This window comes from Melospiza melodia, chromosome 4, assembly GCF_035770615.1.
Source record: "Melospiza melodia melodia isolate bMelMel2 chromosome 4, bMelMel2.pri, whole genome shotgun sequence".
NCBI lineage: Eukaryota > Metazoa > Chordata > Aves > Passeriformes > Passerellidae > Melospiza > Melospiza melodia.
Genome location: NC_086197.1, coordinates 33,091,202 through 33,233,933, shown reverse-complemented (window position 1 = coordinate 33,233,933; position 142,732 = coordinate 33,091,202).

Below are 142,732 nucleotides of genomic sequence, written 5' to 3'. Positions count from 1 at the left end.
AGATTGCAGGAGCCACTTGGTACTATGAAACCAGCCCAACTTGGCACTGGTGCCACCATGGGTCTGGTCACCATCCTGCCTATCGTAGCTTTTCAGGAGACAGCCGGTCACTCCCAGCCATAGGCCCCCAGACAAAAACCTCGGCCCGTTTCCCTGGCAAACAAAAGTAAGTTAACCCGCTTCTGGATGGCAGATTGCAGGAGCCACTTTTCACCATCAAACTAGCCCGACTTGGCACTGGTGTCACCTCTGGTCTGGGAACCATCCTGCCTGTCGTGGATTCTAATTAGCCAGCCGGCCACTCCCAGCCACAGGCCCCCAAACACAAACAACGGCGCTTTTCCCTGGAAAACAAAACTCGCCTGCCAACTTTTTGATGGCATATTGCAGGAGCAACTTGGTACTATCAAACCAGCCCAACTTGGCACTGGTGCCACCATGGGTCTGGTCACCATCCTGCCTATCGTAGCCTTTCAGGAGCCAGCCGGTCACTCCCAGCCATAGGCCCCCAGACACAAACCTCGGCCCGTTTCCCTGGCAAACCAAAGTAAGCTGCCCCGCTTCTGGATGGCAGATTGCAGGAACCACTTGGTACTATCAAACCAGCCCAACTTGGGACTGGTGCCACCTTGGGTCTGGGAACCATCCTGCGTATCGTGGATTCTAAGGAGCCAGCCGGCCACTCCCAGCCACAGGCCCCCAAACACAAACAACGACGCTTTTCCCTGGAAAACAAAACTCGCCTGCCAACTTTTTGATGGCAGATTGCAGGAACCACTTGGTACTATCAAACCAGCCCGACTTGGCACTGGTGCCACCTTGGGTCTGGGAACCATGCTGCGTATCGTGGATTCTAAGGAGCCAGCCGGTCACTCCAGCCACAGGCCCGCAGACACAAACAACGGCGCTTTTCCCTGGAAAACAAAACTCGCCTGCCGACTTTTTGATGGCAGATTGCAGGAGCCACTTGGTACTATGAAATCAGCCGAACATGGCACTGGTGCCACCATGGGTCTGGTCACCATCCTGCCTATCGTATCTTTTCAGGAGCCAGCCGGTCACTCCCAGCCATAGGCCCCCTGACACAAAGCTCGGCCTGTTTCCCAGGCAAACAAAAGTAAGCTGCCCCGCTTCTGGATGGCAGATTGCAGGACGCACTTGGTACTATAAAACCAGCCCGACTTGGCACTGGTGCCACCTCAGGTCTGGGAACCATCCTGCGTATCGTGGATTCTAAGGAGCCAGCCGGCCACTCCCAGCCACAGGCCCCCAAACACAAACAACGGCGCTTTTCCCTGGAAAACAAAACTCACCTGCCAACTTTTTGATGGCAGATTGCAGGAGCCACTTGGTACTATCAAACCAGCCCAACTTGGCACTGGTGCCACCATGGGTCTGGTCACCATCCTGCCTATCGTAGCTTTTCAGGAGCCAGCCGGTCACTCCCAGCCATAGGCCCCGAGACACAAAGCTCGGACCGTTTCCCTGGCAAACAAAAGTAAGCTGCCCCGCTTCTGGATGGCAGATTGCAGGAGCCACTTTGCACCATCATACTAGCCTGACTTGGCACTGGTGCCACCTTGGGTCTGGGAACCATCCTGCGTATCGTGGATTCTAAGCAGCCAGCCGGCCACTCCCAGCCACAGGCCCCCAAACACAAACAACGGCGCTTTTCCCTGGAAAATAAAAACTCGCCTGCCAAATTTTGACGGCAGATTGCAGGAGCCACTTGGTACTATCAAACCAGCCCAACTTGGGACTGGTGCCACCATGGGTCTGGTCACCATCCTGCCTATCGTAGCTTTTCAGGAGCCAGGCGGTCACTCCCAGCCATAGGCCACCAGACAAAAACCTCGGCCCGTTTCCCTGGCAAACAAAAGTAAGCTGCCCTGCTTCTGGATGGCAGATTGCAGGAACCACTTGGTACTATCAAACCAGCAAAACTTGGCACTGGTGCCACCTTGGGTCTGGATACCATGCTGCGTATCGTGGATTCTAAGGAGCCAGCCGGCCACTCCCAGCCACAGGACCCCAAACACAAACAACGGCGCTTTTCCCTGGAAAACAAAACTCTCCTGCCAACCTTTTGATGGCAGATTGCAGGAGCCACTTGGTTTTATCAAATCAGCCCAACTTGGCACTGGTGCCACCATGGGTCTGGTCACCATCCTGCCTATCTTATCTTTTCAGGAGCCAGCCGGTCACTCCCCGCCATAGGCCCCCAGAGAAAAACCTCGGCCCGTTTCCCTGGCAAACAAAAGTAAGCTACCCCGCTTCTGGATGGCAGATTGCAGGAGCCACTTGGTACTATCAAACCAGCCCGACTTGGCACTGGTGCCACCTCTGGTCTGGGAACCATGATGCGTATCATGGATTCTAAGGAGCCAGTCGGCCACTCCCAGCCACAGGCCCCCAAACACAAACAACGGCCCGTTTCCGTGGCAAACAAAAGTAAGCTGCCCCGCTTCTGGATGGCAGATTGCAGGAACCACTTAGTAGTATCAAACCAGCACAACTTGGCACTGGTGGCACCTCTTGTCTGGTAACCATGCTGCGTATCGTGGTTTCTAAGGAGCCAGCCGGGCACTCCCAACCACAGGTCCCCAAACACAAACAATGGCGCTTTTCCCTGGAAAACAAAACTCGCCTGCCAACTTTTTGATGGCAGATTGCAGGAGCCACTTGGTACTATCAAACCAGCCCAACTTGGCACTGGTGCCACCATGGGTCTGGTCACCATCCTGCCTATCGTAGCTTTTCAGGAGCCAGCCGGTCACTCCCTGCCATAGGCCCCGAGACAGAAAGCCCGGCCCGTTTCCCTGGCAAACAAAAGTAAGCTGCCCCGCTTCTGGATGGCAGATTGCAGGAGCCACTTTGTACTATCAAACCAGCCCGACTTGGCACTGGTGCCACCTCTGGTCTGGGAACCATGCTGCGTATCGTGGATTTTAAGGAGCCAGTCGGCCACTCCCAGCCATACGCCTCCAAACACAAACAACGGTCCATTTCCCTGGCAAACAAAAGTAAGCTGCCCCACTTCTGGATGTCAGATTGCAGGAACCACTTGTTGCCAAGTTGGGGTGGTTTGATAGTACCAAGTGGCTCCTGCAATCTGCCATCAAAAAGTTGGCAAGCGAGTTTTGTTTTCCAGGGAAAAGCGCCGTTGTTTGTGTTTGGGGGCCTGTGGCTGGGAGTGGCCAGCTGTCTCCTTAGAATCCACGATACGCAGGATGGGTCCCAGACCAGAGGTGGCACCAGTGCCAAGTCGGGCTGGTTTGATGGTGCAAAGTGACTCCTGCAATCTGCCATCCAGAAGCGGGGTAGCTTACTTTTGTTTGCCAGGGAAACGGGTAGAGCTTTGTGTCTGGGGGCCTATGGCTGGGAGTGACCGGCTGGCTCCTGAAAAGCTACGATAGGCAGGATGGTGACCAGACCCATGGTGGCACCAGTGCCAAGTTGGGCTGGTTTGATAGTACCAAGTGGCTCCTGCAATCTGCCATCAAAAAGTTGGCAGGTGAGTTTTGTTTTCCAGGGAAAAGCACCGTTGTTTGTGTTTGGGGGCCTGTGGCTGGGAGTGGCCAGCTGGCTCCTTAGAATCCACGATACGCAGGATGGTTCCCAGACCAGAGGTGGCACCAGTGCCATGTTGGCCTGGTTTGATAGTACCATGTGGCTCCTGCAATCTGCCATCCAGAAGCGGGGCTGTTTACTTTTGTTTGCAAGGAAACGGGCCGAGATATTTGTCTGGGGGCCTATGGCTGGGAGTGACCGGCTGGCTCCTGAAAAGCTACGATAGGCAGGATGGTGACCAGACCCATGGTGGCACCAGTGCCAAGTTGGGCTGGTTTGATAGTACCAAGTGGCTCCTGCAATCTGCCATCAAAAAGTTGTCAGGCGACTTTTGTTTTCCAGGGAAAAGCGCCGTTGTTCTTGTTTAGAGGCCTGTGGCTGGGAGTGGCCGGCTGCCTCCTTTGAACCCAGGATACGCAGGATGGTTCCCAGAGCCAAGGTGGCACCAGTGCCAAGTTGGGCTGGTTTGATAGTACCAAGTGGCTCCTGCAATCTGCCATCCAGAAGCGGGTCAGCTTACTTTTGTTTCCCAGGGAAACGGGCCGAGGTTTGTGTCTGGGGGCCTATGGCTGGGAGTGACCGGCTGGCTACTGAAAAGCTACGATAGGCAGGATGGTTACCAGACTCATGGTGGCACCAGTGCCAAGTCGGGCTGGTTTGATAATACTAAATAGCTCCTGAAATCTGCCATTCAGACGCGGGGCAGCGGATTTTTGTTTGCTGGAGAAAAGTTCCGTGGTTTGTTTTTGGGGGTATATGGCTGGACGTGGCCGGCTGGCTCCTTAAAAAGATCGATACGCAGGATTGTTCCCTGACCCAAGGTGGCATCACTGCCAAGTCGGGCTGTTTTCGTAGTACCAAGTGCGTCCTGCAATTTGCCATCCAGAAGAGGGGCAGTTGAGTTTTGTTTGCCAGAGCAAAGGGCCGTGGTATGTGTTTGGGGGCATATGGCTGAGAGTGGCCGGCTGGCCCCTGAAAATCCACGATAGGCAGGATGGTTCCCAGAGCCAAGGTGGCACCAGTGCCATGTTGGCCTGGTTTGATAGTACCATGTGGCTGCTGTAATCTGCCATCCAGAAGCGGGGCAGCTTACTTTTGTTTGCCAGGGAAACGGGCCGAGATATTTGTCTGGGGGCCTATGGGTGGGAGTGACCGGCTGGCTCCTGAAAAGCTACGATAGGCAGGATGGTTACCAGACCCATGGTGGCACCAGTACCAAGTTGGGCTGGTTTGATAGTACCAAGTGGCTCCTGCAATCTGCCATCAAAAATTTGGCAGGCGAGTTTTGTTTTCCAGGGAAAAGCGCCGTTGTTTTTGTTTAGAGGCCTGTGGCTGGGAATGGCCGCCTGTCCTCGTAGAATCTACGTTACGCAGCATGGTTCCCAGAGCCAAGGTTGCACGAGGGCCAAGTCGGGCAGGTTTGATAGTACCAAATGCATCCTGCAATCTGCCATCCAAAAGCAGGGCAGTTTACTTTTGTTTGCCAGGGAAACGGGCCGAGGTTTGTGTCTGGGGGCCTATGGCAGGGAGTGACCGGCTGGCTCCTGAAAAGCTACGATAGGCAGGATGTTTACCAGACCCATGGTGGCACCAGTGCCAAGTTGGGCTGATTTGATAGTACCAAGTGGCTCCTGCAATCTGCCATCCAGAATCGGGGCAGATTACTTTTGTTTTCCAGGGAAACGGGCCGAGGTTTGTGTCTGGGGGTCTATGGCTGGGAGTGACCGGCTGGCTCCTGAAAAGCTACGATAGGCAGGATGGTGACCAGACCCATGGTGGCACCAGTGCCAAGTTGGGCTGGTTTGATAGCACCAAGTGGCTCCTGCAATCTGCCATCAAAATGTTGGCAAGCGAGTTTTGTTTTCCAGGGAAAAGCGCCGTTGTTTGTGTTTGGGCGCCTGTGGCTCAGAGTGGCCGGGTGGCTGCTTAGAATCCACGATACGCAGGATGGTTCCCAGACCCAAGGTGGCACCAGTGCCAAGTCGGGCTGGTTTGACACTACCATGTGGCTCCTGCAATCTGCCATCCAGAATCGGGGCAGCCAAATTTTGTTTGCCAGGGAAACGGTCCGAGGTTTGTGTCTGGGGGACTATGGCTGGGAGTGACCGGCTGGCTCCTGAAATGCTACAATAGGCAGGATGGTTCCCAGACCCATAGTGGCACCAGTGCCAAGTTGGGATGATTTGATAGTACCAAGTGGCTCCTGCAATCTGCCATCAAAAAGCTGGCAGGCGAGTTTTGTTTTCCAGGGAAAAGCGCCGTTGTTTGTGTTTGGGGGCCTGTGGCTGGGAGTGGCCGGCTGGCTCCTTAGAATCCACGATATGCAGGATTGTTCCCAGACCCAAGGTGGCACCAGTGCCAAGTCGGGCTGGTTTGATGGTGCAAAGTGGCTCCTGCAATCTGCCATCCAGACACGGGGCAGCGGATTTTTGTTTCCATGAGAAATGGTCCGTGGTTTGTTTTTGGGGGTATATGGCTGGGCGTGGCCGGCTGGCCCCTTAAAAAGCTCGATATGCAGGATGGTTCCCTGACACAAGGTGGCACCAGTGCCACGTCGGGCGGTTTTCGTAGTACAAAGTGCGTCCTAAAATTTGCCATCCAGAAGAGGGGCAGTTGAGTTTTGTTTGCCAGAGAAAAGGTCCGTGGTTTGTTTTTGGGGGCATATGGCTGAGAGTGGCCGGGTGGCCCCTGAAAATCCACGATAGGCAGGATGGTTCCGAGACCAGAGGTGTCACCAGTGCCAAGTCGGGCTGGTTTGATAGTACTAAATAGCTCCTTCAATCTGCCATGCAGAAGCGGGGCAGCTTACTTTTGTTTGCCAGGGAAACGGGCCGAGGTTTGTGTCTGGGGGCCTAAGGCTGGGAGTGACCGACTGGCTCCTGAAAAGCTACGATAGGCAGGATGGTGACCAGACCCATGGTGGCACCAGTGCCAAGTTGGGCTGGTTTGATAGTACCAAGTGGCTCCGGCAATCTGCCATCAAAAAGTTGGCAGGCGAGTTTTGTTTTCCAGGGAAAAGCGCCGTTGTTTGTGTTTGGGGGCCTGTGGCTGGGAGTGGCCAGCTGGCTCCTTAGAAGCCACGATACGCAGGATGGTTCCCAGACCAGAGGTGGCACCAGTGCCAAGTTGGGCTGGTTTGATGGTGCAAAGTGGCTCCTGCAATCTGCCATCCAGAAGCGGGGTAGCTTACTTTTGTTTGCCAGGGAAACGGGCCGAAATATTTGTCTAGGGGCCTCTGGCTGGGGGTGGCTGGCTGGCACCTGAAAAGCTACGATAGGCAGGATGGTGACCAGACCCATGGTGGCACCAGTGCCAAGTTGGGCTGGTTTGATAGTACCAAGTGGCTCCTGCAATCTGCCATCAAATGTTTGGCAGGCGAGTTTTGTTTTCCAGGGAAAAGCACCGTTGTTTGTGTTTGGGGGCCTGTGGCTGGGAGTGGCCAGCTGGCTCCTTAGAATCCACGATACGCAGGATGGTTCCCAGACCCAAGGTGGCACCAGTGCCAAGTCGGGCTGGTTTGTTAGTACCAAGTGGTTCCTGCAATCTGCCATCCAGAAGCGGGGCAGCTGAATTTTGTTTGCCAGAGAAAAAGGCTGTTGTTTGTGTTTCGGGGCCTGTGGCTGGCAGTGGACGGCTGGCTCCTGAAAATCCATGATACGCAGCATGGTTCCCAGACCCAAGGTGGCACCAGTGCCAAGTCGGGCTGGTTTGATACTACCAAGTGCGTCCTGCAATCTGCCATCCAGAAGCGGGGCAGCTTAATTTTGTTTGCCAGGGAAACGGGCCGTGGGTTTTGTTTGGGGGCCTATGGCTGAGAGTGGCCGGCTGGCTCCTGAAAATCCACGCTAGGCAGCATGGTTCCCAGATGCAAGGTGGCACCAGTGCCAAGTCGGGCTGGTTTGATGGTGCAAAGTGGCTCCTGCAATCTGCCATCCAGAAGCGGGGCAGCTGATTTTTGTTTGCCAGAGAAAAATTCCGTGGATTTTTTTTGGGGGCATATTGCTGGGAGTGGCCGGCTGGCTCCTTAAAATGCTCGATACGCATGATGGTTCCCAGGCCCAAGGTGTCACCACTACCAAGTCGGCCTGCGGTTTTAATATCAAGTTCATCCTGCAATTTGCCATCCAGAAGAGGGGCAGTTGAGTTTTGTTTGCCAGAGAAACGGGCCGAGGTTTCTGTTTGGGGACATATGGCTGAGAGTGGCCGGCTGGCCCCTGAATATCCACGATACACAGCATGGTTCCCAGATCCAAGGTGGCACCAGTGCCAAGTTGGGCTGGTTTGATAGTCCCAAGTGTCTCCTGCAATCTGCCATCCAGAAGCGGGGCAGCTTACTTTTGTTTGCCAGAGAAATAGGCCTAGGTTTTTGTCTGGGGGCCTGTGGCTAGGAGTGGCCGGCTGGCTCCTTAGAATCCACGATACGCAGGATGTTTCCCAGACCCAAGGTGGCACCAGTGCCAAGTCGGGCTGGTTTGATAGTACCAAGTGGCTCCTGCAAACTCCATCAAAATGTTGGCAGGCGTGTTTTGTTTTCCAGGGAACAGCGCCGTTGATTTTGTTTGGGGACCTGTGGCTGGGAGTGGCCGGCTGGCTCCTTAGAATCCACGATACGCAGGATGGATCCCAGACCCAAGGTGGCACCAGTGCCAAGTCGGGCTGGTTTGATTACACCAAGTGGCTCCTGCAATCTGCCATCCAGAAGTGAGGCAGCTAAGTTTTGTTTGCCAGAAAAAAGGGCCGTGGTTTTTGTTGGGGGCCTGTGGCTGGGAGTAGCCGGCTGGCTCCTTAAAATCCACGATAGGCTGGATGGTTCCCAGACCCAAGGTGGCACCAGTGCCAAGTCGGGCTGGTTTGATAGTACCAAGTGGCTCCTGCAATCTGCCATCCAGAAGCGGTGCAGTTGAGTTTTGTTTGCCAGAGAAAAGGGCCGTGGGTTGTGTTTGGGGGCATATGGCTGGGAGTGGCCGGCTGTCTCATTAAAAAGATCGATACGCAGGATGGTTCCCAGACCCAAGGTGGCACCAGTGCCAAGTCGGGCTGTTTTTATAGTACCAAGTGCGTCCTGCAATTTGCCATCCAGAAGAGGGGCAGTGGAGTTTTGTTTGCCAGAGAATAGCGCCGTTGTTTGTGTTTGGGGGCTTGTGGCTGGGAGTGGCCGACTGGCGCCTTAGAATCTGTGTTACGCAGCATGGTTCCCAGACCAGAGGTGGCACCAGTGCCAAGTTGGGCTGGTTTGATAGTACCAAGTGGCTCCTGCAATCTGCCATCCAGAAGTGGGGCAGCTTACTTTTGTTTGCCAGGGAAACGGGCCGAGGTTTGTGACTGGGGACCTATGGCTGGGAGTGACCGGCTGGCTCCTGAAAAGCTACGATAGGCAGGATGGTGACCAGACCCATGGTGGCACCAGTGCCAAGTTGGGCTGGTTTGATAGTACCAAGTGGCTCATGCAATCTGCCATCAAAAAGTTGTCAGGCGAGTTTTGTTTTCCAGGGAAAAGCGCCGTTGTTTGTGTTTGGGGGCCTGTGGCTGGGAGTGGCCGGCTGGCTCCTTTGAACCCACAATACGCAGGATGGTTCCCAGACCCAAGGTGGCACCAGTGCCAAGTCGGGCTGGTTTGATACTACCAAGTGCGTCCTGCAATCTGCCATCCAGAAGCGGGGCAGCTTAATTTTGTTTGCCAGGGAAACGGGCCGTGGGTTTTGTTTGGGGGCCTATGGCTGAGAGTGGCCGGCTGGCTCCTGAAAATCCACGCTAGGCAGCATGGTTCCCAGATGCAAGGTGGCACCAGTGCCAAGTCGGGCTGGTTTGATGGTGCAAAGTGGCTCCTGCAATCTGCCATCCAGAAGCGGGGCAGCTGATTTTTGTTTGCCAGAGAAAAATTCCGTGGATTGTTTTTGGGGGCATATTGCTGGGAGTGGCCGGCTGGCTCCTTAAAATGCTCGATACGCATGATGGTTCCCAGGTCCAAGGTGTCACCACTACCAAGTCGGCCTGCGGTTTTAGTATCAAGTTCATCTTGCAATTTGCCATCCAGAAGAGGGGCAGTTGAGTTTTGTTTGCCAGAGAAACGGGCCGAGGTTTCTGTTTGGGGACATATGGCTGAGAGTGGCCGGCTGGCCCCTGAATATCCACGATACACAGCATGGTTCCCAGATCCAAGGTGGCACCAGTGCCAAGTTGGGCTGGTTTGATAGTACCAAGTGTCTCCTGCAATCTGCCATCCAGAAGCGGGGCAGCTTACTTTTGTTTGCCAGAGAAATAGGCCTAGGTTTTTGTCTGGGGGCCTGTGGCTAGGAGTGGCCGGCTGGCTCCTAAGAATCCACGATACGCAGGATGTTTCCCAGACCCAAGGTGGCACCAGTGCCAAGTTGGGCTGGTTTGATAGTACCAAGTGGCTCCTGCAAACTCCATCAAAAAGTTGGCAGGCGTGTTTTGTTTTCCAGGGAACAGCGCCGTTGATTTTGTTTGGGGGCCTGTGGCTGGGAGTGGCCGGCTGGCTCCTTAGAATCCACGATACGCAGGATGGTTCCCAGACCCAAGGTGGCACCAGTGCCAAGTCGGGCTGGTTTGATTACACCAAGTGGCTCCTGCAATCTGCCATCCAGAAGTGAGGCAGCTAAGTTTTGTTTGCCAGAAAAAAGGGCCGTGGTTTTTGTTGGGGGCCTGTGGCTGGGAGTGGCCGGCTGGCTCCTTAGAATCCACCATACGCAGGATGGTTCCCAGACCCAAGGTGGCACCAGTGCCAAGTCGGGCTGGTTTGATAGTCCCAAGTGGCTCCTGCAATCTGCCATCCAGAAGCGGTGCAGTTGAGTTTTGTTTGCCAGAGAAAAGGGCCGTGGGTTGTGTTTGGGGGCATATGGCTGGGAGTGGCCGGCTGTCTCATTAAAAAGATCGATACGCAGGATGGTTCCCAGACCCAAGGTGGCACCAGTGCCAAGTCGGGCTGTTTTTATAGTACCAAGTGCGTCCTGCAATTTGCCATCCAGAAGAGGGGCAGTGGAGTTTTGTTTGCCAGAGAATAGCGCCGTTGTTTGTGTTTGGGAGCTTGTGGCTGGGAGTGGCCGACTGGCGCCGTAGAATCTGTGTTACGCAGCATGGTTCCCAGACCAGAGGTGGCACCAGTGCCAAGTTGGGCTGGTTTGATAGTACCAAGTGGCTCCTGCAATCTGCCATCCAGAAGCGGGGCAGCTTACTTTTGTTTGCCAGGGAAACGGGCCGAGGTTTGTGACTGGGGACCTATGGCTGGGAGTGACCGGCTGGCTCCTGAAAAGCTACGATAGGCAGGATGGTGACCAGACCCATGGTGGCACCAGTGCCAAATTGTGCTGGTTTGATAGTACCAAGTGGCTCCTGCAATCTGCCATCAAAAAGTTGTCAGGCGAGTTTTGTTTTCCAGGGAAAAGCGCCGTTGTTTGTGTTTGGGGGCCTGTGGCTGGGAGTGGCCGGCTGGCTCCTTTGAACCCACAATACGCAGGATGGTTCCCAGACCCAAGGTGGCACCAGTGCCAAGTCGGGCTGGTTTGATACTACCAAGTGCGTCCTGCAATCTGCCATCCAGAAGCGGGGCAGCTTAATTTTGTTTGCCAGGGAAACGGGCCGTGGGTTTTGTATGGGGGCCTATGGCTGAGAGTGGCCGGCTGGCTCCTGAAAATCCACGCTAGGCAGCATGGTTCCCAGATGCAAGGTGGCACCAGTGCCAAGTCGGGCTGGTTTGATGGTGCAAAGTGGCTCCTGCAATCTGCCATCCAGAAGCGGGGCAGCTGATTTTTGTTTGCCAGAGAAAAATTCCGTGGATTGTTTTTGGGGGCATATTGCTGGGAGTGGCCGGCTGGCTCCTTAAAATGCTCGATACGCATGATGGTTCCCAGGCCCAAGGTGTCACCACTACCAAGTCGGCCTGCGGTTTTAATATCAAGTTCATCCTGCAATTTGCCATCCAGAAGAGGGGCAGTTGAGTTTTGTTTGCCAGAGAAACGGGCCGAGGTTTCTGTTTGGGGACATATGGCTGAGAGTGGCCGGCTGGCCCCTGAATATCCACGATACACAGCATGGTTCCCAGATCCAAGGTGGCACCAGTGCCAAGTTGGGCTGGTTTGATAGTCCCAAGTGTCTCCTGCAATCTGCCATCCAGAAGCGGGGCAGCTTACTTTTGTTTGCCAGAGAAATAGGCCTAGGTTTTTGTCTGGGGGCCTGTGGCTAGGAGTGGCCGGCTGGCTCCTTAGAATCCACGATACGCAGGATGTTTCCCAGACCCAAGGTGGCACCAGTGCCAAGTCGGGCTGGTTTGATAGTACCAAGTGGCTCCTGCAAACTCCATCAAAATGTTGGCAGACGTGTTTTGTTTTCCAGGGAACAGCGCCGTTGATTTTGTTTGGGGACCTGTGGCTGGGAGTGGCCGGCTGGCTCCTTAGAATCCACGATACGCAGGATGGATCCCAGACCCAAGGTGGCACCAGTGCCAAGTCGGGCTGGTTTGATTACACCAAGTGGCTCCTGCAATCTGCCATCCAGAAGTGAGGCAGCTAAGTTTTGTTTGCCAGAAAAAAGGGCCGTGGTTTTTGTTGGGGGCCTGTGGCTGGGAGTAGCCGGCTGGCTCCTTAAAATCCACGATAGGCTGGATGGTTCCCAGACCCAAGGTGGCACCAGTGCCAAGTCGGGCTGGTTTGATAGTACCAAGTGGCTCCTGCAATCTGCCATCCAGAAGCGGTGCAGTTGAGTTTTGTTTGCCAGAGAAAAGGGCCGTGGGTTGTGTTTGGGGGCATATGGCTGGGAGTGGCCGGCTGTCTCATTAAAAAGATCGATACGCAGGATGGTTCCCAGACCCAAGGTGGCACCAGTGCCAAGTCGGGCTGTTTTTATAGTACCAAGTGCGTCCTGCAATTTGCCATCCAGAAGAGGGGCAGTGGAGTTTTGTTTGCCAGAGAATAGCGCCGTTGTTTGTGTTTGGGGGCTTGTGGCTGGGAGTGGCCGACTGGCGCCTTAGAATCTGTGTTACGCAGCATGGTTCCCAGACCAGAGGTGGCACCAGTGCCAAGTTGGGCTGGTTTGATAGTACCAAGTGGCTCCTGCAATCTGCCATCCAGAAGTGGGGCAGCTTACTTTTGTTTGCCAGGGAAACGGGCCGAGGTTTGTGACTGGGGACCTATGGCTGGGAGTGACCGGCTGGCTCCTGAAAAGCTACGATAGGCAGGATGGTGACCAGACCCATGGTGGCACCAGTGCCAAGTTGGGCTGGTTTGATAGTACCAAGTGGCTCATGCAATCTGCCATCAAAAAGTTGTCAGGCGAGTTTTGTTTTCCAGGGAAAAGCGCCGTTGTTTGTGTTTGGGGGCCTGTGGCTGGGAGTGGCCGGCTGGCTCCTTTGAACCCACAATACGCAGGATGGTTCCCAGACCCAAGGTGGCACCAGTGCCAAGTCGGGCTGGTTTGATACTACCAAGTGCGTCCTGCAATCTGCCATCCAGAAGCGGGGCAGCTTAATTTTGTTTGCCAGGGAAACGGGCCGTGGGTTTTGTTTGGGGGCCTATGGCTGAGAGTGGCCGGCTGGCTCCTGAAAATCCACGCTAGGCAGCATGGTTCCCAGATGCAAGGTGGCACCAGTGCCAAGTCGGGCTGGTTTGATGGTGCAAAGTGGCTCCTGCAATCTGCCATCCAGAAGCGGGGCAGCTGATTTTTGTTTGCCAGAGAAAAATTCCGTGGATTGTTTTTGGGGGCATATTGCTGGGAGTGGCCGGCTGGCTCCTTAAAATGCTCGATACGCATGATGGTTCCCAGGTCCAAGGTGTCACCACTACCAAGTCGGCCTGCGGTTTTAGTATCAAGTTCATCTTGCAATTTGCCATCCAGAAGAGGGGCAGTTGAGTTTTGTTTGCCAGAGAAACGGGCCGAGGTTTCTGTTTGGGGACATATGGCTGAGAGTGGCCGGCTGGCCCCTGAATATCCACGATACACAGCATGGTTCCCAGATCCAAGGTGGCACCAGTGCCAAGTTGGGCTGGTTTGATAGTACCAAGTGTCTCCTGCAATCTGCCATCCAGAAGCGGGGCAGCTTACTTTTGTTTGCCAGAGAAATAGGCCTAGGTTTTTGTCTGGGGGCCTGTGGCTAGGAGTGGCCGGCTGGCTCCTAAGAATCCACGATACGCAGGATGTTTCCCAGACCCAAGGTGGCACCAGTGCCAAGTTGGGCTGGTTTGATAGTACCAAGTGGCTCCTGCAAACTCCATCAAAAAGTTGGCAGGCGTGTTTTGTTTTCCAGGGAACAGCGCCGTTGATTTTGTTTGGGGGCCTGTGGCTGGGAGTGGCCGGCTGGCTCCTTAGAATCCACGATACGCAGGATGGTTCCCAGACCCAAGGTGGCACCAGTGCCAAGTCGGGCTGGTTTGATTACACCAAGTGGCTCCTGCAATCTGCCATCCAGAAGTGAGGCAGCTAAGTTTTGTTTGCCAGAAAAAAGGGCCGTGGTTTTTGTTGGGGGCCTGTGGCTGGGAGTGGCCGGCTGGCTCCTTAGAATCCACCATACGCAGGATGGTTCCCAGACCCAAGGTGGCACCAGTGCCAAGTCGGGCTGGTTTGATAGTACCAAGTGGCTCCTGCAATCTGCCATCCAGAAGCGGTGCAGTTGAGTTTTGTTTGCCAGAGAAAAGGGCCGTGGGTTGTGTTTGGGGGCATATGGCTGGGAGTGGCCGGCTGTCTCATTAAAAAGATCGATACGCAGGATGGTTCCCAGACCCAAGGTGGCACCAGTGCCAAGTCGGGCTGTTTTTATAGTACCAAGTGCGTCCTGCAATTTGCCATCCAGAAGAGGGGCAGTGGAGTTTTGTTTGCCAGAGAATAGCGCCGTTGTTTGTGTTTGGGAGCTTGTGGCTGGGAGTGGCCGACTGGCGCCGTAGAATCTGTGTTACGCAGCATGGTTCCCAGACCAGAGGTGGCACCAGTGCCAAGTTGGGCTGGTTTGATAGTACCAAGTGGCTCCTGCAATCTGCCATCCAGAAGCGGGGCAGCTTACTTTTGTTTGCCAGGGAAACGGGCCGAGGTTTGTGACTGGGGACCTATGGCTGGGAGTGACCGGCTGGCTCCTGAAAAGCTACGATAGGCAGGATGGTGACCAGACCCATGGTGGCACCAGTGCCAAATTGTGCTGGTTTGATAGTACCAAGTGGCTCCTGCAATCTGCCATCAAAAAGTTGTCAGGCGAGTTTTGTTTTCCAGGGAAAAGCGCCGTTGTTTGTATTTGGGGGCCTGTGGCTGGGAGTGGCCGGCTGGCTCCTTTGAACCCACAATACGCAGGATGGTTCCCAGACCCAAGGTGGCACCAGTGCCAAGTCGGGCTGGTTTGATACTACCAAGTGCGTCCTGCAATCTGCCATCCAGAAGCGGGGCAGCTTAATTTTGTTTGCCAGGGAAACGGGCCGTGGGTTTTGTATGGGGGCCTATGGCTGAGAGTGGCCGGCTGGCTCCTGAAAATCCACGCTAGGCAGCATGGTTCCCAGATGCAAGGTGGCACCAGTGCCAAGTCGGGCTGGTTTGATGGTGCAAAGTGGCTCCTGCAATCTGCCATCCAGAAGCGGGGCAGCTGATTTTTGTTTGCCAGAGAAAAATTCCGTGGATTGTTTTTGGGGGCATATTGCTGGGAGTGGCCGGCTGGCTCCTTAAAATGCTCGATACGCATGATGGTTCCCAGGCCCAAGGTGTCACCACTACCAAGTCGGCCTGCGGTTTTAATATCAAGTTCATCCTGCAATTTGCCATCCAGAAGAGGGGCAGTTGAGTTTTGTTTGCCAGAGAAACGGGCCGAGGTTTCTGTTTGGGGACATATGGCTGAGAGTGGCCGGCTGGCCCCTGAATATCCACGATACACAGCATGGTTCCCAGATCCAAGGTGGCACCAGTGCCAAGTTGGGCTGGTTTGATAGTCCCAAGTGTCTCCTGCAATCTGCCATCCAGAAGCGGGGCAGCTTACTTTTGTTTGCCAGAGAAATAGGCCTAGGTTTTTGTCTGGGGGCCTGTGGCTAGGAGTGGCCGGCTGGCTCCTTAGAATCCACGATACGCAGGATGTTTCCCAGACCCAAGGTGGCACCAGTGCCAAGTCGGGCTGGTTTGATAGTACCAAGTGGCTCCTGCAAACTCCATCAAAATGTTGGCAGACGTGTTTTGTTTTCCAGGGAACAGCGCCGTTGATTTTGTTTGGGGACCTGTGGCTGGGAGTGGCCGGCTGGCTCCTTAGAATCCACGATACGCAGGATGGATCCCAGACCCAAGGTGGCACCAGTGCCAAGTCGGGCTGGTTTGATTACACCAAGTGGCTCCTGCAATCTGCCATCCAGAAGTGAGGCAGCTAAGTTTTGTTTGCCAGAATAAAGGGCCGTGGTTTTTGTTGGGGGCCTGTGGCTGGGAGTAGCCGGCTGGCTCCTTAAAATCCACGATAGGCTGGATGGTTCCCAGACCCAAGGTGGCACCAGTGCCAAGTCGGGCTGGTTTGATAGTACCAAGTGGCTCCTGCAATCTGCCATCCAGAAGCGGTGCAGTTGAGTTTTGTTTGCCAGAGAAAAGGGCCGTGGGTTGTGTTTGGGGGCATATGGCTGGGAGTGGCCGGCTGTCTCATTAAAAAGATCGATACGCAGGATGGTTCCCAGACCCAAGGTGGCACCAGTGCCAAGTCGGGCTGTTTTTATAGTACCAAGTGCGTCCTGCAATTTGCCATCCAGAAGAGGGGCAGTGGAGTTTTGTTTGCCAGAGAATAGCGCCGTTGTTTGTGTTTGGGGGCTTGTGGCTGGGAGTGGCCGACTGGCGCCTTAGAATCTGTGTTACGCAGCATGGTTCCCAGACCAGAGGTGGCACCAGTGCCAAGTTGGGCTGGTTTGATAGTACCAAGTGGCTCCTGCAATCTGCCATCCAGAAGTGGGGCAGCTTACTTTTGTTTGCCAGGGAAACGGGCCGAGGTTTGTGACTGGGGACCTATGGCTGGGAGTGACCGGCTGGCTCCTGAAAAGCTACGATAGGCAGGATGGTGACCAGACCCATGGTGGCACCAGTGCCAAGTTGGGCTGGTTTGATAGTACCAAGTGGCTCATGCAATCTGCCATCAAAAAGTTGTCAGGCGAGTTTTGTTTTCCAGGGAAAAGCGCCGTTGTTTGTGTTTGGGGGCCTGTGGCTGGGAGTGGCCGGCTGGCTCCTTTGAACCCACAATACGCAGGATGGTTCCCAGACCCAAGGTGGCACCAGTGCCAAGTCGGGCTGGTTTGATACTACCAAGTGCGTCCTGCAATCTGCCATCCAGAAGCGGGGCAGCTTAATTTTGTTTGCCAGGGAAACGGGCCGTGGGTTTTGTTTGGGGGCCTATGGCTGAGAGTGGCCGGCTGGCTCCTGAAAATCCACGCTAGGCAGCATGGTTCCCAGATGCAAGGTGGCACCAGTGCCAAGTCGGGCTGGTTTGATGGTGCAAAGTGGCTCCTGCAATCTGCCATCCAGAAGCGGGGCAGCTGATTTTTGTTTGCCAGAGAAAAATTCCGTGGATTGTTTTTGGGGGCATATTGCTGGGAGTGGCCGGCTGGCTCCTTAAAATGCTCGATACGCATGATGGTTCCCAGGTCCAAGGTGTCACCACTACCAAGTCGGCCTGCGGTTTTAGTATCAAGTTCATCTTGCAATTTGCCATCCAGAAGAGGGGCAGTTGAGTTTTGTTTGCCAGAGAAACGGGCCGAGGTTTCTGTTTGGGGACATATGGCTGAGAGTGGCCGGCTGGCCCCTGAATATCCACGATACACAGCATGGTTCCCAGATCCAAGGTGGCACCAGTGCCAAGTTGGGCTGGTTTGATAGTACCAAGTGTCTCCTGCAATCTGCCATCCAGAAGCGGGGCAGCTTACTTTTGTTTGCCAGAGAAATAGGCCTAGGTTTTTGTCTGGGGGCCTGTGGCTAGGAGTGGCCGGCTGGCTCCTAAGAATCCACGATACGCAGGATGTTTCCCAGACCCAAGGTGGCACCAGTGCCAAGTTGGGCTGGTTTGATAGTACCAAGTGGCTCCTGCAAACTCCATCAAAAAGTTGGCAGGCGTGTTTTGTTTTCCAGGGAACAGCGCCGTTGATTTTGTTTGGGGGCCTGTGGCTGGGAGTGGCCGGCTGGCTCCTTAGAATCCACGATACGCAGGATGGTTCCCAGACCCAAGGTGGCACCAGTGCCAAGTCGGGCTGGTTTGATTACACCAAGTGGCTCCTGCAATCTGCCATCCAGAAGTGAGGCAGCTAAGTTTTGTTTGCCAGAAAAAAGGGCCGTGGTTTTTGTTGGGGGCCTGTGGCTGGGAGTGGCCGGCTGGCTCCTTAGAATCCACCATACGCAGGATGGTTCCCAGACCCAAGGTGGCACCAGTGCCAAGTCGGGCTGGTTTGATAGTACCAAGTGGCTCCTGCAATCTGCCATCCAGAAGCGGTGCAGTTGAGTTTTGTTTGCCAGAGAAAAGGGCCGTGGGTTGTGTTTGGGGGCATATGGCTGGGAGTGGCCGGCTGTCTCATTAAAAAGATCGATACGCAGGATGGTTCCCAGACCCAAGGTGGCACCAGTGCCAAGTCGGGCTGTTTTTATAGTACCAAGTGCGTCCTGCAATTTGCCATCCAGAAGAGGGGCAGTGGAGTTTTGTTTGCCAGAGAATAGCGCCGTTGTTTGTGTTTGGGAGCTTGTGGCTGGGAGTGGCCGACTGGCGCCGTAGAATCTGTGTTACGCAGCATGGTTCCCAGACCAGAGGTGGCACCAGTGCCAAGTTGGGCTGGTTTGATAGTACCAAGTGGCTCCTGCAATCTGCCATCCAGAAGCGGGGCAGCTTACTTTTGTTTGCCAGGGAAACGGGCCGAGGTTTGTGACTGGGGACCTATGGCTGGGAGTGACCGGCTGGCTCCTGAAAAGCTACGATAGGCAGGATGGTGACCAGACCCATGGTGGCACCAGTGCCAAATTGTGCTGGTTTGATAGTACCAAGTGGCTCCTGCAATCTGCCATCAAAAAGTTGTCAGGCGAGTTTTGTTTTCCAGGGAAAAGCGCCGTTGTTTGTATTTGGGGGCCTGTGGCTGGGAGTGGCCGGCTGGCTCCTTTGAACCCACAATACGCAGGATGGTTCCCAGACCCAAGGTGGCACCAGTGCCAAGTCGGGCTGGTTTGATACTACCAAGTGCGTCCTGCAATCTGCCATCCAGAAGCGGGGCAGCTTAATTTTGTTTGCCAGGGAAACGGGCCGTGGGTTTTGTATGGGGGCCTATGGCTGAGAGTGGCCGGCTGGCTCCTGAAAATCCACGCTAGGCAGCATGGTTCCCAGATGCAAGGTGGCACCAGTGCCAAGTCGGGCTGGTTTGATGGTGCAAAGTGGCTCCTGCAATCTGCCATCCAGAAGCGGGGCAGCTGATTTTTGTTTGCCAGAGAAAAATTCCGTGGATTGTTTTTGGGGGCATATTGCTGGGAGTGGCCGGCTGGCTCCTTAAAATGCTCGATACGCATGATGTTTCCCAGGTCCAAGGTGTCACCACTACCAAGTCGGCCTGCGGTTTTAGTATCAAGTTCATCCTGCAATTTGCCATCCAGAAGAGGGGCAGTTGAGTTTTGTTTGCCAGAGAAACGGGCCGAGGTTTCTGTTTGGGGACATATGGCTGAGAGTGGCCGGCTGGCCCCTGAATATCCACGATACACAGCATGGTTCCCAGATCCAAGGTGGCACCTGTGCCAAGTCGTGCTGATTTGATAGTACTAAGTAGCTCCTGCAATCTGCCATCCAGAAGCGGGGCAGCTTACTTTTGTTTGCCAGGGAAACGGGCCGAGGTTTGTGTTTGGGGGCCTATGGCTGAGAGTGACCGGCTGGCTCCTGAAAAGCTACAATAGGCAGGATGGTGACCAGACCCATGGTGGCACCAGTGCCAAGTTGGGCTGGTTTGATAGTACCAAGTGGTTCCTGCAATCTGCCATCCAGAAGCAGGGCAGCTGAGTTTTGTTTGCCAGAGAAAAGGGCCTTGGTTTGTGTTTGGGGGCATATGGCTGGGTGTGGCCAGCTGGCTCCTTAAAATGCACGATATGCAACATGGCTCCCAGACCCAAGGTGGCACCAGTGCCAAGTTGGGCTGGTTTGATAGTACCAAGTGGCTCCTGCAATCTTCCATGATCACGTGGAGAAATACTTTCTGGTTTCAGCCTCATGCTCTTTCTTCTCTCCCTCAACTTCTCTATCACCTCTCATCTGGTTCACATGCGCTGTCTTCAAGGTCCACAGGCTACTTTTCACAGAATCTTCTGGCCTGATGAAGTAAGAATGATGAATAGAACAGAGCTGGGATCTATTTTCCAGTTTGGATAAAATGCATTCTGCACACAAATCCAAGGAGAACGGGCTGCCCCGATGCCCAGAAAATCTTTCACTCCTGCTAGTGTTCTACGTCAACCGCAACTTAGTCTGAAAGAAAAGCTTTTTCTCTGAGAGCATCTGAGAGGTTTGCATGAAGCACTGATATCTGACATATGCAATTTTGAATAGGAGAGGAAAAAGAAAATGGCAAGGAGTTTTTAATTTTAGTGGTTTCAATTTTAATTTCCGTGCACTTTTTCAAAACTTGTCAGCTCAAATGCCCATCAACATCTTTTAGTCATCTGTAAGTCAGTATTCATATAAAATGTGCTTCAAATCCAAAGAATTTCAAATTTGCACTCCAAGCTTCTATGCCTAGATTTATGATTTCCTACACATATTAGATGAAAGGAAGGCCTTTTTTACTGTGGGAGTGCTGGAACACTGGAACAGGTTGCCCAGAGAAGTTGTGGGTGTCCCATCCCTGAAAGTATTCAAGGTCACCTTGGACGGGGCTTGGAGCAGCAACAAAGGAGAAGCTTGATGGTAGAGAAACAAAGTCGGACTATAGAAGAAACTCGGATTGAAGTATAGGATCAAGTTTTCTCTCAGCTCTTGGGGTAAATTCAAAGTTGTACAAAATGACATTTATCTGTGCTATTCACTACTGTAACAGAAAGTTTCATGAAAACTGTACAGAAGATAGTAAATTTTAAAAGAGATAAGAATTACAGCATAAAATCCATGGGATAGGTTACAACATGAGACACTCTCTAAGAGAAAATCTCTTTGTTTCAGCACTTCATCGGGGTAAGATTTCATGAAGTGCCAAAGAAGGCGGCAAAATATCATTCGGGACATTATTTACTGGAATTCAGCCTGGCCATTAGTAGGAACTGCCTTTGAACATATCATGTAGATATACCACACACACTTTCCCTTCACTGAAAAATTACTGTTTACAACAAATAAGCAATTGACGATCAAAATTGATTGAAAGCATCTTAAACATGTCAAGTATTTCATTGTAGATGATCTGTGATCCAAATGCTTCTTCCACCTTCGAGAGGGACAGAAGAATTCTTCCATATCATGATGGTTTAAAATTGTATCAACCAATGTTTTCTGCTGAAAAGATATCATCTATTTTTTTCTATTTTTGGAAGAAAATATTCCTAGACATACAACAGGTGAGAACTAAGTAATTTTAAAGAAACAAATGAAATGAAAATATTCTGTAAATAGAATGAAATGAAAAGCTGTGTTTTAAATAGGAGCTAAATATTAAACAGAATTTTTGTACCAGGCATTTGAATTACTGCACCAGCTCTTTTGCCCATCAAGAGAGGCATTTAGCATTTCAGTCTTTTCCAAGGTGTTCATGATCTGCTATGCTGATCTCTGTGTGTGCCTAGGTGTGTGTGGAGGGGGGGGCATATGAAGGGGAGTGTGTATGTTTGCTTTACAATTGTTGTGGCAGATTCATGCCTCAGCTCCACATTTTGTTTTAAAAAGGTCACACCGAGTGGATATGAAGTTTACTATCAACAAGAGATCGATTCCCAAATCATCCATTTGACTCTCCCTTATAAATCATGTGCTTTGTTGCATATTTTATCAAATATACTTTCAAGCCAGATGGAGGAAGGAGGATGTGGGAATCCCTCCACCATCTTGCAACTTTTATGTAAGTAGGTTTTCAAGAAAATCATCATTTCTCTTTTAAATATGTCTGGAACAGGCATGATGGTAGTGTCAACCTGTTGGAGTTTTTGTTGCTGGAAGAAGTTGTACAAAAGGATTGGTTTTTACATTGACCAGTTACTGAATCAAGCGCAGGAATACATTGGAAATTTAGCTGGGGGTTCCTTTTCCCAGCAGACTACTTCTAGAACGAGCTTGTACACTGAAGCTGACTCTTTTGCTCTCTTTTTGTTTCTTTCCTATTTTCTTGGCTTCTTTGCCACTATCTAGACAATTTTGGAACTTTGTTCCCAACTAAAATGGTTTCAATAGTCTGATTGTGATCATACATTTTTACAAGGAATTTTTAAAATCTTTCCTCGAGTCCAGAAAGTCAAGGACTTAGATCTTTTTCTTCCCTTATCAATAGTGCCATGAAATTGATAAATAAAGACCAACTCTTTATTTTTGTTTTTAACCCACGTAGATAATTCCCATCCATTAATCCATTTTGTGGACCAATAGCTGCCATTCTGATGGAAGCTGTCACTTCTTAACAATAGGCATTCTGTGACTATGTTGACTGCACTTTGGGTGAAGATCCTAACTGGTCTTAGATATACATAGGGAGAAATTTGCTCAGCCAGTGTCAGTCTTAAGCATGCGTATCAGAAGATCTTTCTAGAGCTGGGAATTTTCCCATGAAAGGGATTCAGTTAGGGAAGAGACACTTGTGCCAGAGTTTTACATTCTTCTTGAACACTGCTTAAGGAACTTAGATGCCATGTCCATTTGGATCTCTGTCTGCACAGAACTTTGTCATGCCAGCGCTTTGAAATGCATCTTGAAGAGAATTCACTAGCACAGAATGAAAGAGAGTGGAAGGGGTTGGTGGGGCTAACCAGGCCCAACCCCCCTGCCTAAACCAGGATACCTAGAGCCTCTTGCCCAGGATTCTATCTGGGTGTACTTTTAATGTCTTCAAAGATCCAGGCTCCACAATCTTTCTGGGCAGTCTGTGCCGTGGTTCAGTCACCCTGACAGTAAAGAAACATTTACTGATGTGCAAAGGCAATCTCCTGTATTTCAGTGTGTGCCCACTGCCTCTTGTCTTTTCCCTCAGCATCACTGAAAAGACACTGATTCCCTCCCCTTTGCACTATTGCTTCCATATGTATGTGTGATGCCATGTAGAGGTATGTCAAAAACCTCCCTGAAGCCCAGGCAGATAATATTCCCTTCATCTACCAGTCAAGTTGATTCATCAGAGGAGTTTAAAGTGATGTTCAGCATGAAATTCCCCTGAAAAATCATGCTAACTACATTATTTGGTCATCTGTCATGTGCCTGGCAAGGATTTCCAGGAAGAGCTGCTTCATCAACTTCCTGGGGATAAAAAAGAGGCTGGCTGGTTTGTACTATGGCGAGTCCTCTTAATTGCCTTTTTTGAAGATGGGTGTCATTTGCTAACATCCACTCTTTAGCTCCTCTTCTCATCTACACCTCGGCAAAAAGCTTTTCCACTATGTCTGGCTAGGAAAAACTGTGCCAGCACAGAAAACATCTCCCATCGTGTTCTAGAAGTTGCACGGATGTCTGCCAAGTGTTTGGCAGGAAGAAAAGAAAAGTTGTCCAAAACAGCTTCCAATCGAATGTTCCTGTGATTGGAAAAGTCAGGAGAGTGCAAAGGTACTGTTTTCTATCAGTTGGCAAGGTGCGCACACAATCCCAGTGTTGTACAGCTTGCTTCTTCACCTTCCCGAAGCTGCCGCTCTCGCCGGCTGCCGGAGCCCAAGAAGCGGCTTCTTCGCGCAAAGACGATTGTGCCGCTCACAGTGCTCTCCTTAGCGCGGCTTCTGCCGAAAGACGCCCGGCAGCGGCTCTTACCTCCGGAGAGCATCCTACCTTCGTCTTTCGCGTCTTATGTAGTCTACACCTCGGCAAAAAGCTTTTCCACTATGTCTGGCTAGGAAAAACTGTGCCAGCACAGAAAACATCTCCCATCGTGTTCTAGAAGTTGCACGGATGTCTGCCAAGTGTTTGGCAGGAAGAAAAGAAAAGTTGTCCAAAACAGCTTCCAATCGAATGTTCCTGTGATTGGAAAAGTCAGGAGAGTGCAAAGGTACTGTTTTCTATCAGTTGGCAAGGTGCGCACACAATCCCAGTGTTGTACAGCTTGCTTCTTCACCTTCCCGAAGCTGCCGCTCTCGCCGGCTGCCGGAGCCCAAGAAGCGGCTTCTTCGCGCAAAGACGATTGTGCCGCTCACAGTGCTCTCCTTAGCGCGGCTTCTGCCGAAAGACGCCCGGCAGCGGCTCTTACCTCCGGAGAGCATCCTACCTTCGTCTTTCGCGTCTTTTGTAGTCTACATCTTAGCAAAACGCTTCTCCACTATGTCTGGCTAGGAAAAACTGTGCCAGCACAGAAAACATCTCCCATCGTGTTCTAGAAGTTGCACGGATGTCTGCCAAGTGTTTGGCAGGAAGAAAAGAAAAGTTGTCCAAAACAGCTTCCAATCGAATGTTCCTGTGATTGGAAAAGTCAGGAGAGTGCAAAGGTACTGTTTTCTATCAGTTGGCAAGGTGCGCACACAATCCCAGTGTTGTACAGCTTGCTTCTTCACCTTCCCGAAGCTGCCGCTCTCGCCGGCTCCCGGAACCGAAGAAGCGGCTTCTTCGCGCAAAGACGATTGTGCCGCTCACAGTGCTCTCCTTAGCGCGGCTTCTGCCGAAAGACGCCCGGCAGCGGCTCTTACCTCCGGAGAGCATCCTACCTTCGTCTTTCGCGTCTTATGTAGTCTACACCTCGGCAAAAAGCTTTTCCACTATGTCTGGCTAGGAAAAACTGTGCCAGCACAGAAAACATCTCCCATCGTGTTCTAGAAGTTGCACGGATGTCTGCCAAGTGTTTGGCAGGAAGAAAAGAAAAGTTGTCCAAAACAGCTTCCAATCGAATGTTCCTGTGATTGGAAAAGTCAGGAGAGTGCAAAGGTACTGTTTTCTATCAGTTGGCAAGGTGCGCACACAATCCCAGTGTTGTACAGCTTGCTTCTTCACCTTCCCGAAGCTGCCGCTCTCGCCGGCTGCCGGAGCCCAAGAAGCGGCTTCTTCGCGCAAAGACGATTGTGCCGCTCACAGTGCTCTCCTTAGCGCGGCTTCTGCCGAAAGACGCCCGGCAGCGGCTCTTACCTCCGGAGAGCATCCTACCTTCGTCTTTCGCGTCTTTTGTAGTCTACATCTTAGCAAAACGCTTTTCCACTATGTCTGGCTAGGAAAAACTGTGCCAGCACAGAAAACATCTCCCATCGTGTTCTAGAAGTTGCACGGATGTCTGCCAAGTGTTTGGCAGGAAGAAAAGAAAAGTTGTCCAAAACAGCTTCCAATCGAATGTTCCTGTGATTGGAAAAGTCAGGAGAGTGCAAAGGTACTGTTTTCTATCAGTTGGCAAGGTGCGCACACAATCCCAGTGTTGTACAGCTTGCTTCTTCACCTTCCCGAAGCTGCCGCTCTCGCCGGCTGCCGGAGCCCAAGAAGCGGCTTCTTCGCGCAAAGACGATTGTGCCGCTCACAGTGCTCTCCTTAGCGCGGCTTCTGCTGAAAGACGCCCGGCAGCGACTCTTACCTCCGGAGAGCATCCTACCTTCGTCTTTCGCGTCTTATGTAGTCTACACCTCGGCAAAAAGCTTTTCCACTATGTCTGGCTAGGAAAAACTGTGCCAGCACAGAAAACATCTCCCATCGTGTTCTAGAAGTTGCACGGATGTCTGCCAAGTGTTTGGCAGGAAGAAAAGAAAAGTTGTCCAAAACAGCTTCCAATCGAATGTTCCTGTGATTGGAAAAGTCAGGAGAGTGCAAAGGTACTGTTTTCTATCAGTTGGCAAGGTGCGCACACAATCCCAGTGTTGTACAGCTTGCTTCTTCACCTTCCCGAAGCTGCCGCTCTCGCCGGCTGCCGGAGCCCAAGAAGCGGCTTCTTCGCGCAAAGACGATTGTGCCGCTCACAGTGCTCCCCATAGCGCGGCTTCTGCCGAAAGACGCCCGGCAGCGGCTCTTACCTCCTGAGAGTGGCAGCTTCGGGAAGGTGAAGAAGCAAGCTGTACAACACTGGGATTGTGTGCGCACCTTGCCAACTGATAGAAAACAGTACCTTTGCACTCTCCTGACTCTTCCAATCACAGGAACATTCGATTGGAAGCTGTTTTGGACAACTTTTCTTTTCTTCCTCCCAAACACTTGGCAGACATATCTGCAACTTCTAGAAAACGATGGGAGATGTTTTCTGGGCTGGCACGGTTTTTCCTAGCCAGACATAGTGGAAAAGCGTTTTGCTAAGATGTAGACTACATAAGACGCGAAAGACGAAGGTAGGATGCTCTCCGGAGTTAAGAGCCGCTGCCGGGCGTCTTTCGGCAGAAGCCGCGCTAAGGAGAGCCCTGTGAGCGGCACAATCGTCTTTGCGCGAAGAAGCCGATTCTTCGGTTCCGGGAGCCGGCGAGAGCGGCAGCTTCGGGAAGGTGAAGAAGCAAGCTGTACAACACTGGGATTGTGTGCGCACCTTGCCAACTGATAGAAAACAGTACCTTTGCACTCTCCTGACTTTTCCAATCACAGGAACATTCGATTGGAAGCTGTTTTGGACAACTTTTCTTTTCTTCCTGCCAAACACTTGGCAGACATCCGTGCAACTTCTAGAACACGATGGGAGATGTTTTCTGTGCTGGCACAGTTTTTCCTAGCCAGACATAGTGGAAAAGCGTTTTGCTAAGATGTAGACTACAAAAGACGCGAAAGACGAAGGTAGGATGCTCTCCGGAGGTAAGAGCCGCTGCCGGGCGTCTTTCGGCAGAAGCCGCGCTAAGGAGAGCCCTGTGAGCGGCACAATCGTCTTTGCGCGAAGAAGCCGCTTCTTGGGCTCCGGCAGCCGGCGAGAGCGGCAGCTTCGGGAAGGTGAAGAAGCAAGCTGTACAACACTGGGATTGTGTGCGCACCTTGCCAACTGATAGAAAACAGTACCTTTGCACTCTCCTGACTTTTCCAATCACAGGAACATTCGATTGGAAGCTGTTTTGGACAACTTTTCTTTTCTTCCTGCCAAACACTTGGCAGACATCCGTGCAACTTCTAGAACACGATGGGAGATGTTTTCTGTGCTGGCACAGTTTTTCCTAGCCAGACATAGTGGAAAAGCGTTTTGCTAAGATGTAGACTACAAAAGACGCGAAAGACGAAGGTAGGATGCTCTCCGGAGGTAAGAGCCGCTGCCGGGCGTCTTTCGGCAGAAGCCGCGCTAAGGAGAGCCCTGTGAGCGGCACAATCGTCTTTGCGCGAAGAAGCCGCTTCTTGGGCTCCGGCAGCCGGCGAGAGCGGCAGCTTCGGGAAGGTGAAGAAGCAAGCTGTACAACACTGGGATTGTGTGCGCACCTTGCCAACTGATAGAAAACAGTACCTTTGCACTCTCCTGACTTTTCCAATCACAGGAACATTCGATTGGAAGCTGTTTTGGACAACTTTTCTTTTCTTCCTGCCAAACACTTGGCAGACATCCGTGCAACTTCTAGAACACGATGGGAGATGTTTTCTGTGCTGGCACAGTTTTTCCTAGCCAGACATAGTGGAGAAGCGTTTTGCTAAGATGTAGACTACAAAAGACGCGAAAGACGAAGGTAGGATGCTCTCCGGAGGTAAGAGCCGCTGCCGGGCGTCTTTCGGCAGAAGCCGCGCTAAGGAGAGCACTGTGAGCGGCACAATCGTCTTTGCGCGAAGAAGCCGCTTCTTGGGCTCCGGCAGCCGGCGAGAGCGGCAGCTTCGGGAAGGTGAAGAAGCAAGCTGTACAACACTGGGATTGTGTGCGCACCTTGCCAACTGATAGAAAACAGTACCTTTGCACTCTCCTGACTTTTCCAATCACAGGAACATTCGATTGGAAGCTGTTTTGGACAACTTTTCTTTTCTTCCTGCCAAACACTTGGCAGACATCCGTGCAACTTCGAGAACACGATGGGAGATGTTTTCCGTGCTGGCACAGTTTTTCCTAGCCAGACATAGTGGAAAAGCTTTTTGCCGAGGTGTAGACTACATAAGACGCGAAAGACGAAGGTAGGATGCTCTCCGGAGGTAAGAGCCGCTGCCGGGCGTCTTTCGGCAGAAGCCGCGCTAAGGAGAGCACTGTGAGCGGCACAATCGTCTTTGCGCGAAGAAGCCGCTTCTTGGGCTCCGGCAGCCGGCGAGAGCGGCAGCTTCGGGAAGGTGAAGAAGCAAGCTGTACAACACTGGGATTGTGTGCGCACCTTGCCAACTGATAGAAAACAGTACCTTTGCACTCTCCTGACTTTTCCAATCACAGGAACATTCGATTGGAAGCTGTTTTGGACAACTTTTCTTTTCTTCCTGCCAAACACTTGGCAGACATCCGTGCAACTTCTAGAACACGATGGGAGATGTTTTCTGTGCTGGCACAGTTTTTCCTAGCCAGACATAGTGGAAAAGCGTTTTGCTAAGATGTAGACTACAAAAGACGCGAAAGACGAAGGTAGGATGCTCTCCGGAGGTAAGAGCCGCTGCCGGGCGTCTTTCGGCAGAAGCCGCGCTAAGGAGAGCCCTGTGAGCGGCACAATCGTCTTTGCGCGAAGAAGCCGCTTCTTCGGTTCCGGGAGCCGGCGAGAGCGGCAGCTTCGGGAAGGTGAAGAAGCAAGCTGTACAACACTGGGATTGTGTGCGCACCTTGCCAACTGATAGAAAACAGTACCTTTGCACTCTCCTGACTTTTCCAATCACAGGAACATTCGATTGGAAGCTGTTTTGGACAACTTTTCTTTTCTTCCTGCCAAACACTTGGCAGACATCCGTGCAACTTCTAGAACACGATGGGAGATGTTTTCTGTGCTGGCACAGTTTTTCCTAGCCAGACATAGTGGAAAAGCGTTTTGCTAAGATGTAGACTACAAAAGACGCGAAAGACGAAGGTAGGATGCTCTCCGGAGGTAAGAGCCGCTGCCGGGCGTCTTTCGGCAGAAGCCGCGCTAAGGAGAGCCCTGTGAGCGGCACAATCGTCTTTGCGCGAAGAAGCCGCTTCTTGGGCTCCGGCAGCCGGCGAGAGCGGCAGCTTCGGGAAGGTGAAGAAGCAAGCTGTACAACACTGGGATTGTGTGCGCACTTTGCCAACTGATAGAAAACAGTACCTTTGCACTCTCCTGACTTTTCCAATCACATGAACATTCGATTGGAAGCTGTTTTGGACAACTTTTCTTTTCTTCCTGCCAAACACTTGGCAGACATCCGTGCAACTTCGAGAACACGATGGGAGATGTTTTCTGTGCTGGCACAGTTTTTCCTAGCCAGACATAGTGGAAAAGCTTTTTGCCGAGGTGTAGATTAGAAGAGGAGCTAAAGAGTGGATGTTGGCAAATGACACCCATCTTCAAAAAAGGCAATTAAGAGGACTCGCCATAGTACAAACCAGCCAGCCTCTTTTTTATCCCCAGGAAGTTGATGAAGCAGCTCTTCCTGGAAATCCTTGCCAGGCACATGACAGATGACCAAATAATGTAGTTAGCATGATTTTTCAGGGGAATTTCATGCTGAACATCACTTTAAACTCCTCTGATGAATCAACTTGACTGGTAGATGAAGGGAATATTATCTGCCTGGGCTTCAGGGAGGTTTTTGACATACCTCTACATGGCATCACACATACATATGGAAGCAATAGTGCAAAGGGGAGGGAATCAGTGTCTTTTCAGTGATGCTGAGGGAAAAGACAAGAGGCAGTGGGCACACACTGAAATACAGGAGATTGCCTTTGAACATCAGTAAATGTTTCTTTACTGTCAGGGTGACTGAACCACGGCACAGACTGCCCAGAAAGATTGTGGAGCCTGGATCTTTGAAGACATTAAAAGTACACCCAGATAGAATCCTGGGCAAGAGGCTCTAGGTATCCTGGTTTAGGCAGGGGGGTTGGGCCTGGTTAGCCCCACCAACCCCTTCCACTCTCTTTCATTCTGTGCTAGTGAATTCTCTTCAAGATGCATTTCAAAGCGCTGGCATGACAAAGTTCTGTGCAGACAGAGATCCAAATGGACATGGCATCTAAGTTCCTTAAGCAGTGTTCAAGAAGAATGTAAAACTCTGGCACAAGTGTCTCTTCCCTAACTGAATCCCTTTCATGGGAAAATTCCCAGCTCTAGAAAGATCTTCTGATACGCATGCTTAAGACTGACACTGGCTGAGCAAATTTCTCCCTATGTATATCTAAGACCAGTTAGGATCTTCACCCAAAGTGCAGTCAACATAGTCACAGAATGCCTATTGTTAAGAAGTGACAGCTTCCATCAGAATGGCAGCTATTGGTCCACAAAATGGATTAATGGATGGGAATTATCTACGTGGGTTAAAAACAAAAATAAAGAGTTGGTCTTTATTTATCAATTTCATGGCAATATTGATAAGGGAAGAAAAAGATCTAAGTCCTTGACTTTCTGGACTCGAGGAAAGATTTTAAAAATTCCTTGTAAAAATGTATGATCACAATCAGACTATTGAAACCATTTTAGTTGGGAACAAAGTTCCAAAATTGTCTAGATAGTGGCAAAGAAGCCAAGAAAATAGGAAAGAAACAAAAAGAGAGCAAAAGAGTCAGCTTCAGTGTACAAGCTCGTTCTAGAAGTAGTCTGCTGGGAAAAGGAACCCCCAGCTAAATTTCCAATGTATTCCTGCGCTTGATTCAGTAACTGGTCAATGTAAAAACCAATCCTTTTGTACAACTTCTTCCAGCAACAAAAACTCCAACAGGTTGACACTACCATCATGCCTGTTCCAGACATATTTAAAAGAGAAATGATGATTTTCTTGAAAACCTACTTACATAAAAGTTGCAAGATGGTGGAGGGATTCCCACATCCTCCTTCCTCCATCTGGCTTGAAAGTATATTTGATAAAATATGCAACAAAGCACATGATTTATAAGGGAGAGTCAAATGGATGATTTGGGAATCGATCTCTTGTTGATAGTAAACTTCATATCCACTCGGTGTGACCTTTTTAAAACAAAATGTGGAGCTGAGGCATGAATCTGCCACAACAATTGTAAAGCAAACATACACACTCCCCTTCATATGCCCCCCCCTCCACACACACCTAGGCACACACAGAGATCAGCATAGCAGATCATGAACACCTTGGAAAAGACTGAAATGCTAAATGCCTCTCTTGATGGGCAAAAGAGCTGGTGCAGTAATTCAAATGCCTGGTACAAAAATTCTGTTTAATATTTAGCTCCTATTTAAAACACAGCTTTTCATTTCATTCTATTTACAGAATATTTTCATTTCATTTGTTTCTTTAAAATTACTTAGTTCTCACCTGTTGTATGTCTAGGAATATTTTCTTCCAAAAATAGAAAAAAATAGATGATATCTTTTCAGCAGAAAACATTGGTTGATACAATTTTAAACCATCATGATATGGAAGAATTCTTCTGTCCCTCTCGAAGGTGGAAGAAGCATTTGGATCACAGATCATCTACAATGAAATACTTGACATGTTTAAGATGCTTTCAATCAATTTTGATCGTCAATTGCTTATTTGTTGTAAACAGTAATTTTTCAGTGAAGGGAAAGTGTGTGTGGTATATCTACATGATATGTTCAAAGGCAGTTCCTACTAATGGCCAGGCTGAATTCCAGTAAATAATGTCCCGAATGATATTTTGCCGCCTTCTTTGGCACTTCATGAAATCTTACCCCGATGAAGTGCTGAAACAAAGAGATTTTCTCTTAGAGAGTGTCTCATGTTGTAACCTATCCCATGGATTTTATGCTGTAATTCTTATCTCTTTTAAAATTTACTATCTTCTGTACAGTTTTCATGAAACTTTCTGTTACAGTAGTGAATAGCACAGATAAATGTCATTTTGTACAACTTTGAATTTACCCCAAGAGCTGAGAGAAAACTTGATCCTATACTTCAATCCGAGTTTCTTCTATAGTCCGACTTTGTTTCTCTACCATCAAGCTTCTCCTTTGTTGCTGCTCCAAGCCCCGTCCAAGGTGACCTTGAATACTTTCAGGGATGGGACACCCACAACTTCTCTGGGCAACCTGTTCCAGTGTTCCAGCACTCCCACAGTAAAAAAGGCCTTCCTTTCATCTAATATGTGTAGGAAATCATAAATCTAGGCATAGAAGCTTGGAGTGCAAATTTGAAATTCTTTGGATTTGAAGCACATTTTATATGAATACTGACTTACAGATGACTAAAAGATGTTGATGGGCATTTGAGCTGACAAGTTTTGAAAAAGTGCACGGAAATTAAAATTGAAACCACTAAAATTAAAAACTCCTTGCCATTTTCTTTTTCCTCTCCTATTCAAAATTGCATATGTCAGATATCAGTGCTTCATGCAAACCTCTCAGATGCTCTCAGAGAAAAAGCTTTTCTTTCAGACTAAGTTGCGGTTGACGTAGAACACTAGCAGGAGTGAAAGATTTTCTGGGCATCGGGGCAGCACGTTCTCCTTGGATTTGTGTGCAGAATGCATTTTATCCAAACTGGAAAATAGATCCCAGCTGTGTTCTATTCATCATTCTTACTTCATCAGGCCAGAAGATTCTGTGAAAAGTAGCCTGTGGACCTTGAAGACAGCGCATGTGAACCAGATGAGAGGTGATAGAGAAGTTGAGGGAGAGAAGAAAGAGCATGAGGCTGAAACCAGAAAGTATTTCTCCACGTGATCATGGAAGATTGCAGGAGCCACTTGGTACTATCAAACCAGCCCAACTTGGCACTGGTGCCACCTTGGGTCTGGGAGCCATGTTGCATATCGTGCATTTTAAGGAGCCAGCTGGCCACACCCAGCCATATGCCCCCAAACACAAACCAAGGCCCTTTTCTCTGGCAAACAAAACTCAGCTGCGCTGCTTCTGGATGGCAGATTGCAGGAACCACTTGGTACTATCAAACCAGCCCAACTTGGCACTGGTGCCACCATGGGTCTGGTCACCATCCTGCCTATTGTAGCTTTTCAGGAGCCAGCCGGTCACTCTCAGCCATAGGCCCCCAAACACAAACCTCGGCCCGTTTCCCTGGCAAACAAAAGTAAGCTGCCCCGCTTCTGGATGGCAGATTGCAGGAGCTACTTAGTACTATCAAATCAGCCCGACTTGGCACAGGTGCCACCTTGGATCTGGGAACCATCCTGTGTATCGTGGATTTTCAGGGGCCACCCAGCCACTCTCAGCCATATGCCCCCAAAAACAAACCACGGACATTTTCCCTGGCAAACAGAACTCAACTGCCCCTCTTCTGGATGGCAAATTTTAGGACGCACTTTGTACTACGAAAACCGCCCGACGTGGCACTGGTGCCACCTTGTGTCAGGGAACCATCCTGCATATCGAGCTTTTTAAGGAGCCAGCCGGCCAGGCCCAGCCATATACCCCCAAAAACAAACCACGGACCATTTCTCATGGAAACAAAAATCCGCTGCCCCGCGTCTGGATGGCAGATTGCAGGAGCCACTTTGCACCATCAAACCAGCCCGACTTGGCACTGGTGCCACCTTGGGTCTGGGAACAATCCTGCGTATCGTACATATTCAGGAACCAGCCGAACACTCCCAGCCACAGGCCCCCAAACACAAACAACGGCCCATTTCCCTGGCAAACAAAACTCAGCTGCCCCGCTTCTGGATGGCAGATTGCAGGAGCCACTTGGGACTATCAAACCAGCCCGACTTGGCACTGGTGCCACCTTGGGTCTGGGAACCATCCTGCGTATGGTGGATTCTAAGGAGCCAGCCGGCCACTCCCAGCCACAGGCCCCCAACAAAAACCACGGCCCTTTTTTCTGGCAAACAAAACTTAGCTGCCTCACTTCTGGATGGCAGATTGCAGGAGCCACTTGCTGTAATCAAACCAGCCCGACTTGGCACTGGTGCCACCTTGGGTCTGGGAACCATCCTGCGTATCGTGGATTCTAAGGAGCCAGCCGGCCACTCCCAGCCACAGGCCCCCAAACAAAATCAACGGCGCTGTTCCCTGGAAAACAAAACACGCCTGCCAACATTTTGATGGAGTTTGCAGGAGCCACTTGGTACTATCAAACCAGCCCGACTTGGCACTGGTGCCACCTTGGGTCTGGGAAACATCCTGCGTATCGTGGATTCTTAGGAGCCAGCCGGCCACTCCTAGCCACAGGCCCCCAGACAAAAACCTAGGCCTATTTCTCTGGCAAACAAAAGTAAGCTGCCCCGCTTCTGGATGGCAGATTGCAGGAGACACTTGGCACTATCAAACCAGCCCAACTTGGCACTGGTGCCACCTTGGATCTGGGAACCATGCTGTGTATCGTGGATATTCAGGGGCCAGCCGGCCACTCTCAGCCATATGTCCCCAAACAGAAACCTCGGCCCGTTTCTCTGGCAAACAAAACTCAACTGCCCCGCTTCTGGATGGCAGATTGCAGGAGCCACTTTGCACCATCAAACCAGCCCGACTTGGCACTGGTGCCACCTTGCATCTGGGAACCATGCTGCCTAGCGTGGATTTTCAGGAGCCAGCCGGCCACTCTCAGCCATAGGCCCCCAAACAAAACCCACGGCCCGTTTCCCTGGCAAACAAAATTAAGCTGCCCCACTTCTGGATGGCAGATTGCAGGAACCACTTGGTAGTATCAAACCAGCCCGACTTGGCACTGGTGCCACCTTGGGTCTGGGAACCATCCTGCGTATTGTGGGTTCAAAGGAGCCAGCCGGCCACTCCCAGCCACAGGCCCCCAAATACAAACAACGGCGCTTTTCCCTGGAAAACAAAACTCGCCTGACAACTTTTTGATGGCAGATTGCAGGAGCCACTTGGTACTATCAAACCAGCCCAACTTGGCACTGGTGCCACCATGGGTCTGGTCACCATCCTGCCTATCGTAGCTTTTCAGGAGCCAGCCGGTCACTCCCAGCCATAGGTCCCCAGTCACAAACCTCGGCCCGTTTCCCTGGCAAACAAAAGTAAGCTGCCCCGCTTCTGGATGGCAGATTGCAGGAGCCACTTGGTACTATCAAACCAGCCCAACTTGGCACTGGTGCCACCTCTGGTCTGGGAACCATGCTGCGTAACACAGATTCTACGGCGCCAGTCGGCCACTCCCAGCCACAAGCTCCCAAACACAAACAACGGCGCTATTCTCTGGCAAACAAAACTCCACTGCCCCTCTTCTGGATGGCAAATTGCAGGACGCACTTGGTACTATAAAAACAGCCCGACTTGGCACTGGTGCCACCTTGGGTCTGGGAACCATCCTGCGTATCGATCTTTTTAATGAGACAGCCGGCCACTCCCAGCCATATGCCCCCAAACACAACCCACGGCCCTTTTCTCTGGCAAACAAAACTCAACTGCACCGCTTCTGGATGGCAGATTGCAGGAGCCACTTGGTACTATCAAACCAGCCCGACTTGGCACTGGTGCCACCTTGGGTCTGGGAACCATCCTGCGTATGGTGGATTCTAAGGAGCCAGCCGGCCACTCCCAGCCACAGGCCCCCAACAAAAACCACGGCCCTTTTTTCTGGCAAACAAATCTTAGCTGCCTCACTTCTGGATGGCAGATTGCAGGAGCCACTTGGTGTAATCAAACCAGCCCGACTTGGCACTGGTGTCACCTTGGGTCTGGGAACCATCCTGCGTATCGTGGATTCTAAGGAGCCAGCCGGCCACTCCCAGCCACAGGCCCCCAAACAAAATCAACGGCGCTGTTCCCTGGAAAACAAAACACGCCTGCCAACTTTTTGATGGAGTTTGCAGGAGCCACTTGGTACTATCAAACCAGCCCGACTTGGCACTGGTGCCACCTTGGGTCTGGGAAACATCCTGCGTATCGTGGATTCTTAGGAGCCAGCCGGCCACTCCTAGCCACAGGCCCCCAGACAAAAACCTAGGCCTATTTCTCTGGCAAACAAAAGTAAGCTGCCCCGCTTCTGGATGGCAGATTGCAGGAGACACTTGGTACTATCAAACCAGCCCAACTTGGCACTGGTGCCACCTTGGATCTGGGAACCATGCTGTGTATCGTGGATATTCAGGGGCCAGCCGGCCACTCTCAGCCATATGTCCCCAAACAGAAACCTCGGCCCGTTTCTCTGGCAAACAAAACTCAACTGCCCCTCTTCTGGATGGCAAATTGCAGGATGAACTTGATACTAAAACCGCAGGCCGACTTGGTAGTGGTGACACCTTGGACCTGGGAACCATCATGCGTATCGAGCATTTTAAGGAGCCAGCCGGCCACTCCCAGCAATATGCCCCCAAAAACAATCCACGGAATTTTTCTCTGGCAAACAAAAATCAGCTGCCCTGCTTCTGGATGGCAGATTGCAGGAGCCACTTTGCACCATCAAACCAGCCCGACTTGGCACTGGTGCCACCTTGGGTCTGGGAACCATCCTGCGTATCGTGGATTCTAAGGAGCCAGCCGGCCACTCCCAGCCACAGGTCCCCAAACAAAATCAACGGCGCTGTTCCCTGGAAAACAAAACACGTCTGCCAACATTTTGATGGAGTTTGCAGGAGCCACTTGGTATTATCAAACCAGCCCGACTTGGCACTGGTGCCACCTTGGGTCTGGGAACCATCCTGCGTATCGTGGATTCTAAGGAGCCAGCCGGCCACTCCTAGCCACAGGCCCCCAGACAAAAACCTAGGCCTATTTCTCTGGCAAACAAAAGTAAGCTGCCCCGCTTCTGGATGGCAGATTGCAGGAGACACTTGGGACTATCAAACCAGCCCAACTTGGCACTGGTGCCACCTTGGATCTGGGAACCATGCTGTGTATCGTGGATATTCAGGGGCCAGCCGGCCACTCTCAGCCATATGTCCCCAAACAGAAACCTCGGCCCGTTTCTCTGGCAAACAAAACTCAACTGCCCCTCTTCTGGATGGCAAATTGCAGGATGAACTTGATACTAAAACCGCAGGCCGACTTGGTAGTGGTGACACCTTGGGCCTGGGAACCATCATGCGTATCGAGCATTTTAAGGAGCCAGCCGGCCACTCCCAGCAATATGCCCCCAAAAACAATCCACGGAATTTTTCTCTGGCAAACAAAAATCAGCTGCCCCGCTTCTGGATGGCAGATTGCAGGAGCCACTTTGCACCATCAAACCAGCCCGACTTGGCACTGGTGCCACCATGGGTCTGGGAACCATGCTGCCTAGCGTGGATTTTCAGGAGCCAGCCGGCCACTCTCAGCCATAGGCCCCCATACAAAACCCACGGCCCGTTTCCCTGGCAAACAAAATTAAGCTGCCCCGCTTCTGGATGGCAGATTGCAGGACGCACTTGGTAGTATCAAACCAGCCCGACTTGGCACTGGTGCCACCTTGGGTCTGGGAACCATGCTGCGTATCATGGATTTTCAGGAGCCAGCCGTCCACTGCCAGCCACAGGCCCCGAAACACAAACAACAGCCTTTTTCTCTGGCAAACAAAATTCAGCTGCCCCGCTTCTGGATGGCAGATTGCAGGAACCACTTGGTACTAACAAACCAGCCCGACTTGGCACTGGTGCCACCTTGGGTCTGGGAACCATCCTGCGTATCGTGGATTCTAAGGAGCCAGCTGGCCACTCCCAGCCACAGGCCCCAAAACACACACAACGGTGCTTTTCCCTGGAAAACAAAACTCGCCTGCCAAACATTTGATGGCAGATTGCAGGAGCCACTTGGTACTATCAAACCAGCCCAACTTGGCACTGGTGCCACCATGGGTCTGGTCACCATCCAGCCTATCGTAGCTTTTCAGGTGCCAGCCAGCCACCCCCAGCCAGAGGCCCCTAGACAAATATTTCGGCCCGTTTCCCTGGCAAACAAAAGTAAGCTACCCCGCTTCTGGATGGCAGATTGCAGGAGCCACTTTGCACCATCAAACCAGCCCAACTTGGCACTGGTGCCACCTCTGGTCTGGGAACCATCCTGCGTATCGTGGGTTCTAAGGAGCCAGCTGGCCACTCCCAGCCACAGGCCCCCAAACACAAACAACGGCGCTTTTCCCTGGAAAACAAAACTCGCCTGCCAACTTTTTGATGGCAGATTGCCGGAGCCACTTGGTACTATCAAACCAGCCCAACTTGGCACTGGTGCCACCATGGGTCTGGTCACCATCCTGCCTATCGTAGCTTTTCAGGAGCCAGCCGGTCACTCCCAGCCATAGGCCCCCAGACACAAACCTCGGCCCGTTTCCCTGGCAAACAAAAGTAAGCAGCCCCGCTTCGGCATGGCAGATTGCAGGAGCTATTTAGTACTATCAAACCAGCCCGACTTGGCACTGGTGCCACCTCTGGTCTGGGAACCATCCTGCCTATCGTGGATTTTCAGGGGCCAGCCGGCCACTCTCAGCCATATGCCTCCAAAAACAAACCACGGCCCTTTTCTCTGGCAAACAAAACTCAACTGCCCCTCTTGTGGATGGCAAATTTTAGGACGCACTTTGTACTACGAAAACCGCCCGACGTGGCACTGGTGCCACCTTGTGTCAGGGAACCATCCTGCATATCGAGCTTTTTAAGGAGCCAGCCGGCCACGCCCAGCCATATACCCCCAAAAACAAACCACGGACCATTTCTCATGGAAACAAAAATCCGCTGCCCCGCGTCTGGATGGCAGATTGCAGGAGCCACTTTGCACCATCAAACCGGCCCGACTTGGCACTGGTGCCACCTTGGGTCTGGGAACAATCCTGCATATCGTGGATTCTAAGGAGCCAGCCGGCCACTCCCAGCCACAGGCCCCCAAACACAAACAACGGCGCTTTTCCCTGGAAAACAAAACTCGCCTGCCAGCTTTTTGATGGCAGATTGCAGGAGCCACTTGGTACTATCAAATCATCCCAACTTGGCACTGGTGCCACTATGGGTCTGGGAACCATCCTGCCTATTGTAGCATTTCAGGAGCCAGCCGGTCACTCCCAGCCATAGGCCCCCAGACACAAACCTCGGACCGTTTCCCTGGCAAACAAAATTAAGCTGCCCCAATTCTGGATGGCAGATTGCAGGAACCACTTGGTAGTGTCAAACCAGACCGACTTGGCACTGGTGCCACCTTGGGTCTGGGAACCATCCTGCGTATCGTGGATTCTAAGCAGCCACCCGGCCACTCTGAGCCACAGGCGCCCAAACACAAACAACGGCGCTTTTCCCTGGAAAACAAAACTCGCCTGCCAAATTTTTGATGGCAGATTGCAGGAGCCACTTGGTACTATCAAACCAGCCCAACTTGGCACTGGTGCCACCATGGGTCTGGTCACCATCCTGCCTATCGTAGCTTTTCAGTAGCCAGCCGGTCACTCCCAGCCATAGGCCCCCAGACACAAACCTCGGCCCGTTTCCCTGGGAAACAAAAGTAAGCTGACCCGCTTCTGGATGGCAGATTGCAGGAGCCACTTGGTACTATCAAACCAGCCCAACTTGGCACTGGTGCCACCTTGGCTCTGGGAACCATCCTGCGTATCCTGGGTTCAAAGGAGGCAGCCGGCCACTCCCAGCCACATGCCTCTAAACAAGAACAACGGCGCTTTTCCCTGGAAAACAAAAGTCGCCTGACAGCTTTTTGATGGCAGATTGCAGGAGCCACTTGGTACTATCAAACCAGCCCAACTTGGCACTGGTGCCACCATGGGTCTGGTCACCATCCTGCCTATCGTAGCTTTTCAGGAGCCAGCCGCTCACTCCCAGCCATAGGCCCCCAGACAAATATCTCGGCCCGTTTCCCTGGCAAACAAAAGTAAGCAGCCCCGCTTCTGCATGGCAGATTGCAGGAGCCACATGGTACTATCAAACCAGGCCAACATGGCACTGGTGCCACCTCTGGTCTGGGACCCATCCTGCGTATCGTGGATTCTAAGGAGACAGCTGGCCACTCCCAGCCACAGGCCCCCAAACACAAACAACGGTGCTTTTCCCTGGAAAACAAAACTCACCTGCCAACTTTTTGATGGCAGATTGCAGGAGCCACTTGGTACTATCAAACCACCCCAACTTGGCAACAAGTGGTTCCTGCAATCTGACATCCAGAAGCGGGGCAGCTTACTTTTGTTTGCCAGGGAAATGGACCGTTGTTTGTGTTTGGAGGCGTATGGCTGGGAGTGGCCGACTGGCTCCTTAAAATCCACGATACGCAGCATGGTTCCCAGACCAGAGGTGGCACCAGTGCCAAGTCGGGCTGGTTTGATAGTACAAAGTGGCTCCTGCAATCTGCCATCCAGAAGCGGGGCAGCTTACTTTTGTTTGCCAGGGAAACGGGCCGGGCTTTCTGTCTCGGGGCCTATGGCTGGGAGTGACCGGCTGGCTCCTGAAAAGCTACGATAGGCAGGATGGTGACCAGACCCATGGTGGCACCAGTGCCAAGTTGGGCTGGTTTGATAGTACCAAGTGGCTCCTGTAATCTGCCATCAAATAGTTGGTAGGCGAGTTTTGTTTTCCAGGGAAAAGCGCCGTTGTTTGTGTTTGGGGGCCTGTGGTAGGGAGTGGCCGGCTGGCTAATTAGAATGCACGATACGCAGGATGGTTCCCAGACCAGAGGTGGCACCAGCGCCAAGACGGGCTAGTTTGATGGTGCAAAGTGGCTCCTGCAATCTGCCATCCAGAAGCGGGGTAGCTTACTTTTGTTTGCCAGGGAAACGGGCCGAGGTATTTGTCTGGGGGCCTATGGCGGGGAGTGACCGGCTGGCTCCTGAAAAGCTAAGATAGGCAGGATGGTGACCAGACCCATGGTGGCACCAGTGCCAAGTTGGGCTGGTTTGATAGTACCAAGTGGCTCCTGCAATCTGCCATCAAAAAGTTGGCAGGCGAGTTTTGTTTTCCAGGGAAAAGCGCCGTTGTGTGTATTTTGGGGCCTGTGGCTGGGAGTGGCCAGCTGGCTCCTTAGAATCCACGATACGCAGGATGGTTCCCAGACTCAAGGTGGCACCAGTGCCAAGTCGGGCTGGTTTGTTAGTACCAAGTGGTTCCTGCAATCTGCCATCCAGAAGCGGGGCAGCTGAATTTTGTTTGCCAGAGAAAAAGGCTGTTGTTTGTGTTTCGGGGCCTGTGGCTGGCAGTGGACGGCTGGCTCCTGAAAATCCATGATACGCAGCATGGTTCCCAGACCCAAGGTGGCACCAGTGCCAAGTAGGGCTAGTTTCATAGTACCCAGTGGCTCCTGCAATCTGCCATCCAGAAGAGGGGCAGTTGAGTTTTGTTTTCCAGAGAAAAGGGCCGTGGTTTGTGTTTGGGGCCTATGGCTGAGAGTGACCGGCTGGCCCCTGAAAATCCACGATAGGAAGGATGGTTCCCAGATCCAAGGTGGCAGCAGTGCCATGTTGTGCTGGTGTGATAGTCCCAAGTGGCTCCTGCAATCTGACATCCAGAAGTGGGGCAGCTGAATTTTGTTTGCCAGAGAAAAAGGCTGTGGTTTTTGTTTGGGGGCCTATGGCTGGGAGTGGCCGGCTGGCTCCTGAAAATCCATGATACGCAGCATGGTTCCCAGACCCAAGGTGGCACCAGTGCCAAGTGGGGCTGGTTTCACAGTGTCAAGTGCCTCCTGCAATCTCCCATCCAGAAGCGGGGCAGCTGAGTTTTGTTTGCCTGTGAAACGGGCCGTTGTTTTTGATTGGGGTCTGTGGCCGAGAATGTTCAGCTGGCTCCTGACAATCCACAATATGCAGGATGGTTCCCAGACCCAAGGTGGCACCAGTGCCAAGTCTTGCTGGTTTGATAGTACCAAGTGGCTCCTGCAATCTGCCATCCAGAAGCGGTGCAGCTGAGTTTTGTTTGCCAGAGGAAAGGGCCGTGGGTTGTGTTTGGGGGCATATGGCTGGGAGTGGCCGGCTGTCTCATTAAAAAGATCGATACGCAGGATGGTTCCCAGACCCAAGGTGGCACCAGTGCCAAGTCGGGCTGTTTTTATAGTACCAAGTGCGTCCTGCAATTTGCCATCCAGAAGAGGGGCAGTTGAGTTTTGTTTGCCAGAGAAAAGCGCCGTTGTTTGTGTTTGGGGGCTTGTGGCTGGGAGTGGCCGACTGGCGCCTTAGAATCTGCGATACGCAGCATGGTTCCCAGACCCAAGGTGGCACCAGTTCCAAGATGGGCTGGTTTGATAGTACCAAGTGGCTCCTGCAATCTGCCATCCAGAAGCGGGGCAGCTTACTTTTGTTTGCCAGGGAAACGGGCCGAGGTTTGTGTTTGGGGGCCTATGGCTGGGAGTGACCGGCTGGCTCCTGGAAAGCTACAATAGGCAGGATGGTGACCAGACCCATGGTGGCACCAGTGCCAAGTTGGGCTGGTTTGATAGTACCAAGTTGCTCCTGCAATCTGCCATCAAAATGTTGGCAGGCGAGTTTTGTTTTCCAGGGAAAAGCGCCGTTGTTTGTGTTTGGGGGCCTGTGGCTGGGAGTGGCCGGCTGGCTCCTTAGAATCCACGATACGCAGGATGGTTCCCAGACCCAAGGTGGCACCAGTGCCAAGTCGGGCTGGTTTGATACTACCAAGTGGTTCCTGCAATCTGCCATCCAGAAGCAGGGCAGCTTACTTTTGTTTGCCAGGGAAACGGGCCGTGGGTTTTGTTTGGGGGCATATAGCTGAGAGTGGCCCGCTGGCCCCTGAAAATCCACGCTAGGCAGCATGGTTCCCAGATGCAAGGTGGCACCAGTGCCAAGTCGGGCTGGTTTGATGGTGCAAAGTGGCTCCTGCAATCTGCCATCCAGAAGCGGGGCAGCTGATTTTTGTTTGCCAGAGAAAAATTCCGTGGATTGTTTTTGGGGGCATATTGCTGGGAGTGGCCGGCTGGCTCCTTAAAATGCTCGATACGCATGATGGTTCCCAGGCCCAAGGTGTCACCACTACCAAGTCGGCCTGCGGTTTTAGTATCAAGTTCATCCTGCAATTTGCCATCCAGAAGAGGGGCAGTTGAGTTTTGTTTGCCAGAGAAACGGGCCGAGGTTTCTGTTTGGGGACATATGGCTGAGAGTGGCCGGCTGGCCTCTGAAAATCCACGATACACAACATGGTTCCCAGATCCAAGGTGGCACCAGTGCCAAGTTGGGCTGGTTTGATAGTCCCAAGTGTCTCCTGCAATCTGCCATCCAGAAGCGGGGCAGCTTACTTTTGTTTGCCAGAGAAATAGGCCTAGGTTTTTGTTTGGGGGCCTGTGGCTAGGAGTGGCCTGCTGGCTCCTAAGAATCCACGATACGCAGGATGTTTACCAGACCCATGGTGGCACCAGTGCCAAGTTGGGCTGGTTTGATAGTACCAAGTGGCTCCTGCAAACTCCATCAAAAAGTTGGCAGGCGTGTTTTGTTTTCCAGGGAACAGCGCCGTTGATTTTGTTTGGGGGCCTGTGGCTGGGAGTGGCCGGCTGGCTCCTTAGAATCCACGATACGCAGGATGGTTCCCAGACCCAAGGTGACACCAGTGCCAAGTCGGGCTGGTTTGATTACACCAAGTGGCTCCTGCAATCTGCCATCCATAAGTGAGGCAGCTAAGTTTTGTTTGCCAGAAAAAAGGGCCGTGGTTTTTGTTGGGGGCCTGTGGCGGGGAGTAGCCGGCTGGCTCCTTAAAATCCACGATAGGCAGGATGGTTCCCAGACCCAAGGTGGTACCAGTGCCAAGTCGGGCTGGTTTGATAGTACCAAGTGGCTCCTGCAATCTGCCATCCAGAAGCGGGGCAGCTTACTTTTGTTTGCCAGGGAAACGGGCCGAGCTTTGTGTCTCGGGGCCTATGGCAGGGAGTGACCGGCTGGCTCCTGAAAAGCTACGATAGGCAGGATGGTGACCAGACCCATGGTGGCACCAGTGGCAAGTTGGGCTGGTTTGATAGTACCAAGTGGCTCCTGCAATCTGCCATCAAAAAGTTGGCAGGCGAGTTTTGTTTTCCAGGGAAAAGCGCCGTTGTGTGTGTTTTGGGGCCTGTGGCTGGGAGTGGCCAGCTGGCTCCTTAGAATCCACGATACGCAGGATGGTTCCCAGACCCAAGGTGGCACCAGTGCCAAGTCGGGCTGGTTTGTTAGTACCAAGTGGTTCCTGCAATCTGCCATCCAGAAGCGGGGCAGCTGAATTTTGTTTGCCAGAGAAAAAGGCTGTTGTTTGTGTTTCGGGGCCTGTGGCTGGCAGTGGACGACTGGCTCCTGAAAATCCATGATACGCAGCATGGTTCCCAGACCCAAGGTGGCACCAGTGCCAAGTAGGGCTGGTTTCATAGTACCCAGTGGCTCCTGCAATCTGCCATCCAGAAGAGGGGCAGTTGAGTTTTGTTTTCCAGAGAAAAGGGCCGTGGTTTGTGTTTGGGGCCTATGGCTGAGAGTGACCGGCTGGCCCCTGAAAATCCACGATAGGAAGGATGATTCCCAGATCCAAGGTGGCACCAGTGCCATGTTGTGCTGGTGTGATAGTCCCAAGTGGCTCCTGCAATCTGCCATCCAGAAGCGGGGAAGCTGAATTTTGTTTGCCAGAGAAAAAGGCTGTGGTTTTTGTTTGGGGGCCTATGGCTGGGAGTGGCCGGCTGGCTCCTGAAAATCCATGATACGCAGCATGGTTCCCAGACCCAAGGTGGCACCAGTGCCAAGTGGGGCTGGTTTCACAGTGTCAAGTGCCTCCTGCAATCTCCCATCCAGAAGCGGGGCAGCTGAGTTTTGTTTGCCAGTGAAACGGGCCGTTGTTTTTGATTGGGGTCTGTGGCCGAGAGTGTCCAGCTGCCTCCTGACAATCCACAATACGCAGGATGGTTCCCAGACCCAAGGTGGCACCAGTGCCAAGTCGTGCTGGTTTGATAGTACCAAGTGCGACCTGCAATTTGCCATCCAGAAGAGGGGCAGTTGAGTTTTGTTTGCCAGAGAAAAGCGCCGTTGTTTGTGTTTGGGGTCTTGTGGCTGGGAGTGGCCGACTGGCGCCTTAGAATCTGCGATACGCAGCATGGTTCCCAGACCCAAGGTGGCACCAGTGCCAAGTTGGGCTGGTTTGATAGTACCAAGTGGCTCCTGCAATCTGCCATCCAGAAGCGGGGCAGCTTACTTTTGTTTGCCAGGGAAACGGGCCGAGGTTTGTGACTGGGGGCCTATGGCTGGGAGTGACCGGCTGGCTCCTGGAAAGCTACAATAGGCAGGATGATTACCAGACCCATGGTGGCACCAGTGCCAAGTTGGGCTGGTTTGATAGTACCAAGTTGCTCCTGCAATCTGCCATCAAAAAGTTGGCAGGCGAGTTTTGTTTTCCAGGGAAAAGCGCCGTTGTTTGTATTTGGGGGCCTGTGGCTGGGAGTGGCCGGCTGGCTCCTTAGAATCCACGATACGCAGGATGGTTCCCAGACCCAAGGTGGCACCAGTGCCAAGTCGGGCTGGTTTGATACTACCAAGTGGTTCCTGCAATCTGCCATCCAGAAGCGGGGCAGCTTACTTTTGTTTGCCAGGGAAACGGGCCGTGGGTTTTGTTTGGGGGCATATAGCTGAGAGTGGCCGGCTGGCCCCTGAAAATCCACGCTAGGCAGCATGGTTCCAGGATGCAAGGTGGCACCAGTGCCAAGTCGGGCTGGTTTGATGGGTCAAAGTGGCTCCTGCAATCTGCCATCCAGAAGCGGGGCAGCTGATTTTTGTTTGCCAGAGAAAAATTCCGTGGATTGTTTTTGGGGGCATATTGCTGGGAGTGGCCGGCTGGCTCCTTAAAATGCTCGATACGCATGATGGTTCCCAGGCCCAAGGTGTCACCACTACCAAGTCGGCCTGCGGTTTTAGTATCAAGTTCATCTTGCAATTTGCCATCCAGAAGAGGGGCAGCTGAGTTTTGTTTGCCAGAGAAACGGGCCGAGGTTTCTGTTTGGGGGCATATGGCTGAGAGTGGCCGGCTGGCCCCTGAAAATCCACGATACGCAGGATGGTTCCCAGACCCAAGGTGGCACCAGTGCCAAGTCGGGCTGGTTTGTTAGTACCAAGTGGTTCCTGCAATCTGCCATCCAGAAGCGGGGCAGCTGAATTTTGTTTGCCAGAGAAAAAGGCTGTTGTTTGTGTTTCGGGGCCTGTGGCTGGCAGTGGACGGCTGGCTCCTGAAAATCCATGATACGCAGCATGGTTCCCAGACCCAAGGTGGCACCAGTGCCAAGTAGGGCTAGTTTCATAGTACCCAGTGGGTCCTGCAATCTGCCATCCAGAAGAGGGGCAGTTGAGTTTTGTTTTCCAGAGAAAAGGGCCGTGGTTTGTGTTTGGGGCCTATGGCTGAGAGTGACCGGCTGGCCCCTGAAAATCCACGATAGGAAGGATGGTTCCCAGATCCAAGGTGGCAGCAGTGCCATGTTGTGCTGGTGTGATAGTCCCAAGTGGCTCCTGCAATCTGCCATCCAGAAGTGGGGCAGCTGAATTTTGTTTGCCAGAGAAAAAGGCTGTGGTTTGTGTTTGGGGGCCTATGGCTGGGAGTGGCCGGCTGGCTCCTGAAAATCCATGATACGCAGCATGGTTCCCAGACCCAAGGTGGCACCAGTGCCAAGTGGGGCTGGTTTCACAGTGTCAAGTGCCTCCTGCAATCTCCCATCCAGAAGCGGGGCAGCTGAGTTTTGTTTGCCTGTGAAACGGGCCGTTGTTTTTGATTGGGGTCTGTGGCCGAGAATGTTCAGCTGGCTCCTGACAATCCACAATACGCAGGATGGTTCCCAGACCCAAGGTGGCACCAGTGCCAAGTCTTGCTGGTTTGATAGTACCAAGTGGCTCCTGCAATCTGCCATCCAGAAGCGGTGCAGCTGAGTTTTGTTTGCCAGAGGAAAGGGCCGTGGGTTGTGTTTGGGGGCATATGGCTGGGAGTGAGCGGCTGTCTCATTAAAAAGATCGATACGCAGGATGGTTCCCAGACCCAAGGTGGCACCAGTGCCAAGTCGGGCTGTTTTGATAGTACCAAGTGCGTCCTGCAATTTGCCATCCAGAAGAGGGGCAGTTGAGTTTTGTTTGCCAGAGAAAAGCGCCGTTGTTTGTGTTTGGGGGCTTGTGGCTGGGAGTGGCCGACTGGCGCCTTAGAATCTGCGATACGCAGCATGGTTCCCAGACCCAAGGTGGCACCAGTTCCAAGTTGGGCTGGTTTGATAGTACCAAGTGGCTCCTGCAATCTGCCATCCAGAAGCGGGGCAGCTTACTTTTGTTTGCCAGGGAAACGGGCCGAGGTTTGTGTTTGGGGGCCTATGGCTGGGAGTGACCGGCTGGCTCCTGGAAAGCTACAATAGGCAGGATGGTGACCAGACCCATGGTGGCACCAGTGCCAAGTTGGGCTGGTTTGATAGTACCAAGTTGCTCCTGCAATCTGCCATCAAAAAGTTGGCAGGCGAGTTTTGTTTTCCAGGGAAAAGCGCCGTTGTTTGTGTTTGGGGGCCTGTGGCTGGGAGTGGCCGGCTGGCTCCTTAGAATCCACGATACGCAGGATGGTTCCCAGACCCAAGGTGGCACCAGTGCCAAGTCGGGCTGGTTTGATACTACCAAGTGGTTCCTGCAATCTGCCATCCAGAAGCGGGGCAGCTTACTTTTGTTTGCCAGGGAAACGGGCCGTGGGTTTTGTTTGGGGGCATATAGCTGAGAGTGGCCCGCTGGCCCCTGAAAATCCACGCTAGGCAGCATGGTTCCCAGATGCAAGGTGGCACCAGTGCCAAGTCGGGCTGGTTTGATGGTGCAAAGTGGCTCCTGCAATCTGCCATCCAGAAGCGGGGCAGCTGATTTTTGTTTGCCAGAGAAAAATTCCGTGGATTGTTTTTGGGGGCATATTGCTGGGAGTGGCCGGCTGGCTCCTTAAAATGCTCGATACGCATGATGGTTCCCAGGCCCAAGGTGTCACCACTACCAAGTCGGCCTGCGGTTTTAGTATCAAGTTCATCCTGCAATTTGCCATCCAGAAGAGGGGCAGTTGAGTTTTGTTTGCCAGAGAAACGGGCCGAGGTTTCTGTTTGGGGACATATGGCTGAGAGTGGCCGGCTGGCCTCTGAAAATCCACGATACACAACATGGTTCCCAGATCCAAGGTGGCACCAGTGCCAAGTTGGGCTGGTTTGATAGTCCCAAGTGTCTCCTGCAATCTGCCATCCAGAAGCGGGGCAGCTTACTTTTGTTTGCCAGAGAAATAGGCCTAGGTTTTTGTTTGGGGGCCTGTGGCTAGGAGTGGCCTGCTGGCTCCTAAGAATCCACGATACGCAGGATGTTTACCAGACCCATGGTGGCACCAGTGCCAAGTTGGGCTGGTTTGATAGTACCAAGTGGCTCCTGCAAACTCCATCAAAAAGTTGGCAGGCGTGTTTTGTTTTCCAGGGAACAGCGCCGTTGATTTTGTTTGGGGGCCTGTGGCTGGGAGTGGCCGGCTGGCTCCTTAGAATCCACGATACGCAGGATGGTTCCCAGACCCAAGGTGACACCAGTGCCAAGTCGGGCTGGTTTGATTACACCAAGTGGCTCCTGCAATCTGCCATCCATAAGTGAGGCAGCTAAGTTTTGTTTGCCAGAAAAAAGGGCCGTGGTTTTTGTTGGGGCCTGTGGCGGGGAGTAGCCGGCTGGCTCCTTAAAATCCACGATAGGCAGGATGGTTCCCAGACCCAAGGTGGTACCAGTGCCAAGTCGGGCTGGTTTGATAGTACCAAGTGGCTCCTGCAATCTGCCATCCAGAAGCGGGGCAGCTTACTTTTGTTTGCCAGGGAAACGGGCCGAGCTTTGTGTCTCGGGGCCTATGGCAGGGAGTGACCGGCTGGCTCCTGAAAAGCTACGATAGGCAGGATGGTGACCAGACCCATGGTGGCACCAGTGCCAAGTTGGGCTGGTTTGATAGTACCAAGTGGCTCCTGCAATCTGCCATCAAAAAGTTGGCAGGCGAGTTTTGTTTTCCAGGGAAAAGCGCCGTTGTGTGTGTTTTGGGGCCTGTGGCTGGGAGTGGCCAGCTGGCTCCTTAGAATCCACGATACGCAGGATGGTTCCCAGACCCAAGGTGGCACCAGTGCCAAGTCGGGCTGGTTTGTTAGTACCAAGTGGTTCCTGCAATCTGCCATCCAGAAGCGGGGCAGCTGAATTTTTTTTGCCAGAGAAAAAGGCTGTTGTTTGTGTTTCGGGGCCTGTGGCTGGCAGTGGACGGCTGGCTCCTGAAAATCCATGATACGCAGCATGGTTCCCAGACCCAAGGTGGCACCAGTGCCAAGTAGGGCTGGTTTCATAGTACCCAGTGGCTCCTGCAATCTGCCATCCAGAAGAGGGGCAGTTGAGTTTTGTTTTCCAGAGAAAAGGGCCGTGGTTTGTGTTTGGGGCCTATGGCTGAGAGTGACCGGCTGGCCCCTGAAAATCCACGATAGGAAGGATGATTCCCAGATCCAAGGTGGCACCAGTGCCATGTTGTGCTGGTGTGATAGTCCCAAGTGGCTCCTGCAATCTGCCATCCAGAAGCGGGGCAGCTGAATTTTGTTTGCCAGAGAAAAAGGCTGTGGTTTTTGTTTGGGGGCCTATGGCTGGGAGTGGCCGGCTGGCTCCTGAAAATCCATGATACGCAGCATGGTTCCCAGACCCAAGGTGGCACCAGTGCCAAGTGGGGCTGGTTTCACAGTGTCAAGTGCCTCCTGCAATCTCCCATCCAGAAGCGGGGCAGCTGAGTTTTGTTTGCCTGTGAAACAGGCCGTTGTTTTTGATTGGGGTCTGTGGCCGAGAGTGTCCAGCTGCCTCCTGACAATCCACAATACGCAGGATGGTTCCCAGACCCAAGGTGGCACCAGTGCCAAGTCGTGCTGGTTTGATAGTACCAAGTGCGACCTGCAATTTGCCATCCAGAAGAGGGGCAGTTGAGTTTTGTTTGCCAGAGAAAAGCGCCGTTGTTTGTGTTTGGGGTCTTGTGGCTGGGAGTGGCCGACTGGCGCCTTAGAATCTGCGATACGCAGCATGGTTCCCAGACCCAAGGTGGCACCAGTGCCAAGTTGGGCTGGTTTGATAGTACCAAGTGGCTCCTGCAATCTGCCATCCAGAAGCGGGGCAGCTTACTTTTGTTTGCCAGGGAAACGGGCCGAGGTTTGTGACTGGGGGCCTATGGCTGGGAGTGACCGGCTGGCTCCTGGAAAGCTACAATAGGCAGGATGGTTACCAGACCCATGGTGGCACCAGTGCCAAGTTGGGCTGGTTTGATAGTACCAAGTTGCTCCTGCAATCTGCCATCAAAAAGTTGGCAGGCGAGTTTTGTTTTCCAGGGAAAAGCGCCGTTGTTTGTATTTGGGGGCCTGTGGCTGGGAGTGGCCGGCTGGCTCCTTAGAATCCACGATACGCAGGATGGTTCCCAGACCCAAGGTGGCACCAGTGCCAAGTCGGGCTGGTTTGATACTACCAAGTGCGTCCTGCAATCTGCCATCCAGAAGCGGGGCAGCTTACTTTTGTTTGCCAGGGAAACGGGCCGTGGGTTTTGTTTGGGGGCATATAGCTGAGAGTGGCCGGCTGGCCCCTGAAAATCCACGCTAGGCAGCATGGTTCCAGGATGCAAGGTGGCACCAGTGCCAAGTCGGGCTGGTTTGATGGGTCAAAGTGGCTCCTGCAATCTGCCATCCAGAAGCGGGGCAGCTGATTTTTGTTTGCCAGAGAAAAATTCCGTGGATTGTTTTTGGGGGCAAATTGCTGGGAGTGGCCGGCTGGCTCCTTAAAATGCTCGATACGCATGATGGTTCCCAGGCCCAAGGTGTCACCACTACCAAGTCGGCCTGCGGTTTTAGTATCAAGTTCATCTTGCAATTTGCCATCCAGAAGAGGGGCAGTTGAGTTTTGTTTGCCAGAGAAACGGGCCGAGGTTTCTGTTTGGGGGCATATGGCTGAGAGTGGCCGGCTGGCCCCTGAAAATCCACGATACACAGCATGGTTCCCAGATCCAAGGTGGCACCAGTGCCAAGTTGGGCTGGTTTGATAGTCCCAAGTGTCTCCTGCAATCTGGCATCCAGAAGCGGGGCAGCTTACTTTTGTTTGCCAGAGAAATAGGCCTAGGTTTTTGTTTGGGGGCCTGTGGCTAGGAGTGGCCGGCTGGCTCCTAAGAATCCACGATACGCAGGATGTTTACCAGACCCATGGTGGCACCAGTGCCAAGTTGGGCTGGTTTGATAGTACCAAGTGGCTCCTGCAATCTGCCATCAAAAAGTTGGCAGGCGTGTTTTGTTTTCCAGGGAACAGCGCCGTTGATTTTGTTTGGGGGCCTGTGGCTGGGAGTGGCCGGCTGGCTCCTTAGAATCCACGATACGCAGGATGGTTCCCAGACCCAAGGTGACACCAGTGCCAAGTCGGGCTGGTTTGATTACACCAAGTGGCTCCTGCAATCTGCCATCCATAAGTGAGGCAGCTAAGTTTTGTTTGCCAGAAAAAAGGGCCGTGGTTTTTGTTGGGGGCCTGTGGCGGGGAGTAGCCGGCTGGCTCCTTAAAATCCACGATAGGCAGGATGGTTCCCAGACCCAAGGTGGTACCAGTGCCAAGTCGGGCTGGTTTGATAGTACCAAGTGGCTCCTGCAATCTGCCATCCAGAAGCGGGGCAGCTTACTTTTGTTTGCCAGGGAAACGGGCCGAGCTTTGTGTCTCGGGGCCTATGGCAGGGAGTGACCGGCTGGCTCCTGAAAAGCTACGATAGGCAGGATGGTGACCAGACCCATGGTGGCACCAGTGGCAAGTTGGGCTGGTTTGATAGTACCAAGTGGCTCCTGCAATCTGCCATCAAAATGTTGGCAGGCGAGTTTTGTTTTCCAGGGAAAAGCGCCGTTGTGTGTGTTTTGGGGCCTGTGGCTGGGAGTGGCCAGCTGGCTCCTTAGAATCCACGATACGCAGGATGGTTCCCAGACCCAAGGTGGCACCAGTGCCAAGTCGGGCTGGTTTGTTAGTACCAAGTGGTTCCTGCAATCTGCCATCCAGAAGCGGGGCAGCTGAATTTTGTTTGCCAGAGAAAAAGGCTGTTGTTTGTGTTTCGGGGCCTGTGGCTGGCAGTGGACGGCTGGCTCCTGAAAATCCATGATACGCAGCATGGTTCCCAGACCCAAGGTGGCACCAGTGCCAAGTAGGGCTGGTTTCATAGTACCCAGTGGCTCCTGCAATCTGCCATCCAGAAGAGGGGCAGTTGAGTTTTGTTTTCCAGAGAAAAGGGCCGTGGTTTGTGTTTGGGGCCTATGGCTGAGAGTGACCGGCTGGCCCCTGAAAATCCACGATAGGAAGGATGATTCCCAGATCCAAGGTGGCAGCAGTGCCATGTTGTGCTGGTGTGATAGTCCCAAGTGGCTCCTGCAATCTGCCATCCAGAAGCGGGGCAGCTGAATTTTGTTTGCCAGAGAAAAAGGCTGTGGTTTTTGTTTGGGGGCCTATGGCTGGGAGTGGCCGGCTGGCTCCTGAAAATCCATGATACGCAGCATGGTTCCCAGACCCAAGGTGGCACCAGTGCCAAGTGGGGCTGGTTTCACAGTGTCAAGTGCCTCCTGCAATCTCCCATCCAGAAGCGGGGCAGCTGAGTTTTGTTTGCCTGTGAAACGGGCCGTTGTTTTTGATTGGGGTCTGTGGCCGAGAGTGTCCAGCTGCCTCCTGACAATCCACAATACGCAGGATGGTTCCCAGACCCAAGGTGGCACCAGTGCCAAGTCGTGCTGGTTTGATAGTACCAAGTGCGACCTGCAATTTGCCATCCAGAAGAGGGGCAGTTGAGTTTTGTTTGCCAGAGAAAAGCGCCGTTGTTTGTGTTTGGGGTCTTGTGGCTGGGAGTGGCCGACTGGCGCCTTAGAATCTGCGATACGCAGCATGGTTCCCAGACCCAAGGTGGCACCAGTGCCAAGTTGGGCTGGTTTGATAGTACCAAGTGGCTCCTGCAATCTGCCATCCAGAAGCGGGGCAGCTTACTTTTGTTTGCCAGGGAAACGGGCCGAGGATTGTGACTGGGGGCCTATGGCTGGGAGTGACCGGCTGGCTCCTGGAAAGCTACAATAGGCAGGATGGTTACCAGACCCATGGTGGCACCAGTGCCAAGTTGGGCTGGTTTGATAGTACCAAGTTGCTCCTGCAATCTGCCATCAAAAAGTTGGCAGGCGAGTTTTGTTTTCCAGGGAAAAGCGCCGTTGTTTGTATTTGGGGGCCTGTGGCTGGGAGTGGCCGGCTGGCTCCTTAGAATCCACGATACGCAGGATGGTTCCCAGACCCAAGGTGGCACCAGTGCCAAGTCGGGCTGGTTTGATACTACCAAGTGGTTCCTGCAATCTGCCATCCAGAAGCGGGGCAGCTTACTTTTGTTTGCCAGGGAAACGGGCCGTGGGTTTTGTTTGGGGGCATATAGCTGAGAGTGGCCGGCTGGCCCCTGAAAATCCACGCTAGGCAGCATGGTTCCAGGATGCAAGGTGGCACCAGTGCCAAGTCGGGCTGGTTTGATGGGTCAAAGTGGCTCCTGCAATCTGCCATCCAGAAGCGGGGCAGCTGATTTTTGTTTGCCAGAGAAAAATTCCGTGGATTGTTTTTGGGGGCATATTGCTGGGAGTGGCCGGCTGGCTCCTTAAAATGCTCGATACGCATGATGGTTCCCAGGCCCAAGGTGTCACCACTACCAAGTCGGCCTGCGGTTTTAGTATCAAGTTCATCTTGCAATTTGCCATCCAGAAGAGGGGCAGTTGAGTTTTGTTTGCCAGAGAAACGGGCCGAGGTTTCTGTTTGGGGGCATATGGCTGAGAGTGGCCGGCTGGCCCCTGAAAATCCACGATACACAGCATGGTTCCCAGATCCAAGGTGGCACCAGTGCCAAGTTGGGCTGGTTTGATAGTCCCAAGTGTCTCCTGCAATCTGCCATCCAGAAGCGGGGCAGCTTACTTTTGTTTGCCAGAGAAATAGGCCTAGGTTTTTGTTTGGGGGCCTGTGGCTAGGAGTGGCCTGCTGGCTCCTAAGAATCCACGATACGCAGGATGTTTACCAGACCCATGGTGGCACCAGTGCCAAGTTGGGCTGGTTTGATAGTACCAAGTGGCTCCTGCAAACTCCATCAAAAAGTTGGCAGGCGTGTTTTGTTTTCCAGGGAACAGCGCCGTTGATTTTGTTTGGGGGCCTGTGGCTGGGAGTGGCCGGCTGGCTCCTTAGAATCCACGATACGCAGGATGGTTCCCAGACCCAAGGTGGCACCAGTGCCAAGTCGGGCTGGTTTGATTACACCAAGTGACTCCTGCAATCTGCCATCCAGAAGTGAGGCAGCTAAGTTTTGTTTGCGAGAAAAAAGGGCCGTGGTTTTTGTTGGGGGCCTGTGGCTGGGAGTAGCCGGCTGGCTCCTTAAAATCCACGATAGGCAGGATGGTTCCCAGACCCAAGGTGGCACCAGTGCCAAGTCGGGCTGGTTTGATAGTACCAAGTGGCTCCTGCAATCTGCCATCCAGAAGCGGGGCAGCTGAGTTTTTATTGCCAGAGAAAAAGGCTGTGGTTTTTGTTTGGGGGCCTGTGTCTGGCAGTGGCCGGCTGGCTCCTGAAAATCCACGATACGCAGCATGGTTCCCAGACCCAAGGTGGCACCAGTACAAAGTGGGGCTCGTTTGACAGTGTCAAGTGCCTCCTGCAATCTCCCATCCAGAAGCGGGACAGCTGAGTTTTTTTTGCCAGGGAAACGGACCTTTGTTTTTGATTGGGGTCTGTGGCCGAGAGTGGTCGGCTGTCTCCTGACAATCCACAATACGCAGGATGGTTCCCAGACCAAAGGTGGCACCAGTGCCAAGTCGGGCTGGTTTGATAGTACCAAGTGGTTCCTGCAATCTGCCATCCAGAAGCGGGGCAGCTGAGTTTTGTTTGCCAGAGAAAAGGGCCGTGGGTTGTGTTTGGGGGCATATGGCTGGGAGTGGCCACCTGGCTCCTTAAAATGCACGATACGCCGCATGGTAACCAGACGCAAGGTGGCACCAGTGCCAAGTCGGGCTGTTTTTGTAGTACCCAGTGGCTCCTGCAATTTGCCATCCAGAAGCGGGGCAGCTAAATTTTGTTTGCTAGAGAAAAGGGCTGTGGTTTGTGTTTGGGGGCCTATGGCCGAGAGTGGTAGGCTGGCCCCTGAAAATCAACGATAGGCAGGATGGTTCCCAGATCCAAGGTGGCACCAGTGCCAAGTAAGGCTGGTTGTATGGTTCAAAGTGACTCCTGCAATCTGCCATCCAGAAGCGGGACAGCTGAGTTTTTTTTGCCAGAGAAAAGGTCCGTGGTTTCTTTTTGGGGCATACGGCTGGGAATTGCCGGCTGGCTCCTTAAAATGCTCGATACGCAGGATGGTTCCCAGAGCCAAGGTGGCACCACTGCCAAGTCGGGCTCTTTTTGTAGTACCAAGTGCGTCCTGCAATTTGCCATCCAGAAGAGGGGCAGTTGAGTTTTGTTTGCCAGAGAAAAGGGCCGAGGTTTGTGTTTGGGAGCATATGGCTGGGAATGACCGGCTGGCCCCTGAAAATCCACGATACGCCGGATGGTTCCCAGATCCAAGATGGTACCACTACCAAGTCGGGCTGCTTTGATAGTCCCAAGTGGCTCCTGCAAACTGCCACACCAGAAGCGGGGCAGCTGAGTTTTGTTTGCCAGGGAAATGGGCCGTTGTTTGTGTTTGGGGGCCTGTGGCTGGGAGTGTTCGGCTGGTTCCTGAATATGTACGATACGCAGGATTGTTCCCAGATCCAAGGTGGCAGCAGTGCCATGTTGTGCTGGTGTGATAGTCCCAAGTGGCTCCTGCAATCTGCCATCCAGAAGTGGGGCAGCTGATTTTTGTTTGCCAGAGAAAAGGTCCGTGGTTTGTGTTTGGGGGCATATGGCTGAGAGTGGCCGGCTGGCCCCTGAAAATCCACGATACACAGGATGGTTCCCAGATCCAAGGTGGCACCTGTGCCAAGTCGGGCTGATTTGATAGTACTAAGTAGCTCCTGCAATCTGCCATCCAGAAGCGGGGCAGCTTACTTTTGTTTGCCAGGGAAACGGGCCGAGGTTTCTGTTTGGGGGCCTATGGCTGGGAGTGACCGGCTGGCTCCTGAAAAGCTACAATAGGCAGGATGGTTCCCAGAGCCAAGGTGGCACCAGTGCCAAGTTGGGCTGGTTTGATAGTACCAAGTGGCTCCTGCAATCTGCCATCCAGAAGCGGGGCAGCTTACTTTTGTTTGCCAGAGAAATAGGCCTAGGTTTTTGTCTGGGGGCCTGTGGCTAGGAGTGGCCGGCTGGCTCCTAAGAATCCACGATACGCAGGATGTTTCCCAGACCCAAGGTGACACCAGTGCCAAGTCGGGCTGGTTTGATAGTACCAAGTGGCTCCTGCAAACTCCATCAAAAAGTTGGCAGGCGTGTTTTGTTTTCCAGGGAACAGCGCCGTTGATTTTGTTTGGGGGCCTGTGGCTGGGAGTGGCCGGCTGGCTCCTTAGAATCCACGATACGCAGGATGGTTCCCAGACCCAAGGTGGCACCAGTGCCAAGTCGGGCTGGTTTGATTACACCAAGTGGCTCCTGCAATCTGCCATCCAGAAGTGAGGCAGCTAAGTTTTGTTTGCCAGAAAAAAGGGCCGTGGTTTTTGTTGGGGGCCTGTGGCTGGGAGTGGCCGGCTGGCTCCTTAGAATCCACCATACGCAGGATGGTTCCCAGACCCAAGGTGGCACCAGTGCCAAGTCGGGCTGGTTTGATAGTCCCAAGTGGCTCCTGCAAACTGCCATCCAGAAGCGGGGCAGCTGAGTTTTGTTTGCCAGGGAAATGGGCCGTTGTTTGTGTTTGGGGGCCTGTGGCTGGGAGTGTTCGGCTGGTTCCTGAATATGTACGATACGCAGGATTGTTCCCAGACCCAAGGTGGCACCAGTGCCAAGTCGGGCTGGTTTGATGGTGCAAAGTGGCTCCTGCAATCTGCCATCCAGACGCGGGGCAGCGGATTTTTGTTTCCATGAGAAATGGTCCGTGGTTTGTTTTTGGGGGTATATGGCTGGGCCTGGCCGGCTGGCTCCTTAAAAAGCTCGATATGCAGGATGGTTCCCTGACACAAGGTGGCACCAGTGCCACGTCGGGCGGTTTTCGTAGTACAAAGTGCGTCCTAAAATTTGCCATCCAGAAGAGGGGCAGTTGAGTTTTGTTTGCCAGAGAAAAGGTCCGTGGTTTGTTTTTGGGGGCATATGGCTGAGAGTGGCTGGGTGGCCCCTGAAAATCCACGATACACAGGATGGTTCCCAGATCCAAGGTGGCACCTGTGCCAAGTCGGGCTGATTTGATAGTACTAAGTAGCTCCTGCAATCTGCCATCCAGAAGCGGGGCAGCTTACTTTTGTTTGCCAGGGAAACGGGCCGAGGTTTGTGTTTGGGGGCCTATGGCTGAGAGTGACCGGCTGGCTCCTGAAAAGCTACAATAGGCAGGATGGTGACCAGACCCATGGTGGCACCAGTGCCAAGTTGGGCTGGTTTGATAGTACCAAGTGGTTCCTGCAATCTGCCATCCAGAAGCAGGGCAGCTGAGTTTTGTTTGCCAGAGAAAAGGGCCTTGGTTTGTGTTTGGGGGCATATGGCTGCGTGTGGCCAGCTGGCTCCTTAAAATGCACGATATGCAACATGGCTCCCAGACCCAAGGTGGCACCAGTGCCAAGTTGGGCTGGTTTGATAGTACCAAGTGGCTCCTGCAATCTTCCATGATCACGTGGAGAAATACTTTCTGGTTTCAGCCTCATGCTCTTTCTTCTCTCCCTCAACTTCTCTATCACCTCTCATCTGGTTCACATGCGCTGTCTTCAAGGTCCACAGGCTACTTTTCACAGAATCTTCTGGCCTGATGAAGTAAGAATGATGAATAGAACAGAGCTGGGATCTATTTTCCAGTTTGGATAAAATGCATTCTGCACACAAATCCAAGGAGAACGTGCTGCCCCGATGCCCAGAAAATCTTTCACTCCTGCTAGTGTTCTACGTCAACCGCAACTTAGTCTGAAAGAAAAGCTTTTTCTCTGAGAGCATCTGAGAGGTTTGCATGAAGCACTGATATCTGACATATGCAATTTTGAATAGGAGAGGAAAAAGAAAATGGCAAGGAGTTTTTAATTTTAGTGGTTTCAATTTTAATTTCCGTGCACTTTTTCAAAACTTGTCAGCTCAAATGCCCATCAACATCTTTTAGTCATCTGTAAGTCAGTATTCATATAAAATGTGCTTCAAATCCAAAGAATTTCAAATTTGCACTCCAAGCTTCTATGCCTAGATTTATGATTTCCTACACATATTAGATGAAAGGAAGGCCTTTTTTACTGTGGGAGTGCTGGAACACTGGAACAGGTTGCCCAGAGAAGTTGTGGGTGTCCCATCCCTGAAAGTATTCAAGGTCACCTTGGACGGGGCTTGGAGCAGCAACAAAGGAGAAGCTTGATGGTAGAGAAACAAAGTTGGACTATAGAAGAAACTCGGATTGAAGTATAGGATCAAGTTTTCTCTCAGCTCTTGGGGTAAATTCAAAGTTGTACAAAATGACATTTATCTGTGCTATTCACTACTGTAACAGAAAGTTTCATGAAAACTGTACAGAAGATAGTAAATTTTAAAAGAGATAAGAATTACAGCATAAAATCCATGGGATAGGTTACAACATGAGACACTCTCTAAGAGAAAATCTCTTTGTTTCAGCACTTCATCGGGGTAAGATTTCATGAAGTGCCAAAGAAGGCGGCAAAATATCATTCGGGACATTATTTACTGGAATTCAGCCTGGCCATTAGTAGGAACTGCCTTTGAACATATCATGTAGATATACCACACACGCTTTCCCTTCACTGAAAAATTACTGTTTACAACAAATAAGCAATTGACGATCAAAATTGATTGAAAGCATCTTAAACATGTCAAGTATTTCATTGTAGATGATCTGTGATCCAAATGCTTCTTCCACCTTCGAGAGGGACAGAAGAATTCTTCCATATCATGATGGTTTAAAATTGTATCAACCAATGTTTTCTGCTGAAAAGATATCATCTATTTTTTTCTATTTTTGGAAGAAAATATTCCTAGACATACAACAGGTGAGAACTAAGTAATTTTAAAGAAACAAATGAAATGAAAATATTCTGTAAATAGAATGAAATGAAAAGCTGTGTTTTAAATAGGAGCTAAATATTAAACAGAATTTTTGTACCAGGCATTTGAATTACTGCACCAGCTCTTTTGCCCATCAAGAGAGGCATTTAGCATTTCAGTCTTTTCCAAGGTGTTCATGATCTGCTATGCTGATCTCTGTGTGTGCCTAGGTGTGTGTGGAGGGGGGGGCATATGAAGGGGAGTGTGTATGTTTGCTTTACAATTGTTGTGGCAGATTCATGCCTCAGCTCCACATTTTGTTTTAAAAAGGTCACACCGAGTGGATATGAAGTTTACTATCAACAAGAGATCGATTCCCAAATCATCCATTTGACTCTCCCTTATAAATCATGTGCTTTGTTGCATATTTTATCAAATATACTTTCAAGCCAGATGGAGGAAGGAGGATGTGGGAATCCCTCCACCATCTTGCAACTTTTATGTAAGTAGGTTTTCAAGAAAATCATCATTTCTCTTTTAAATATGTCTGGAACAGGCATGATGGTAGTGTCAACCTGTTGGAGTTTTTGTTGCTGGAAGAAGTTGTACAAAAGGATTGGTTTTTACATTGACCAGTTACTGAATCAAGCGCAGGAATACATTGGAAATTTAGCTGGGGGTTCCTTTTCCCAGCAGACTACTTCTAGAACGAGCTTGTACACTGAAGCTGACTCTTTTGCTCTCTTTTTGTTTCTTTCCTATTTTCTTGGCTTCTTTGCCACTATCTAGACAATTTTGGAACTTTGTTCCCAACTAAAATGGTTTCAATAGTCTGATTGTGATCATACATTTTTACAAGGAATTTTTAAAATCTTTCCTCGAGTCCAGAAAGTCAAGGACTTAGATCTTTTTCTTCCCTTATCAATATTGCCATGAAATTGATAAATAAAGACCAACTCTTTATTTTTGTTTTTAACCCACGTAGATAATTCCCATCCATTAATCCATTTTGTGGACCAATAGCTGCCATTCTGATGGAAGCTGTCACTTCTTAACAATAGGCATTCTGTGACTATGTTGACTGCACTTTGGGTGAAGATCCTAACTGGTCTTAGATATACATAGGGAGAAATTTGCTCAGCCAGTGTCAGTCTTAAGCATGCGTATCAGAAGATCTTTCTAGAGCTGGGAATTTTCCCATGAAAGGGATTCAGTTAGGGAAGAGACACTTGTGCCAGAGTTTTACATTCTTCTTGAACACTGCTTAAGGAACTTAGATGCCATGTCCATTTGGATCTCTGTCTGCACAGAACTTTGTCATGCCAGCGCTTTGAAATGCATCTTGAAGAGAATTCACTAGCACAGAATGAAAGAGAGTGGAAGGGGTTGGTGGGGCTAACCAGGCCCAACCCCCCTGCCTAAACCAGGATACCTAGAGCCTCTTGCCCAGGATTCTATCTGGGTGTACTTTTAATGTCTTCAAAGATCCAGGCTCCACAATCTTTCTGGGCAGTCTGTGCCGTGGTTCAGTCACCCTGACAGTAAAGAAACATTTACTGATGTTCAAAGGCAATCTCCTGTATTTCAGTGTGTGCCCACTGCCTCTTGTCTTTTCCCTCAGCATCACTGAAAAGACACTGATTCCCTCCCCTTTGCACTATTGCTTCCATATGTATGTGTGATGCCATGTAGAGGTATGTCAAAAACCTCCCTGAAGCCCAGGCAGATAATATTCCCTTCATCTACCAGTCAAGTTGATTCATCAGAGGAGTTTAAAGTGATGTTCAGCATGAAATTCCCCTGAAAAATCATGCTAACTACATTATTTGGTCATCTGTCATGTGCCTGGCAAGGATTTCCAGGAAGAGCTGCTTCATCAACTTCCTGGGGATAAAAAAGAGGCTGGCTGGTTTGTACTATGGCGAGTCCTCTTAATTGCCTTTTTTGAAGATGGGTGTCATTTGCTAACATCCACTCTTTAGCCTCTGTTGCCGTCTACATCTTAGCAAAACGCTTTTCCACTATGTCTGGCTAGGAAAAACTGTGCCAGCACAGAAAACATCTCCCATCGTGTTCTAGAAGTTGCACGGATGTCTGCCAAGTGTTTGGCAGGAAGAAAAGAAAAGTTGTCCAAAACAGCTTCCAATCGAATGTTCCTGTGATTGGAAAAGTCAGGAGAGTGCAAAGGTACTGTTTTCTATCAGTTGGCAAGGTGCGCACACAATCCCAGTGTTGTACAGCTTGCTTCTTCACCTTCCCGAAGCTGCCGCTCTCGCCGGCTGCCGGAGCCCAAGAAGCGGCTTCTTCGCGCAAAGACGATTGTGCCGCTCACAGGGCTCTCCTTAGCGCGGCTTCTGCCGAAAGACGCCCGGCAGTGGCTCGTACCTCCGGAGAGCATCCTACCTTCGTCTTTCGCTCCTCTTCTCATCTACACCTCGGCAAAACGCTTTTCCACTATGTCTGGCTAGGAAAAACTGTGCCAGCACAGAAAACATCTCCCATCGTGTTCTAGAAGTTGCACGGATGTCTGCCAAGTGTTTGGCAGGAAGAAAAGAAAAGTTGTTCAAAACGGCTTCCAATCGAATGTTCATGTGATTGGAAAAGTCAGGAGAGTGCAAAGGTACTGTTTTCTATCAGTTGGCAAGGTGCGCACACAATCCCAGTGTTGTACAGCTTGCTTCTTCACCTTCCCGAAGCTGCCGCTCTCGCCGGCTGCCGGAGCCCAAGAAGCGGCTTCTTCGCGCAAAGACGATTGTGCCGCTCACAGTGCTCTCCTTAGCGCGGCTTCTGCCGAAAGACGCCCGGCAGCGGCTCTTACCTCCGGAGAGCATCCTACCTTCGTCTTTCGCGTCTTTTGTAGTCTACATCTTAGCAAAACGCTTTTCCACTATGTCTGGCTAGGAAAAACTGTGCCAGCACAGAAAACATCTCCCATCGTGTTCTGGAAGTTGCACGGATGTCTGCCAAGTGTTTGGCAGGAAGAAAAGAAAAGTTGTCCAAAACAGCTTCCAATCGAATGTTCCTGTGATTGGAAAAGTCAGGAGAGTGCAAAGGTACTGTTTTCTATCAGTTGGCAAGGTGCGCACACAATCCCAGTGTTGTACAGCTTGCTTCTTCACCTTCCCGAAGCTGCCACTCTCAGGAGGTAAGAGCCGCTGCCGGGCGTCTTTCGGCAGAAGCCGCGCTAAGGGGAGCCCTGTGAGCGGCACAATCGTCTTTGCGCGAAGAAGCCGCTTCTTGGGCTCCGGCAGCCGGCGAGAGCGGCAGCTTCGGGAAGGTGAAGAAGCAAGCTGTACAACACTGGGATTGTGTGCGCACCTTGCCAACTGATAGAAAACAGTACCTTTGCACTCTCCTGACTTTTCCAATCACAGGAACATTCGATTGGAAGCTGTTTTGGACAACTTTTCTTTTCTTCCTGCCAAACACTTGGCAGACATCCGTGCAACTTCTAGAACACGATGGGAGATGTTTTCTGTGCTGGCACAGTTTTTCCTAGCCAGACATAGTGGAAAAGCGTTTTGCTAAGATGTAGACTACAAAAGACGCGAAAGACGAAGGTAGGATGCTCTCCGGAGGTAAGAGCCGCTGCCGGGCGTCTTTCGGCAGAAGCCGCGCTAAGGAGAGCACTGTGAGCGGCACAATCGTCTTTGCGCGAAGAAGCCGCTTCTTGGGCTCCGGCAGCCGGCGAGAGCGGCAGCTTCGGGAAGGTGAAGAAGCAAGCTGTACAACACTGGGATTGTGTGCGCACCTTGCCAACTGATAGAAAACAGTACCTTTGCACTCTCCTGACTTTTCCAATCACAGGAACATTCGATTGGAAGCTGTTTTGGACAACTTTTCTTTTCTTCCTGCCAAACACTTGGCAGACATCCGTGCAACTTCTAGAACACGATGGGAGATGTTTTCTGTGCTGGCACAGTTTTTCCTAGCCAGACATAGTGGAAAAGCGTTTTGCCGAGGTGTAGACTACATAAGACGCGAAAGACGAAGGTAGGATGCTCTCCGGAGGTAAGAGCCGCTGCCGGGCGTCTTTCGGCAGAAGCCGCGCTAAGGAGAGCACTGTGAGCGGCACAATCGTCTTTGCGCGAAGAAGCCGCTTCTTCGGTTCCGGGAGCCGGCGAGAGCGGCAGCTTCGGGAAGGTGAAGAAGCAAGCTGTACAACACTGGGATTGTGTGCGCACCTTGCCAACTGATAGAAAACAGTACCTTTGCACTCTCCTGACTTTTCCAATCACAGGAACATTCGATTGGAAGCTGTTTTGGATAACTTTTCTTTTCTTCCTGCCAAACACTTGGCAGACATCCGTGCAACTTCTAGAACACGATGGGAGATGTTTTCTGTGCTGGCACAGTTTTTCCTAGCCAGACATAGTGGAAAAGCGTTTTGCCGAGGTGTAGACTACATAAGACGCGAAAGACGAAGGTAGGATGCTCTCCGGAGGTAAGAGCCGCTGCCGGGCGTCTTTCGGCAGAAGCCGCGCTAAGGAGAGCACTGTGAGCGGCACAATCGTCTTTGCGCGAAGAAGCCGCTTCTTCGGTTCCGGGAGCCGGCGAGAGCGGCAGCTTCGGGAAGGTGAAGAAGCAAGCTGTACAACACTGGGATTGTGTGCGCACCTTGCCAACTGATAGAAAACAGTACCTTTGCACTCTCCTGACTTTTCCAATCACAGGAACATTCGATTGGAAGCTGTTTTGGACAACTTTTCTTTTCTTCCTGCCAAACACTTGGCAGACATCCGTGCAACTTCTAGAACACGATGGGAGATGTTTTCTGTGCTGGCACAGTTTTTCCTAGCCAGACATAGTGGAAAAGCTTTTTGCCGAGGTGTAGACTACATAAGACGCGAAAGACGAAGGTAGGATGCTCTCCGGAGGTAAGAGCCGCTGCCGGGCGTCTTTCGGCAGAAGCCGCGCTAAGGAGAGCACTGTGAGCGGCACAATCGTCTTTGCGCGAAGAAGCCGCTTCTTGGGCTCCGGCAGCCGGCGAGAGCGGCAGCTTCGGGAAGGTGAAGAAGCAAGCTGTACAACACTGGGATTGTGTGCGCACCTTGCCAACTGATAGAAAACAGTACCTTTGCACTCTCCTGACTTTTCCAATCACAGGAACATTCGATTGGAAGCTGTTTTGGACAACTTTTCTTTTCTTCCTGCCAAACACTTGGCAGACATCCGTGCAACTTCTAGAACACGATGGGAGATGTTTTCTGTGCTGGCACAGTTTTTCCTAGCCAGACATAGTGGAAAAGCGTTTTGCTAAGATGTAGACTACAAAAGACGCGAAAGACGAAGGTAGGATGCTCTCCGGAGGTAAGAGCCGCTGCCGGGCGTCTTTCGGCAGAAGCCGCGCTAAGGAGAGCACTGTGAGCGGCACAATCGTCTTTGCGCGAAGAAGCCGCTTCTTGGGCTCCGGCAGCCGGCGAGAGCGGCAGCTTCGGGAAGGTGAAGAAGCAAGCTGTACAACACTGGGATTGTGTGCGCACCTTGCCAACTGATAGAAAACAGTACCTTTGCACTCTCCTGACTTTTCCAATCACAGGAACATTCGATTGGAAGCTGTTTTGGACAACTTTTCTTTTCTTCCTGCCAAACACTTGGCAGACATCCGTGCAACTTCTAGAACACGATGGGAGATGTTTTCTGTGCTGGCACAGTTTTTCCTAGCCAGACATAGTGGAAAAGCGTTTTGCTAAGATGTAGACAACAAAAGACGCGAAAGACGAAGGTAGGATGCTCTCCGGAGGTAAGAGCCGCTGCCGGGCGTCTTTCGGCAGAAGCCGCGCTAAGGAGAGCACTGTGAGCGGCACAATCGTCTTTGCGCGAAGAAGCCGCTTCTTCGGTTCCGGGAGCCGGCGAGAGCGGCAGCTTCGGGAAGGTGAAGAAGCAAGCTGTACAACACTGGGATTGTGTGCGCACCTTGCCAACTGATAGAAAACAGTACCTTTGCACTCTCCTGACTTTTCCAATCACAGGAACATTCGATTGGAAGCTGTTTTGGACAACTTTTCTTTTCTTCCTGCCAAACACTTGGCAGACATCCGTGCAACTTCTAGAACACGATGGGAGATGTTTTCTGTGCTGGCACAGTTTTTCCTAGCCAGACATAGTGGAGAAGCGTTTTGCTAAGATGTAGACTACAAAAGACGCGAAAGACGAAGGTAGGATGCTCTCCGGAGGTAAGAGCCGCTGCCGGGCGTCTTTCGGCAGAAGCCGCGCTAAGGAGAGCACTGTGAGCGGCACAATCGTCTTTGCGCGAAGAAGCCGCTTCTTGGGCTCCGGCAGCCGGCGAGAGCGGCAGCTTCGGGAAGGTGAAGAAGCAAGCTGTACAACACTGGGATTGTGTGCGCACCTTGCCAACTGATAGAAAACAGTACCTTTGCACTCTCCTGACTTTTCCAATCACAGGAACATTCGATTGGAAGCTGTTTTGGACAACTTTTCTTTTCTTCCTGCCAAACACTTGGCAGACATCCGTGCAACTTCTAGAACACGATGGGAGATGTTTTCTGTGCTGGCACAGTTTTTCCTAGCCAGACATAGTGGAAAAGCGTTTTGCCGAGGTGTAGATGAGAAGAGGAGCTAAAGAGTGGATGTTAGCAAATGACACCCATCTTCAAAAAAGGCAATTAAGAGGACTCGCCATAGTACAAACCAGCCAGCCTCTTTTTTATCCCCAGGAAGTTGATGAAGCAGCTCTTCCTGGAAATCCTTGCCAGGCACATGACAGATGACCAAATAATGTAGTTAGCATGATTTTTCAGGGGAATTTCATGCTGGACATCACTTTAAACTCCTCTGATGAATCAACTTGACTGGTAGATGAAGGGAATATTATCTGCCTGGGCTTCAGGGAGGTTTTTGACATACCTCTACATGGCATCACACATACATATGGAAGCAATAGTGCAAAGGGGAGGGAATCAGTGTCTTTTCAGTGATGCTGAGGGAAAAGACAAGAGGCAGTGGGCACACACTGAAATACAGGAGATTGCCTTTGAACATCAGTAAATGTTTCTTTACTGTCAGGGTGACTGAACCACGGCACAGACTGCCCAGAAAGATTGTGGAGCCTGGATCTTCGAAGACATTAAAAGTACACCCAGATAGAATCCTGGGCAAGAGGCTCTAGGTATCCTGGTTTAGGCAGGGGGGTTGGGCCTGGTTAGCCCCACCAACCCCTTCCACTCTCTTTCATTCTGTGCTAGTGAATTCTCTTCAAGATGCATTTCAAAGCGCTGGCATGACAAAGTTCTGTGCAGACAGAGATCCAAATGGACATGGCATCTAAGTTCCTTAAGCAGTGTTCAAGAAGAATGTAAAACTCTGGCACAAGTGTCTCTTCCCTAACTGAATCCCTTTCATGGGAAAATTCCCAGCTCTAGAAAGATCTTCTGATACGCATGCTTAAGACTGACACTGGCTGAGCAAATTTCTCCCTATGTATATCTAAGACCAGTTAGGATCTTCACCCAAAGTGCAGTCAACATAGTCACAGAATGCCTATTGTTAAGAAGTGACAGCTTCCAACAGAATGGCAGCTATTGGTCCACAAAATGGATTAATGGATGGGAATTATCTACGTGGGTTAAAAACAAAAATAAAGAGTTGGTCTTTATTTATCAATTTCATGGCAATATTGATAAGGGAAGAAAAAGATCTAAGTCCTTGACTTTCTGGACTCGAGGAAAGATTTTAAAAATTCCTTGTAAAAATGTATGATCACAATCAGACTATTGAAACCATTTTAGTTGGGAACAAAGTTCCAAAATTGTCTAGATAGTGGCAAAGAAGCCAAGAAAATAGGAAAGAAACAAAAAGAGAGCAAAAGAGTCAGCTTCAGTGTACAAGCTCGTTCTAGAAGTAGTCTGCTGGGAAAAGGAACCCCCAGCTAAATTTCCAATGTATTCCTGCGCTTGATTCAGTAACTGGTCAATGTAAAAACCAATCCTTTTGTACAACTTCTTCCAGCAACAAAAACTCCAACAGGTTGACACTACCATCATGCCTGTTCCAGACATATTTAAAAGAGAAATGATGATTTTCTTGAAAACCTACTTACATAAAAGTTGCAAGATGGTGGAGGGATTCCCACATCCTCCTTCCTCCATCTGGCTTGAAAGTATATTTGATAAAATATGCAACAAAGCACATGATTTATAAGGGAGAGTCAAATGGATGATTTGGGAATCGATCTCTTGTTGATAGTAAACTTCATATCCACTCGGTGTGACCTTTTTAAAACAAAATGTGGAGCTGAGGCATGAATCTGCCACAACAATTGTAAAGCAAACATACACACTCCCCTTCATATGCCCCCCCCTCCACACACACCTAGGCACACACAGAGATCAGCATAGCAGATCATGAACACCTTGGAAAAGACTGAAATGCTAAATGCCTCTCTTGATGGGCAAAAGAGCTGGTGCAGTAATTCAAATGCCTGGTACAAAAATTCTGTTTAATATTTAGCTCCTATTTAAAACACAGCTTTTCATTTCATTCTATTTACAGAATATTTTCATTTCATTTGTTTCTTTAAAATTACTTAGTTCTCACCTGTTGTATGTCTAGGAATATTTTCTTCCAAAAATAGAAAAAAATAGATGATATCTTTTCAGCAGAAAACATTGGTTGATACAATTTTAAACCATCATGATATGGAAGAATTCTTCTGTCCCTCTCGAAGGTGGAAGAAGCATTTGGATCACAGATCATCTACAATGAAATACTTGACATGTTTAAGATGCTTTCAATCAATTTTGATCGTCAATTGCTTATTTGTTGTAAACAGTAATTTTTCAGTGAAGGGAAAGTGTGTGTGGTATATCTACATGATATGTTCAAAGGCAGTTCCTACTAATGGCCAGGCTGAATTCCAGTAAATAATGTCCCGAATGATATTTTGCCGCCTTCTTTGGCACTTCATGAAATCTTACCCCGATGAAGTGCTGAAACAAAGAGATTTTCTCTTAGAGAGTGTCTCATGTTGTAACCTATCCCATGGATTTTATGCTGTAATTCTTATCTCTTTTAAAATTTACTATCTTCTGTACAGTTTTCATGAAACTTTCTGTTACAGTAGTGAATAGCACAGATAAATGTCATTTTGTACAACTTTGAATTTACCCCAAGAGCTGAGAGAAAACTTGATCCTATACTTCAATCCGAGTTTCTTCTATAGTCCAACTTTGTTTCTCTACCATCAAGCTTCTCCTTTGTTGCTGCTCCAAGCCCCGTCCAAGGTGACCTTGAATACTTTCAGGGATGGGACACCCACAACTTCTCTGGGCAACCTGTTCCAGTGTTCCAGCACTCCCACAGTAAAAAAGGCCTTCCTTTCATCTAATATGTGTAGGAAATCATAAATCTAGGCATAGAAGCTTGGAGTGCAAATTTGAAATTCTTTGGATTTGAAGCACATTTTATATGAATACTGACTTACAGATGACTAAAAGATGTTGATGGGCATTTGAGCTGACAAGTTTTGAAAAAGTGCACGGAAATTAAAATTGAAACCACTAAAATTAAAAACTCCTTGCCATTTTCTTTTTCCTCTCCTATTCAAAATTGCATATGTCAGATATCAGTGCTTCATGCAAACCTCTCAGATGCTCTCAGAGAAAAAGCTTTTCTTTCAGACTAAGTTGCGGTTGACGTAGAACACTAGCAGGAGTGAAAGATTTTCTGGGCATTGGGGCAGCACGTTCTCCTTGGATTTGTGTGCAGAATGCATTTTATCCAAACTGGAAAATAGATCCCAGCTCTGTTCTATTCATCATTCTTACTTCATCAGGCCAGAAGATTCTGTGAAAAGTAGCCTGTGGACCTTGAAGACAGCGCATGTGAACCAGATGAGAGGTGATAGAGAAGTTGAGGGAGAGAAGAAAGAGCATATGGCTGAAACCAGAAAGTATTTCTCCACGTGATCATGGAAGATTGCAGGAGCCACTTGGTACTATCAAACCAGCCCGACTTGGCACTGGTGCCACTATGGGTCTGGGAGCCATGTTGCATATCGTGCATTTTAAGGAGCCAGCTGGCCACACGCAGCCATATGCCCCCAAACACAAACCAAGCCCTTTTCTCTGGCAAACAAAACTCAGCTGCCCTGCTTCTGGATGGCAGATTGCAGGAGCCACTTGGTACTATCAAACCAGCCCAACTTGGCACTGGTGCCACCTTGGCTCTGGGAACCATCCTGCCTATTGTAGCTTTTCAGGAGCCAGCCGGTCACTCCCAGCCATAGGCCCCCAAACAGAAACCTCGGCCCGTTTCCCTGGCAAACAAAAGTAAGCTGCCCCGCTTCTGGATGGCAGATTGCAGGAGCTACTTAGTACTATCAAATCAGCCCGACTTGGCACAGGTGCCACCTTGGATCTGGGAACCATCCTGTGTATCGTGGATTTTCAGGGGCCAGCCGGCCACTCTCAGCCATATGCCCCCAAACACAAACCACGGACCTTTTCTCTGGCAAACAAAAATCAGCTGCACCGCTTCTGGATGGCAGATTGCAGGAGCCACTTGGTACTATCAAACCAGCAAGACTTGGCACTGCTGCCACCTTGGGTCTGGGAACAATCCTGCGTATCGTACATATTCAGGAACCAGCCGAACACTCCCAGCCACAGGCCCCCAAACACAAACAACGGCCCATTTCCCTGGCAAACAAAACTCAGCTGCCCCGCTTCTGGTGTGGCAGTTTGCAGGAGCCACTTGGGACTATCAAAGCAGCCCGACTTGGTAATGGTACCATCTTGGATCTGGGAACCATCCGGCGTATCGTGGATTTTCAGGGGCCAGCCGGTCATTCCCAGCCATATGCTCCCAAACACAAACCTCGGCCCTTTTCTCTGGCAAACAAAACTCAACTGCCCCTCTTCTGGATGGCAAATTGCAGGACGCACTTGGTACTACAAAAAGAGCCCGACTTGGCAGTGGTGCCACCTTGGCTCTGGGAACCATCCTGCGTATCGAGCATTTTAAGGAGCCAGCCGGAAATTCCCAGCCGTATGCCCCAAAAAGAAACCACGGACCTTTTCTCTGGCAAAAAAAACTCAGCTGTCCCGCTTCTGGATGGCAGATTGCAGGAGTCACTTTGAACCATACAACCAGCCTTACTTGGCACTGGTGCCACCTTGTATCTGGGAACCATCCTGCCTATCGTTGATTTTCAGGGGCCAGCCTACCACTCTCGGCCATAGGCCCCCAAACACAAACCACAGCCCTTTTCTCTAGCAAACAAAATTTAGCTGCCCCGCTTCTGGATGGCAAATTGCAGGAGCCACTGGGTACTACAAAAACAGCCCGACTTGGCACAGGTGCCACCTTGCGTCTGGTTACCATGCGGCGTATCGTGCATTTTAAGGAGCCAGGTGGCCACTCCCAGCCATATGCCCCCAAACACAACCCACGGCCCTTTTCTCTGGCAAACAAAACTCAGCTGCCCCGCTTCTGGATGGCAGATTGCAGGAGACACTTGGTACTATCAAACCAGCCCGACTTGGCACTGGTGCCACCTTTGGTCTGGGAACCATCCTGCGTATTGTGGATTGTCAGGAGACAGCCGACCACTCTCGGCCACAGACCCCAATCAAAAACAAAGGTCCGTTTCCCTGGCAAACAAAACTCAGCTGCCCCGCTTCTGGATGGGAGATTGCAGGAGGCACTTGACACTGTCAAAAGAGCCCCACTTTGTACTGGTGCCACCTTGGGTCTGGGAACCATGCTGCGTATCGTGGATTTTCAGGAGCCAGCCGGCCACTGCCAGCCACAGGCCCCCAAACAAAAACCACAGCCTTTTTCTCTGGCAAACAAAACTCAGCTGCCCTGCTTCTGGATGGCAGATTGCAGGAGCCACTTGGTACTATCAAACCAGCCCGACTTGGCACTGGTGCCACCTTGGGTCTGGGAACCATCCTGCCTATCGTGGATTTTAAGGAGCCAGCCGGCTACTCCCAGCCACAGGCCCCCAACAAAAACCACGGCCCTTTTTTCTCGCAAACAAAACTTAGCTGCCTCACTTCTGGATGGCAGATTGCAGGAGTCACTTGGTGTAATCAAACCAGCCCGACTTGGCACTGGTGCCACCTTGGGTCTGGGAACCATCCTGCGTATCGTGGATTCTAAGGAGCCAGCCGGCCACTCCCAGCCACAGGCCCCCAAACAAAATCAACGGCGCTGTTCCCTGGAAAACAAAACACGCCTGCCAACTTTTTGATGGAGTTTGCAGGAGCCACTTGGTACTATCAAACCAGCCCAACTTGGCACTGGTGCCACCATGGGTCTGGTAAACATCCTGCGTATCGTGGATTCTTAGGAGCCAGCCGGCCACTCCTAGCCACAGGCCCCCAAACAAAAACCTAGGCCTATTTCTCTGGCAAACAAAAGTAAGCTGCCCCGCTTCTGGATGGCAGATTGCAGGAGACACTTGGGACTATCAAACCAGCCCAACTTGGCACTGGTGCCACCTTGGATCTGGGAACCATGCTGTGTATCGTGGATTTTCAGGGGCCAGCCGGCCACTCTCAGCCATATGCCCCCAAACAGAAACCTCGGCCCGTTTCTCTGGCAAACAAAACTCAACTGCCCCTCTTCTGGATGGCAAATTGCAAGATGAACTTGATACTAAAACCGCAGGCCGACTTGGTAGTGGTGACACCTTGGGCCTGGGAACCATCATGCGTATCGAGCATTTTAAGGAGCCAGCCGGCCACTCCCAGCAATATGCCCCCAAAAACAATCCACGGAATTTTTCTCTGGCAAACAAAAGTAAGCTGCCCCGCTTCTGGATGGCAGATTGCAGGAACCACTTGGTAGTATCAAACCAGCCCGACTTGGCACTGGTGCCACCTTGGGTCTGGGAACCATCCTGCGTATCGTGGATTCTAAGGAGCCAGCCGGCCACTCCCAGCCACAGGCCCCCAAATACAAACAACGGCGCTTTTCCCTGGAAAACAAAACTCGCCTGCCAACTTTTTGATGGCAGATTGCAGGAGCAACTTGGTACTATCAAACCAGCCCAACTTGGCACTGGTGCCACCATGGGTCTGGTAAGCATCCTGCCTATTGTAGCTTTCCAGGAGCCAGCCGGTCACTCCCAGCCATAGGCCCCCAAACACAAACCTCGGCCCGTTTCCCTGGCAAACAAAAGTAAGCTGCCCCGCTTCTGGATGGCAGATTGCAGGAGCCACTTGGTACTATCAAACCAGCCCGACTTGGCACTGGTGCCACCTTGGGTCTGGGAACCATGCTGCGTATCGCAGATTCTAAGGCGCCAGTCAACCACTCCCAGCCATTGGACCCCAAACACAAACAACGGCGCTTTTCTCTGGCAAACAAAACTCAACTGCCCCTCTTCTGGATGGCAAATTGCAGGACGCACTTGGTACTATCAAACCAGCACGACTTGGCACGGGTGCCACCTTGGGTCTGGGAACCATCCTGCGTATTGTGGATTGTCAGGAGCCAGCTGGACACTCTCGGCCACAGACCCCAATCAAAAACAACGGCCCGTTTCACAGGCAAACAAAACTCAGCTGCCCCGCTTCTGGATGGGAGATTGCAGGAGGCACTTGACACTGTGAAACCAGCCCCACTTGGCACTGGTGCCACCTTGGGTCTGGGAACCATGCTGCGTATCATGGATTTTCAGGAGCCAGCCGGCCACTCCCAGCCATAGGCCCCCAAACAAAAACCACAGCCTTTTTCTCTGGCAAACAAAATTCAGCTGCCCCGCTTCTGGATGGCAGATTGCAGGAGCCACTTGGGACTATCACACCAGCACAACATGGCACTGGTGCCACCTTGGATCTGGGAATCATCCTTCCTATCGTGGATTTTCAGGGGCCAGCCGGTCACTCTCAGCCATAGGCCCCAAACACAAACCACGGCTCTTTTCTCTGGAAAACAAAACTCAACTGCCCCGCTTCTGGATGGCAGATTGCAGGAACCACTTGGTACTAACAAACCAGCCCGACTTGGCACTGGTGCCACCTTGGGTCTGGGAACCATCCTGCGTATCGTGGATTCTAAGGAGCCAGCTGGCCACTCCCAGCCACAGGCCCCAAAATACACACAACGGCGCTTTTCCCTGGAAAACAAAACTCGCCTGCCAACTTTTTGATGGCAGATTGCAGGAGCCACTTGGTACTATCAAACCAGCCCAACTTGGCACTGGTGCCACCATGGGTCTGGTCACCATCCTGCCTATCGTAGCTTTTCAGGAGCCAGCCGGTCACTCCCAGCCATAGGCCCCCAGAAAAAAACCTCGGTCCGTTTCCCTGGAAAACAAAAGTAAGCTGCCCCGCTTCTGGATGGCAGATTGCAGGAGCCACTTGGTGCTATCAAACCAGCCTGACTTGGCACTGGTGCCACCTTGGGTCTGGGAACCATCCTGCGTATCGTGGATTCTAAGGAGCCAGCTGGCCACTCCCAGCCACAGGCCCCAAAACACACACAACGGCGCTTTTCCCTGGAAAACAACCTCGCCTGCCAACTTTTTGATGGCAGATTGCAGGAGCCACTTGGTACTATCAAACCAGCCCAACTTGCCACTGGTGCCACCATGGGTCTGGTCACCATCCTGCCTATCGTAGCTTTTCAGGAGCCAGCCGGTCACTCCCTGCCATAGGCCCCGAGACACAAACCGCGGCCCGTTTCCCTGGCAAACAAAAGTAAGCTGCCCCGCTTCTGGATGGCAGATTGCAGGAGCCACTTGGTACTATCAAACCAGCCCGACTTGGCACTGGTGCCACCTTGGGTCTGGGAACCATCCAGCCTATCGTGGATTTTAAGGAGCCAGCCGGCTACTCCCAGCCACAGGCCCCCAACAAAAACCACGGCCCTTTTTTCTGGCAAACAAAACTTAGCTGCCTCACTTCTGGATGGCAGATTGCAGGAGCCACTTGGTGTAATCAAACCAGCCCGACTTGGCACTGGTGTCACCTTGGGTCTGGGAACCATCCTGCGTATCGTGGATTCTAAGGAGCCAGCCGGCCACTCCCAGCCACAGGCCCCCAAACAAAATCAACGGCGCTGTTCCCTGGAAAACAAAACACGCCTGCCAACTTTTTGATGGAGTTTGCAGGAGCCACTTGGTACTATCAAACCAGCCCAACTTGGCACTGGTGCCACCATGGGTCTGGTAAACATCCTGCGTATCGTGGATTCTTAGGAGCCAGCAGGCCACTCCTAGCCACAGGCCCCCAAACAAAAACCTAGGCCTATTTCTCTGGCAAACAAAAGTAAGCTGCCCCGCTTCTGGATGGCAGATTGCAGGAGACACTTGGGACTATCAAACCAGCCCAACTTGGCACTGGTGCCACCTTGGATCTGGGAACCATGTTGTGTATCGTGGATTTTCAGGGGCCAGCCGGCCACTCTCAGCCATATGTCCCCAAACAGAAACCTCGGCCCGTTTCTCTGGCAAACAAAACTCAACTGCCCCTCTTCTGGATGGCAAATTGCAGGATGAACTTGATACTAAAACCGCAGGCCGACTTGGTAGTGGTGACACCTTGGGCCTGGGAACCATCATGCGTATCGAGCATTTTAAGGAGCCAGCCGGCCACTCCCAGCAATATGCCCCCAAAAACAATCCACGGAATTTTTCTCTGGCAAACAAAAATCAGCTGCCCCGCTTCTGGATGGCAGATTGCAGGAGCCACTTTGCACCATCAAACCAGCCCGACTTGGCACTGGTGCCACCTTGCATCTGGGAACCATGCTGCCTAGCGTGGATTTTCAGGGGCCAGCGGGCCACTCTCAGCTATATGCCCCCAAACAAAACCCACGGCCCGTTTCCCTGGCAAACAAAAGTAAGCTGCCCTGCTTCTGGATGGCAGATTGCAGGAACCACTTGGTAGTATCAAACCAGCACGACTTGGCACTGGTGCCACCTTGGGTCTGGGAACCATCCTGCGTATCGATCTTTTTAATGAGACAGCCGGCCACTCCCAGCCATATGCCCCCAAACACAACCCACGGCCCTTTCCTCTGGCAAAGAAAACTCAGCTGCACCGCTTCTGGATGGCAGATTGCAGGAGCCACTTGGTACTATCAAACCAGCAAGACTTGGCACTGGTGCCACCTTGGGTCTGGGAACCATCCTGCGTATTGTGGATTGTCAGGAGCCAGCTGAACATTCTCGGCCACAGACCCCAATCAAAAACAACGGCCCGTTTCACAGGCAAACAAAACTCAGCTGCCCCGCTTCTGGATGGGAGATTGCAGGAGGCACTTGACACTGTGAAACCAGCCCCACTTGGCACTGGTGCCACCTTGGGTCTGGGAACCATGCTGCGTATCATGGATTTTCAGGAGCCAGCCGGCCACTCCCAGCCATAGGCCCCCAAACAAAAACCACAGCCTTTTTCTCTGGCAAACAAAATTCAGCTGCCCCACTTCTGGATGGCAGATTGCAGGAGCCACTTGGGACTATCACACCAGCACAACATGGCACTGCTGCCACCTTGGATCTGGGAACCATCCTTCCTATCGTGGATTTTCAGGGGCCAGCCGGTCACTCTCAGCCATAGGCCCCAAACACAAACCACGGCCCTTTTCTCTGGAAAACAAAACTCAACTGCCCCTCTTCTGGATGGCAGATTGCAGGAGCCAGTGGGTACTATGAAACTAGCCCAACTTGGCACTGGTGCCACCTTGGGTCTGGGAACCATGCTGCGTATCATGGATTTTCAGGAGCCAGCTGGCCACTCCCAGCCACAGGCCCCAAAATACACACAACGGCGCTTTTCCCTGGAAAACAAAACTCGCCTGCCAACTTTTTGATGGCAGATTGCAGGAGCCACTTGGTACTATCAAACCAGCCCAACTTGGCACTGGTGCCACCATGGGTCTGGTCACCATCCTGCCTATCGTAGCTTTTCAGGAGCCAGCCGGTCACTCCCAGCCATAGGCCCCCAGAAAAAAACCTCGGTCCGTTTCCCTGGAAAACAAAAGTAAGCTGCCCCGCTTCTGGATGGCAGGTTGCAGGAGCCACTTGGTGCTATCAAACCAGCCCGACTTGGCACTGGTGCCACCTTGGGTCTGGGAACCATCCTGCGTATCCTGTGTTCTAAGGAGCCAGCCGGCCACTCCCAGCCACAGTCCCCCAAACACAAACAACGGCGCTTTTCCCTGGAAAACAAAACTGACCTGCCAACTTTTTGATGGCAGATTGCAGGAGCCACTTGGTACTATCAAACCAGCCCAACTTGGCACTGGTGCCACCTTGGGTCAGGGAACCATCCTGCCTATCGTAGCTTTTCAGGAGCCAGCCGGTCACTCCCAGCCATAGGTCCCCAGACAAATACCTCGGCCCGTTTCCCTGGCAAACAAAAGTAAGCTGCCCCGCTTCTGGATGGCAGATTGCAGGAGCCACTTGGTACTATCAAACCAGCCCAACTTGACACTGGTGCCACCTTGGCTCTGGGAACCATGCTGCGTAACCCGGATTCTAAGACGACAGGCAGCCACTGCCAGCCACAGGCCTCCAAACAAAATCAACGGCGCTTTTCCCTGGAAAACAAAACTCGCCTGACAACTTTTAGATGGCAGATTGCAGGAGCCAGTTGGTACCATCAAACCAGCCCAACTTGGCACTGGTGCCACCTTGGGTCTGGGAACCATCCTGCCTATTGTTGCTTTTCAGGAGCCAGCCGGTCACTTCTAGCCCTAGGCCCCCAGTCATAAACCTCGGCCCGTTTCCCTGGCACACAAATGTAAGCTACCCCGCTTCAGGATGGCAGATTGCAGGAGCCACTTTTCACCATCAAACCAGCCCGACTTGGCACTGGTGCCACCTTGGGTCTGGGAACCATCCTGCGTATCGTGTGTTCTAAGGAGCCAGCTGGCCACTCCCAGCCACAGTCCCCCAAACACAAACAACGGCGCTTTTCCCTGGAAAACAAAACTGGCCTGCCAACTTTTTGATGGCAGATTGCAGGAGCCACTTGGTACTATCAAACCAGCCCAACTTGGCACTGGTGCCACCATGGGTCTGGTCACCATCCTGCCTATTGTAGCTTTTCAGGAGCCAGGCGGTCACTCCCAGCCATAGGCCCCCAGACACAAAGCTCGGACCGTTTCCCTGGCAAACAAAAGTAAGCTGCCCCGCTTCTGCATGGCAGATTGCAGGTGCTATTTAGTACTATCAAACCAGCCCGACTTGGCACTGGTGCCACCTCTGGTCTGGGAACCATCCTGCCTATCGTGGATTTTCAGGGGCCAGACGGCCACTATCAGCCATATGCCCCCAAAAACAAACCACGGGCTTTTCTCTGGTAAACAAAACTCAACTGCCCCTCTTCTGGATGGCAAATTTTAGGACGCACTTTGTACTACGAAAACCGCCCGACTTGGCACTGGTGCCACCTTGGGTCAGGGAACCATCCTGCCTATCGTAGCTTTTCAGGAGCCAGCCGGTCACTCCCAGCCATAGGTCCCCAGACAAATACCTCGGCCCGTTTCCCTGGCAAACAAAAGTAAGCTGCCCCGCTTCTGGATGGCAGATTGCAGGAGCCACTTGGTACTATCAAACCAGCCCAACTTGACACTGGTGCCACCTTGGCTCTGGGAACCATGCTGCGTAACCCGGATTCTAAGACGACAGGCAGCCACTGCCAGCCACAGGCCTCCAAACAAAATCAACGGCGCTTTTCCCTGGAAAACAAAACTCGCCTGACAACTTTTAGATGGCAGATTGCAGGAGCCAGTTGGTACCATCAAACCAGCCCAACTTGGCACTGGTGCCACCTTGGGTCTGGGAACCATCCTGCCTATTGTTGCTTTTCAGGAGCCAGCCGGTCACTTCTAGCCCTAGGCCCCCAGTCATAAACCTCGGCCCGTTTCCCTGGCACACAAATGTAAGCTACCCCGCTTCAGGATGGCAGATTGCAGGAGCCACTTTTCACCATCAAACCAGCCCGACTTGGCACTGGTGCCACCTTGGGTCTGGGAACCATCCTGCGTATCGTGTGTTCTAAGGAGCCAGCCGGCCACTCCCAGCCACTGTCCTCCAAACACAAACAACGGCGCTTTTCCCTGGAAAACAAAACTGGCCTGCCAACTTTTTGATGGCAGATTGCAGGAGCCACTTGGTACTATCAAACCAGCCCAACTTGGCACTGGTGCCACCATGGGTCTGGTCACCATCCTGCCTATCGTAGCTTTTCAGGAGCCAGGCGGTCACTCCCAGCCATAGGCCCCCAGACACAAACCTCGGCCCGTTTCCCTGGCAAACAAAAGTAAGCTGCCCCGCTTCTGCATGGCAGATTGCAGGTGCTATTTAGTACTATCAAACCAGCCCGACTTGGCACTGGTGCCACCTCTGGTCTGGGAACCATCCTGCCTATCGTGGATTTTCAGGGGCCAGACGGCCACTATCAGCCATATGCCCCCAAAAACAAACCACGGGCTTTTCTCTGGTAAACAAAACTCAACTGCCCCTCTTCTGGATGGCAAATTTTAGGACGCACTTTGTACTACGAAAACCGCCAGACTTGGCACTGGTGCCACCTTGGGTCAGGGAACCATCCTGCCTATCGTAACTTTTCAGGAGCCAGCCGGTCACTCCCAGCCATAGGTCCCCAGACAAATACCTCGGCCCGTTTCCCTGGCAAACAAAAGTAAGCTGCCCCGCTTCTGGATGGCAGATTGCAGGAGCCACTTGGTACTATCAAACCAGCCCAACTTGACACTGGTGCCACCTTGGCTCTGGGAACCATGCTGCGTAACCCGGATTCTAAGACGACAGGCAGCCACTGCCAGCCACAGGCCTCCAAACAAAATCAACGGCGCTTTTCCCTGGAAAACAAAACTCGCCTGACAACTTTTAGATGGCAGATTGCAGGAGCCAGTTGGTACCATCAAACCAGCCCAACTTGGCACTGGTGCCACCTTGGGTCTGGGAACCATCCTGCCTATTGTTGCTTTTCAGGAGCCAGCCGGTCACTTCTAGCCCTAGGCCCCCAGTCATAAACCTCGGCCCGTTTCCCTGGCACACAAATGTAAGCTACCCCGCTTCAGGATGGCAGATTGCAGGAGCCACTTTTCACCATCAAACCAGCCCGACGTGGCACTGGTGCCACCTTGGGTCTGGGAACCATCCTGCGTATCGTGTGTTCTAAGGAGCCAGCCGGCCACTCCCACCAACAGTCCCCCAAACACAAACAACGGCGCTTTTCCCTGGAAAACAAAACTGGCCTGCCAACTTTTTGATGGCAGATTGCAGGAGCCACTTGGTACTATCAAACCAGCCCAACTTGGCACTGGTGCCACCATGGGTCTGGTAACCATCCTGCCTATCGTAGCTTTTCAGGAGCCAGCCGGTCACTCCCAGCCATAGGCCCCCAGACACAAACCTCGGCCCGTTTCCCTGGCAAACAAAAGTAAGCTGCCCCGCTTCTGCATGGCAGATTGCAGGTGCTATTTAGTACTATCAAACCAGACCGACTTGGCACTGGTGCCACCTCTGGTCTGGGAACCATCCTGCCTATCGTGGATTTTCAGGGGCCAGACGGCCACTATCAGCCATATGCCCCCAAAAACAAACCACGGCCCTTTTCTCTGGTAAACAAAACTCAACTGCCCCTCTTCTGGATGGCAAATTTTAGGACGCACTTTGTACTACGAATACCGCCCGACTTGGCACTGGTGCCACCTTGGGTCAGGGAACCATCCTGCCTATCGTAGCTTTTTAAGGAGCCAGCAGGCCACGCCCAGCCATATAGCCCCAAAAACAAACCACGGACCATTTCTCTTGGAAACAAAAATCCGCTGCCCCGCGTCAGGATGGCAGATTGCAGGAGCCACTTTGCACCATCAAACCACCCCGACTTGGCACTGGTGCCATCTTGGATCTGGGAACCATCCTGCCTATCGTAGCTTTTCAGGAGCCAGCCGGTTACTCCCAACCATAGCCCCCAGACAGAAAGCTCTGCCCGTTTCCCTGGCAAACAAAAGTAAGCTACCCCGCTTCTGGATGGCAGATTGCAGGAGCCACTTGGTACTATCAAACCAGCCCAACTTGGCACTGAAGCCACCATGGGTCTGGTCACCATCCTGCCTATCGTAGCTTTTCAGGAGCCAGGCGGTCACTCCCAGCCATAGGCCCCCAGACAAATACCTCGGCCCGTTTCCCTGGCAAACAAATGTAAGCTGCCCCGCTTCTGGATGGCAGATTGCAGGAGCCACATGGTACTATCAAACCAGGCCAACATGGCACTGGTGCCACCTTGGCTCTGGGAACCATCCTGCCTATCGTGGATTTTCAGGCGCCAGCCGGCCACTCTCAGCCATATGCCCCCAAACACAAACCACGGCCCTTTTCTCTGGTAAACAAAACTCAACTGCCCCTCTTCTGGATGGCAAATTGCAGGACGCACTTGGTACTACGAAAACAGCCCGACTTGGCAGTGATGCCACCTTGGGTCAGGGAACCATCCTGCGTATCGATGTTTTTAAGGAGTCAGCCGGCAACGTCCAGCCATATACCCCCAAAAAAAACCCACGGAACTTTTCTCCAGCAAGCAAAAATCCGCTGCCCCGCGTCTGGATGGCAGATTGCAGGAGCTATTTAGTATTATCAAACCAGCCCGACTTGGCACTGGTGCCACCATGGGTCTGGTCACCATCCTGCCTATCGTAGCTTTTCAGGAGCCAGCCGGTCACTCTCAGCCATAGGCCCCAAACACAAACCACGGCCCTTTTCTCTGGAAAACAAAACTCAACTGCCCCTCTTCTGGATGGCAGATTGCAGGAGCCACTGGGTACTATGAAACCAGCCCTACTTGGCACTGGTGCCACCTTGGGTCTGGGAACCATGCTGCGTATCATGGATTTTCAGGAGCCAGACGTCCACTGCCAGCCACAGGCCCCGAAACACAAACAACAGCCTTTTTCTCTGGCAAACAAAATTCAGCTGCCCCGCTTCTGGATGGCAGATTGCAGGAACCACTTGGTACTAACAAACCAGCCCGACTTGGCACTGGTGCCACCTTGGGTCTGGGAACCATCCTGCGTATCGTGGATTCTAAGGAGCCAGCTGGCCACTCCCAGCCACAGGCCCCAAAACACACACAACGGCGCTTTTCCCTGGAAAACAAAACTCGCCTGACAACTTTTTGATGGCAGATTGCAGGAGCCACTTGGTACTATCAAACCAGCCCAACTTGGCACTGGTGCCACCATGGGTCTGGTAACCATCCTGCCTATCGTAGCTTTTCAGGAGCCAGGCGGTCACTCCCAGCCATAGGCCCCCAGACACAAACCTCGGCCCGTTTCCCTGGCAAACAAAAGTAAGCTGCCCCGCTTCTGCATGGCAGATTGCAGGTGCTATTTAGTACTATCAAACCAGACCGACTTGGCACTGGTGCCACCTCTGGTCTGGGAACCATCCTGCCTATCGTGGATTTTCAGGCGCCAGACGGCCACTATCAGCCATATGCCCCCAAAAACAAACCACGGCCCTTTTCTCTGGTAAACAAAACTCAACTGCCCCTCTTCTGGATGGCAAATTTTAGGACGCACTTTGTACTACGAAAACCGCCAGACTTGGCACTGGTGCCACCTTGGGTCAGGGAACCATCCTGCCTATCGTAGCTTTTTAAGGAGCCAGCAGGCCACGCCCAGCCATATAGCCCCAAAAACAAACCACGGACCATTTCTCTTGGAAACAAAAATCCGCTGCCCCGCGTCAGGATGGCAGATTGCAGGAGCCACGTTGCACCATCAAACCACCCCGACTTGGCACTGGTGCCATCTTGGATCTGGGAACCATCCTGCCTATCGTAGCTTTTCAGGAGCCAGCCGGTTACTCCCTACCATAGGCCCCCAGACAGAAAGCTCTGCCCGTTTCCCTGGCAAACAAAAGTAAGCTACCCCGCTTCTGGATGGCAGATTGCAGGAGCCACTTGGTACTATCAAACCAGCCCAACTTGACACTGGTGCCACTTTGGGTCTGGGAACCATGCTGCGTAACGTAGATTCTAAGGCGCCAGGCGGCCACTCCCAGCCACAGGCCCCCAAATACAAACAACGGCGCTTTTCCCTGGAAAACAAAACTCGCCTGCCAGCTTTTTGATGGCAGATTGCAGGAGCCACTTGGTACTATCAAATCATCCCAACTTGGCACTGGTGCCACTATGGGTCTGGGAACCATCCTGCCAAATGTACCATTTCAGGAGCCAGCCGGTCACTCCCAGCCATAGGCCCCCATCACAAACCTCGGACCGTTTCCCTGGCAAACAAAATTAAGCTGCCCCGATTCTGGATGGCAGATTGCAGGAGCCACTTGGTAGTGTCAAAACAGCCCGACTTGGCACTGGTGCCACCTTGGGTCTGGGAACCATCCTGCGTATCGTGGATTCTAAGCAGCCACCCGGCCACTCCCAGCCACAGGCGCCCAAACACAAACAACGGCGCTTTTCCCTGGAAAACAAAACTCGCCTGCCAACATTTTGATGGCAGATTGCAGGAGCCACTTGGTACTATCAAACCAGCCCAACTTGGCACTGGTGCCACCATGGGTCTGGTCACCATCCTGCCTATCGTAGCTTTTCAGGAGCCAGCCGGTCACTCCCAGCCATAAACCCCCAGACACAAACCTCGGCCCGTTTCCCTGGAAAACAAAAGTAAGCACCCCCGATTCTGGATGGCAGATTGCAGGAGCCACTTGGTAGTATCAAATTAGCCCAACTTGGCACTGGTGCCATCATGGGTCTGGTAAACATCCTGCCTCTCTTAGCTTTTCAGGAGCCGGCCGGTCACTCCCTGCCATAGGCCCCCAGAGAAATACCTCGGCCCGTTTCCCTGGCAAACAAAAGTAAGCTGCCCCTCTTCTGGATGGCAGATTGCAGGAACCACTTGCTACTATCAAACCAGCCCAACTTGGCACTGGTGCCACCTTGGCTCTGGGAACCATGCTGCGTAACGTAGATTCTAAGAGGACAGGCGGACACTCCCAGCCACAGGCCTCTAAACAAAAACAACGGCGCGTTACCCTGGAAAACAAAACTCGCCTGCCAACTTTTTGATGGCAGATTGCAGGAGCCACTTGGTACTATCAAACCAGCCCAACTTGGCACTGGTGCCACCATGGGTCTGGTCACCATCCTGCCTATCGTAGCTTTTCAGGAGCCAGCCGGTCACTCCCAGCCATAGGCCCCCAGACAAATACCTCGGCCCGTTTCCCTGGCAAACAAAAGTAAGCTGCCCCGCTTCTGGATGGCAGATTGCAGGAGCCACATGGTACTATCAAACCAGGCCAACATGGCACTGGTGCCACCTTGGCTCTGGGAACCATCCTGCCTATCGTGGATTTTCAGGCGCCAGCCGGCCACTCTCAGCCATATGCCCCAAAACACAAACCACGGCCCTTTTCTCTGGTAAACAAAACTCAACTGCCCCTCTTCTGGATGGCAAATTGCAGGAGCCACTTGGTACTACGAAAACAGCCCGACTTGGCAGTGATGCCACCTTGGGTCAGGGAACCATCCTGCGTATCGATGTTTTTAAGGAGTCAGCCGGCAACGTCCAGCCATATACCCCCAAAAAAAACCCACGGAACTTTTCTCCAGCAAGCAAAAATCCGCTGCCCCGCGTCTGGATGGCAGATTGCAGGAGCTATTTAGTATTATCAAACCAGCCCGACTTGGCACTGGTGCCACCATCGGTCTGGTCACCATCCTGCCTATCGTAGCTTTTCAGGAGCCAGCCGGTCACTCTCAGCCATAGGCCCCAAACACAAACCACGGCCCTTTTCTCTGGAAAACAAAATTCAACTGCCCCTCTTCTGGATGGCAGATTGCAGGAGCCACTGGGTACTATGAAACCAGCCCGACTTGGCACTGGTGCCACCTTGGGTCTGGGAACCATGCTGCGTATCATGGATTTTCAGGAGCCAGCCATCCACTGCCAGCCACAGGCCCCGAAACACAAACAACAGCCTTTTTCTCTGGCAAACAAAATTCAGCTGCCCCGCTTCTGGATGGCAGATTGCAGGAACCACTTGGTACTAACAAACCAGCCCGACTTGGCACTGGTGCCACCTTGGGTCTGGGAACCATCCTGCGTATCGTGGATTCTAAGGAGCCAGCTGGCCACTCCCAGCCACAGGCCCCAAAACACACACAACGGCGCTTTTCCCTGGAAAACAAAACTCGCCTGCCAACTTTTTGATGGCAGATTGCAGGAGCCACTTGGTACTATCAAACCAGCCCAACTTGGCACTGGTGCCACCATGGGTCTGGTCACCATCCTGCCTATCGTAGCTTTTCAGGAGCCAGCCGGTCACTCCCAGCCATAGGCCCCCAGACACAAAGCTCGGCCCGTTTCCCTGGCAAACAAAAGTAAGCTGCCCCGCTTCTGGATGGCAGATTGCAGGATCCACTTGTTATTATCAAACCAGCCCGACTTGGTACTGGTGCCACCTTGGGTCTGGGAACCATCCTGCGTATCGTGTGTTCTAAGGAGCCAGCCGGCAACTCCCAGCCACAGGCCCCCAAACAAAAACAACGGCGATTTTCCCTGGAAAACAAAACTCGCCTGACAACTTTTTGATGGCAGATTACAGGAACCACTTGGTACTATCAAACCAGCCCAACTTGGCACTGGTGCCACCTTGGGTCTGGGAACCATGCTGCGTATTGTGGATTCTAAGGGGCCAGCCGGCCACTCCCAGCCACAGGCCCCCAAACACAAACAACGGCGCTTTTCCATGGAAAACAAAACTCGCCTGCCAACATTTTGATGGCAGATTGCAGGAGCCACTTGGTACTATCAAACCAGCCCGACTTGGCACTGGTGCCACCATGGGTCTGGTCACCATCCTGCCTATCGTAGTTTTTCAGGAGCCAGCCGGTCACTCCCTGCCATAGGCCCCCAGACAAAACCTCGGCCCGTTTCCCTGGCAAACAAAAGTAAGCTGCCCCGCTTCTGGATGGCAGATTGCAGGACGCACTTGGTAGTATCAAACCAGCCCAACTTGGCACTGGTGCCACCTCAGGTCTGGGAACCATGCTGCGTATCGTGGATTCTAATTAGCCATCCGTCCACTCCCAGCCACAGGCCCCCAAACAAAAACAACGGCGCTTTTCCCTGGATAACAAACTCGCCTGCCAACTATTTGATGGCAGATTGCAGGAGCCACTTGGTACTATGAAACCAGCCCAACTTGGCACTGGTGCCACCATGGGTCTGGTCACCATCCTGCCTATCGTAGCTTTTCAGGAGACAGCCGGTCACTCCCAGCCATAGGCCCCCAGACAAAAACCTCGGCCCTTTTCCCAGGCAAACAAAAGTAATTTAACCCGCTTCTGGATGGCAGATTGCAGGAGCCACTTTGCACCATCATACTAGCCCGACTTGGCACTGGTGCCACCTTGGGTCTGGGAACCATCCTGCGTATCGTGGATTCTAAGCAGCCAGCCGGCCACTCCCAGCCACAGGCCCCCAAACACAAACAACGGCGCTTTTCCCTGGAAAATAAAAACTCGCCTGCCAAATTTTGACGGCAGATTGCAGGAGCCACTTGGTACTATCAAATCAGCCCAACTTGGGACTGGTGCCACCATGGGTCTGGTCACCATCCTGCCTATCGTAGCTTTTCAGGAGCCAGCCGGTCACTCCCAGCCATAGGCCCCCAGACAAAAACCTCGGCCCGTTTCCCTGGCAAACAAAAGTAAGCTGCCCTGCTTCTGGATGGCAGATTGCAGGAACCACTTGGTACTATCAAACCAGCAAAACTTGGCACTGGTGCCACCTTGGGTCTGGATACCATGCTGCGTATCGTGGATTCTAAGGAGCCAGCCGGCCACTCCCAGCCACAGGACCCCAAACACAAACAACGGCGCTTTTCCCTGGAAAACAAAACTCTCCTGCCAACTTTTTGATGGCAGATTGCAGGAGCCACTTGGTTTTATCAAATCAGCCCAACTTGGCACTGGTGCCACCATGGGTCTGGTCACCATCCTGCCTATCTTATCTTTTCAGGAGCCAGCCGGTCACTCCCCGCCATAGGCCCCCAGAGAAAAACCTCGGCCCGTTTCCCTGGCAAACAAAAGTAAGCTACCCCGCTTCTGGATGGCAGATTGCAGGAGCCACTTTGCACCATCAAACTAGCCCGTCTTGGCACTGGTGCCACCTCTGGTCTGGGAACCATCCTGCGTATCGTGGATTCTAATTAGCCAGCCGGCCACTCCCTACCACAGGCCCCCAAACACAAACAACGGCGCTTTTCCCTGGAAAACAAAACTCGCCTACCAACTATTTGATGGCAGATTACAGGAGCCACTTGGTACTATCAAACCAGCCCAACTTGGCACTGGTGCCACCATGGGTCTGGTCACAATCCTGCCTATCGTAACTTTTCAGGAGCCAGCCGGCCAGGCCCAGCCATAGGTCCCCAGTCACAAACCTCGGCCCGTTTCCCTGGCAAACAAAAGTAAGCTGCCCCGCTTCTGGATGGCAGATTGCAGGAGCCACTTGGTACTATCAAACCAGCCCGACTTGGCACTGGTGCCAGCTCTGGTCTGGGACCCATCCCGCGTATCATGGATTCTAAGGAGCCAGTCGGCCACTCCCAGCCACAGGCCCCCAAACACAAACAACGGCCCGTTTCCGTGGCAAACAAAAGTAAGCTGCCCCGCTTCTGGATGGCAGATTGCAGGAACCACTTGGTAGTATCAAACCAGCACAACTTGGCACTGGTGGCACCTCTTGTCTGGTAACCATGCTGCGTATCGTGGTTTCTAAGGAGCCAGCCGGGCACTCCCAACCACAGGTCCCCAAACACAAACAATGGCGCTTTTCCCTGGAAAACAAAACTCGCCTGCCAACTTTTTGATGGCAGATTGCAGGAGCCACTTGGTACTATCAAACCAGCCCAACTTGGCACTGGTGCCACCATGGGTCTGGTCACCATCCTGCCTATCGTAGCTTTTCAGGAGCCAGCCGGTCACTCCCTGCCATAGGCCCCGAGACAGAAAGCCCGGCCCGTTTCCCTGGCAAACAAAAGTAAGCTGCCCCGCTTCTGGATGGCAGATTGCAGGAGCCACTTTGTACTATCAAACCAGCCCGACTTGGTACTGGTGCCACCTCTGGTCTGGGAACCATGCTGCGTATCGTGGATTTTAAGGAGCCAGTCGGCCACTCCCAGCCATACGCCTCCAAACACAAACAACGGTCCATTTCCCTGGCAAACAAAAGTAAGCTGCCCCGCTTCTGGATGTCAGATTGCAGGAACCACTTGTTGCCAAGTTGGGGTGGTTTGATAGTACCAAGTGGCTCCTGCAATCTGCCATCAAAAAGTTGGCAAGCGAGTTTTGTTTTCCAGGGAAAAGCGCCGTTGTTTGTGTTTGGGGGCCTGTGGCTGGGAGTGGCCAGCTGTCTCCTTAGAATCCACGATACGCAGGATGGGTCCCAGACCAGAGGTGCCACCAGTGCCAAGTCGGGCTGGTTTGATGGTGCAAAGTGACTCCTGCAATCTGCCATCCAGAAGCGGGGTAGCTTACTTTTGTTTGCCAGGGAAACGGGTAGAGCTTTGTGTCTGGGGGCCTATGGCTGGGAGTGACCGGCTGGCTCCTGAAAAGCTACGATAGGCAGGATGGTGACCAGACCCATGGTGGCACCAGTGCCAAGTTGGGCTGGTTTGATAGTACCAAGTGGCTCCTGCAATCTGCCATCAAAATGTTGTCAGGCGACTTTTGTTTTCCAGGGAAAAGCGCCGTTGTTCTTGTTTAGAGGCCTGTGGCTGGGAGTGGCCGGCTGCCTCCTTTGAACCCAGGATACGCAGGATGGTTCCCAGAGCCAAGGTGGCACCAGTGCCAAGTTGGGCTGGTTTGATAGTACCAAGTGGCTCCTGCAATCTGCCATCCAGAAGCGGGTCAGCTTACTTTTGTTTCCCAGGGAAACGGGCCGAGGTTTGTGTCTGGGGGCCTATGGCTGGGAGTGACCGGCTGGCTACTGAAAAGCTACGATAGGCAGGATGGTTACCAGACTCATGGTGGCACCAGTGCCAAGTCGGGCTGGTTTGATAATACTAAATAGCTCCTGAAATCTGCCATTCAGACGCGGGGCAGCGGATTTTTGTTTGCTGGAGAAAAGTTCCGTGGTTTGTTTTTGGGGGTATATGGCTGGACGTGGCCGGCTGGCTCCTTAAAAAGATCGATACGCAGGATTGTTCCCTGACCCAAGGTGGCATCACTGCCAAGTCGGGCTGTTTTCGTAGTACCAAGTGCGTCCTGCAATTTGCCATCCAGAAGAGGGGCAGTTGAGTTTTGTTTGCCAGAGAAAAGGTCCGTGGTTTGTTTTTGGGGGCATATGGCTGAGAGTGGCCGGCTGGCCCCTGAAAATCCACGATAGGCAGGATGGTTCCCAGACCAGAGGTGTCACCAGTGCCAAGTCGGGCTGGTTTGATAGTACTAAATAGCTCCTTCAATCTGCCATGCAGAAGCGGGGCAGCTTACTTTTGTTTGCCAGGGAAACGGGCCGAGGTTTGTGTCTGGGGGCCTATGGCTGGGAGTGACCGACTGGCTCCTGAAAAGCTACGATAGGCAGGATGGTGACCAGACCCATGGTGGCACCAGTGCCAAGTTGGGCTGGTTTGATAGTACCAAGTGGCTCCGGCAATCTGCCATCAAAAAGTTGGCAGGCGAGTTTTGTTTTCCAGGGAAAAGCGCCGTTGTTTGTGTTTGGGGGCCTGTGGCTGGGAGTGGCCAGCTGGCTCCTTAGAACCCACGATACGCAGGATGGTTCCCAGACCAGAGGTGGCACCAGTGCCAAGTTGGGCTGGTTTGATGGTGCAAAGTAGCTCCTGCAATCTGCCATCCAGAAGCGGGGTAGCTTACTTTTGTTTGCCAGGGAAACGGGCCGAAATATTTGTCTAGGGGCCTCTGGCTGGGGGTGGCTGGCTGGCACCTGAAAAGCTACGATAGGCAGGATGGTGACCAGACCCATGGTGGCACCAGTGCCAACTTGGGCTGGTTTGATAGTACCAAGTGGCTCCTGCAATCTGCCATCAAATGTTTGGCAGGCGAGTTTTGTTTTCCAGGGAAAAGCACCGTTGTTTGTGTTTGGGGGCCTGTGGCTGGGAGTGGCCAGCTGGCTCCTTAGAATCCACGATACGCAGGATGGTTCCCAGACCCAAGGTGGCACCAGTGCCAAGTCGGGCTGGTTTGTTAGTACCAAGTGGTTCCTGCAATCTGCCATCCAGAAGCGGGGCAGCTGAATTTTGTTTGCCAGAGAAAAAGGCTGTTGTTTGGGTTTCGGGGCCTGTGGCTGGCAGTGGACGGCTGGCTCCTGAAAATCCATGATACGCAGCATGGTTCCCAGACCCAAGGTGGCACCAGTGCCAAGTCGGGCTGGTTTGATACTACCAAGTGCGTCCTGCAATCTGCCATCCAGAAGCGGGGCAGCTTAATTTTGTTTGCCAGGGAAACGGGCCGTGGGTTTTGTATGGGGGCCTATGGCTGAGAGTGGCCGGCTGGCTCCTGAAAATCCACGCTAGGCAGCATGGTTCCCAGATGCAAGGTGGCACCAGTGCCAAGTCGGGCTGGTTTGATGGTGCAAAGTGGCTCCTGCAATCTGCCATCCAGAAGCGGGGCAGCTGATTTTTGTTTGCCAGAGAAAAATTCCGTGGATTGTTTTTGGGGGCATATTGCTGGGAGTGGCCGGCTGGCTCCTTAAAATGCTCGATACGCATGATGGTTCCCAGGCCCAAGGTGTCACCACTACCAAGTCGGCCTGCGGTTTTAGTATCAAGTTCATCCTGCAATTGGCCATCCAGAAGAGGGGCAGTTGAGTTTTGTTTGCCAGAGAAACGGGCCGAGGTTTCTGTTTGGGGACATATGGCTGAGAGTGGCCGGCTGGCCCCTGAATATCCACGATACACAGCATGGTTCCCAGATCCAAGGTGGCACCAGTGCCAAGTTGGGCTGGTTTGATAGTCCCAAGTGTCTCCTGCAATCTGCCATCCAGAAGCGGGGCAGCTTACTTTTGTTTGCCAGAGAAATAGGCCTAGGTTTTTGTCTGGGGGCCTGTGGCTAGGAGTGGCCGGCTGGCTCCTTAGAATCCACGATACGCAGGATGTTTCCCAGACCCAAGGTGGCACCAGTGCCAAGTCGGGCTGGTTTGATAGTACCAAGTGGCTCCTGCAAACTCCATCAAAATGTTGGCAGACGTGTTTTGTTTTCCAGGGAACAGCGCCGTTGATTTTGTTTGGGGACCTGTGGCTGGGAGTGGCCGGCTGGCTCCTTAGAATCCACGATACGCAGGATGGTTCCCAGACCCAAGGTGGCACCAGTGCCAAGTCGGGCTGGTTTGATTACACCAAGTGGCTCCTGCAATCTGCCATCCAGAAGTGAGGCAGCTAAGTTTTGTTTGCCAGAAAAAAGGGCCGTGGTTTTTGTTGGGGGCCTGTGGCTGGGAGTAGCCGGCTGGCTCCTTAAAATCCACGATAGGCTGGATGGTTCCCAGACCCAAGGTGGCACCAGTGCCAAGTCGGGCTGGTTTGATAGTACCAAGTGGCTCCTGCAATCTGCCATCCAGAAGCGGTGCAGTTGAGTTTTGTCTGCCAGAGAAAAGGGCCGTGGGTTGTGTTTGGGGGCATATGGCTGGGAGTGGCCGGCTGTCTCATTAAAAAGATCGATACGCAGGATGGTTCCCAGACCCAAGGTGGCACCAGTGCCAAGTCGGGCTGTTTTTATAGTACCAAGTGCGTCCTGCAATTTGCCATCCAGAAGAGGGGCAGTGGAGTTTTGTTTGCCAGAGAATAGCGCCGTTGTTTGTGTTTGGGGGCTTGTGGCTGGGAGTGGCCGACTGGCGCCTTAGAATCTGTGTTACGCAGCATGGTTCCCAGACCAGAGGTGGCACCAGTGCCAAGTTGGGCTGGTTTGATAGTCCCAAGTGTCTCCTGCAATCTGCCATCCAGAAGTGGGGCAGCTTACTTTTGTTTGCCAGGGAAACGGGCCGAGGTTTGTGACTGGGGACCTATGGCTGGGAGTGACCGGCTGGCTCCTGAAAAGATAAGATAGGCAGGATGGTGACCAGACCCATGGTGGCACCAGTGCCAAGTTGGGCTGGTTTGATAGTACCAAGTGGCTCCTGCAATCTGCCATCAAAAAGTTGTCAGGCGAGTTTTGTTTTCCAGGGAAAAGCGCCGTTGTTTGTATTTGGGGGCCTGTGGCTGGGAGTGGCCGGCTGGCTCCTTTGAACCCACAATACGCAGGCTGGTTCCCAGACCCAAGGTGGCACCAGTGCCAAGTCGGGCTGGTTTGATACTACCAAGTGCGTCCTGCAATCTGCCATCCAGAAGCGGGGCAGCTTAATTTTGTTTGCCAGGGAAACGGGCCGTGGGTTTTGTTTGGGGGCCTATGGCTGAGAGTGGCCGGCTGGCTCCTGAAAATCCACGCTAGGCAGCATGGTTCCCAGAAGCAAGGTGGCACCAGTGCCAAGTCGGGCTGGTTTGATGGTGCAAAGTGGCTCCTGCAATCTGCCATCCAGAAGCGGGGCAGCTGATTTTTGTTTGCCAGAGAAAAATTCCGTGGATTGTTTTTGGGGGCATATTGCTGGGAGTGGCCGGCTGGCTCCTTAAAATGCTCGATACGCATGATGGTTCCCAGGTCCAAGGTGTCACCACTACCAAGTCGGCCTGCGGTTTTAGTATCAAGTTCATCCTGCAATTTGCCATCCAGAAGAGGGGCAGTTGAGTTTTGTTTGCCAGAGAAACGGGCCGAGGTTTCTGTTTGGGGACATATGGCTGAGAGTGGCCGGCTGGCCCCTGAATATCCACGATACACAGCATGGTTCCCAGATCCAAGGTGGCACCAGTGCCAAGTTGGGCTGGTTTGATAGTACCAAGTGTCTCCTGCAATCTGCCATCCAGAAGCGGGGCAGCTTACTTTTGTTTGCCAGAGAAATAGGCCTAGGTTTTTGTCTGGGGGCCTGTGGCTAGGAGTGGCCGGCTGGCTCCTAAGAATCCACGATACGCAGGATGTTTCCCAGACCCAAGGTGGCACCAGTGCCAAGTCGGGCTGGTTTGATAGTACCAAGTGGCTCCTGCAAACTCCATCAAAAAGTTGGCAGGCGTGTTTTGTTTTCCAGGGAACAGCGCCGTTGATTTTGTTTGGGGGCCTGTGGCTGGGAGTGGCCGGCTGGCTCCTTAGAATCCACGATACGCAGGATGGTTCCCAGACCCAAGGTGGCACCAGTGCCAAGTCGGGCTGGTTTGATTACACCAAGTGGCTCCTGCAATCTGCCATCCAGAAGTGAGGCAGCTAAGTTTTGTTTGCCAGAAAAAAGGGCCGTGGTTTTTGTTGGGGGCCTGTGGCTGGGAGTGGCCGGCTGGCTCCTTAGAATCCACCATACGCAGGATGGTTCCCAGACCCAAGGTGGCACCAGTGCCAAGTCGGGCTGGTTTGATAGTACCAAGTGGCTCCTGCAATCTGCCATCCAGAAGCGGTGCAGTTGAGTTTTGTTTGCCAGAGAAAAGGGCCGTGGGTTGTGTTTGGGGGCATATGGCTGGGAGTGGCCGGCTGTCTCATTAAAAAGATCGATACGCAGGATGGTTCCCAGACCCAAGGTGGCACCAGTGCCAAGTCGGGCTGTTTTTATAGTACCAAGTGCGTCCTGCAATTTGCCATCCAGAAGAGGGGCAGTGGAGTTTTGTTTGCCAGAGAATAGCGCCGTTGTTTGTGTTTGGGAGCTTGTGGCTGGGAGTGGCCGACTGGCGCCGTAGAATCTGTGTTACGCAGCATGGTTCCCAGACCAGAGGTGGCACCAGTGCCAAGTTGGGCTGGTTTGATAGTACCAAGTGGCTCCTGCAATCTGCCATCCAGAAGCGGGGCAGCTTACTTTTGTTTGCCAGGGAAACGGGCCGAGGTTTGTGACTGGGGACCTATGGCTGGGAGTGACCGGCTGGCTCCTGAAAAGCTACGATAGGCAGGATGGTGACCAGACCCATGGTGGCACCAGTGCCAAATAGGGCTGGTTTGATAGTACCAAGTGGCTCCTGCAATCTGCCATCAAAATGTTGTCAGGCGAGTTTTGTTTTCCAGGGAAAAGCGCCGTTGTTTGTATTTGGGGGCCTGTGGCTGGGAGTGGCCGGCTGGCTCCTTTGAACCCACAATACGCACGATGGTTCCCAGACCCAAGGTGGCACCAGTGCCAAGTCGGGCTGGTTTGATACTACCAAGTGCGTCCTGCAATCTGCCATCCAGAAGTGGGGCAGCTTAATTTTGTTTGCCAGGGAAACGGGCCGTGGGTTTTGTTTGGGGGCCTATGGCTGAGAGTGGCCGGCTGGCTCCTGAAAATCCACGCTAGGCAGCATGGTTCCCAGATGCAAGGTGGCACCAGTGCCAAGTCGGGCTGGTTTGATGGTGCAAAGTGGCTCCTGCAATCTGCCATCCAGAAGCGGGGCAGCTGATTTTTGTTTGCCAGAGAAAAATTCCGTGGATTGTTTTTGGGGGCATATTGCTGGGAGTGGCCGGCTGGCTCCTTAAAATGCTCGATACGCATGATGGTTCCCAGGTCCAAGGTGTCACCACTACCAAGTCGGCCTGCGGTTTTAGTATCAAGTTCATCCTGCAATTTGCCATCCAGAAGAGGGGCAGTTGAGTTTTGTTTGCCAGAGAAACGGGCCGAGGTTTCTGTTTGGGGACATATGGCTGAGAGTGGCCGGCTGGCCCCTGAATATCCACGATACACAGCATGGTTCCCAGATCCAAGGTGGCACCAGTGCCAAGTTGGGCTGGTTTGATAGTACCAAGTGTCTCCTGCAATCTGCCATCCAGAAGCGGGGCAGCTTACTTTTGTTTGCCAGAGAAATAGGCCTAGGTTTTTGTCTGGGGGCCTGTGGCTAGGAGTGGCCGGCTGGCTCCTAAGAATCCACGATACGCAGGATGTTTCCCAGACCCAAGGTGGCACCAGTGCCAAGTCGGGCTGGTTTGATAGTACCAAGTGGCTCCTGCAAACTCCATCAAAAAGTTGGCAGGCGTGTTTTGTTTTCCAGGGAACAGCGCCGTTGATTTTGTTTGGGGGCCTGTGGCTGGGAGTGGCCGGCTGGCTCCTTAGAATCCACGATACGCAGGATGGTTCCCAGACCCAAGGTGGCACCAGTGCCAAGTCGGGCTGGTTTGATTACACCAAGTGGCTCCTGCAATCTGCCATCCATAAGTGAGGCAGCTAAGTTTTGTTTGCCAGAAAAAAGGGCCGTGGTTTTTGTTGGGGGCCTGTGGCTGGGAGTGGCCGGCTGGCTCCTTAGAATCCACCATACGCAGGATGGTTCCCAGACCCAAGGTGGCACCAGTGCCAAGTCGGGCTGGTTTGATAGTCCCAAGTGGCTCCTGCAAACTGCCATCCAGAAGCGGGGCAGCCGAGTTTTGTTTGCCAGGGAAATGGGCCGTTGTTTGTGTTTGGGGGCCTGTGGCTGGGAGTGTTCGGCTGGTTCCTGAATATGTACGATACGCAGGATTGTTCCCAGACCCAAGGTGGCACCAGTGCCAAGTCGGGCTGGTTTGATGGTGCAAAGTGGCTCCTGCAATCTGCCATCCAGACGCGGGGCAGCGGATTTTTGTTTCCATGAGAAATGGTCCGTGGTTTGTTTTTGGGGGTATATGGCTGGGCCTGGCCGGCTGGCTCCTTAAAAAGCTCGATATGCAGGATGGTTCCCTGACACAAGGTGGCACCAGTGCCAAGTCGGGCGGTTTTCGTAGTACAAAGTGCGTCCTAAAATTTGCCATCCAGAAGAGGGGCAGTTGAGTTTTGTTTGCCAGAGAAAAGGTCCGTGGTTTGTTTTTGGGGGCATATGGCTGAGAGTGGCTGGCTGGCCCCTGAAAATCCACGATACACAGGATGGTTCCCAGATCCAAGGTGGCACCTGTGCCAAGTCGGGCTGATTTGATAGTACTAAGTAGCTCCTGCAATCTGCCATCCAGAAGCGGGGCAGCTTACTTTTGTTTGCCAGGGAAACGGGCCGAGGTTTGTGTTTGGGGGCCTATGGCTGAGAGTGACCGGCTGGCTCCTGAAAAGCTACAATAGGCAGGATGGTGACCAGACCCATGGTGGCACCAGTGCCAAGTTGGGCTGGTTTGATAGTACCAAGTGGTTCCTGCAATCTGCCATCCAGAAGCAGGGCAGCTGAGTTTTGTTTGCCAGAGAAAAGGGCCTTGGTTTGTGTTTGGGGGCATATGGCTGGGTGTGGCCAGCTGGCTCCTTAAAATGCACGATATGCAACATGGCTCCCAGACCCAAGGTGGCACCAGTGCCAAGTTGGGCTGGTTTGATAGTACCAAGTGGCTCCTGCAATCTTCCATGATCACGTGGAGAAATACTTTCTGGTTTCAGCCTCATGCTCTTTCTTCTCTCCCTCAACTTCTCTATCACCTCTCATCTGGTTCACATGCGCTGTCTTCAAGGTCCACAGGCTACTTTTCACAGAATCTTCTGGCCTGATGAAGTAAGAATGATGAATAGAACAGAGCTGGGATCTATTTTCCAGTTTGGATAAAATGCATTCTGCACACAAATCCAAGGAGAACGGGCTGCCCCGATGCCCAGAAAATCTTTCACTCCTGCTAGTGTTCTACGTCAACCGCAACTTAGTCTGAAAGAAAAGCTTTTTCTCTGAGAGCATCTGAGAGGTTTGCATGAAGCACTGATATCTGACATATGCAATTTTGAATAGGAGAGGAAAAAGAAAATGGCAAGGAGTTTTTAATTTTAGTGGTTTCAATTTTAATTTCCGTGCACTTTTTCAAAACTTGTCAGCTCAAATGCCCATCAACATCTTTTAGTCATCTGTAAGTCAGTATTCATATAAAATGTGCTTCAAATCCAAAGAATTTCAAATTTGCACTCCAAGCTTCTATGCCTAGATTTATGATTTCCTACACATATTAGATGAAAGGAAGGCCTTTTTTACTGTGGGAGTGCTGGAACACTGGAACAGGTTGCCCAGAGAAGTTGTGGGTGTCCCATCCCTGAAAGTATTCAAGGTCACCTTGGACGGGGCTTGGAGCAGCAACAAAGGAGAAGCTTGATGGTAGAGAAACAAAGTCGGACTATAGAAGAAACTCGGATTGAAGTATAGGATCAAGTTTTCTCTCAGCTCTTGGGGTAAATTCAAAGTTGTACAAAATGACATTTATCTGTGCTATTCACTACTGTAACAGAAAGTTTCATGAAAACTGTACAGAAGATAGTAAATTTTAAAAGAGATAAGAATTACAGCATAAAATCCATGGGATAGGTTACAACATGAGACACTCTCTAAGAGAAAATCTCTTTGTTTCAGCACTTCATCGGGGTAAGATTTCATGAAGTGCCAAAGAAGGCGGCAAAATATCATTCGGGACATTATTTACTGGAATTCAGCCTGGCCATTAGTAGGAACTGCCTTTGAACATATCATGTAGATATACCACACACACTTTCCCTTCACTGAAAAATTACTGTTTACAACAAATAAGCAATTGACGATCAAAATTGATTGAAAGCATCTTAAACATGTCAAGTATTTCATTGTAGATGATCTGTGATCCAAATGCTTCTTCCACCTTCGAGAGGGACAGAAGAATTCTTCCATATCATGATGGTTTAAAATTGTATCAACCAATGTTTTCTGCTGAAAAGATATCATCTATTTTTTTCTATTTTTGGAAGAAAATATTCCTAGACATACAACAGGTGAGAACTAAGTAATTTTAAAGAAACAAATGAAATGAAAATATTCTGTAAATAGAATGAAATGAAAAGCTGTGTTTTAAATAGGAGCTAAATATTAAACAGAATTTTTGTACCAGGCATTTGAATTACTGCACCAGCTCTTTTGCCCATCAAGAGAGGCATTTAGCATTTCAGTCTTTTCCAAGGTGTTCATGATCTGCTATGCTGATCTCTGTGTGTGCCTAGGTGTGTGTGGAGGGGGGGGCATATGAAGGGGAGTGTGTATGTTTGCTTTACAATTGTTGTGGCAGATTCATGCCTCAGCTCCACATTTTGTTTTAAAAAGGTCACACCGAGTGGATATGAAGTTTACTATCAACAAGAGATCGATTCCCAAATCATCCATTTGACTCTCCCTTATAAATCATGTGCTTTGTTGCATATTTTATCAAATATACTTTCAAGCCAGATGGAGGAAGGAGGATGTGGGAATCCCTCCACCATCTTGCAACTTTTATGTAAGTAGGTTTTCAAGAAAATCATCATTTCTCTTTTAAATATGTCTGGAACAGGCATGATGGTAGTGTCAACCTGTTGGAGTTTTTGTTGCTGGAAGAAGTTGTACAAAAGGATTGGTTTTTACATTGACCAGTTACTGAATCAAGCGCAGGAATACATTGGAAATTTAGCTGGGGGTTCCTTTTCCCAGCAGACTACTTCTAGAACGAGCTTGTACACTGAAGCTGACTCTTTTGCTCTCTTTTTGTTTCTTTCCTATTTTCTTGGCTTCTTTGCCACTATCTAGACAATTTTGGAACTTTGTTCCCAACTAAAATGGTTTCAATAGTCTGATTGTGATCATACATTTTTACAAGGAATTTTTAAAATCTTTCCTCGAGTCCAGAAAGTCAAGGACTTAGATCTTTTTCTTCCCTTATCAATATTGCCATGAAATTGATAAATAAAGACCAACTCTTTATTTTTGTTTTTAACCCACGTAGATAATTCCCATCCATTAATCCATTTTGTGGACCAATAGCTGCCATTCTGATGGAAGCTGTCACTTCTTAACAATAGGCATTCTGTGACTATGTTGACTGCACTTTGGGTGAAGATCCTAACTGGTCTTAGATATACATAGGGAGAAATTTGCTCAGCCAGTGTCAGTCTTAAGCATGCGTATCAGAAGATCTTTCTAGAGCTGGGAATTTTCCCATGAAAGGGATTCAGTTAGGGAAGAGACACTTGTGCCAGAGTTTTACATTCTTCTTGAACACTGCTTAAGGAACTTAGATGCCATGTCCATTTGGATCTCTGTCTGCACAGAACTTTGTCATGCCAGCGCTTTGAAATGCATCTTGAAGAGAATTCACTAGCACAGAATGAAAGAGAGTGGAAGGGGTTGGTGGGGCTAACCAGGCCCAACCCCCCTGCCTAAACCAGGATACCTAGAGCCTCTTGCCCAGGATTCTATCTGGGTGTACTTTTAATGTCTTCAAAGATCCAGGCTCCACAATCTTTCTGGGCAGTCTGTGCCGTGGTTCAGTCACCCTGACAGTAAAGAAACATTTACTGATGTTCAAAGGCAATCTCCTGTATTTCAGTGTGTGCCCACTGCCTCTTGTCTTTTCCCTCAGCATCACTGAAAAGACACTGATTCCCTCCCCTTTGCACTATTGCTTCCATATGTATGTGTGATGCCATGTAGAGGTATGTCAAAAACCTCCCTGAAGCCCAGGCAGATAATATTCCCTTCATCTACCAGTCAAGTTGATTCATCAGAGGAGTTTAAAGTGATGTTCAGCATGAAATTCCCCTGAAAAATCATGCTAACTATATTATTTGGTCATCTGTCATGTGCCTGGCAAGGATTTCCAGGAAGAGCTGCTTCATCAACTTCCTGGGGATAAAAAAGAGGCTGGCTGGTTTGTACTATGGCGAGTCCTCTTAATTGCCTTTTTTGAAGATGGGTGTCATTTGCTAACATCCACTCTTTAGCTCCTCTTCTCATCTACACCTCGGCAAAACGCTTTTCCACTATGTCTGGCTAGGAAAAACTGTGCCAGCACAGAAAACATCTCCCATCGTGTTCTAGAAGTTGCACGGATGTCTGCCAAGTGTTTGGCAGGAAGAAAAGAAAAGTTGTCCAAAACAGCTTCCAATCGAATGTTCCTGTGATTGGAAAAGTCAGGAGAGTGCAAAGGTACTGTTTTCTATCAGTTGGCAAGGTGCGCACACAATCCCAGTGTTGTACAGCTTGCTTCTTCACCTTCCCGAAGCTGCCGCTCTCGCCGGCTGCCGGAGCCCAAGAAGCGGCTTCTTCGCGCAAAGACGATTGTGCCGCTCACAGGGCTCTCCTTAGCGCGGCTTCTGCCGAAAGACGCCCGGCAGCGGCTCTTACCTCCGGAGAGCATCCTACCTTCGTCTTTAGCTCCTCTTCTCATCTACACCTCGGCAAAACGCTTTTCCACTATGTCTGGCTAGGAAAAACTGTGCCAGCACAGAAAACATCTCCCATCGTGTTCTCGAAGTTGCACGGATGTCTGCCAAGTGTTTGGCAGGAAGAAAAGAAAAGTTGTCCAAAACAGCTTCCAATCGAATGTTCATGTGATTGGAAAAGTCAGGAGAGTGCAAAGGTACTGTTTTCTATCAGTTGGCAAAGTGCGCACACAATCCCAGTGTTGTACAGCTTGCTTCTTCACCTTCCCGAAGCTGCCGCTCTCGCCGGCTGCCGGAGCCCAAGAAGCGGCTTCTTCGCGCAAAGACGATTGTGCCGCTCACAGGGCTCTCCTTAGCGCGGCTTCTGCCGAAAGACGCCCGGCAGCGGCTCTTACCTCGGGAGAGAATCCTACCTTCGTCTTTCGCGTCTTTTGTAGTCTACATCTTAGCAAAACGCTTTTCCACTATGTCTGGCTAGGAAAAACTGTGCCAGCACAGAAAACATCTCCCATCGTGTTCTAGAAGTTGCACGGATGTCTGCCAAGTGTTTGGCAGGAAGAAAAGAAAAGTTGTCCAAAACAGCTTCCAATCGAATGTTCCTGTGATTGGAAAAGTCAGGAGAGTGCAAAGGTACTGTTTTCTATCAGTTGGCAAGGTGCGCACACAATCCCAGTGTTGTACAGCTTGCTTCTTCACCTTCCCGAAGCTGCCGCTCTCGCCGGCTCCCGGAGCCCAAGAAGCGGCTTCTTCGCGCAAAGACGATTGTGCCGCTCACAGTGCTCTCCTTAGCGCGGCTTCTGCCAAAAGACGCCCGGCAGCGGCTCTTACCTCCGGAGAGCATCCTACCTTCGTCTTTCGCGTCTTATGTAGTCTACACCTCGGCAAAAAGCTTTTCCACTATGTCTGGCTAGGAAAAACTGTGCCAGCACAGAAAACATCTCCCATCGTGTTCTAGAAGTTGCACGGATGTCTGCCAAGTGTTTGGCAGGAAGAAAAGAAAAGTTGTCCAAAACAGCTTCCAATCGAATGTTCCTGTGATTGGAAAAGTCAGGAGAGTGCAAAGGTACTGTTTTCTATCAGTTGGCAAGGTGCGCACACAATCCCAGTGTTGTACAGCTTGCTTCTTCACCTTCCCGAAGCTGCCGCTCTCGCCGGCTGCCGGAGCCCAAGAAGCGGCTTCTTCGCGCAAAGACGATTGTGCCGCTCACAGTGCTCTCCTTAGCGTGGCTTCTGCCGAAAGACGCCCGGCAGCGGCTCTTACCTCCGGAGAGCATCCTACCTTCGTCTTTCGCGTCTTTTGTAGTCTACATCTTAGCAAAACGCTTTTCCACTATGTCTGGCTAGGAAAAACTGTGCCAGCACAGAAAACATCTCCCATCGTGTTCTAGAAGTTGCACGGATGTCTGCCAAGTGTTTGGCAGGAAGAAAAGAAAAGTTGTCCAAAACAGCTTCCAATCGAATGTTCCTGTGATTGGAAAAGTCAGGAGAGTGCAAAGGTACTGTTTTCTATCAGTTGGCAAGGTGCGCACACAATCCCAGTGTTGTACAGCTTGCTTCTTCACCTTCCCGAAGCTGCCGCTCTCGCCGGCTGCCGGAGCCCAAGAAGCGGCTTCTTCGCGCAAAGACGATTGTGCCGCTCACAGGGCTCTCCTTAGCGCGGCTTCTGCCGAAAGACGCCCGGCAGCGGCTCTTACCTCCGGAGAGCATCCTACCTTCGTCTTTCGCGTCTTTTGTAGTCTACACCTCAGCAAAACGCTTTTCCACTATGTCTGGCTAGGAAAAACTGTGCCAGCACAGAAAACATCTCCCATCATGTTCTAGAAGTTGCACGGATGTCTGCCAAGTGTTTGGCAGGAAGAAAAGAAAAGTTGTCCAAAACAGCTTCCAATCGAATGTTCCTGTGATTGGAAAAGTCAGGAGAGTGCAAAGGTACTGTTTTCTATCAGTTGGCAAGGTGCGCACACAATCCCAGTGTTGTACAGCTTGCTTCTTCACCTTCCCGAAGCTGCCGCTCTCGCCGGCTGCCGGAGCCCAAGAAGCGGCTTCTTCGCGCAAAGACGATTGTGCCGCTCACAGTGCTCTCCTTAGCGCGGCTTCTGCCGAAAGACGCCCGGCAGCGGCTCTTACCTCCTGAGAGTGGCAGCTTCGGGAAGGTGAAGAAGCAAGCTGTACAACACTGGGATTGTGTGCGCACCTTGCCAACTGATAGAAAACAGTACCTTTGCACTCTCCTGACTCTTCCAATCACAGGAACATTCGATTGGAAGCTGTTTTGGACAACTTTTCTTTTCTTCCTCCCAAACACTTGGCAGACATATCTGCAACTTCTAGAAAACGATGGGAGATATTTTCTGGGCTGGCACGGTTTTTCCTAGCCAGACATAGTGGAAAAGCGTTTTGCTAAGATGTAGACTACATAAGACGCGAAAGACGAAGGTAGGATGCTCTCCGGAGTTAAGAGCCGCTGCCGGGCGTCTTTCGGCAGAAGCCGCGCTAAGGAGGGCCCTGTGAGCGGCACAATCGTCTTTGCGCGAAGAAGCCGATTCTTCGGTTCCGGGAGCCGGCGAGAGCGGCAGCTTCGGGAAGGTGAAGAAGCAAGCTGTACAACACTGGGATTGTGTGCGCACCTTGCCAACTGATAGAAAACAGTACCTTTGCACTCTCCTGACTTTTCCAATCACAGGAACATTCGATTGGAAGCTGTTTTGGACAACTTTTCTTTTCTTCCTGCCAAACACTTGGCAGACATCCGTGCAACTTCTAGAACACGATGGGAGATGTTTTCTGTGCTGGCACAGTTTTTCCTAGCCAGACATAGTGGAAAAGCGTTTTGCTAAGATGTAGACTACAAAAGACGCGAAAGACGAAGGTAGGATGCTCTCCGGAGGTAAGAGCCGCTGCCGGGCGTCTTTCGGCAGAAGCCGCGCTAAGGAGAGCCCTGTGAGCGGCACAATCGTCTTTGCGCGAAGAAGCCGCTTCTTGGGCTCCGGGAGCCGGCGAGAGCGGCAGCTTCGGGAAGGTGAAGAAGCAAGCTGTACAACACTGGGATTGTGTGCGCACCTTGCCAACTGATAGAAAACAGTACCTTTGCACTCTCCTGACTTTTCCAATCACAGGAACATTCGATTGGAAGCTGTTTTGGACAACTTTTCTTTTCTTCCTGCCAAACACTTGGCAGACATCCGTGCAACTTCTAGAACACGATGGGAGATGTTTTCTGTGCTGGCACAGTTTTTCCTAGCCAGACATAGTGGAAAAGCGTTTTGCTAAGATGTAGACTACAAAAGACGCGAAAGACGAAGGTAGGATGCTCTCCGGAGGTAAGAGCCGCTGCCGGGCGTCTTTCGGCAGAAGCCGCGCTAAGGAGAGCACTGTGAGCGGCACAATCGTCTTTGCGCGAAGAAGCCGCTTCTTGGGCTCCGGGAGCCGGCGAGAGCGGCAGCTTCGGGAAGGTGAAGAAGCAAGCTGTACAACACTGGGATTGTGTGCGCACCTTGCCAACTGATAGAAAACAGTACCTTTGCACTCTCCTGACTTTTCCAATCACAGGAACATTCGATTGGAAGCTGTTTTGGACAACTTTTCTTTTCTTCCTGCCAAACACTTGGCAGACATCCGTGCAACTTCTAGAACACGATGGGAGATGTTTTCTGTGCTGGCACAGTTTTTCCTAGCCAGACATAGTGGAAAAGCGTTTTGCTAAGATGTAGACTACAAAAGACGCGAAAGACGAAGGTAGGATGCTCTCCGGAGGTAAGAGCCGCTGCCGGGCGTCTTTCGGCAGAAGCCGCGCTAAGGAGAGCCCTGTGAGCGGCACAATCGTCTTTGCGCGAAGAAGCCGCTTCTTCGGTTCCGGGAGCCGGCGAGAGCGGCAGCTTCGGGAAGGTGAAGAAGCAAGCTGTACAACACTGGGATTGTGTGCGCACCTTGCCAACTGATAGAAAACAGTACCTTTGCACTCTCCTGACTTTTCCAATCACAGGAACATTCGATTGGAAGCTGTTTTGGACAACTTTTCTTTTCTTCCTGCCAAACACTTGGCAGACATCCGTGCAACTTCTAGAACACGATGGGAGATGTTTTCTGTGCTGGCACAGTTTTTCCTAGCCAGACATAGTGGAAAAGCGTTTTGCTAAGATGTAGACTACAAAAGACGCGAAAGACGAAGGTAGGATGCTCTCCGGAGGTAAGAGCCGCTGCCGGGCGTCTTTCGGCAGAAGCCGCGCTAAGGAGAGCCCTGTGAGCGGCACAATCGTCTTTGCGCGAAGAAGCCGCTTCTTGGGCTCCGGCAGCCGGCGAGAGCGGCAGCTTCGGGAAGGTGAAGAAGCAAGCTGTACAACACTGGGATTGTGTGCGCACTTTGCCAACTGATAGAAAACAGTACCTTTGCACTCTCCTGACTTTTCCAATCACATGAACATTCGATTGGAAGCTGTTTTGGACAACTTTTCTTTTCTTCCTGCCAAACACTTGGCAGACATCCGTGCAACTTCGAGAACACGATGGGAGATGTTTTCTGTGCTGGCACAGTTTTTCCTAGCCAGACATAGTGGAAAAGCTTTTTGCCGAGGTGTAGATGAGAAGAGGAGCTAAAGAGTGGATGTTAGCAAATGACACCCATCTTCAAAAAAGGCAATTAAGAGGACTCGCCATAGTACAAACCAGCCAGCCTCTTTTTTATCCCCAGGAAGTTGATGAAGCAGCTCTTCCTGGAAATCCTTGCCAGGCACATGACAGATGACCAAATAATGTAGTTAGCATGATTTTTCAGGGGAATTTCATGCTGAACATCACTTTAAACTCCTCTGATGAATCAACTTGACTGGTAGATGAAGGGAATATTATCTGCCTGGGCTTCAGGGAGGTTTTTGACATACCTCTACATGGCATCACACATACATATGGAAGCAATAGTGCAAAGGGGAGGGAATCAGTGTCTTTTCAGTGATGCTGAGGGAAAAGACAAGAGGCAGTGGGCACACACTGAAATACAGGAGATTGCCTTTGAACATCAGTAAATGTTTCTTTACTGTCAGGGTGACTGAACCACGGCACAGACTGCCCAGAAAGATTGTGGAGCCTGGATCTTTGAAGACATTAAAAGTACACCCAGATAGAATCCTGGGCAAGAGGCTCTAGGTATCCTGGTTTAGGCAGGGGGGTTGGGCCTGGTTAGCCCCACCAACCCCTTCCACTCTCTTTCATTCTGTGCTAGTGAATTCTCTTCAAGATGCATTTCAAAGCGCTGGCATGACAAAGTTCTGTGCAGACAGAGATCCAAATGGACATGGCATCTAAGTTCCTTAAGCAGTGTTCAAGAAGAATGTAAAACTCTGGCACAAGTGTCTCTTCCCTAACTGAATCCCTTTCATGGGAAAATTCCCAGCTCTAGAAAGATCTTCTGATACGCATGCTTAAGACTGACACTGGCTGAGCAAATTTCTCCCTATGTATATCTAAGACCAGTTAGGATCTTCACCCAAAGTGCAGTCAACATAGTCACAGAATGCCTATTGTTAAGAAGTGACAGCTTCCATCAGAATGGCAGCTATTGGTCCACAAAATGGATTAATGGATGGGAATTATCTACGTGGGTTAAAAACAAAAATAAAGAGTTGGTCTTTATTTATCAATTTCATGGCAATATTGATAAGGGAAGAAAAAGATCTAAGTCCTTGACTTTCTGGACTCGAGGAAAGATTTTAAAAATTCCTTGTAAAAATGTATGATCACAATCAGACTATTGAAACCATTTTAGTTGGGAACAAAGTTCCAAAATTGTCTAGATAGTGGCAAAGAAGCCAAGAAAATAGGAAAGAAACAAAAAGAGAGCAAAAGAGTCAGCTTCAGTGTACAAGCTCGTTCTAGAAGTAGTCTGCTGGGAAAAGGAACCCCCAGCTAAATTTCCAATGTATTCCTGCGCTTGATTCAGTAACTGGTCAATGTAAAAACCAATCCTTTTGTACAACTTCTTCCAGCAACAAAAACTCCAACAGGTTGACACTACCATCATGCCTGTTCCAGACATATTTAAAAGAGAAATGATGATTTTCTTGAAAACCTACTTACATAAAAGTTGCAAGATGGTGGAGGGATTCCCACATCCTCCTTCCTCCATCTGGCTTGAAAGTATATTTGATAAAATATGCAACAAAGCACATGATTTATAAGGGAGAGTCAAATGGATGATTTGGGAATCGATCTCTTGTTGATAGTAAACTTCATATCCACTCGGTGTGACCTTTTTAAAACAAAATGTGGAGCTGAGGCATGAATCTGCCACAACAATTGTAAAGCAAACATACACACTCCCCTTCATATGCCCCCCCCTCCACACACACCTAGGCACACACAGAGATCAGCATAGCAGATCATGAACACCTTGGAAAAGACTGAAATGCTAAATGCCTCTCTTGATGGGCAAAAGAGCTGGTGCAGTAATTCAAATGCCTGGTACAAAAATTCTGTTTAATATTTAGCTCCTATTTAAAACACAGCTTTTCATTTCATTCTATTTACAGAATATTTTCATTTCATTTGTTTCTTTAAAATTACTTAGTTCTCACCTGTTGTATGTCTAGGAATATTTTCTTCCAAAAATAGAAAAAAATAGATGATATCTTTTCAGCAGAAAACATTGGTTGATACAATTTTAAACCATCATGATATGGAAGAATTCTTCTGTCCCTCTCAAAGGTGGAAGAAGCATTTGGATCACAGATCATCTACAATGAAATACTTGACATGTTTAAGATGCTTTCAATCAATTTTGATCGTCAATTGCTTATTTGTTGTAAACAGTAATTTTTCAGTGAAGGGAAAGTGTGTGTGGTATATCTACATGATATGTTCAAAGGCAGTTCCTACTAATGGCCAGGCTGAATTCCAGTAAATAATGTCCCGAATGATATTTTGCCGCCTTCTTTGGCACTTCATGAAATCTTACCCCGATGAAGTGCTGAAACAAAGAGATTTTCTCTTAGAGAGTGTCTCATGTTGTAACCTATCCCATGGATTTTATGCTGTAATTCTTATCTCTTTTAAAATTTACTATCTTCTGTACAGTTTTCATGAAACTTTCTGTTACAGTAGTGAATAGCACAGATAAATGTCATTTTGTACAACTTTGAATTTACCCCAAGAGCTGAGAGAAAACTTGATCCTATACTTCAATCCGAGTTTCTTCTATAGTCCGACTTTGTTTCTCTACCATCAAGCTTCTCCTTTGTTGCTGCTCCAAGCCCCGTCCAAGGTGACCTTGAATACTTTCAGGGATGGGACACCCACAACTTCTCTGGGCAACCTGTTCCAGTGTTCCAGCACTCCCACAGTAAAAAAGGCCTTCCTTTCATCTAATATGTGTAGGAAATCATAAATCTAGGCATAGAAGCTTGGAGTGCAAATTTGAAATTCTTTGGATTTGAAGCACATTTTATATGAATACTGACTTACAGATGACTAAAAGATGTTGATGGGCATTTGAGCTGACAAGTTTTGAAAAAGTGCACGGAAATTAAAATTGAAACCACTAAAATTAAAAACTCCTTGCCATTTTCTTTTTCCTCTCCTATTCAAAATTGCATATGTCAGATATCAGTGCTTCATGCAAACCTCTCAGATGCTCTCAGAGAAAAAGCTTTTCTTTCAGACTAAGTTGCGGTTGACGTAGAACACTAGCAGGAGTGAAAGATTTTCTGGGCATCGGGGCAGCACGTTCTCCTTGGATTTGTGTGCAGAATGCATTTTATCCAAACTGGAAAATAGATCCCAGCTCTGTTCTATTCATCATTCTTACTTCATCAGGCCAGAAGATTCTGTGAAAAGTAGCCTGTGGACCTTGAAGACAGCGCATGTGAACCAGACGAGAGGTGATAGAGAAGTTGAGGGAGAGAAGAAAGAGCATGAGGCTGAAACCAGAAAGTATTTCTCCACGTGATCATGGAAGATTGCAGGAGCCACTTGGTACTATCAAACCAGCCCAACTTGGCACTGGTGCCACCTTGGGTCTGGGAGCCATGTTGCATATCGTGCATTTTAAGGAGCCAGCTGGCCACACCCAGCCATATGCCCCCAAACACAAACCAAGGCCCTTTTCTCTGGCAAACAAAACTCAGCTGCCCTGCTTCTGGATGGCAGATTGCAGGAACCACTTGGTACTATCAAACCAGCCCAACTTGGCACTGGTGCCACCATGGGTCTGGTCACCATCCTGCCTATTGTAGCTTTTCAGGAGCCAGCCGGTCACTCTCAGCCATAGGCCCCCAAACACAAACCTCGGCCCGTTTCCCTGGCAAACAAAAGTAAGCTGCCCCGCTTCTGGATGGCAGATTGCAGGAGCTACTTAGTACTATCAAATCAGCCCGACTTGGCACAGGTGCCACCTTGGATCTGGGAACCATCCTGTGTATCGTGGATTTTCAGGGGCCAGCCAGCCACTCTCAGCCATATGCCCCCAAAAACAAACCACGGACCTTTTCTCTGGCAAACAAAACTCAACTGCCCCTCTTCTGGATGGCAAATTTTAGGACGCACTTTGTACTACGAAAACCGCCCGACGTGGCACTGGTGCCACCTTGTGTCAGGGAACCATCCTGCATATCGAGCTTTTTAAGGAGCCAGCCGGCCAGGCCCAGCCATATACCCCCAAAAACAAACCACGGACCATTTCTCATGGAAACAAAAATCCGCTGCCCCGCGTCTGGATGGCAGATTGCAGGAGCCACTTTGCACCATCAAACCAGCCCGACTTGGCACTGGTGCCACCTTGGGTCTGGGAACAATCCTGCGTATCGTACATATTCAGGAACCAGCCGAACACTCCCAGCCACAGGCCCCCAAACACAAACAACGGCCCATTTCCCTGGCAAACAAAACTCGGCTGCCCCGCTTCTGGATGGCAGATTGCAGGAGCCACTTGGGACTATCAAACCAGCCCGACTTGGCACTGGTGCCACCTTGGGTCTGGGAACCATCCTGCGTATGGTGGATTCTAAGGAGCCAGCCGGCCACTCCCAGCCACAGGCCCCCAACAAAAACCACAGCCCTTTTTTCTGGCAAACAAAACTTAGCTGCCTCACTTCTGGATGGCAGATTGCAGGAGCCACTTGGTGTAATCAAACCAGCCCGACTTGGCACTGGTGCCACCTTGGGTCTGGGAACCATCCTGCGTATCGTGGATTCTAAGGAGCCAGCCGGCCACTCCCAGCCACAGGCCCCCAAACAAAATCAACGGCGCTGTTCCCTGGAAAACAAAACACGCCTGCCAACATTTTGATGGAGTTTGCAGGAGCCACTTGGTACTATCAAACCAGCCCGACTTGGCACTGGTGCCACCTTGGGTCTGGGAAACATCCTGCGTATCGTGGATTCTTAGGAGCCAGCCGGCCACTCCTAGCCACAGGCCCCCAGACAAAAACCTAGGCCTATTTCTCTGGCAAACAAAAGTAAGCTGCCCCGCTTCTGGATGGCAGATTGCAGGAGACACTTGGTACTATCAAACCAGCCCAACTTGGCACTGGTGCCACCTTGGATCTGGGAACCATGCTGTGTATCGTGGATATTCAGGGGCCAGCCGGCCACTCTCAGCCATATGTCCCCAAACAGAAACCTCGGCCCGTTTCTCTGGCAAACAAAACTCAACTGCCCCTCTTCTGGATGGCAAATTGCAGGATGAACTTGATACTAAAACCGCAGGCCGACTTGGTAGTGGTGACACCTTGGACCTGGGAACCATCATGCGTATCGAGCATTTTAAGGAGCCAGCCGGCCACTCCCAGCAATATGCCCCCAAAAACAATCCACGGAATTTTTCTCTGGCAAACAAAAATCAGCTGCCCCGCTTCTGGATGGAAGATTGCAGGAGCCACTTTGCACCAACAAACCAGCCCGACTTGGCACTGGTGCCACCTTGCATCTGGGAACCATGCTGCCTAGCATGGATTTTCAGGAGCCAGCCGGCCACTCTCAGCCATAGGCCCCCAAACAAAACCCACGGCCCGTTTCCCTGGCAAACAAAATTAAGCTACCTCGCTTCTGGATGGCAGATTGCAGGAACCACTTGGTAGTATCAAACCAGCCCGACTTGGCACTGGTGCCACCTTGGGTCTGGGAACCATCCTGCGTATTGTGGGTTCAAAGGAGCCAGCCGGCCACTCCCAGCCACAGGCCCCCAAATACAAACAACGGCGCTTTTCCCTGGAAAACAAAACTCGCCTGCCAACTTTTTGATGGCAGATTGCAGGAGCCACTTGGTACTATCAAACCAGCCCAACTTGGCACTGGTGCCACCATGGGTCTGGTCACCATCCTGCCTATCGTAGCTTTTCAGGAGCCAGCCGGTCACTCCCAGCCATAGGTCCCCAGTCACAAACCTCGGCCCGTTTCCCTGGCAAACAAAAGTAAGCTGCCCCGCTTCTGGATGGCAGATTGCAGGAGCCACTTGGTACTATCAAACCAGCCCAACTTGGCACTGGTGCCACCTCTGGTCTGGGAACCATGCTGCGTAACACAGATTCTACGGCGCCAGTCGGCCACTCCCAGCCACAAGCTCCCAAACACAAACAACGGCGCTATTCTCTGGCAAACAAAACTCCACTGCCCCTCTTCTGGATGGCAAATTGCAGGACGCACTTGGTACTATAAAAACAGCCCGACTTGGCACTGGTGCCACCTTGGGTCTGGGAACCATCCTGCGTATCGATCTTTTTAATGAGACAGCCGGCCACTCCCAGCCATATGCCCCCAAACACAACCCACGGCCCTTTCCTCTGGCAAACAAAACTCAACTGCACCGCTTCTGGATGGCAGATTGCAGGAGCCACTTGGTACTATCAAACCAGCCCGACTTGGCACTGGTGCCACCTTGGGTCTGGGAACCATCCTGCGTATGGTGGATTCTAAGGAGCCAGCCGGCCACTCCCAGCCACAGGCCCCCAACAAAAACCACGGCCCTTTTTTCTGGCAAACAAAACTTAGCTGCCTCACTTCTGGATGGCAGATTGCAGGAGCCACTTGGTGTAATCAAACCAGCCCGACTTGGCACTGGTGCCACCTTGGGTCTGGGAACCATCCTGCGTATCGTGGATTCTAAGGAGCCAGCCGGCCACTCCCAGCCACAGGCCCCCAAACAAAATCAACGGCGCTGTTCCCTGGAAAACAAAACACGCCTGCCAACTTTTTGATGGAGTTTGCAGGAGCCACTTGGTACTATCAAACCAGCCCGACTTGGCACTGGTGCCACCTTGGGTCTGGGAAACATCCTGCGTATCGTGGATTCTTAGGAGCCAGCCGGCCACTCCTAGCCACAGGCCCCCAGACAAAAACCTAGGCCTATTTCTCTGGCAAACAAAAGTAAGCTGCCCCGCTTCTGGATGGCAGATTGCAGGAGACACTTGGTACTATCAAACCAGCCCAACTTGGCACTGGTGCCACCTTGGATCTGGGAACCATGCTGTGTATCGTGGATATTCAGGGGCCAGCCGGCCACTCTCAGCCATATGTCCCCAAACAGAAACCTCGGCCCGTTTCTCTGGCAAACAAAACTCAACTGCCCCTCTTCTGGATGGCAAATTGCAGGATGAACTTGATACTAAAACCGCAGGCCGACTTGGTAGTGGTGACACCTTGGACCTGGGAACCATCATGCGTATCGAGCATTTTAAGGAGCCAGCCGGCCACTCCCAGCAATATGCCCCCAAAAACAATCCACGGAATTTTTCTCTGGCAAACAAAAATCAGCTGCCCCGCTTCTGGATGGCAGATTGCAGGAGCCACTTTGCACCATCAAACCAGCCCGACTTGGCACTGGTGCCACCTTGCATCTGGGAACCATGCTGCCTAGCGTGGATTTTCAGGAGCCAGCCGGCCACTCTCAGCCATAGGCCCCCAAACAAAACCCACGGCCCGTTTCCCTGGCAAACAAAATTAAGCTGCCCCGCTTCTGGATGGCAGATTGCAGGACGCACTTGGTAGTATCAAACCAGCCCGACTTGGCACTGGTGCCACCTTGGGTCTGGGAACCATCCTGCGTATCGTGGGTACAAAGGAGCCAGCCGACCACTCCCAGCCACAGGCCCCCAAATACAAACAACGGCGCTTTTCCCTGGAAAACAAAACTCGCCTGCCAACTTTTTGATGGCAGATTGCAGGAGCCACTTGGTACTATCAAACCAGCCCAACTTGGCACTGGTGCCACCTCTGGTCTGGGAACCATGCTGCGTAACACAGATTCTAAGGCGCCAGTCGGCCACTCCCAGCCACAAGCCCCCAAACAGAAACAACGGCGCTATTCTCTGGCAAACAAAACTCCACTGCCCCTCTTCTGGATGGCAAATTGCAGGACGCACTTGGTACTATAAAAACAGCCCGACTTGGCACTGGTGCCACCTTGGGTCTGGGAACCATCCTGCGTATCGATCTTTTTAATGAGACAGCCGGCCACTCCCAGCCATATGCCCCCAAACACAACCCACGGCCCTTTTCTCTGGCAAACAAAACTCAACTGCACCGCTTCTGGATGGCAGATTGCAGGAGCCACTTGGTGCTATCAAACCAGCCCGACTTGGCACTGGTGCCACCTTGGGTCTGGGAACCATCCAGCCTATCGTGGATTTTAAGGAGCCAGCCGGCTACTCCCAGCCACAGGCCCCCAACAAAAACCACGGCCCTTTTTTCTGGCAAACAAAACTTAGCTGCCTCACTTCTGGATGGCAGATTGCAGGAGCCACTTGGTGTAATCAAACCAGCCCGACTTGGCACTGGTGCCACCTTGGGTCTGGGAACCATCCTGCGTATCGTGGATTCTAAGGAGCCAGCCGGCCACTCCAAGCCACAGGTCCCCAAACAAAATCAACGGCGCTGTTCCCTGGAAAACAAAACACGTCTGCCAACATTTTGATGGAGTTTGCAGGAGCCACTTGGTACTATCAAACCAGCCCGACTTGGCACTGGTGCCACCTTGGGTCTGGGAAACATCCTGCGTATCGTGGATTCTAAGGAGCCAGCCGGCCACTCCTAGCCACAGGCCCCCAGACAAAAACCTAGGCCTATTTCTCTGGCAAACAAAAGTAAGCTGCCCCGCTTCTGGATGGCAGATTGCAGGAGACACTTGGGACTATCAAACCAGCCCAACTTGGCACTGGTGCCACCTTGGATCTGGGAACCATGCTGTGTATCGTGGATATTCAGGGGCCAGCCGGCCACTCTCAGCCATATGTCCCCAAACAGAAACCTCGGCCCGTTTCTCTGGCAAACAAAACTCAACTGCCCCTCTTCTGGATGGCAAATTGCAGGATGAACTTGATACTAAAACCGCAGGCCGACTTGGTAGTGGTGACACCTTGGGCCTGGGAACCATCATGCGTATCGAGCATTTTAAGGAGCCAGCCGGCCACTCCCAGCAATATGCCCCCAAAAACAATCCACGGAATTTTTCTCTGGCAAACAAAAATCAGCTGCCCCGCTTCTGGATGGCAGATTGCAGGAGCCACTTTGCACCATCAAACCAGCCCGACTTGGCACTGGTGCCACCTTGCATCTGGGAACCATGCTGCCTAGCGTGGATTTTCAGGAGCCAGCCGGCCACTCTCAGCCATAGGCCCCCATACAAAACCCACGGCCCGTTTCCCTGGCAAACAAAATTAAGCTGCCCCGCTTCTGGATGGCAGATTGCAGGACGCACTTGGTAGTATCAAACCAGCCCGACTTGGCACTGGTGCCACCTTGGGTCTGGGAACCATGCTGCGTATCATGGATTTTCAGGAGCCAGCCGTCCACTGCCAGCCACAGGCCCCGAAACACAAACAACAGCCTTTTTCTCTGGCAAACAAAATTCAGCTGCCCCGCTTCTGGATGGCAGATTGCAGGAACCACTTGGTACTAACAAACCAGCCCGACTTGGCACTGGTGCCACCTTGGGTCTGGGAACCATCCTGCGTATCGTGGATTCTAAGGAGCCAGCTGGCCACTCCCAGCCACAGGCCCCAAAACACACACAACGGTGCTTTTCCCTGGAAAACAAAACTCGCCTGCCAAACATTTGATGGCAGATTGCAGGAGCCACTTGGTACTATCAAACCAGCCCAAGTTGGCACTGGTGCCACCATGGGTCTGGTCACCATCCTGCCTATCGTAGCTTTTCAGGTGCCAGCCAGCCACCCCCAGCCAGAGGCCCCTAGACAAATATTTCGGCCCGTTTCCCTGGCAAACAAAAGTAAGCTACCCCGCTTCTGGATGGCAGATTGCAGGAGCTACTTTGCACCATCAAACCAGCCCAACTTGGCACTGGTGCCACCTCTGGTCTGGGAACCATCCTGCGTATCATGGGTTCTAAGGAGCCAGCTGGCCACTCCCAGCCACAGGCCCCCAAACACAAACAACGGCGCTTTTCCCTGGAAAACAAAACTCGCCTGCCAACTTTTTGATGGCAGATTGCAGGAGCCACTTGGTACTATCAAACCAGCCCAACTTGGCACTGGTGCCACCATGGGTCTGGTCACCATCCTGCCTATCGTAGCTTTTCAGGAGCCAGCCGGTCACTCCCAGCCATAGGCCCCCAGACACAAACCTCGGCCCGTTTCCCTGGCAAACAAAAGTAAGCTGCCCCGCTTCTGGATGGCAGATTGCAGGAGCTATTTAGTACTATCAAACCAGCCCGACTTGGCACTGGTGACACCTCTGGTCTGGGAACCATCCTGCCTATCGTGGATTTTCAGGGGCCAGCCGGCCACTCTCAGCCATATGCCCCCAAAAACAAACCACGGCCCTTTTCTCTGGCAAACAAAACTCAACTGCCCCTCTTCTGGATGGCAAATTTTAGGACGCACTTTGTACTACGAAAACCGCCCGACGTGGCACTGGTGCCACCTTGTGTCAGGGAACCATCCTGCGTATCGATGTTTTTAAGGAGTCAGCCGGCCACGCCCAGCCATATACCCCCAAAAACAAACCACGGACCATTTCTCATGGAAACAAAAATCCGCTGCCCCGCGTCTGGATGGCAGATTGCAGGAGCCACTTTGCACCATCAAACCGGCCCGACTTGGCACTGGTGCCACCTTGGGTCTGGGAACAATCCTGCATATCGTGGATTCTAAGGAGCCAGCCGGCCACTCCCAGCCACAGGCCCCCAAACACAAACAACGGCGCTTTTCCCTGGAAAACAAAACTCGCCTGCCAGCTTTTTGATGGCAGATTGCAGGAGCCACTTGGTACTATCAAATCATCCCAACTTGGCACTGGTGCCACCATGGGTCTGGGAACCATCCTGCCTATTGTAGCATTTCAGGAGCCAGCCGGTCACTCCCAGCCATAGGCCCCCAGACACAAACCTCGGACCGTTTCCCTGGCAAACAAAATTAAGCTGCCCCAATTCTGGATGGCAGATTGCAGGAACCACTTGGTAGTGTCAAACCAGGCCAACATGGCACTGGTGCCACCTTGGCTCTGGGAACCATCCTGCCTATCGTGGATTTTCAGGGGCCAGCCGGCCACTCTCAGCCATATGCCCCCAAACACATACCACGGCCCTTTGCTCTGGCAAACAAAACTCAACTGCCCCTCTTCTGGATGGCAAATTGCAGGACGCACTTGGTACTACGAAAACAGCCCGACTTGGCAGTGATGCCACCTTGGGTCAGGGAAGAATCCTGCGTATCGATCTTTTTAAGGAGCCAGCCGGCCACGTCCAGCCATATACCCCCAAAAAAAAACCACGGAACTTTTCTCCAGCAAACAAAAATCCGCTGCCCCGCGTCTGAATGGCAGATTTCAGGAGCTATTTAGTATTATCAAACCAGCCCGACTTGGCACTGGTGCCACCATGAGTCTGGTAACCATCCTGCCTATCGTAGCTTTTCAGTAGCCAGCCGGTCACTCCCAGCCATAGGCCCCCAGACACAAACCTCGGCCCGTTTCCCTGGGAAACAAAAGTAAGCTGACCCGCTTCTGGATGGCAGATTGCAGGAGCCACTTGGTACTATCAAACCAGCCCAACTTGGCACTGGTGCCACCTTGGCTCTGGGAACCATCCTGCGTATCCTGGGTTCAAAGTAGGCAGCCGGCCACTCCCAGCCACATGCCTCTAAACAAGAACAACGGCGCTTTTCCCTGGAAAACAAAAGTCGCCTGACAACTTTTTGATGGCAGATTGCAGGAGCCACTTGGTACTATCAAACCAGCCCAACTTGGCACTGGTGCCACCATGGGTCTGGTCACCATCCTGCCTATCGTAGCTTTTCAGGAGCCAGCCGCTCACTCCCAGCCATAGGCCCCCAGACAAATATCTCGGCCCGTTTCCCTGGCAAACAAAAGTAAGCAGCCCCGCTTCTGGATGGCAGATTGCAGGAGCCACATGGTACTATCAAACCAGGCCAACATGGCACTGGTGCCACCTCTGGTCTGGGACCCATCCTGCGTATCGTGGATTCTAAGGAGACAGCTGGCCACTCCCAGCCACAGGCCCCCAAACACAAACAACGGTGCTTTTCCCTGGAAAACAAAACTCACCTGCCAACTTTTTGATGGCAGATTGCAGGAGCCACTTGGTACTATCAAACCACCCCAACTTGGCAACAAGTGGTTCCTGCAATCTGACATCCAGAAGCGGGGCAGCTTACTTTTGTTTGCCAGGGAAATGGACCGTTGTTTGTGTTTGGAGGCGTATGGCTGGGAGTGGCCGACTGGCTCCTTAAAATCCACGATACGCAGCATGGTTCCCAGACCAGAGGTGGCACCAGTGCCAAGTCGGGCTGGTTTGATAGTACAAAGTGGCTCCTGCAATCTGCCATCCAGAAGTGGGGCAGCTTACTTTTGTTTGCCAGGGAAACGGGCCGGGCTTTCTGTCTCGGGGCCTATGGCTGGGAGTGACCGGCTGGCTCCTGAAAAGCTACGATAGGCAGGATGGTGACCAGACCCATGGTGGCACCAGTGCCAAGTTGGGCTGGTTTGATAGTACCAAGTGGCTCCTGCAATCTGCCATCAAAAAGTTGGCAGGCGAGTTTTGTTTTCCAGGGAAAAGCGCCATTGTTTGTGTTTGGGGACCTGTGGTTGGGAGTGCCCGGCTGGCTCCTTAGAAACCACGATACGCAGCATGGTTACCAGACAAGAGGTGCCACCAGTGCCAAGTTGTGCTGGTTTGATACTGCCAAGTGGTTCCTGCAATCTGCCATCCAGAAACGGGGCAGCTTACTTTTGTTTGCCACGGAAACGGGCCGTTGTTTGTGTTTGGGGGCCTGTGGCTGGGAGTGGCCGACTGGCTCCTTAGAATCCACGATACGCAGGATGGGTCCCAGACCAGAGGTGGCACCAGTGCCAAGTCGGGCTGGTTTGATAGTACCAAGTGGCTCCTGCAATCTGCCATCCAGAAGCGGGGCAGCTTACTTTTGTTTGCCAGGGAAACGGGCCGAGGTTTGTGACTGGGGACATATGGCTGGGAGTGACCGGCTGGCTCCTGAAAAGTTACGATAGGCAGGATTGTGACCAGACCCATGGTGGCACCAGTGCCAAGTTGGGCTGGTTTGATAGTACCAAGTGGCTCCTGTAATCTGCCATCAAATAGTTGGTAGGCGAGTTTTGTTTTCCAGGGAAAAGCGCCGTTGTTTGTGTTTGGGGGCCTGTGGTAGGGAGTGGCCGGCTGGCTAATTGGAATCCACGATACGCAGGATGGTTCCCAGACCAGAGGTGGCACCAGCGCCAAGTTGGGCTGGTTTGATAGTACCAAGTGGTTCCTGCAATCTGCCATCAAAAAGTTGGCAGGCGAGTTTTGTTTTCCAGGTAAAAGCGTCGTTGTTTGTGTTTGGGGGCCTGTGGCTGGGAGTGGCCGGCTGGCTCCTTAGAATCCACGATACGCAGGATGGTTCCCAGACCCAAGGTGGCACCAGTCCCAAGTTGGGCTGGTTTGATAGTACCAAGTGTTTCCTGCAATCTGCCATCCAGAAGCGGGGCAGCTTACTTTTGTTTGCCAGGGAAACGGGCCGAGGTATTTGTCTGGGGGCCTATGGCTGGGAGTGACCGGCTGGCTCCTGAAAGGCTACGATAGGCAGGATTGTGACCAGACCCATGGTGGCACCAGTGCCAAGTTGGGCTGGTTTGATAGTACCAAGTGGCTCCTGCAATCTGCCATCAAAAACTTGGCAGGCGAGTTTTGTTTCCCAGGGAAAAGCGCCGTTGTTTGTGTTTGGGGGCCTGTGGCTGGGAGTGGCCGGCTGGCTAATTAGAATCCACGACAGGCAGGATGGTTCCCAGACCAGAGGTGACACCAGTGCCAAGTCGGGCTAGTTTGATGGTGAAAGGTGGCTCCTTCAATCTGCCATCCAGAAGCGGGGCAGCTGAATTTTGTTTGCCAGGGAAAAGGGCCGAGGTTTTTGTCTCGGGGCCTATGGCTGGGAGTGACCGGCTGTCTCCTGAAAAGCTACGATAGGCAGGATGGTGACCAGACCCATGGTGGCACCAGTGCCAAGTTGGGCTGGTTTGATAGTACCAAGTGGCTCCTGCAATCTGCCATCAAAAAGTTGGCAGGCGAGTTTGTTATCCAGGGAAAAGCGCCGTTGTTTTTGTTTGGGGGCCTGTGGCTGGGAGTGGCCGGATGGCTAATTAGAATCCACGATACGCAGCATGGTTCCCAGACCTGAGGTGGCACCAGTGCCAAGTTGGGCTGGTTTGATACTACCAAGTGCGTCCTGCAATCTGCCATCCAGAAGCGGGGCAGCTTATTTTTGTTTGCCAGGGAAACGGGCCGAGGTTTTGTCTGGGGGCCTATGGCAGGGAGTGACCGGCTGGCTCCTGAAAAACTACGATAGGCAGGATGGTGACCAGACCCATGGTGGCACCAGTGCCAAGTTGGGCTGGTTTGATAGTACCAAGTGGCTCCTGCAATCTGCCATCAAAATGTTGGCAGGCGAGTTTTGTTTTCCAGGGAAAAGCGCCGTTGTTTGTGTTTGGGGGCCTGTGGCTGGGAGTGGCCGGCTGGCTCCTTAGAATCCAAAATACGCAGGATGGTTCCCAGACCTGAGGTGGCACCAGTGCCAAGTTGGGCTGGTTTGATTGTAGCAAATGGTTCCTGCAATCTACCATCCAGAAGCGGGGCAGCTTACTATTGTTTGCCAGGGAAACGGGCCGAGCTTTGTGTCTGGGGGCCTATGGCTGGGAGTGACCGGCTGGCTCCTGAAAAGCTACGATAGGCAGGATGGTGACCAGACCCATGGTGGCACCAGTGCCATGTTCGGCTGATTTCATAGTACCAAGTGGCTCCTGCAATCTGCCATCAAAAAGTTGGCAGGCGAGTTTTGTTTTCCAGGGAAAAGCGCCGTTGTTTGTGTCTGCGGGCCTGTGGCTGGAGTGGCCGGCTGGCTCCTTAGAATCCACAATACGCAGCATGGTTCCCAGACCCAAGGTGGCACCAGTGCCAAGTTGGGCTGGCTTGATAGTACCAAGTGGTTCCTGCAATCTGCCATCAAAAAGTTGTCAGGCGAGTTTTGTTTTCCATGGAAAATCCCCGTTGTTTTTGTTTGGGGGCCTGTGGCTGGGAGTGGCCGGCTGGCTCCTTAGGATCCACGATACCCAGGATGGTACCCAGACCAGAGGTGGCACCAGTACCAAGTCGGGCTGGTTTGATAATAACAAGTGGATCCTGCAATCTGCCATCCAGAAGCGGGGCAGCTTACTTTTGTTTGCCAGGGAAACGGTCCGAGCTTTGTGTCTGGGGGCCTATGGCTGGGAGTGACCGGCTGGCTCCTGAAAAGCTACGATAGGCAGGATGGTGACCAGACCCATGGTGGCACCAGTGCCAAGTTGGGCTGGTTTGATAGTACCAAGTGGCTCCTGCAATCTGCCATCAAAAAGTTGGCAGGCGAGTTTTGTTTTTCAGTGAAAAGCGCCGTTGTGTGTGTTTTGGGGCCTGTGGCTGGGAGTGGCCAGCTGGCTCCTTAGAATCCACGATACACAGGATGGTTCCCAGACCCAAGGTGGCACCAGTGCCAAGTCGGGCTGGTTTGTTAGTACCAAGTGGTTCCTGCAATCTGCCATCCAGAAGCGGGGCAGCTGAATTTTGTTTGCCAGAGAAAAAGGCTGTTGTTTGTGTTTCGGGGCCTGTGGCTGGCAGTGGACGGCTGGCTCCTGAAAATCCATGATACGCAGCATGGTTCCCAGACCCAAGGTGGCACCAGTGCCAAGTCGGGCTGGTTTCATAGTACCCAGTGGCTCCTGCAATCTGCCATCCAGAAGAGGGGCAGTTGAATTTTGTTTTCCAGAGAAAAGGGCCGTGGTTTGTGTTTGGGGCCTATGGCTGAGAGTGACCGGCTGGCTCCTGAAAAGCTACGATAGGCAGGATGGTGACCAGACCGATGGTGGCACCAGTGCCAAGTCGGGCTGGTTTGATAATACTAAATAGCTCCTGCAATCTGCCATCCAGACGCGGGGCAGCGGATTTTTGCTTGCTGGAGAAAAGTTCCGTGGGTTTTTTTTGGGGGTATATGGCTGGACGTTGCCGGCTGACTCCTTAAAAACATCGATACGCAGGATGGTTCCCTGACCCAAGGTGGCATCACTGCCAAGTCGGGCTGTTTTCGTAGTACCAAGTGCGTCCTGCAATTTGCCATCCAGAAGAGGGGCAGTTGAGTTTTGTTTACCAGAGAAAAGGGCCGTGGTTTGTGTTTGGGGGCATATGGCTGAGAGTGGCCGGCTGGCGCCTGAAAATCCACGATAGGCAGGATGGTTCCCAGAGCCAAGGTGGCACCAGTGCCATGTTGGCCTGGTTTGATAGTACCATGTGGCTCCTGCAATCTGCCATCCAGAAGCGGGGCAGCTTACTTTTGTTTGCCAGGGAAACGGGCCGAGGTATTTGTCTGGGGGCCTATGGCTGGGAGTGACCGGCTGGCTCCTGAAAAGCTACGATAGGCAGGATGGTGACCAGACCCATGGTGGCACCAGTGCCAAGTTGGGCTGGTTTGATAGTACCAAGTGGCTCCTGCAATCTGCCATCAAAATGTTGGCAGGCGAGTTTTGTTTTCCAGGGTAACGCGCCGTTGTTTTTGTTTAGAGGCCTGTGGCTGGGAGTGTCCGCCTGTCCTCTTAGAATCTACGTTACGCAGCATGGTTCCCAGAGCCAAGGTGGCACAAGTGCCAAGTTGGGCTGGTTTGATAGTAGCAAGTGGTTCCTGCAATCTGCCATCCAGAAGAGGGGCAGCTTACTTTTGTTTGCCAGGGAAACGGGCCGAGGTATTTCTCTGGGGGCCTATGGCAGGGAGTGACCGGCCGGCTCCTGAAAAGCTAAGATAGGCAGGATGTTTACCAGACCCATGATGGCACCAGTGCCAAGTTGGGCTAATTTGATACTACCAAGTGGCTCCTGCAATCTGCCATCCAGAATCGGGGGTGCTTTCTTTTGTTTTCCAGGGAAACGGGCCGAGGTTTGTGACTGGGGGTTTATGGCTGGGAGTGACCGGCTGGCTCCTGAAAAGCTACGATAGGCAGGATGGTGACCAGACCCATGGTGGCACCAGTGCCAAGTTGGGCTGGTTTGATAGTACCAAGTGGCTCCTGCAATCTGCCATCAAAATGTTGGCAGGCGAGTTTTGTTTTCCAGGGAAAAGCGCCGTTGTTTGTGTTTGGGCGCCTGTGGCACGGAGTGGCCGGGTGGCTGCTTAGAATCCACGATACGCAGGATGGTTCCCAGACCCAAGGTGGCACCAGTGCCAAGTCGGGCTGTTTTGACACTACCAAGTGGCTCCTGCAATCTGCCATCCAGAAGCGGGGCAGCTTAATTTTGTTTGCCAGGGAAACGGGCCGAGGTTTGTGATGGGGGCCTATGGCTGGGAGTGACCGGCTGGCTCCTGAAATGGTACATTTGGCAGGATGGTTCCCAGACCCATAGTGGCACCAGTGCCAAGTTGGGATGATTTGATAGTACCAAGTGGCTCCTGCAATCTGCCATCAAAAAGCTGGCAGGCGAGTTTTGTTTTCCAGGGAAAAGCGCCGTTGTTTGTATTTGGGGGCCTGTGGCTGGGAGTGGCCGCCTGGCGCCTTAGAATCTACGTTACGCAGCATGGTTCCCAGACCCAAAGTGGCACCAGTGTCAAGTTGGGCTGGTTTGATAGTACCAAGTGGCTCCTGCAATCTGCCATCCAGAAGCGGGGTAGTTTACTTTTGTTTGCCAGGGAAACGGGCAGAGCTTTCTGTCTGGGGGCCTATGGTTGGGAGTAACCGGCTGGCTCCTGAAAAGCTACGATAGGCAGGATGGTTCCCAGATCCAAGATGGCACCAGTGCCAAGTCGGGGTGGTTTGATGGTGCAACGTGGCTCCTGCAATCTGCCATCCTGACGCGGGGCAGCGGATTTTTGTTTCCAAGAGAAATGGTCCGTGGTTTGTTTTTGGGGCTATATGGCTGGGCGTGGCCTGCTGGCTCCTTAAAAAGCTACGATAGGCAGGATGGTTCCCTGACCCAAGGTGGCACCAGTGCCAAGTCGGGCGGTTTTCGTAGTACAAAGTGCGTCCTAAAATTTGCCATCCAGAAGAGGGGCAGTTGAGTTTTGTTTACCAGAGAAAAGGGCCGTGGTTTGTTTTTGGGGGCATATGGCTGATAGTGGCCGTCTGGCGCCTGAAAATCCACGATAGGCAGGATGGTTCCCAGACCAGAGGTGGCACCAGTGCCAAGTCGGGCTGGTTTGATAGTACTAAATAGCACCTGCAATCTGCCATGCAGAAGCGGGGCAGCTTACTTTTGTTTGCCAGGGAAACGGGCCGAGGTTTGTGTCTGGGGGCCTATGGCTGGGAGTGACCGGCTGGCTCCTGAAAAGCTACGATAGGCAGGATGGTTACCAGACCCATGGTGGCACCAGTGCCAAGTTGGGCTGGTTTGATAGTACCAAGTGGCTCCTGCAATCTGCCATCAAAAAGTTGTCAGGCGAGTTTTGTTTTCCAGGGAAAAGCGCCGTTGTTTGTGTTTGGGGGACTGTTGGTGGGAGTGGTCGGCTGGCTCCTTAGAACACACGATACGCAGGATGGTTCCCAGACCCAAGGTGGCACCAGTGCCACGTCGGGCTGGTTTGATGGTGAAAAGTGGCTCCTGCAATCTGCCATCCTGAAGCGGGGTAGCTTACTTTTGTGTGCCAGGGAAACGGGCCGAGGTTTATGACTGGGGGCCTAGGGCTAGGAGTGACCGGCTGGCTCCTGAAAAGCAACAATAGGCAGGATGGTTCCCAGACCCAAGGTGGCACCAGTGCCAAGTTGGGCTGGTTTGATGGTACCAACTGGCTCCTGCAATCTGCCATCTAAAAGTTGTCAGGCGAGTTTTGTTTTCCAGGGAAAAGCGCCGTTGATTTTGTTTGGAGGCCTGTGGCTGGCAGTGGCTGCCTGTCGTCTTAGAATCCGGGTTACGCAGCATGGTTCCCAGAGCCAAGGTGGCACCAGTGCCAAGTTGGGCTGGTTTGATGGTGCAAAGTGGCTCCTGCAATCTGCCATCCAGAAGTGCGGTAGCTTACTTTTGTGTGCCAGGGAAACAGGCCGAGGTTTGTGTCTGGGGGCCTATGGCTGGGAGTGACCGGCTGGCTCCTGAAAAGCTACGATAGGCAGGATGGTGACCAGACCCATGGTGGCACCAGTGCCAAGTTGGGCTGGTTTGATAGTACCAAGTGGCTCCTGCAATCTGCCATCAAAAAGTTGGCAGGCGAGTTTTGTTTTCCAGGGAAAAGCGCCGTTGTGTGTGTTTTGGGGCCTGTGGCTGGGAGTGGCCAGCTGGCTCCTTAGAATCCACGATACGCAGGATGGTTCCCAGACCCAAGGTGGCACCAGTGCCAAGTCGGGCTGGTTTGTTAGTACCAAGTGGTTCCTGCAATCTGCCATCCAGAAGCGGGGCAGCTGAATTTTGTTTGCCAGAGAAAAAGGCTGTTGTTTGTGTTTCGGGGCCTGTGGCTGGCAGTGGACGGCTGGCTCCTGAAAATCCATGATACGCAGCATGGTTCCCAGACCCAAGGTGGCACCAGTGCCAAGTAGGGCTGGTTTCATAGTACCCAGTGGCTCCTGCAATCTGCCATCCAGAAGAGGGGCAGTTGAGTTTTGTTTTCCAGAGAAAAGGGCCGTGGTTTGTGTTTGGGGCCTATGGCTGAGAGTGACCGGCTGGCTCCTGAAAAGCTACGATAGGCAGGATGGTGACCAGACCCATGGTGGCACCAGTGCCAAGTCGGGCTGGTTTGATAATACTAAATAGCTCCTGCAATCTGCCATCCAGACGCGGGGCAGCGGATTTTTGCTTGCTGGAGAAAAGTTCCGTGGGTTTTTTTTGGGGGTATATGGCTGGACGTTGCCGGCTGACTCCTTAAAAACATCGATACGCAGGATGGTTCCCTGACCCAAGGTGGCATCACTGCCAAGTCGGGCTGTTTTCGTAGTACCAAGTGCGTCCTGCAATTTGCCATCCAGAAGAGGGGCAGTTGAGTTTTGTTTACCACAGAAAAGGGCCGTGGTTTGTGTTTGGGGGCATATGGCTGAGAGTGGCCGTCTGGCGCCTGAAAATCCACGATAGGCAGGATGGTTCCCAGAGCCAAGGTGGCACCAGTGCCATGTTGGCCTGGTTTGATAGTACCATGTGGCTCCTGCAATCTGCCATCCAGAAGCGGGGCAGCTTACTTTTGTTTGCCAGGGAAACGGGCCGAGGTATTTGTCTGGGGGCCTATGGCTGGGAGTGACCGCCTGGCTCCTGAAAAGCTACGATAGGCAGGATGGTGACCAGACCCATGGTGGCACCAGTGCCAAGTTGGGCTGGTTTGATAGTACCAAGTGGCTCCTGCAATCTGCCATCCAGAAGCGGGGTAGCTTACTTTTGTTTGCCAGGGAAACGGGCAGAGCTTTCTGTCTGGGGGCCTATGGTTGGGAGTAACCGGCTGGCTCCTGAAAAGCTACGATAGGCAGGATGGTTCCCAGATCCAAGATGGCACCAGTGCCAAGTCGGGGTGGTTTGATGGTGCAAAGTGGCTCCTGCAATCTGCCATCCTGACGCGGGGCAGCGGATTTTTGTTTCCAAGAGAAATGGTCCGAGGTTTGTTTTTGGGGCTATATGGCTGGGCGTGGCCTGCTGGCTCCTTAAAAAGCTACGATAGGCAGGATGGTTCCCTGACCCAAGGTGGCACCAGTGCCAAGTCGGGCGGTATTCGTAGTACAAAGTGCGTCCTAAAATTTGCCATCCAGAAGAGGGGCAGTTGAGTTTTGTTTACCAGAGAAAAGGGCCGTGGTTTGTTTTTGGGGGCATATGGCTGATAGTGGCCGTCTGGCGCCTGAAAATCCACGATAGGCAGGATGGTTCCCAGACCAGAGGTGGCACCAGTGCCAAGTCGGGCTGGTTTGATAGTACTAAATAGCACCTGCAATCTGCCATGCAGAAGCGGGGCAGCTTACTTTTGTTTGCCAGGGAAACGGGCCGAGGTTTGTGTCTGGGGGCCTATGGCTGGGAGTGACCGCCTGGCTCCTGAAAAGCTACGATAGGCAGGATGGTTACCAGACCCATGGTGGCACCAGTGCCAAGTTGGGCTGGTTTGATAGTACCAAGTGGCTCCTGCAATCTGCCATCAAAAAGTTGGCAGGCCAGTTTTGTTTTCCAGGGAAAAGCGCCGTTGTTTGTGTTTGGGGGACTGTGGCTGGCAGTGGACGGCTGGCTCCTTAGAACACACGATACGCAGGATGGTTCCCAGACCCAAGGTGGCACCAGTGCCACGTCGGGCTGGTTTGATGGTGAAAAGTGGCTCCTGCAATCTGCCATCCTGAAGCGGGGTAGCTTACATTTGTGTGCCAGGGAAACGGGCCGAGGTTTATGACTGGGGGCCTAGGGCTAGAAGTGACCGGCTGGCTCCTGAAGAGCAACAATAGGCAGGATGGTTCCCAGACCCAAGGTGGCACCAGTGCCAAGTTGGGCTGGTTTGATGGTACCAACTGGCTCCTGCAATCTGCCATCTAAAAGTTGTCAGGCGAGTTTTGTTTTCCAGGGAAAAGCGCCGTTGATTTTGTTTGGAGGCCTGTGGCTGGCAGTGGCTGCCTGTCGTCTTAGAATCCGGGTTACGCAGCATGGTTCCCAGAGCCAAGGTGGCACCAGTGTCAAGTTGGGCTGGTTTGATAGTACCAAGTGGCTCCTGCAATCTGCCATCCAGAAGCGGGGCAGCTTACTTTTGTTTGCCAGGAAACGGGCCGAGGTATTTGTCTGGGGACCTATGGCTGGGAGTGACCGGCTGGCTCCTGAAAAGCTACGATAGGCAGGATGGTTCCCTGACCCAAGGTGGCACCAGTGCCAAGTCGGGCGGTTTTCGTAGTACAAAGTGCGTCCTAAAATTTGCCATCCAGAAGAGGGGCAGTTGAGTTTTGTTTACCAGAGAAAAGGGCCGTGGTTTGTTTTTGGGGGCATATGGCTGATAGTGGCCGTCTGGCCCCTGAAAATCCACGATAGGCAGGATGGTTCCCAGACCAGAGGTGGGACCAGTGCCAAGTCGGGCTGGTTTGATAGTACTAAATAGCACCTGCAATCTGCCATGCAGAAGCGGGGCAGCTTATTTTGTTTGCCAGGGAAACGGGCCGAGGTATTTTTCTGGGGACCTATGGCTGGGAATGACCGGCTGGCTCCTGAAAAGCTACGATAGGCAGGATGGTGACCAGACCCATGGTGGCACCAGTGCCAAGTTGGGCTGGTTTGATAGTACCAAGTGGCTCCTGCAATCTGCCATCAAAAAGTTGGCAGGTCAGTTTTGTTTTCCAGGGAAAAGCGCCGTTGTTTCTGTTTGGGGGCTTGTGGCTGGGAGTGGCCGGCTGGCTCCTTAGAACACAGGATACGCAGGATGGTTCCCAGACCCAAGGTGGCACCAGTGCCAAGTCGGGCTGGTTTGATAGCACCAAGTGGCTCCTGCAATCTGCCATCCAGAAGCGGGGCAGCTTACTTTTGTTTTCCAGGGAAACGGACCGAGGTTTTTTTCTGGGGGCCTATGGCTGGGAGTGACCGGCTGGCTCCTGAAAAGCTACGATAGGCAGGATGGTGACCAGACCCATGGTGGCACCAGTGCCAAGTTGGGCTGGTTTGATAGTACCAAGTGGCTCCTGCAATCTGCCATCAAAAAGTTGGCAGGCGAGTTTTGTTTTCCAGGGAAAAGCGCCGTTGTGTGTATTTTGGGGCCTGTGGCTGGGAGTGGCCAGCTGGCTCCTTAGAATCCACGATACGCAGGATGGTTCCCAGACCCAAGGTGGCACCAGTGCCAAGTCGGGCTGGTTTGTTAGTACTAAGTGGTTCCTGCAATCTGCCATCCAGAAGCGGGGCAGCTGAATTTTGTTTGCCAGAGAAAAAGGCTGTTGTTTGTGTTTCGGGGCCTGTGGCTGGCAGTGGACGGCTGGCTCCTGAAAATCCATGATACGCAGCATGGTTCCCAGACCCAAGGTGGCACCAGTGCCAAGTAGGGCTAGTTTCATAGTACCCAGTGGCTCCTGCAATCTGCCATCCAGAAGAGGGGCAGTTGAGTTTTGTTTTCCAGAGAAAAGGGCCGTGGTTTGTGTTTGGGGCCTATGGCTGAGAGTGACCTGCTGGCCCCTGAAAATCCACGATAGGAAGGATGGTTCCCAGATCCAAGGTGGCAGCAGTGCCAAGTTGTGCTGGTGTGATAGTCCCAAGTGGCTCCTGCAATCTGCCATCCAGAAGTGGGGCAGCTGAATTTTGTTTGCCAGAGAAAAAGGCTGTGGTTTTTGTTTGGGGGCCTATGGCTGGGAGTGGCCGGCTGGCTCCTGAAAATCCATGATACGCAGCATGGTTCCCAGACCCAAGGTGGCACCAGTGCCAAGTGGGGCTGGTTTCACAGTGTCAAGTGCCTCCTGCAATCTCCCATCCAGAAGCGGGGCAGCTGAGTTTTGTTTGCCTGTGAAACGGGCCGTTGTTTTTGATTGGGGTCTGTGGCCGAGAATGTTCAGCTGGCTCCTGACAATCCACAATATGCAGGATGGTTCCCAGACCCAAGGTGGCACCAGTGCCAAGTCTTGCTGGTTTGATAGTACCAAGTGCGTCCTGCAATCTGCCATCCAGAAGTGGTGCAGCTGAGTTTTGTTTGCCAGAGGAAAGGGCCGTGGGTTGTGTTTGGGGGCATATGGCTGGGAGTGGCCGGCTGTCTCATTAAAAAGATCGATACGCAGGATGGTTCCCAGACCCAAGGTGGCACCAGTGCCAAGTCGGGCTGTTTTTATAGTACCAAGTGCGTCCTGCAATTTGCCATCCAGAAGAGGGGCAGTTGAGTTTTGTTTGCCAGAGAAAGCGTCGTTGTTTGTGTTTGGGGGCTTGTGGCTGTGAGTGGCCGACTGGCGCCTTAGAATCTGCGATACGCAGCATGGTTCCCAGACCCAAGGTGGCACCATTTCCAAGTTGGGCTGGTTTGATAGTACCAAGTGGCTCCTGCAATCTGCCATCCAGAAGCGGGGCAGCTTACTTTTGTTTGCCAGGGAAACGGGCCGAGGTTTGTGTTTAGGGGCCTATGGCTGGGAGTGACCGGCTGGCTCCTGGAAAGCTACAATAGGCAGGATGGTGACCAGACCCATGGTGGCACCAGTGCCAAGTTGGGCTGGTTTGATAGTACCAAGTTGCTCCTGCAATCTGCCATCAAAAAGTTGGCAGGCGAGTTTTGTTTTCCAGGGAAAAGCGCCGTTGTTTGTGTTTGGGGGCCTGTGGCTGGGAGTGGCCGGCTGGCTCCTTAGAATCCACGATACGCAGGATGGTTCCCAGACCCAAGGTGGCACCAGTGCCAAGTCGGGCTGGTTTGATACTACCAAGTGGTTCCTGCAATCTGCCATCCAGAAGCAGGGCAGCTTACTTTTGTTTGCCAGGGAAACGGGCCGTGGGTTTTGTTTGGGGGCATATAGCTGAGAGTGGCCCGCTGGCCCCTGAAAATCCACGCTAGGCAGCATGGTTCCCAGATGCAAGGTGGCACCAGTGCCAAGTCGGGCTGGTTTGATGGTGCAAAGTGGCTCCTGCAATCTGCCATCCAGAAGCGGGGCAGCTGATTTTTGTTTGCCAGAGAAAAATTCCGTGGATTGTTTTTGGGGGCATATTGCTGGGAGTGGCCGGCTGGCTCCTTAAAATGCTCGATACGCATGATGGTTCCCAGGCCCAAGGTGTCACCACTACCAAGTCGGCCTGCGGTTTTAGTATCAAGTTCATCCTGCAATTTGCCATCCAGAAGAGGGGCAGTTGAGTTTTGTTTGCCAGAGAAACGGGCCGAGGTTTCTGTTTGGGGACATATGGCTGAGAGTGGCCGGCTGGACCCTGAAAATCCACGATACACAACATGGTTCCCAGATCCAAGGTGGCACCAGTGCCAAGTTGGGCTGGTTTGATAGTCCCAAGTGTCTCCTGCAATCTGCCATCCAGAAGCGGGGCAGCTTACTTTTGTTTGCCAGAGAAATAGGCCTAGGTTTTTGTTTGGGGGCCTGTGGCTAGGAGTGGCCTGCTGGCGCCTAAGAATCCACGATACGCAGGATGTTTACCAGACCCATGGTGGCACCAGTGCCAAGTTGGGCTGGTTTGATAGTACCAAGTGGCTCCTGCAAACTCCATCAAAAAGTTGGCAGGCGTGTTTTGTTTTCCAGGGAACAGCGCCGTTGATTTTGTTTGGGGGCCTGTGGCTGGGAGTGGCCGGCTGGCTCCTTAGAATCCACGATACGCAGGATGGTTCCCAGACCCAAGGTGACACCAGTGCCAAGTCGGGCTGGTTTGATTACACCAAGTGGCTCCTGCAATCTGCCATCCATAAGTGAGGCAGCTAAGTTTTGTTTGCCAGAAAAAAGGGCCGTGGTTTTTGTTGGGGGCCTGTGGCTGGGAGTAGCCGGCTGGCTCCTTAAAATCCACGATAGGCAGGATGGTTCCCAGACCCAAGGTGGTACCAGTGCCAAGTCGGGCTGGTTTGATAGTACCAAGTGGCTCCTGCAATCTGCCATCCAGAAGCGGGGCAGCTTACTTTTGTTTGCCAGGGAAACGGGCCGAGCTTTGTGTCTCGGGGCCTATGGCAGGGAGTGACCGGCTGGCTCCTTAAAAGCTACGATAGGCAGGATGGTGACCAGACCCATGGTGGCACCAGTGGCAAGTTGGGCTGGTTTGATAGTACCAAGTGGCTCCTGCAATCTGCCATCAAAAAGTTGGCAGGCGAGTTTTGTTTTCCAGGGAAAAGCGCCGTTGTGTGTGTTTTGGGGCCTGTGGCTGGGAGTGGCCAGCTGGCTCCTTAGAATCCACGATACGCAGGATGGTTCCCAGACCCAAGGTGGCACCAGTGCCAAGTCGGGCTGGTTTGTTAGTACCAAGTGGTTCCTGCAATCTGCCATCCAGAAGCGGGGCAGCTGAATTTTGTTTGCCAGAGAAAAAGGCTGTTGTTTGTGTTTCGGGGCCTGTGGCTGGCAGTGGACGGCTGGCTCCTGAAAATCCATGATACGCAGCATGGTTCCCAGACCCAAGGTGGCACCAGTGCCAAGTCGGGCTAGTTTCATAGTACCCAGTGGCTCCTGCAATCTGCCATCCAGAAGAGGGGCAGTTGAGTTTTGTTTTCCAGAGGAAAGGGCCGTGGTTTGTGTTTGGGGCCTATGGCTGAGAGTGACCGGCTGGCCCCTGAAAATCCACGATAGGAAGGATGATTCCCAGATCCAAGGTGGCACCAGTGCCATGTTGTGCTGGTGTGATAGTCCCAAGTGGCTCCTGCAATCTGCCATCCAGAAGCGGGGCAGCTGAATTTTGTTTGCCAGAGAAAAAGGCTGTGGTTTTTGTTTGGGGGCCTATGGCTGGGAGTGGCCGGCTGGCTCCTGAAAATCCATGATACGCAGCATGGTTCCCAGACCCAAGGTGGCACCAGTGCCAAGTGGGGCTGGTTTCACAGTGTCAAGTGCCTCCTGCAATCTCCCATCCAGAAGCGGGGCAGCTGAGTTTTGTTTGCCTGTGAAACGGGCCGTTGTTTTTGATTGGGGTCTGTGGCCGAGAGTGTCCAGCTGGCTCCTGACAATCCACAATACGCAAGATGGTTCCCAGACCCAAGGTGGTACCAGTGCCAAGTCGTGCTGGTTTGATAGTACCAAGTGCGTCCTGCAATTTGCCATCCAGAAGAGGGGCAGTTGAGTTTTGTTTGCCAGAGAAAAGCGCCGTTGTTTGTGTTTGTGGTCTTGTGGCTGGGAGTGGCCGACTGGCGCCTTAGAATCTGCGATACGCAGCATGGTTCCCAGACCCAAGGTGGTACCAGTGCCAAGTCGGGCTGGTTTGATAGTACCAAGTGGCTCCTGCAATCTGCCATCCAGAAGCGGGGCAGCTTACTTTTGTTTGCCAGGGAAACGGGCCGAGGTTTGTGACTGGGGGCCTATGGCTGGGAGTGACCGGCTGGCTCCTGAAAAGCTACAATAGGCAGGATGGTTACCAGACCCATGGTGGCACCAGTGCCAAGTTGGGCTGGTTTGATAGTACCAAGTTGCTCCTGCAATCTGCCATCAAAAAGTTGGCAGGCGAGTTTTGTTTTCCAGGGAAAAGCGCCGTTGTTTGTATTTGGGGGCCTGTGGCTGGGAGTGGCCGGCTGGCTCCTTAGAATCCACGATACGCAGGATGGTTCCCAGACCCAAGGTGGCACCAGTGCCAAGTCGGGCTGGTTTGATACTACCAAGTGGTTCCTGAAATCTGCCATCCAGAAGCGGGGCAGCTTACTTTTGTTTGCCAGGGAAACGGGCCGTGTGTTTTGTTTGGGGGCATATAGCTGAGAGTGGCCGGCTGGCCCCTGAAAATCCACGCTAGGCAGCATGGTTCCAGGATGCAAGGTGGCACCAGTGCCAAGTCGGGCTGGTTTGATGGGTCAAAGTGGCTCCTGCAATCTGCCATCCAGAAGCGGGGCAGCTGATTTTTGTTTGCCAGAGAAAAATTCCGTGGATTGTTTTTGGGGGCATATTGCTGGGAGTGGCCGGCTGGCTCCTTAAAATGCTCGATACGCATGATGGTTCCCAGGCCCAAGGTGTCACCACTACCAAGTCGGCCTGCGGTTTTAGTATCAAGTTCATCTTGCAATTTGCCATCCAGAAGAGGGGCAGTTGAGTTTTGTTTGCCAGAGAAACGGGCCGAGGTTTCTGTTTGGGGGCATATGGCTGAGAGTGGCCGGCTGGCCCCGGAAAATCCACGATACACAGCATGGTTCCCAGATCCAAGGTGGCACCAGTGCCAAGTTGGGCTGGTTTGATAGTCCCAAGTGTCTCCTGCAATCTGCCATCCAGAAGCGGGGCAGCTTACTTTTGTTTGCCAGAGAAATAGGCCTAGGTTTTTGTTTGGGGGCCTGTGGCTAGGAGTGGCCGGCTGGCTCCTAAGAATCCACGATACGCAGGATGTTTACCAGACCCATGGTGGCACCAGTGCCAAGTTGGGCTGGTTTGATAGTACCAAGTGGCTCCTGCAAACTCCATCAAAAAGTTGGCAGGCGTGTTTTGTTTTCCAGGGAACAGCGCCGTTGATTTTGTTTGGGGGCCTGTGGCTGGGAGTGGCCGGCTGGCTCCTTAGAATCCACGATACGCAGGATGGTTCCCAGACCCAAGGTGGCACCAGTGCCAAGTCGGGCTGGTTTGATTACACCAAGTGACTCCTGCAATCTGCCATCCAGAAGTGAGGCAGCTAAGTTTTGTTTGCGAGACAAAAGGGCCGTGGTTTTTGTTGGGGGCCTGTGGCTGGGAGTAGCCGGCTGGCTCCTTAAAATCCACGATAGGCAGGATGGTTCCCAGACCCAAGGTGGCACCAGTGCCAAGTCGGGCTGGTTTGATAGTACCAAGTGGCTCCTGCAATCTGCCATCCAGAAGCGGGGCAGCTGAGTTTTTATTGCCAGAGAAAAAGGCTGTGGTTTTTGTTTGGGGGCCTGTGGCTGGCAGTGGCCGGCTGGCTCCTGAAAATCCACGATACGCAGCATGGTTCCCAGACCCAAGGTGGCACCAGTACAAAGTGGGGCTCGTTTGACAGTGTCAAGTGCCTCCTGCAATCTCCCATCCAGAAGCGGGGCAGCTGAGTTTTTTTTGCCAGGGAAACGGACCTTTGTTTTTGATTGGGGTCTGTGGCCGAGAGTGGTCGGCTGTCTCCTGACAATCCACAATACGCAGGATGGTTCCCAGACCAAAGGTGGCACCAGTGCCAAGTCGGGCTGGTTTGATAGTACCAAGTGTCTCCTGCACTCTGCCATCCAGAAGCGGGGCAGCTGAGTTTTGTTTGCCAGAGAAAAGGGCCGTGGGTTTTGTTTGGGGGCATATGGCTGGGAGTGGCCACCTGGCTCCTTAAAATGCACTATACGCCGCATGGTAACCAGACGCAAGGTGGCACCAGTGCCAAGTCGGGCTGTTTTTGTAGTACCCAGTGGCTCCTGCAATTTGCCATCCAGAAGCGGGGCAGCTAAATTTTGTTTGCTAGAGAAAAGGGCTGTGGTTTGTGTTTGGGGGCCTATGGCCGAGAGTGGTAGGCTGGCCCCTGAAAATCAACGATAGGCAGGATGGTTCCCAGATACAAGGTGGCACCAGTGCCAAGTAAGGCTGGTTGTATGGTTCAAAGTGACTCCTGCAATCTGCCATCCAGAAGCGGGACAGCTGAGTTTTTTTTGCCAGAGAAAAGGTCCGTGGTTTCTTTTTGGGGCATACGGCTGGGAATTGCCGGCTGGCTCCTTAAAATGTTCGATACGCAGGATGGTTCCCAGAGCCAAGGTGGCACCACTGCCAAGTCGGGCTCTTTTTGTAGTACCAAGTGCGTCCTGCAATTTGCCATCCAGAAGAGGGGCAGTTGAGTTTTGTTTGCCAGAGAAAAGGGCCGAGGTTTGTGTTTGGGAGCATATGGCTGGGAATGACCGGCTGGCCCCTGAAAATCCACGATACGCCGGATGGTTCCCAGATCCAAGATGGTACCATTACCAAGTCGGGCTGCTTTGATAGTCCCAAGTGGCTCCTGCAAACTGCCACACCAGAAGCGGGGCAGCTGAGTTTTGTTTGCCAGGGAAATGGGCCGTTGTTTGTGTTTGGGGGCCTGTGGCTGGGAGTGTTCGGCTGGTTCCTGAATATGTACGATACGCAGGATTGTTCCCAGATCCAAGGTGGCAGCAGTGCCATGTTGTGCTGGTGTGATAGTCCCAAGTGGCTCCTGCAATCTGCCATCCAGAAGTGGGGCAGCTGATTTTTGTTTGCCAGAGAAAAGGTCCGTGGTTTGTGTTTGGGGGCATATGGCTGAGAGTGGCCGGCTGGCCCCTGAAAATCCACGATACACAGGATGGTTCCCAGATCCAAGGTGGCACCTGTGCCAAGTCGGGCTGATTTGATAGTACTAAGTAGCTCCTGCAATCTGCCATCCAGAAGCGGGGCAGCTTACTTTTGTTTGCCAGGGAAACGGGCCGAGGTTTCTGTTTGGGGGCCTATGGCTGGGAGTGACCGGCTGGCTCCTGAAAAGCTACAATAGGCAGGATGGTTCCCAGAGCCAAGGTGGCACCAGTGCCAAGTTGGGCTGGTTTGATAGTACCAAGTGGCTCCTGCAATCTGCCATCCAGAAGCGGGGCAGCTTACTTTTGTTTGCCAGAGAAATAGGCCTAGGTTTTTGTCTGGGGGCCTGTGGCTAGGAGTGGCCGGCTGGCTCCTAAGAATCCACGATACGCAGGATGTTTCCCAGACCCAAGGTGACACCAGTGCCAAGTCGGGCTGGTTTGATAGTACCAAGTGGCTCCTGCAAACTCCATCAAAAAGTTGGCAGGCGTGTTTTGTTTTCCAGGGAACAGCGCCGTTGATTTTGTTTGGGGGCCTGTGGCTGGGAGTGGCCGGCTGGCTCCTTAGAATCCACGATACGCAGGATGGTTCCCAGACCCAAGGTGGCACCAGTGCCAAGTCGGGCTGGTTTGATTACACCAAGTGGCTCCTGCAATCTGCCATCCAGAAGTGAGGCAGCTAAGTTTTGTTTGCCAGAAAAAAGGGCCGTGGTTTTTGTTGGGGGCCTGTGGCTGGGAGTGGCCGGCTGGCTCCTTAGAATCCACCATACGCAGGATGGTTCCCAGACCCAAGGTGGCACCAGTGCCAAGTCGGGCTGGTTTGATAGTCCCAAGTGGCTCCTGCAAACTGCCATCCAGAAGCGGGGCAGCTGAGTTTTGTTTGCCAGGGAAATGGGCCGTTGTTTGTGTTTGGGGGCCTGTGGCTGGGAGTGTTCGGCTGGTTCCTGAATATGTACGATACGCAGGATTGTTCCCAGACCCAAGGTGGCACCAGTGCCAAGTCAGGCTGGTTTGATGGTGCAAAGTGGCTCCTGCAATCTGCCATCCAGACGCGGGGCAGCGGATTTTTGTTTCCATGAGAAATGGTCCGTGGTTTGTTTTTGGGGGTATATGGCTGGGCCTGGCCGGCTGGCTCCTTAAAAAGCTCGATATGCAGGATGGTTCCCTGACACAAGGTGGCACCAGTGCCACGTCGGGCGGTTTTCGTAGTACAAAGTGCGTCCTAAAATTTGCCATCCAGAAGAGGGGCAGTTGAGTTTTGTTTGCCAGAGAAAAGGTCCGTGGTTTGTTTTTGGGGGCATATGGCTGAGAGTGGCTGGCTGGCCCCTGAAAATCCACGATACACAGGATGGTTCCCAGATCCAAGGTGGCACCTGTGCCAAGTCGGGCTGATTTGATAGTACTAAGTAGCTCCTGCAATGTGCCATCCAGAAGCGGGGCAGCTTACTTTTGTTTGCCAGGGAAACGGGCCGAGGTTTGTGTTTGGGGGCCTATGGCTGAGAGTGACCGGCTGGCTCCTGAAAAGCTACAATAGGCAGGATGGTGACCAGACCCATGGTGGCACCAGTGCCAAGTTGGGCTGGTTTGATAGTACCAAGTGGTTCCTGCAATCTGCCATCCAGAAGCAGGGCAGCTGAGTTTTGTTTGCCAGAGAAAAGGGCCTTGGTTTGTGTTTGGGGGCATATGGCTGGGTGTGGCCAGCTGGCTCCTTAAAATGCACGATATGCAACATGGCTCCCAGACCCAAGGTGGCACCAGTGCCAAGTTGGGCTGGTTTGATAGTACCAAGTGGCTCCTGCAATCTTCCATGATCACGTGGAGAAATACTTTCTGGTTTCAGCCTCATGCTCTTTCTTCTCTCCCTCAACTTCTCTATCACCTCTCATCTGGTTCACATGCGCTGTCTTCAAGGTCCACAGGCTACTTTTCACAGAATCTTCTGGCCTGATGAAGTAAGAATGATGAATAGAACAGAGCTGGGATCTATTTTCCAGTTTGGATAAAATGCATTCTGCACACAAATCCAAGGAGAACGGGCTGCCCCGATGCCCAGAAAATCTTTCACTCCTGCTAGTGTTCTACGTCAACCGCAACTTAGTCTGAAAGAAAAGCTTTTTCTCTGAGAGCATCTGAGAGGTTTGCATGAAGCACTGATATCTGACATATGCAATTTTGAATAGGAGAGGAAAAAGAAAATGGCAAGGAGTTTTTAATTTTAGTGGTTTCAATTTTAATTTCCGTGCACTTTTTCAAAACTTGTCAGCTCAAATGCCCATCAACATCTTTTAGTCATCTGTAAGTCAGTATTCATATAAAATGTGCTTCAAATCCAAAGAATTTCAAATTTGCACTCCAAGCTTCTATGCCTAGATTTATGATTTCCTACACATATTAGATGAAAGGAAGGCCTTTTTTACTGTGGGAGTGCTGGAACACTGGAACAGGTTGCCCAGAGAAGTTGTGGGTGTCCCATCCCTGAAAGTATTCAAGGTCACCTTGGACGGGGCTTGGAGCAGCAACAAAGGAGAAGCTTGATGGTAGAGAAACAAAGTTGGACTATAGAAGAAACTCGGATTGAAGTATAGGATCAAGTTTTCTCTCAGCTCTTGGGGTAAATTCAAAGTTGTACAAAATGACATTTATCTGTGCTATTCACTACTGTAACAGAAAGTTTCATGAAAACTGTACAGAAGATAGTAAATTTTAAAAGAGATAAGAATTACAGCATAAAATCCATGGGATAGGTTACAACATGAGACACTCTCTAAGAGAAAATCTCTTTGTTTCAGCACTTCATCGGGGTAAGATTTCATGAAGTGCCAAAGAAGGCGGCAAAATATCATTCGGGACATTATTTACTGGAATTCAGCCTGGCCATTAGTAGGAACTGCCTTTGAACATATCATGTAGATATACCACACACACTTTCCCTTCACTGAAAAATTACTGTTTACAACAAATAAGCAATTGACGATCAAAATTGATTGAAAGCATCTTAAACATGTCAAGTATTTCATTGTAGATGATCTGTGATCCAAATGCTTCTTCCACCTTCGAGAGGGACAGAAGAATTCTTCCATATCATGATGGTTTAAAATTGTATCAACCAATGTTTTCTGCTGAAAAGATATCATCTATTTTTTTCTATTTTTGGAAGAAAATATTCCTAGACATACAACAGGTGAGAACTAAGTAATTTTAAAGAAACAAATGAAATGAAAATATTCTGTAAATAGAATGAAATGAAAAGCTGTGTTTTAAATAGGAGCTAAATATTAAACAGAATTTTTGTACCAGGCATTTGAATTACTGCACCAGCTCTTTTGCCCATCAAGAGAGGCATTTAGCATTTCAGTCTTTTCCAAGGTGTTCATGATCTGCTATGCTGATCTCTGTGTGTGCCTAGGTGTGTGTGGAGGGGGGGCATATGAAGGGGAGTGTGTATGTTTGCTTTACAATTGTTGTGGCAGATTCATGCCTCAGCTCCACATTTTGTTTTAAAAAGGTCACACCGAGTGGATATGAAGTTTACTATCAACAAGAGATCGATTCCCAAATCATCCATTTGACTCTCCCTTATAAATCATGTGCTTTGTTGCATATTTTATCAAATATACTTTCAAGCCAGATGGAGGAAGGAGGATGTGGGAATCCCTCCACCATCTTGCAACTTTTATGTAAGTAGGTTTTCAAGAAAATCATCATTTCTCTTTTAAATATGTCTGGAACAGGCATGATGGTAGTGTCAACCTGTTGGAGTTTTTGTTGCTGGAAGAAGTTGTACAAAAGGATTGGTTTTTACATTGACCAGTTACTGAATCAAGCGCAGGAATACATTGGAAATTTAGCTGGGGGTTCCTTTTCCCAGCAGACTACTTCTAGAACGAGCTTGTAGGGGGCTGAGTGAATGTGTATCTGGGGGCCTGAGTTAACTTATGTATTGTAAGTATATGTATGGCAGTTGAAGATCTCTCTATTGTATTAGTGACCCCGCCCTGGTTCTAGTTATTGTAAATGGGCTGCAGCTGTGATGTCCTTGATTGGGCAGCAGCTGTAGTCCATGCAGGTAGCTGAGATAAAAGGGGGCGGGGTGGTCAGGGAGAGCCGGGGAGAGGAGCCCTGGCCGAGAAGCAACAACACCACTGCTGTGAAGATCTGCCATGGGAAAACCATCGAGAGAAGGTACGAGGCTCAGGAAATATAATTGTACAGCAATGTAAATGCAACATTCTGGTGACCCCGACGTGATTCGAACATGCAGCCAAGGAAAGAAGGTATGGAATCCCCCGGACAGCTGCAAGCGGTGGCAGCCAGAGAGCTGGGACAGAAGAAAGGACAGCCGAGAGCTGAGACTCCAGAAGAAAGGACAGCCGAGAGCTGGGACTGTAAAGTATGTATTCAGGACAGCTGAGAGCTGGGACTCTAAAATATAGAACATCTAGGGATTTGTGTGTGTGTTTAAAGACAGCTGCGAGCTGTAGCAGCTTGAGAGCTAAAATAAATATGTGTATTGTAGTTATAAAGTTGCTAGAAGTAAAAAGAAAAAAAAAAAAAGAAAAAAAAAAAAAAAAAAAGTAAAAAAAAAGAAAAAAAAAAAAAAAAAAAAAAAAAAAAAGAAAAAAAGAAAAAAAAAAAGGAAAAAAAAAGGAGGATATGTATATATTCTATGTATGAGCTGTAGCAGCCAGAGAGCTGGGACTAGACAGCTGCGAGCTGTGGCAGCCTGAGAGCTGGAACAGAAGATAGGACAGCTGAGAGCTGGCAGCCTGAGAGCTGGAACAGAAGAAAAGACAGCTGCGAGCTGTGGCAGCCTGGGAGCTGGGACAGATATACATATTGTAATTGTAAAGTAAGTAAAAGTAAAGGGGGAAATGTAGGGGGCTGAGTGAATGTGTATCTGGGGGCCTGAGTTAACTTATGTATTGTATGTATGGCAGTTGAAGATCTCTCTATTGTATTAGTGACCCCGCCCTGGTTCTAGTCATTGTAAATGGGCTGCAGCTGTGATGTCCTTGATTGGGCAGCAGCTGTAGCCCATGCAGGTAACCGAGATAAAAGGGGGCGGGGTGGTCAGGGAGAGCCGGGGAGAGGAGCCCTGACCGAGAAGCAACAACATCACTGCTGTGAAGATCTGCCATGAGAAAACCACCAAGAAGCTATGAGACTCAGGAAATATAATTGTACAGCAATGTAAATGCAACATTCTGGTGACCCCGACGTGATTCGAACATGCAGCCAAGGAAAGAAGGTATGGAATCCCCCGGACAGCTGCAAGCGGTGGCAGCCAGAGAGCTGGGACAGAAGAAAGGACAGCCGAGAGCTGAGACTCCAGAAGAAAGGACAGCCGAGAGCTGGGACTGTAAAGTATGTATTCAGGACAGCTGAGAGCTGGGACTCTAAAATATAGAACATCTAGGGATTTGTGTGTGTGTTTAAAGACAGCTGCGAGCTGTAGCAGCTTGAGAGCTAAAATAAATATGTGTATTGTAGTTATAAAGTTGCTAGAAGTAAAGAGAAAAAAAAAAAAAAAGAAAAAAAAAAAAAAAGTAAAAAAAAAAAAAAAAAAAAGAAAAGAAAAAAAAAAAAAAAAAGAAAAAAAAAGAAAAAAAAGGGAAAAAAAAAAAGGGGAATATGTATATATTCTATGTATGAGCTGTAGCAGCCAGAGAGCTGGGACTAGACAGCTGCGAGCTGTGGCAGCCTGAGAGCTGGAACAGAAGATAGGACAGCTGAGAGCTGGCAGCCTGAGAGCTGGAACAGAAGAAAAGACAGCTGCGAGCTGTAGCAGCCTGGGAGCTGGGACAGATATATATATTGTAATTGTAAAGTAAGTAAAAGTAAAGGGGGAAATGTAGGGGGCTAAGTGAATGTGTATCTGGGGGCCTGAGTTAACTTATGTATTGTAAGTATGGCAGTTAAAGATCTCTCTATTGTATTAGTGACCCCGCCCTGGTTCTAGTCATTGTAAATGGGCTGCAGCTGTGATGTCCTTGATTGGGCAGCAGCTGTAGCCCATGCAGGTAACCGAGATAAAAGGGGGCGGGGTGGTCGGGGAGAGGAGCCTGGGAGAGGAGCCCTGACCGAGAAGCAATAACACCACTGCTGTGAAGATCTGCCGTGAGAAGACCATCAAGAGAAGCTATGAGACTCAGGAAATATAATTATACAGCAATATAAATACAACACGAGCTTGTACACTGAAGCTGACTCTTTTGCTCTCTTTTTGTTTCTTTCCTATTTTCTTGGCTTCTTTGCCACTATCTAGACAATTTTGGAACTTTGTTCCCAACTAAAATGGTTTCAATAGTCTGATTGTGATCATACATTTTTACAAGGAATTTTTAAAATCTTTCCTCGAGTCCAGAAAGTCAAGGACTTAGATCTTTTTCTTCCCTTATCAATATTGCCATGAAATTGATAAATAAAGACCAACTCTTTATTTTTGTTTTTAACCCACGTAGATAATTCCCATCCATTAATCCATTTTGTGGACCAATAGCTGCCATTCTGATGGAAGCTGTCACTTCTTAACAATAGGCATTCTGTGACTATGTTGACTGCACTTTGGGTGAAGATCCTAACTGGTCTTAGATATACATAGGGAGAAATTTGCTCAGCCAGTGTCAGTCTTAAGCATGCGTATCAGAAGATCTTTCTAGAGCTGGGAATTTTCCCATGAAAGGGATTCAGTTAGGGAAGAGACACTTGTGCCAGAGTTTTACATTCTTCTTGAACACTGCTTAAGGAACTTAGATGCCATGTCCATTTGGATCTCTGTCTGCACAGAACTTTGTCATGCCAGCGCTTTGAAATGCATCTTGAAGAGAATTCACTAGCACAGAATGAAAGAGAGTGGAAGGGGTTGGTGGGGCTAACCAGGCCCAACCCCCCTGCCTAAACCAGGATACCTAGAGCCTCTTGCCCAGGATTCTATCTGGGTGTACTTTTAATGTCTTCGAAGATCCAGGCTCCACAATCTTTCTGGGCAGTCTGTGCCGTGGTTCAGTCACCCTGACAGTAAAGAAACATTTACTGATGTTCAAAGGCAATCTCCTGTATTTCAGTGTGTGCCCACTGCCTCTTGTCTTTTCCCTCAGCATCACTGAAAAGACACTGATTCCCTCCCCTTTGCACTATTGCTTCCATATGTATGTGTGATGCCATGTAGAGGTATGTCAAAAACCTCCCTGAAGCCCAGGCAGATAATATTCCCTTCATCTACCAGTCAAGTTGATTCATCAGAGGAGTTTAAAGTGATGTTCAGCATGAAATTCCCCTGAAAAATCATGCTAACTACATTATTTGGTCATCTGTCATGTGCCTGGCAAGGATTTCCAGGAAGAGCTGCTTCATCAACTTCCTGGGGATAAAAAAGAGGCTGGCTGGTTTGTACTATGGCGAGTCCTCTTAATTGCCTTTTTTGAAGATGGGTGTCATTTGCTAACATCCACTCTTTAGCCTCTGTTGTCGTCTACATCTTAGCAAAACGCTTTTCCACTATGTCTGGCTAGGAAAAACTGTGCCAGCACAGAAAACATCTCCCATCGTGTTCTAGAAGTTGCACGGATGTCTGCCAAGTGTTTGGCAGGAAGAAAAGAAAAGTTGTCCAAAACAGCTTCCAATCGAATGTTCCTGTGATTGGAAAAGTCAGGAGAGTGCAAAGGTACTGTTTTCTATCAGTTGGCAAGGTGCGCACACAATCCCAGTGTTGTACAGCTTGCTTCTTCACCTTCCCGAAGCTGCCGCTCTCGCCGGCTGCCGGAGCCCAAGAAGCGGCTTCTTCGCGCAAAGACGATTGTGCCGCTCACAGGGCTCTCCTTAGCGCGGCTTCTGCCGAAAGACGCCCGGCAGCGGCTCTTACCTCCGGAGAGCATCCTACCTTCGTCTTTCGCGTCTTATGTAGTCTACACCTCGGCAAAACGGTTTTCCACTATGTCTGGCTAGGAAAAACTGTGCCAGCACAGAAAACATCTCCCATCGTGTTCTAGAAGTTGCACGGATGTCTGCCAAGTGTTTGGCAGGAAGAAAAGAAAAGTTGTCCAAAACAGCTTCCAATCGAATGTTCCTGTGATTGGAAAAGTCAGGAGAGTGCAAAGGTACTGTTTTCTATCAGTTGGCAAGGTGCGCACACAATCCCAGTGTTGTACAGCTTGCTTCTTCACCTTCCCGAAGCTGCCGCTCTCGCCGGCTGCCGGAGCCCAAGAAGCGGCTTCTTCGCGCAAAGACGATTGTGCCGCTCACAGGGCTCTCCTTAGCGCGGCTTCTGCCGAAAGACGCCCGGCAGCGGCTCTTACCTCCGGAGAGCATCCTACCTTCGTCTTTAGCTCCTCTTCTCATCTACACCTCGGCAAAACGCTTTTCCACTATGTCTGGCTAGGAAAAACTGTGCCAGCACAGAAAACATCTCCCATCGTGTTCTAGAAGTTGCACGGATGTCTGCCAAGTGTTTGGCAGGAAGAAAAGAAAAGTTGTCCAAAACAGCTTCCAATCGAATGTTCCTGTGATTGGAAAAGTCAGGAGAGTGCAAAGGTACTGTTTTCTATCAGTTGGCAAGGTGCGCACACAATCCCAGTGTTGTACAGCTTGCTTCTTCACCTTCCCGAAGCTGCCGCTCTCGCCGGCTCCCGGAACCGAAGAAGCGGCTTCTTCGCGCAAAGACGATTGTGCCGCTCACAGTGCTCTCCTTAGCGCGGCTTCTGCCGAAAGACGCCCGGCAGCGGCTCTTACCTCCGGAGAGCATCCTACCTTCGTCTTTCGCGTCTTTTGTAGTCTACATCTTAGCAAAACGCTTTTCCACTATGTCTGGCTAGGAAAAACTGTGCCAGCACAGAAAACATCTCCCATCGTGTTCTAGAAGTTGCACGGATGTCTGCCAAGTGTTTGGCAGGAAGAAAAGAAAAGTTGTCCAAAACAGCTTCCAATCGAATGTTCCTGTGATTGGAAAAGTCAGGAGAGTGCAAAGGTACTGTTTTCTATCAGTTGGCAAGGTGCGCACACAATCCCAGTGTTGTACAGCTTGCTTCTTCACCTTCCCGAAGCTGCCGCTCTCGCCGGCTGCCGGAGCCCAAGAAGCGGCTTCTTCGCGCAAAGACGATTGTGCCGCTCACAGGGCTCTCCTTAGCGCGGCTTCTGCCGAAAGACGCCCGGCAGCGGCTCTTACCTCCGGAGAGCATCCTACCTTCGTCTTTAGCTCCTCTTCTCATCTACACCTCGGCAAAACGCTTTTCCACTATGTCTGGCTAGGAAAAACTGTGCCAGCACAGAAAACATCTCCCATCGTGTTCTAGAAGTTGCACGGATGTCTGCCAAGTGTTTGGCAGGAAGAAAAGAAAAGTTGTCCAAAACAGCTTCCAATCGAATGTTCCTGTGATTGGAAAAGTCAGGAGAGTGCAAAGGTACTGTTTTCTATCAGTTGGCAAGGTGCGCACACAATCCCAGTGTTGTACAGCTTGCTTCTTCACCTTCCCGAAGCTGCCGCTCTCGCCGGCTGCCGGAGCCCAAGAAGCGGCTTCTTCGCGCAAAGACGATTGTGCCGCTCACAGTGCTCTCCTTAGCGCGGCTTCTGCCGAAAGACGCCCGGCAGCGGCTCTTACCTCCGGAGAGCATCCTACCTTCGTCTTTCGCGTCTTTTGTAGTCTACATCTTAGCAAAACGCTTTTCCACTATGTCTGGCTAGGAAAAACTGTGCCAGCACAGAAAACATCTCCCATCGTGTTCTCGAAGTTGCACGGATGTCTGCCAAGTGTTTGGCAGGAAGAAAAGAAAAGTTGTCCAAAACAGCTTCCAATCGAATGTTCCTGTGATTGGAAAAGTCAGGAGAGTGCAAAGGTACTGTTTTCTATCAGTTGGCAAGGTGCGCACACAATCCCAGTGTTGTACAGCTTGCTTCTTCACC